Below are 121,896 nucleotides of genomic sequence, written 5' to 3'. Positions count from 1 at the left end.
TGCACATTAAAGTTACAAAGAGGGGAAAGACAAGAGTGACTGTTAGGGATTGCCGCATTTGATGTTGTATCTGTGACTCACACGTAAGCATGAAATGCGAATCTTTCTGCAGCAGTGCAACCTAGACTCTCTGGGAGACTCTTTCCTTCTTCACTGGGGATGCACTGTAACCTGTGCGTTGCCCCTTTTACCTCTAGTCCCATGAGTGGTGAACAAGGTACAGGACAATGGGGCTCACTGCATCTTGATAACCTTATGGTGGCTGAAGCAAACATGGTTTGCGATGCTTCTCCTCCTATTCAACTACACCTTTCTTCAGCTCCTCACTTCTTGGATCTCCTCACAATGAGCAAGAGAAAGATCAGACACTTGGGACTCAAAAAAGGTCAGCTGGTGTCATTACAACACTTTGCCAAATCAGTGGTTTCAGCCATACTTCTTGCCTATTAGCTGCATGCTTACCAGCCCCATTATCAGTACAGGGTCACTCAACTAACCAAAGCATCCTTTTCTGCTTTCCTCAGAGGTATTTCACTGCCTCACCTAAGGATTATCCCAGGCAACCTGAGGGATCGTCCCTGCCTGCTCCCGGGATCCCCTGTGTGTCATTTGGATGCACAGGGATGATTCTGGGATGATCCCGGGGTATGGGCATGGTGCAGACATGCCCCCTGTGGCAAAGCGACTTGGGCTCAGCCCCTTACCTTCATCAAACATTACTGCCTGAGTATCAGAGCTCATACTGATGTGCCTTTGGCAGGATGGTCCTTTCTTCAAATCTGGTGTGACATCTCCCTCTCCTGGTAAGTCTCTTCCTTTTCAGTCACCCATAGGTGTGAGTCACAGAGACCTTGAAGAGACCTGTAACTGTGATTCTTCGAGTGGTCACAACTCACCCTCCTCCCTGCTTTAATATCTTGCCTTCTTTATTCCTCCACCATGGCGGACTCAGACCTGAGAAGCAAGCAGGAGCCACACCTGGAGCAGGTACAGAGGAGGTGTGTGGCAATCCTGTCTAAAACTATGTTTAGCTCTAGAATGTACTGAATGACTGTTCTGTGCAGGCGTGTAACCCATATGTATGACTTCGCAGGTGTGCACTTGAAGAACCACAGTTACAGGTAAACAACCTGTTATTATTGCTTTTATTTGTTTAAAGCTCCACCTATTAGGTTTATCTGATTATCCTTTATCACTCATAATTATTATTCAACACTAAACTAAGATTAATTATATAATAAACACAAATTTATTATATAATTAATCTTAGTTTAGTGCTAAGATTAATGGCAACAAGGGAGAGGGCCTTTTCAGTGGTTGCCCCCCGACTGTGGAATGATCTCCCCGATGAGGCTCGCCTGGCGCCAACGTTGTGATCTTTTCGGCACCAGGTCAAGCCTTTTCTCTTCTTCCAGGCATTTTAACAGCATTTAACAACGTTAAGTTTGTTTTTAATGCACCCCAGAATTGTAGTTTTTAAATGGATACTGTCGTTTTTATTCTGTTTTTTATGTTTTTGATGGTTTTTAAATTTTGTATACTTGTAATGTTTACCATTTTTAATTATACACCGCCCAGAGAGCTTCAGCTGTGGGGCGGTATATAAATATAATAAACAAATAAATAAATAAATTATTTAGGATCCAAAGTATGTATTTCCTACAGCGTTATCTCACAGATGTCTACTCAGAAGTAACTCCAATTGAATTGTCTCTCAGGTAAATATGTAAAGGATTGCAGTGGCCCTTTAAAATGCGGAAGACACCTTCCGTAAAAATCCTGAAGCTTATTTTATATGGCAGTTTCAGGAAAATGAAATATGATTACGAACATGTACAAAAGTAGTTTTTGCCTGTTAAGTAAGAATTCAAATATACAACCACAACCACAACACAGTGCTTTAACAAATAAAGTGTTTACATTAAATAAAAAAGATAGCAGAATCCTGCCTTGCCTAATGAAGTTGATTAGTGCCAGATTCAGGATGGATAAAAGAAAGACCAGTTTCACTTAAAACACAATTATCTTACGAAATTTATTATTACAAAGTTACAGTGATGTCCTCTATCCTCGGTGGCTTTAAACGGATTGCATACATTTATGGCAAATAGATCTATCGATGACAATTAACCATGATAAGTAAATAAAGCCCCCATGATAGATCACTTTGTACGAGATGCTCTGCATAACAAAATGACACAGTATGATGACCACCTTCATGCCCTGCTTATCGTGACCTTCAAGAGGCATCTGCCTTGCTGCTATCAGAAACAAAATGCTGGAATGGGTGGACCCAGTGGGTCTGATCCAAGTCTATTTTAGATTACCTAGAACTCCTTCAGATGTGTGTGTGTGGGGAAAAAATTGTGTTCCCTTTCCATCGGCTCTAAAGCTGCATCTCTTCTGCTTCTGCAGCGAGCTGCAATTCCACGGAAGAGAGCAGGAAGAGAAGTGACCATGTGGCCCATTCAGTTTAGTGGGACAGCACCCTCTAGTGGGCATTTTCTAACAAAACCTCTCCTGCAAACGGCAGGAAATCGTATTATAGCTCGCAAGAGTCGCGTTTAATGAAGATTATTTTCTAACGAAAAAATGGCAGAAGGAGTGGGAAACGCAGGAGGAACACGGCATCGTTAAAATGACCTGCAAAGATCCGTGAGTGGCCAGTCACGAGTGTGCTTTAAAATGCCCATCTGAAGAAGCTCCTAGAATGTTAACTTCCTTTTTGCTAAATGACAGCTACATGGTAGACATATGCAAGTTGTAACCAAAACTTAATTTTTAAGTATAAATTGTTCTAGTAAGAGATAGTATCTTATTTTCTGGTAATCATACTTATAATATTTGGCATAATTGAATCTGCTCTCTAGCATACCAAGAAAGATATCTTTTTGTTTGTTGTTTTTAGAAGCCTTTAATGCCACTTGCTAGAGAAAATGGGAAAAGCAGTAAGAAATTACAAGCCAATGCAAACTTTGCTCTCTTTCTGACAGTGAACACAATACTGTGTGAGATGATCCTCACAGGCATTTGTCAAACCTAATTGGTCTAACATTTGGAAAACTGAAAAGTGGCAATCTCTCTCTCTTTTCCCCTGAACAAATTCTTCAGCTTCGCAACTTGGAGGCAAACAGAATGCCAAAAGCTGTTTCCAAGGGTAAGTATTTCTATACAAAAGACCTTATCAGGGCCAGCTTGGGAGCACTGGCCTTTTTGCACTTTCCCTGAGGGGATTTTTGCTCATCCCATCTGATCTATTTGGCATGCAAAGGAAACATTCCCATTCAAGTGAAACATTTTGTCATCTTGTGTATCCTGCAGCGGCCTCCTTATCACAGACTTCTTTTTCATACTGAGTGCTCCAGCAGCTGTGTTTATACATGGGCACATGATCATGGTAATAATGTATGTCCTGTTCTTTCTATTGTTTTTCACTCACAACTTCATGTGGGTGAAAGGTATCATAGGGAGTGTAGTGAACTGTTGTGGCATTTGGTGATGTGGGACAGAATGGGATGGTATTAGCATTCAAAGAATGTGGAAATTTACTATTCTAACGTTAGTTTTATTCAAGTGCTTTGGTGTATGCCACGTTTGCCTGTGAAGCCAGACGTTTTGTTATTTTAGCAGTCTTCAAACATATAATAAATAAATTTCCACTGGGTTGGTACTTCCTTTTTTTATTTCCTTGTCGGAAGACTTGATTGTTCTTGGGAGCTCTCTGGGGATTCAATGAGTTTTCTCAGAATGATTTAAATGGTCAGATGATTCAATCATCAGACTTCTCAGGCAATTTTCACACAGAAAATCCAGCAAATGCTGTTTTGTGGAACAATGGAATTACGACAGAGCTTTGTGATCAAATGCATTCTCAGGTGTAAATTTTGATAGGCACATGCTTCTTCTGGGATTAAATGTCCCCTAGAGCTAACTTGCGAATTAGTGTAGCCTACTAACAACTGCTGTTGCTGTTACTTCAGAAAATTAATTAACTGTTACCTATAGGGGACTTCTACTGGTCTCTTGGAATAGAACTTTATAGGAAAGAACCAAATTTTTGCTGGATAATGGAGAAAATGGGAATCAGTGGTAGAAGGGCTAAAGCTTATGCTAAATCGTATTATCATAGTATACATTTCTTGCACCTGAGTTTTACACAGAGATACTTATGCAGACTGCTGTGTTCTGCCCTGCTAAGTCTATGCAACAATATTTCATGTGTGGCTTGTAGATTTCATTGGGACAGTGCTCTCTAGTGGGGAATTTCTAGCACAACCTCAGAAGAGTCGGATTAAAACAGGCTTTTTTTGTCACTCTGATGAGCTTCTAAAAGTGAGAAAAAGAGCGGGAGGCGTGCGGGAGACAGACATCATTGTCAAAAGGACCTGCGAAAAACTGTGAGTGGCCAGTAACTAGCGTGCACTAAAATGCTCAGCTCATGATGCTTATAGTCACCTCCCAAACTGCTTTTCCACCACTGGGGCAAAGATTGTATATTTTACTTGTATCTTTTATCCTGTGAGAAGCGTCCTTCTCCTCTGCTTGTAGCTTCTCAAGGCTCCTTTTCAATTTAAGAGAGGGGGGGGATGAAGTTTTTTGTATCATCTACTTTTGGTCTGATGAAATTGATTCAATTCGCGCTAATCAGATACTGTATTATTGAACAACGATGTAAACTACAATACAGTAGCCTCTGACAGTTTTGAGGTCCACAGTTTTACAAAGCTTCTATAGACAACAGTAGCCCTTTTAAAATTATTCCTGCATTTGCATGGGGGGGCACTACTGCCCAGGTTCTGGATCTTTGCTTTGGTGCCCCATGTCTCTGTGACCCTCTGCCATCTTCCTACCCCCATCCTAAAAGCAAAGCGAATCATAGCTGGCTGGCAGTTCTAATAACAGTGTGTTCGGGATAGCTTCCAGTGGGACCTCTGCAATTCCCCCATGGCTCCATTACTGATTTCTTCTTCTTCTTCTTCTTCTTCTTCTTCTTCTTCTTCTTCTTCTTCTTCTTCTTCTTCTTCTTCTTCTTCTTCTTCCTTCTTCCCATTTATATACTGCCCCATAACTGAAGCTCTCTGGGCGGTTTACAAAGGTTAAAACCACTGATCATTAAAAACAAATATACAAAATTTAAAACCATAAAAAGCATAAAATTGATTGCCTTACTCTTTCTGTCATTCAAATGTTGAATGATGATTGCTGCTGTGGTCATCAGTCTGTGAGTTCTGAGCTTTCTGGCATGGAGTCTACTTCTCACACGCCTGAATCGCGTGTGAAGGTTGTTTGATGGTGGCAGCTGGCAGGAAAGCAAGATGAGAAAACTATCTTCAACAGGATCAAAAGCTTGGGAGCCACACACTTCTCTGTATGGGGAGGAGTCCCATCCACCAGAACTTGTTATGGATGTCATTAAGGGGTGGCCAGGATGCAGTATGGCAGTCACTGATTCCACATGTGACCAACTTGACCAATGAAGAAAGAGAAGGGAGAAAGGTAAAAGAAAGGAAATGGAGAAAAATATGTGGATGTGTGGGAACTGGCCCAGAATAGATCAACAGCCACAGCAGTAGCAAGAGGTAGTGATCATATTCCCTTGCATAAGAAGACCCATGCTGGATCAAACCAGTGGACCATCTAGTCCAGCATTCTGTTCACACAGTAGCCAACCAACTGTTGACCAGGAACCCACAAGCAGGTCATGCGTACAACTTCACCCTCCCACCCATATACCTTAGCAACTGGTGTACATGGGCTTACTGGAGGTAGCACATAGCTATCAGGACTAATAGCCTTCCCCTCCAGGAATTTATCTAACTCCTTTTTAAAGCTATACAAATTGGTGGCCATCACTACATCTTGTGGTAGTGAATTACATAGCTTAACTATGCACTGTGTGAAGAAGTACTTCATTTTATCTATCCTGAATCTCCTGCCAATCAGCTTCATGGGATGACCCCAGGATCTAGTATTTTGAGAGAGGGAGAAAAATGTCACCCTATCCACATTCTCCACACCATGCATAATGTTACACACATCTATCAAGTCTCCCCAAAGTCACCCAGTGGGTTTCCATGACCGAGTAGGGACTAAAACCCAGAGCTCCTGATTCCAAGTCCAACACTTTAACAACTACACCACACAGGCCATTTGCCTACTGTGACCCCTTGGCCCCACACCTTATGGCCCCTTGACCCCTGCCTCTCATGATCCAGCCTTTCAGTACCTAGCACCAACCCTGTACAGAAACATTTTTTTTTGGTCAGTGATTATTGTGTAAAAAAAAGTCAAGGGTTAAGAAAAAGCTTATTATTTAATTGATAAAATCTGAAATTAATATTGTGACATTTAGCCTGGTGTATATAAGATCCAGTAAAGTAAATAACACAACTGCAAGACTGAAATTTATAGCTGCATTAGTCCAAAACAATTAGAAGACTTGCCAGAAAGTGTCCCTTCCTGAGAGAGACTAGTGGCAGAAGAATTCTTCAGTGCTGCCTGAAAAAATGTAATTGATTATAGAAACATAAGGACTGTTGAAAGAGTTGCAGAAAACGCATCTGCTTGTTGATATGAACCAGTTCTTCCAAAACCTGTGAATAGCACAAACGTCTGGTACGCATGTGTTTTAGACCATGTAGAGTTTGCTTTGTGCTAGTCTGTTGCTGCATGGTGTAATGGCCAATCTGCGAATCCCAGATTCAATCCTTTCAAACCATAATAGAGATAAACCACTATCACTAAGCCTTTGTTTTGAAGCAAAAATACTGTTTTGTGCTCTTTGGAGAAGACAAACTTAATGAAGTAATAAACCCTCCAGAGCAGATTTTCAGGCTGTGCACAGGGCTGCAACGGGGAGAAGAGACAGTCCCATCATGGTAGTCGACATCTACTAGAGCTTTGGCTATTGGGCGGTATAAAAATGTAATAAATAAATAAAATAAATAATAAATAAATAAATACTAGTATAACGTTTTCTACGTTATAAATTGTGAATCAATAAATGTTTTAAGTTGTAAGCCTCTAGGCAGGGTATCGCTGTTTTACTTGTATATTTTGTACAGCACCAAGTACATTATTGGTGCTAAATAAATAAATAAATAATAATTATATCAGCAATTGTCAGATTTGTCAAGTACATACAAAAGAAAAGTTGTTTACAGTACAATGAGGCAATGAAGGCTTTGTCTTAAACCAAAGCATTTAAAATATCATTCCAATAATCCTTTGAGTTTTTCCTTTCAATTTGTATGTGACTGTAAACAGCTCTTCCCTTCCATAGTTTTGAAGTGTACTGATAGTTGAATTCATGTCAAGAGTTCATGTCAGAACAGTGGAAAAAAGCTGGAAAACGTGTCTAGTACTGTTTGACACTTAGACCTTTTTTGTAGCAGTGCTTTTGGAATGCAATTCTAAGATCCACAGAATGACTTCTGCACTATTTAAGAATGTAAGATGTCTCACTGACTATGTGAGAATACATGTATGTTTCTTCTGGATCTGAGCCTTAGCTCTTTGCATTCCAGAGGCGGGGGGAGATATTAAGGCAAATTTTGGTGAGCTAGACTCTTCAGAAAAAATATATTCAAGTGACAAAGCTAAAAATGTAAACATCTGGATTCTTTCAGAACTCTATAAATGATTGCATTTTTTTAATCTTCTGCTGACCCCAGGAAAAGTATGTGAAGTTTGTGAATGGATTTGAACATCAGAAGGCATGAGAAGACAAGAACACATTATCGGAACAGCTAGATGCACATCTTAATTATAAACATGTCTGCCTTAGTAAGTAAGAAATTTTGGAACAGGACCAAATAAGTTCTAACTGAATCCTAGCACCCAGTCAAACCATCTGTGTGTGTGTGTATGATTTCAAGAAATCAGCTTTTGCCACTAGTTCCCACAAAGTAACAACTGAGACACCACAGTCATTTCCTATCTCCAAGTATCAGTAAGACTGTGGTGCCTTTTATATGCCTATGTGATAAAGCCTGACAAAATTTGCCTTTGTTATGTTGACCACTAAATATATTTAATGGAGAAAGAGTATGATTGAGTTCAGAAATGCACTACTATTTCACATGTTAATTTTCCCCCACAAGAAAGGTGTATCTTTTAATAAATGCATGAATAACATTAAGGCAACTTACTCAGGATAGTGATCTATGAAGTGGTTTTCCAGTCTGGGTGTACTTGTAGCCTAAGAGAGACATGTGCTGTTACTTATAGCAACCTCAGTATACATAGCAATTTGAAAAGTACAAGAGTACATGTTGCTGCCCTCAGGAGCTTACTCTAATGTTCGACTTTGGGGAAACAACAGAGGAAGGAGAGGAAAGCAAGGACCAAGGTAAACAGGGAAAGAAGAAGCAATTGAAAGAATTCAGACTCTGAGCTCCATCCGACAAGCGTTTTACTGCGCACTCGTTACTGGGCACTTGCGAATTACTCACATGACATCGTCTGCCTCTTGCCCGTCTTCCGCCCCTTCTGGCCATTATTGCACTGCAAAAAACAAACAAACCCTCATTAAGTCCGGTTGCTGCTCTCTCCTACCAGACTGAATGGGACTAACTACTTCCTGTTTTCAGGAAGCGATGTGGGAGCGGCGACAGAAGAAGCGACGGGAGCCACGCATTTGACTAGATGTAATGAAGCTTTTAGTTGCAGTAGGGCAACTTATTTTTGGCACCCACCCCCATTGCCTATCAGCTCCCAATGCCAGAGTTCACCTCATTGAATAGTGTCCACCAGCCTGAGGAGAGATTTTTTTCAACAGGGGAAGCTGAGGCAAGAAAGTCACCCTCTATCCTCACCCACAGTAGTACAACTTTAGCTCTTAGATATTGAACACAGCAGGTTCATGTGAGAGAAGACACCTTTGAGATAACTTGACCACGAGCCTTTTAGGACTTTATAGGTAATCAGCACTTTGAATTGTGTCCAGAAGCTAATTGGAAGCTAATGTAAATGCAAAAGAACTGATGTGGTATGTCTAGAAAAGCAAACGCCAGAAAGCACCTCAACTGCTGCATTTTACAGCACCTGGAGTTTCAGAACACTCTTCAGAGGCTTAGAGCCCAATTTGGATGTAACCAGGGTGAGAGTGAAAATGGCCAGTTCTCTACAATCCAGGAAAGGGCACAGCTGCCATATAAGCTGAAACCAAGCAAAGGCACTCCTGGCTACAGCCACCTCCTGGGCCTCTGGGCCAGGCCTAGGAGCACTCTGAAACTGTGAATCTGATCCTTCTAGTAGCATGCAACCATTTCCTCTCTCAGCCTGGATCTGCTCTCCTACTGAACAAAAGTACTTGTCTGAACTAAGCCTCAGATTATTAGTCCACATTTAGTCATCTCTGTCCTCAGACAACAGTTCAAGACCTTGTCATTAGAAGAAAATGAGACAAAGAACGGATCGCCAACTCCAAATCACCAGACAACAAAGTGGTTTCAGGAGAGTATTCTGTTGGAACCACAGAAGCCAAAGGCCATGGGTTGAGTATCAGTCGTCCAGCACCAACTTCTGGGACTGAATAGCCTGGTTAGACAAGAACCACTGGGCCTGTTCAGAAGACACCTTAAACCCTGCTGTTTAAGGCTTTTGGTTAAGCAGCAGGGTTTAAGGTGTTGTGTGCAATGTGTTTCACTGAACCATGGTCACTTTCTAACCCCAGGTGGACCGTCTGTAGCAGGCTTATGTGCGACAGCACAGCTTGTGGTTAGTGCTAACCCCAGAGAACCACAGTTTCGCTAACCACAGTCCCTGAAGTGTTATCTGAACAGGCCCTTTATGAACTGCCACTGAACAACTTCATTCTTTTTAAGGGTCTGTTAGTCAATCTGCATCCTTTGTAATTACAGAGGGGTTTTCTTAGAACAGTGGTGATTAAATCACGTTCTATGGCATAACTCTGGCCTTGTTTTTCTCATAATTAAACCATGACTGGAATCTTGCACATAACCACAAATGAACAAAAACAGAATGTTCAGCAAGAGTTGGCTTTTGAGCCCTCCCACGTAACAGAGAAGCACTTTTGTAAGTAATATTTCAATTGACTATTAATTGCTGACCACTTCATGTGATGTAAATGCTAACACAGGGAGATTGTATGTCTGGATGATTTCTGGTCTAGACTGTCCCACTGGTTTTCAGCTAATGGACTGACAACTGGGGTATGCCCAGGCCTAAGGCAGGTTGCACTAGCACCACTGATATAACACACACACACACACACACACACACACGGTAGTTGTATCAAGAAATATATTTGTAATTAATAACAAGAGTTCTAGATGGTTTTAAATACCTACATATACTAACATATGTTAACATGCAGTGTGATGAGTCTGCTAAAAAAAGCTAATACAATCTTTGGCTGCCTTAACCAAACCACAGTATCCAGATCATGAGAAGTACTAGTTCCAGTCTATACTGCACTGCTCAGGCAACATCTGGTGTACTATGTCCAGTTCTGGGCACCACATTTTAAGAAAGGCATTGACACATTGGTGCATGTCCAGAAGAGTGACCAAGCTGAAGCTCTCTGGGCGGTTTACAAAGATTTAAACACAGAATATTAAAAACAAATATACAAAATTTAAAACCATAAAAACCATAAAAACATATTACACACAACTGTAAGAATTGTAAGAGTTGCAGCGGACCTTTGAGGTCATCTAGCTCTGCTCAATGCAGGATAAAACTACAGCATCCATGACAGATGGCTGCCCAGCTTTTGCTGAATTACCTCCAGTGAAGGAGAGCCCACCACCTCCCTAGGTAGTCTGTTACACTGTTGAATAGTTCGAACTGCTATTAATTTTTTCCTGTTTAGCTGGTAAAATCTGCTAATAATTTTTTCCTGTTTTCTTGCAATTTTCACCCACTGGTACCAGTCCTGCCCTCTGGAGCAACAGAGAACAAAGCAACTCAAGAGAGTCCTATGAGCCAAATCTATTCCAACTCTCCCTTCCACAACATTTTTAATTCTACAAGGGTGATATGGCATTCACTTCAGTCTTCCTTTCTGCTGGACATCAGGACATCAGGAAAAACTTCCTGACTGTTAGAGCAGTACGACAATGGAAACAGTTACCTAGGGAGGTTGAGGGCTCTCCCTTACTAGAGGCCTTCAAGATGCAGCTGGACAACCATCTGTCAGGGATGCTTTAGGGTGGATTCCTGCATTGAGCAAGGAGTTGGACTCGATGGCCTTGTAGGCCCCTTCCAACTCTGCTATTCTATTGTGCTTTTTTGAAACTAGTTTGCCTGACAATGGCTAGTACTGTGCCTTCTCTACTATTATTCAGTCCTTTCTTCCTAGTGCAGAATGGGCTCTCTGCGCATCTGGATCTTCATTGGCTTCCAATTCACTTCAGAATCCAATATAAACTTCTCCTGTTAACCTTCAAAGCTTTTCACGGTCTAGCTCCTTCCTATCTCTCCTCTCTCATCTCACACTATTGCCCCGCTCGTGCTCTTCGCTCCTCTGATGCCATGTTTCTCGCCTGCCCAAGGGCCTCTACTTCCCTTGCTCGGCTCCGTCCATTTTCTTCTGCTGCCCCTTACGCCTGGAACGCTCTTCCAGAACATTTGAGAACTACAAGTTCAATCGCAGCTTTTAAAGCTCAACTAAAAACTTTTCTTTTTCCTAAAGCTTTTAAAACTTGATGTTGTGCAGACTTTATACTGTTAGTTTTACCCTACCCTGTGCCTGCTTACCCTACCCTGTGCCTGTTTGCATTCTCTTCCCCTCCTTATTGTTTTACTAGGATTTTATTAGATTGTAAGCCTATGCGGCAGAGTCTTGCTATTTACTGTTTTACTCTGTACAGCACCATGTACATTGATGGTGCTATATAAATAAATAATAATAATAATCATAATAATAATCTCAGAATATTTTTTTTCAGTCTGGTGTCGTAATATTTATTTGCTCTCAGGTCTCCTGCTGGACAGTTGGCTTATTCGGATATACCCCAACTTCTTTTCCACACAGCTCCCAGCCTGGCCTCCTATTAGTCCAAGCTAAAGTGTGTTACCTCTGCATTTTTTGTGGAGAGAATATGAGAGGAGGAGGAGGAGGAGGAGAGAGAATGCATACAAGGAGTGTGTGGGAATATATGGTTAAAAGAAATACTGGATCCTACATTGCAGGCCAAGGTTAAAGGTGGGCCACGAGTTTGAAAATATGACAGTGAAAGCTGCAGGGATCAGGAGAGGTGTTTAAGAAGTTAAAGGTGCAGAGCTAAATTTGTACATATGCAATATGCTGGCCCTTGATACTGTTTATTCCTTTCAGTATAATGTCAAAAATGTTCATTAATTTTCCTTTGTTGAAACAGGATGAATAGTAAGGAGTCCATTTTTTTATATAATGACAAGAAAACCTTGAAATATGTTCAACACAATTTGTGGTTAAGACTCCCAGAGGATAAGCTTAACATTGTTTTCAGTGATTTACACAGACATGGGAGGAAGATTAGGTCTTTTGCTTAATTACATAACATTTGGCAGTTTCTTAAAGTAAATGGAAAGTGTTGAGAATAAGAATGGATCAGAGAGGCTAGTACTTATTTGAATAGTTCAAACCGCCTGCATTCCCAATTTAATACAATGTTAATAGTCCCCAGTAGCCAGTTTAAAGTTTCCATACTTGTTATCACAAAAGCTGGTGTGCCAATGAGTATGTACACAAAGAGTGAAAGGATCCAGAAGGGATTTCTGGTGATTGCTTATTCAAAGGTCTGGTTCTCAAAAACACAAGACTCTTGCTTGCTTGTTTGCAGTTACTTGTGTACTTGGGTACACAATTGTGTGTAGAAATTTAATGAATTGGTATTTTACAAAATGCAACTACCCCTTTCAAGCTACTGTTGCAATGGAAATAGGCTACAGCTATCCTTTTGCTAACAGCTGGGATATGCTAAAGTGTCTCCATTTGAATGTGTACTGGAGTATTAACCACACTGAGAAAATTAGCACAAACGTTTTGCATGAACTGGCCTAAAGTTATCACTTACAGATCCCCTGGTTACAAGGCAGAAACTGAAGAATATTTCAGCCACACATTCTTACTGTGTTCACTGGTTAGTTTTGTTTTCAAAAAACTACCAACCTCTGTATACCAGAAATAAAACGTTGGTAATTTTACATGCACGGCATCAGGTATTGTAGTCCTGAACTGTGTAAGGCTTTATTTATAGGTTGAAACCAGCAACTTGAATTGGACTTGGAAATGTACAGGCAGCCAATGTAAGCAGACTAGAATTGGTATTATTTTTCTCAGAACTTCTGGTCCCTGCTATTAATCTGACCACCACATTTTCGAAAAGATGCATTTTCCAAATAATCTTCAAGGCCAGCCCTGTATAGAATGCATTGCTGTAATCTGGAGGTTAACAGAGCATGGAGTACAGATAGGGCATAGCTGGGTTATCAGCTGAAGCTGGTAGAAGGACACTGTGGACACTTGGCAACAGGAGAACCTCCCAAGTTGCAAACCTGCTACTTTAGGGGGTGCAAAACCCCATCCAGCAGGAAAAACAACATCCATCTAGTCAGAAGAACCACCCATTAGCAGCATTTCAGTCTTGTCTCGATAGAGCTTTGGTATGCTTGCCCTCATTCAGCATTATTGCAGCCAGGCACTAATCTAGCGCATCCACAGCCTCATCTGATGGTGAAAAAGTGAAGTAGAGCTGCATGACGGCAACACACTCCAATACTCCTGATGAACTCATTCAGCAGCTTCATGTAGATGTTAAATAGCATGGGCAGAAAACAACTCCTGTGGAACCCCATGGCATGAGGCCAATATCCACCAAGCACCACCTTCTGGAACCGGCCATGACCAAAGCATCCTGATACTTCTGCTTTTGTAAATCTCTGGTGCTGAAGGACAACCATCAACAATTGAGGGGAAGATTTCACAAATTGGGTGTAGATACCTCTGAGCCACTACATACCACAAATGTCCCACGTTACATTGTGTGCATGTTGATAAGTAGACACACAGCCACTTCTCCATAGTGACGTCTTCAAGACCATCCATTGAATGTCATGATTGGGCAGGAATTTGAACGTTTTTCCTAAATCCAAATCAACACATATGTATCTTAATAAACCTTATCACAATGACTTTGATTTAGACGTTTTAATTTTAAGTAGGTATATATGGATGGGGAACTTTAAAGTGCTACTAGGAACTGAGCAGACTGCAGATCTGGCTTGGGTGAAAATCCTTAGCAAAGCAATTACAGGGATTTTCCTATTAGCATTTTCTTTTAGACTAAACTATGTTCACAGCTGAATCAGTTTTAGGCACTGGCATTCATATAAATAATGACTCATAGCCCATGTATTCATGTTGTAGATTCAGCAGCAGAACTCTTTTACTCACATTTAGCAATTAAAAAGAGAAATGGTGCCAAAAATACTAGTTGTTTATGATCAGAGAAAGACAGATTATTTCTCAAAGCACTGCTGACTCACCTGACTGGTTTATTGACACTATCATTTGAATTATAGCATGGTACATAATACAATTTTGTAACTTACCATTTTAGTGGAATTTGTAACTTCCCATGTCTGCAGGCTTCTAAATGTCAAAAGTTCTTCAGGTCTTCCCATTAGTATGTTCCTCTCTTCTTGTCCTGTCCTTAACGTTTCAGAATGAGATGAATTATTCCTGGTGATGTAGAGCTCCTTCAGACAGGGGGAAATCATGATCCCTTACTGTGGCTTTGCTTCCTGCTTCTCTTCCTCATTTGCAACGAGCTGTAATTACACGAGGAAGAGAGCAGTGACCATGTGGCCAATACTATTCAGTGGGACAGCGCCCTCTAAGTGGGTGTTTCATAGTGCAACTTTGCCTGTACATGGGCAAATACCGATATATCTCAGATATGTTAGGTTGTCTGAGGTTTATTTTTTACTGCTAAAACTGGGAAATGGAGTAGGAGACGCGCAGGAGGCTGAGGGTGTTGTCAAAATCACCCGTGAACATCTGTGAGTAGCTAGTCACAAATATGCTATAAAACACTCATTTAAAGAAGTTCACAGTATTAAGTATTTTACTATCCATTCACTTCGCCTACTCAGGAGCTTGAATTTTTTTCCTGTTTTAAATGAAATGGTCACACTTCAGAATGAGCAATTCAATACAGTCAAGGCCCTTCCCTAGAATATTGTATTACACACATCCAAATTGGAGAAATTTGCCAAATTGGCCCCACTCCCTAATTATGCTTAGATGTTAGGTAAAAGCCTTTTTGTTCTGGGAGGCCTAAGACCTGAGTGGTTCTTGATTTTGTTTAATTTCCAGCTCTTCTGGAAATGGGTTTTATTTGTGGCGTATTTTAATATTTTATGTTTAAATTATTGTGAGTGTTAGCTGTTTTTGTTAGGTGGTTTGGAAATGAGATAAAAAGGCTGGGTATAAATATTTCAAATCAAACAAATATATAAATATGTTATGTATTCTTTTAATACTTGGAATGACTTGCAAGCGTGGTTCTACTTTTCAATAATTTCCTAGGCTTAAAGGCATAGCATGTTTTAAAAACAATATTTCTAACATCTGAATCCAGATGTTTGCTTGTAAATAGTATCACAATTATAATTGTTTTATCTTTTCTTGAGTACATATAGCTTACGTTTACACAATCAACCTGCTATGGGTTTCATAGTGCCAGAACATATAAATAAAACAATCCTTCATCAAATATGCATGTTAATATGGAAAACTAAAACTTCCACTGTGTGCCATACATAAAAAAACATTCCTCTCTAGCCAATCCCAATTATTTTTATCTCTTTACCTTATTTGGAGAGATAAATGATACAATCAGATTAGTAGTCTTACTTTATTTATGAATCGTTATCAGAACAACTCTTTGTAACAGAAATTGATGTACACGTTACCAAGTCCCAGATTATTTCCCCTAAAATCTTCTCTGGTGTCCCAAACAAAATTCAGCCATCAGCCTGCCTGCGTTATTAGAATAAATTTAGCTTTACAATGGTTTCTCATAAAGGAAAACTAGATATCCAAATGAAAAGAAAAGAGGGGAACAAATTTCAGGAGGAAGACAAAAGAAAACAAAAAGTCTACTTCCTTTCCTCCAAACATTTGAATATAGTAACACAAAATAAAAAACATGCTACATAAGAGAATAACACTGAGAAATCAAATTACAAAAAATGAAACACACCCCACATAACCTATAATTAAAAAATGTCCATGTGATTCATGGAAGGAGGGCTGGAATGGGATATGGAGCATACACATGGACTTCTCCTTTATTACAATGCCTCCTCATGCTGCCTAAACCAGTGCACTCATAGGGCGCGTTTGAACAACACAACAGTCCACCATATTGTTTACTCAACTCTGTGGATGACTATTTGGGGGGTACTCCCCACACGACATGATAATAGTGAGTTGACTATGAACACATTGTTGACTATTGTAACTGACCCCCATCCTCTCTCTGCCTTCCCACCGAATGGCGGAGCTGGTTCCCATTAGAATCCCCCTTCCTTGGGTGGAGCGGCATGATTGGAAGCTCCCCGCATGCCTCCCGGGACGTGCACGTGCTGTCCCTGGGTGGGTCGTGGTGCACCGATTGGTGGCTTTCTGTCACGATCCGGGGTGTGGGCAGCAGGGTCCTTAGGCAGGAACGCCGGGGCTGGAACCAGCTTGGGCGGTTGGAATACTGGTGGAGCAAGCTGGGAGTGAGGAATTGGTCTTGGGTGGCAGAGTCCAACAGAGGGCCAGATCCAGGAAACAGGCACAAGGTCAGACGCAGGTTCAGAATCCAAGCAGGGGCCAGAGGCAGAAGAGAAGTCCAGTCAACAAGCAAGCAAGGTCCGGGCAGGGATCAAGACAAGAAGCAGAGCCTAGGAGGAACAGAGTCCAAACAGGGGCCAGAGGCAAAAGTTGATGATCAAAGGCAAAGCAAGGTTCAGGCATGTACCAGGTAGGGGTGTGCACGGATCCCCCGCTCCGCTTCTCTTCCAGATCTGCGATTTACGGATCGGGCCGCTTCGCTCTGCCCCCGCTCCGCCTATGTCCGCTCCGCTCCGCTGCGGAGCTCCAGATCTGGATCGGAGCTCCATTTCCCTCCCCCATAGGCTTGCATTAAACTAAAAAAGTATACAACTTTTTTTCTGTGAAAGTTAGAAACCTCAAGTTTGGCACCATGACACCTCATGGAGGTATACACACGCACGCCAAGACTCAAGGCAATCCCATCATCCCCTGATTTTTGGAGAATTTATGAAAATCAGGCACCCCATTCACACCCCTTTCCATAGCTCCGTCAATTTGCATGTTAGAAACCTCAAACTCACCACCATGACAGGTTATCCAGGGATACACACGCACGCCAAGACTCAAGGCAGTCCCATCATTCCCTGATTTTTGGGGAATTTATGAAAATCGGGCACCCCTTTCGATAGCTCCGTCAATTTGCATGTTAGAAACCTCAAACTTGCCACCATGACAGCTTATCCAGGGATACACATGCACGCCAAGACTCAAGGCAGTCCCACCATCCCCTGATTTTTGGGGAATTTACGAAAATCGGGCACCCCAGTCACAGCCCTTTCAATAGCTCCGTCAATTTGCACATTAGAAACCTCAAACTCGCCACCATGACAGCTTATCCAGGGATACACATGCACGCCAAGACTCAAGGCAGTCGCGTCATCCCCTGATTTTGGGGGAATTTATGAAAATCGGGCACCACATTTGCAGACGTGGACTGTTCTCTGACATTTGGAGAGATAAAAAAGGGAAGTGGGCACACTCACAGATGCCATCTAGACCCACAATCATGCCAAGGTACAAGGCAATCCCATCATCCCCTGATTTTTGGCGGGGCTTAAACCTGCAGACAGCTCAATGGGGCCATTTCAAAGGAAATCCCAAGATGCCATGAATTGGGGAGTAGAGATCATCAACCTAATATGAATCTTCTTCCACACTTGAAAAATGGATTTGGAACTTCCAAAACTCCAAGTAAGCGCAGGAAGGACTTCTCCCCTGAGTCAAAGCCAGACACAAACCATCCCTGCGAGGCGGGCAGGGGAGGAGGGAGGGAAGGCAGGCAGACAGCAGACATTTCTGGGGGCATAAGGAAGTGAGCCAAGGATAAGCCAGTAATGCATATAAAATGGAATAAATAAATAAACAAATAAATAAACGAAGGAGGGGTGGAATTAAAAGCAGCAGTGTTGCTGAATAAACAACAAAAAGAACTTTTTAAAAAAGGCTATATTTGTCTTTTACCAGTAAGAGGGGGTCGTGCCCAGGGGAGGGGGAAGCATCTGCCAATTTGACTGGTCCTAGTGACACCAGTCTTTTAAGAAGCAACACTCTCAGTTCAACTCATGAAAGGCATTGCTCCACCACGCTACTCTCTTTGTGTGATCATGACCGGGACTGGACTCTGCCCCTCAGTCCTTCGGAAAAGGTATTTTTCCTGCCAGTTTTTTAAAAAAGTCTAGCAAGCGAACCGCACTACGCAGAGAGCTGAAAGTAGGCTCAAAATGACCCCCAGCCATGACACTCTAAGCACAAGAAGTTTCAGAAAGATAGCTTCAAAAACAACACAGTTATCCCCTTTTCTTTTCCGCAATGCAATCCTATGGGCGAAATGTTTCAAAATGGCGATCGGATCGGTCTGCGGAAAGAGAAGCGCTCCGAAAATGGGCGCTTCTCTTCACCTTGCTTCTAGGGGTCCGCTATCCGCTTCTACTCCGCCTCTGGGCAAGGCGGAGCAGGCCAATTCGCTCCTGCTTCTACGCTTCTAATCGGAGCAGAGCACATCCCTAGTACCAGGTAGCAAAGGGGCCAGATGAAGAGGTGTGGTCAAGACGAGCAAGAGGTCTGGTCTGGTCTGGTCTGGTCTGGTCTGGTCTGGTCTGGTCTGGTCTGGTCTGGTCTGGTCTGGTCTGGTCTGGTGTAGCAAATGGTCAGGAACCGGCTGCAGCTAGCATGAGAGACCATGTTGCTGTGGCAAAGGCTGAAGCTGAAATGCAGGTGTTATATAGGCTTTTCCTGTCAGCTCCCAGCTGTTCCCTATGAACCCTGCAGGACTTTACCTGCCAGGGCTCGCATCCTGCGAAGCCCTGCAACTGGTTATATGGCAAGCTGCCGCCAGATGGTGCTACAGGAGAGGACAGATCCTGACACTTTCCTCCATGAGCTGTCCTCCTGTTCCCATGCAAAACAGTTCTCCCCTAAAGCTATGGGAGATGTGCAAATAGTCAACTCTACACACTGTTGATTATTTGCGTTGGTTATTTCTGAGAAATAACCAAATGCCACATGGCATAATAAGCAACAGCTGACTGTTTAAGCAATGGTTGACTAATGTGTTGTCCCCAAACCCAGTTTTATCAGGGAACAGGATAAACAAGGCACTCTAGAGTCATGTTGGATTCCTTCGTATGTCAGTACTATTGTCCATGCTCAACTAGATTAAGCTCATTATGTATAAAGAGCATTACAGTTCAGCCTCATTTTTCTTTTTAAATTCTCAAATGAAAGAAACCTAAGTGATACAATAGCCACGCCAAGCAGTCATACTATTTGCAGGGAATTCAGATAAAAGGCAATACGGCTCCCACTCATTTTGATTGGGTATAATTGGGCAAATGCCGAATTTTTTAAAGTGCCAAATCTTTCCACATTACATCACAAACATATTTTTGACACATATTCAGACAAACCTACTTTCCCAGTCTAGTCTCATCCATAAACTCTTGGGACTTGATCTGTGTGATAATCAAGTGTCAATCACATTATTCATGATAAATGTTTACTACTACTACTAAAGAAGAAGGAGATATTGCGGGACAAGATAAAAAACACACACCTAGTTACTGGTTTTTAACAGTTTTGGAATAGAATGGGCAAACATTAGACAAACATAATTAGGTTAGTTCAGGCATAGTGCAGAAAGATCTTTTTGCATCGAGCCTAACATTATTTGTTTGTTTGTTTAGTGTCCAGTCTGAATTCCAGTAAACTGTTTTGTTTGACCTATTTAACAATTTCTAAAGATGTTTTAATTTTCAGCCAGGAGAGGTTAATTATAAAAAATGTAGCTGAAACTATTTAACTATTTCAAAATAGTTACAAACATAGTTCTTTCCCCGTGAAATGTTATTTTGCTTCCAAATAACCTTAACAAAATAACATAATCATAAATCAAGATCACTAAAGAAGAAAAGCCATTCATTAATAATTCTTAGTCTATAATTGATACGTTTATGGAACGTCTACAGTAAAATAGCCTAATCAAAGTTTAAAAGTACAATTTTTGCAACATATAAAAGGAGCATGTAGAACTGTGTGTTATTTAGTGTGTATATTTATATTAGTCAGAAAAAATACAGGCACCTCTAGTTGGTTGGAATTTGATCAAAGTTTGAAGAGTTTCAACATAGGAAATAAATGGAAACCATGGTGTTGTAATTTCTTTCTTAAAGTTAGGATTCCTTGCTTGCTGCACTTGCTGAGTAAGTTTATACATAGTCTCCCAATTTTTATTAACCCAGTGTTCTTTAATTGGTTGCTTTGGAGACTACCAGTTAAATGCTATATATTACCTTGCAGCTGTATACAATTGCTTAAGAAGGTCTTCATGCAGGAATCTAGGATTATTAGGTTCAAAAAGATGAAGAAGCATCACTTTAAGAGTTACCAGTAGTCTAACACAGTGGTCTTCAATTGGTAGGTTGCAGCCCAAAAGTGGGTCGTGAGATCAGTTTCAGAGGGGTTGCAGCAAAGCAGTTGCTGCCATGTTGGGCAATTGTGAAATTGTGACAATGGGTCCCATGTTGCAGGTTGGGAGTCCTAGGTGGGTCTTGGGTCTGAACTAGTTGAAGACCACTGGCCTAACATGAAGAAATTCCTGACAGTAATCAGCAACCATGTTCCAAAACTCCTGCACTATAGAACATTCCCACCTAAGAAAAGTATAAACCAATCTGCCCACACCCCTTCCAACAATATTGACTATAATAATGTAGTTATAGTAATGTAGTTACCTTGTAATTTTAGCTGTAGTTAAACTACTTTTAAAGTAGTTTGTACACACCATTTCTGGTCTCAAAGGTATCCAAATTGGGAAATGTTTATCTAGTGTGATGTAATAGTCAGAATGTTGGACTATAATCAAGGTACAATTGCTCAGTCAGGAAGCTCACTGGGTGACCTCTGGCCAATTGCTATATCACAGGGTTGTTTTGAGAATAAAATGAAGGCATGAAGGAAGTGGGGGATGAGAACACCATGCACACCACTTAGAGCTCTTTGCAGGAAATAAATGTAATTAATAAATACATAGATAATTTAATTAAAATAAAATAGAAATACAGTATTTAAATTTCACAATTCTATTATCTAATAATTTGAGCAACAATAAAGACATGCACATTTTAAAATGCTGAATTGAACCAGCAACTGGTGATTTGGTGCATAAATCACACCCAGACAACTTTCTCACATAACGTTAAACATGACAGCCAATTTATATAGGTCAAGTGCAAAGCACTTAGCTGTGCAGAGTTCCACACAGGCTGGCACCTTGCTTAGAACGTCTTTCACTTATGCCCCAGTCCCTATTAGCATGCCAGTATGGCTTCTCTCTAGACCAGCTTTTCCCACCCGGTGCTTTCCAGATGTTTTGGGCAACTTTCAACATTCCAGACCACTGGCCATGCCAGCTGGGTCTGATAGGGGTTGAGGTCCAAAACATCTGGAGGGCATCAGGTTGGGGAAGGTTGCTCTATTTATTTAAAGACACACACACACAAACCAAATCAAATTTCATTTTACTAATCAAAAACTCAAGAGAAAGGTTTTTTCTAAGCAGATTGTTTGTTTAAGAGCACTTTAAACTTCATACTTGAGGCAAGCCAACGGCCAGCCTAGGTTGGTGGAATTACTCTAGTGCCCAGGAACCCCTAAGAAAGTGCTTCAACTAGTAACTCCGCTGTTTCTCCACACAGGGCAAGCTATACACAGAGGCAGCTTCTCACAGATTGTATAGATATACTTCCCTAGGGATATGATGGATATATGAGATGATTGAGTTTATAGACTTACCTTTGTTAAGATCGTATGACTATTATATGTCAAGGCCTTTGCTGCTTCCAGAGAAATTGCAATGTCTTATCCCATGCATATGTAATTTCAGTTATGAAAGAGAGAAAACTTTTTCAGGTGATTTTGTTCTGAATTCCTAAACAATAGTCAACAAAAGAAAACAAAGATAGTTAATATTTGGCAGATACATTATTTCACGATAACCTAGATTATTGTGAACCAGCAGCATTTCATTATTCCTCTGTAGGCTGATTCCGTTCAATGATTGGCTTCATCTTTCTTTTGTTTTTATGTTTATTTTATTTATTACTGCATTCATATCCCGCCTTTTTTCCTCCTTAAGGAACCCAAGGCGGTGTACATAATCCTTCTCCCCTCCATTTCATCCTCACAACAACCCTGTGAGGTAGGTTGGGCTGACAGTCTGTGACTGGCCCAAAGTCACCCAGTAGGTTTCCGTGGCTGAGTGGGGACTAGAACCCAGATCTCCCGACTCCCAGTCCAACACTCTAACCTCTAGACCACACTGGCCATACTACCTTGAACACGCCCGATCTCGTCTGATCCCGGAAGCTAAGCAGGGTCAGGCCTGGTTAGTACTTGGATGGGAGACCACCTTGGAATACCGGGTGCTGTAGGCTTTTGATTTTATATGGAGAATTTATAATTAATGTTGGAATTGCTGCATGCATGGTTTGGCTCCATTTGTTTACATAATTTTGTCTCAAAGTAATCCACATGCAAGCAATTTTGCGTTTTGAAAACAGCAGTGTTTTATTTATTTTTAAAGAATGTGATGGTCTGCATGAGTGCATCATCTGCAGCAATAAAAAGCATGGGTGCAGATGGGGTAGAGAATAAAATTTGCATCCCCAAATACAATACTTCTAATAACTTTTTTTTAACCACAATCTATAAATGAATCAGGATTCAGATTTATGAAGAGAGGATCACAGAAACTATGCCGACCATCTATAGTTGGAGTTTGAGGACTCACTACCTGTGCTCTTCCTTCTGGCGACAGCTGTAGAAGCATTTTTGCTGTCAATAGTTTACATATTTTATAATATAATTTGGTGACAAAACAGTAAGGTCTCAGATGCTCCCATGGATTATTTTTTTTAAAAAAAGTAGTATTCTTATTTATAGCTAAGAGGGTTGTGAGGATGCCCCCCAACCTAAGTGGTACCATGCACAGAAGTGGATTTTAAACACTGCACCCCTTGCTATATCATCAGACTCACATCTTCATGAGACTGAGAAAGGGAGGTTTCAGGGTTGGCTGAGCTGTAAGGCATGACGAGAAAGGGTCACTCTACTTCCCGTACTGTATTGGTTCAATGATGGCTGTGCAGTGAATTGCAGAACTTGGCCTGCAGTAGAATAGAGAAGGGGAAAAGTTGACTGCAAGAACGGTGAAATAAGGGCTTCTTCCTTTCATGCCTAGGAGACTTCTTTTTTTCCTTTTTGAAGTATGTTTGTATATGAGGAGGAAGGACACCAAACTGTTCTCCTCTTGTTAGGGCTTTTAAAGTTCTGTTCCTACAGGAGGGGATTGCACATGTGCAGCCCTGTTTTGGAGGTGCAATTGTACCTTTCTTTTTCTCTTTTTTAAAAAGTAATATTCTCCTGCATACCCAGGGGGTCTACTGAATATACAAAATTTTATCTCTGGCCTTGTGTTCCTCCCCTGCTGGTTGGCATGGGACCAATACATTTCTTCTTAGAAGCAGAATGGACCCTTAGAGGCAATGGCAAATTGCCTCTAAGGCCAAACTGTGATGTTTTATTGGGCATAGTATAATTTTTTACATGTTCAGTGATGACATGTGTTGCTTTCTCAAGTATTCTTCCATTTTTCCAATTGTTTACTTTAAGTTTACTAAGGGAACTTAGCTCAGGATTTCGGAAGAACACTTTAAAGTCATCATTATTGAAATTCAGCTATACAGATTAAGTCACAAGATAGAACACCGAACAGCACCGAACACCTCAACAGTATATAATACAGTTTCATTTTATTTAAAACATACTTTGCGTGTTATAAAAATATTGGTCACAGATAAATTTAACAATTGTTACTGCTATAAACAGGAATGCAGTACAATATTTTTAATGGAAATAAATTATATAGTCATTATCTTTTTAAAAAAATCACAAGGAAGAACACCTAGGCAGTTTGGTCATTGGCAAAAATCAAGTCCTTAGTGAGTTCTTCATAGCGAAGAAAATCCCAGTTTTCTACATTTGCTTTCCATGTGTCTCAGCACAAATGAGTCTGTCTCAGATAATCCTATAATGTCTCTTCTGCACAGTAAATCCAAAATGTTAGCAGTCTTTAAAAACAAACAAACAGGAAAAATGTACACCAAATTGTCAGATGATAGCTTCTTCTCTAATTGATAAGAGGTCTTTTCCAATATGTGGGCACACAACGACACACTTCTTCACTGTAAGAATATCCAGGCTCACAGCGTTTCGTTCGAACTGTACATGGTGGTCTGTAGCAACTAAAAGAAGATGGGAAAAACAGGTATTGGAAAAGTGGCAAAACATCCATGGGAAAACATTCCGTCTGTTCTAGAGTCTACACTGTGTACTCAGAAGAGCTGATAACAGGATGCTTTGTAAATTTTGTCAATTCAGCTAGTGCTAATGGGCAGGCAGAAGGTAGATTGGAAACTACTGGAAGATCTCGGAGTGATTTTCAATAGATTGGCAAGGATTTCATACTCCTAATTGTTTGACAATATCAACAAAACAAATAGGCTCTTCCACCCAAAGTTAGGCTGTTGAAATGAATAATGAGCTCATTTCTGATACTAAAAACAAATTCCTGAGCTGAGAATATGCTGAAAGGTACATTGTCCCTAAATTCTAATATTCTAATTGTATGACTAGCCACTAATTTTTATTTTTCATTTGGGCCCAATTGGTGGATCTTGGAGTTCTATCAAAATCCAAAGTAGATCCTGTACTCCTTAAATCTGCCTACCCATGTGCTAACAGAACTGGACACTGCGTATGTAGTTACAGGTCTTAAAGTCCTTCTCCTGCCACAGCCCTTTCTCTTTCACCGACCTATTTTAAAATATTGTTCCATGGTAGTGTTTGTTTTTGGTAGGGATTGTGAGGTGGGACTTTGGTGCTTGGGGTTGTGCAACAGCTTACCTTAGCACACAAACCCCTATTATTATAATAGTTAAAACCACCTATTTGAAATAATGAATGAAAGCAGAAGGGTAGACGCTAAGGTGAAGCAAAAGCAGGTATTGGAAAAATGGTAAAACTTCCATGGGAAATCATTCCGTCTATTCTACAGTCTACATTGTGTACTTGGAAAAGCTGATAACAGGATGTTTTCAGTCATCCTTTGCAGAAAACGTAACTGCCTTGACCTGCATTTCTTGTTGTTGGTGTTTGAAAAGTCAGATACAAGATAGTACAGTGTGACATGTTCATGAACTCACTGAATTTTAATCAATGGGGGCAACACTGGTGGGAAGAGAATGCCAAAGCGAGAGCTTCTTGACCCATTTGGTTGGCTATTGGGGGAACCCTGATGCTGGGTTAGATAAACCTTTAGGCCTGGTTCAGGCAACACGCTAAACCATGCTGCTTAACCACAAAATGGTTAAGGGAATGCAACCACAAAATGATTAAGGAAATGCATTGACCTTAGTGCATTCCCTTAACCATTTTGTGGTTAAGCAGCATGGTTTAATGTGTTGTCCAGACAAGGCCATAGTGTGATTCAGCTGGTCTCCCCCACCCTGCCACAGCAGGGCTCTACTTACATGACAAAATAACAACAACAACAACAACAACAACAACTGGCAGGCACTACAAGACTGCTTAAATAAATTGTGGATCTATTCTAAGCATGAATAACTTTTGTAAACTGCCCAGAGAGCTTCGGCTATGGGGCGGTATATAAATGTAATAAATAACAATAATAATTAATAAATAATAATAATAATAATTTAACTTGAACCAATATTTGACTCTAACAAATTACAAACATTCATGATAATGATGATGACAATATTATATTCTGCCTTTCCTCAAGAAACTCAATGTGGTATACATGTTCCCTGCCCCCACTCCCCATTTTTATATATACAACATCCTTAGGAAGTAGTAACTGGCCCCATATCACTGGGGTTTGTGAGTTTTATGTCTGAGGGCCAAACTGCATGTTGCCTTTGCTGCGAAGTGTTAGTCTTAAGTACACTTTCCCCACGGCCACAAATTGCTAGCACAGCCCCTCCCCGGACAGGAACCTCAGCAAAAAGGTTAAGGGACCTTAACCCTTTGCCCCCTACTCTCATCTCAATCTAGATCAAGCCATCTGCATCTGTCAATTGTATTTCCAAATCTGGTCCCACTAAAATGAATAGAACCTTTTTTGGCAATGCAAATTGCAGGTCTAGGGGCCTGATCCAGATTGGGACAGTTGAAGCCCCCCAACCCCCACACTTCCCCCCCCCCCTCAGACCACTGGCAATTTTGGGGAAAAACTACCCTACAATCAAGACCAGAATTATATAGCTATGATATGCTAGCCCATGATGGGTGACTAGCCAGGCACTGTGGGTTGTTTTGCAACCAATCCACAGTGCGGGGTTAACACTCTTGCCAGACGATCAGGCAAACAAGCCACAGGGCGTAGCTTGTTTGCTTCCTCATCCCCCTCAGTCCTCCACTTAGCATCCTGGTAAGACTTGGGAAATAGTTTGATTTTAAAACATGGCCCTGAGCCTGTGTAGAGAACACACACTTTTGCTCATACACAGTTCTTATTACATCAGTGGGAGAAATATACAGGTTTAGAGCTTAGACACATGACAACTTGAAAAGGCGATGAAAAGACAGCAATCATTTATAGCACTTCAGTCATGAAAGTAATCAAATATTTTGATTACTTACAAGATAAATATTTTGCATCAGTAGATAATTTGTTTCGACAAGGGTTGCTGCACAAAAGCTATAAACAACTATGTCATAGCATGATAATTTCTTAAAGTTGTTTTTTAAAACAGGTTGACCCAACATAACCTCACACTGACAATGCCAAATAGCCTCTGGTGTATAATGTAGACAAAGTACTAGTATTTGGCTTTTTCAAACATTGGCAGTGAATCAAGAGCGAAAAGTGTATGTTTCAAGTTTCAACACAGCTATATTTTAAATTTGTTTTTAAATTTCTCTCTCTGTTTTTATTAAACATAGTATAGTGATGCTCTATTGACATTCCTCCTGATTAATAGCTCACTTACATATTCCAGTTTACAAATAAAATATTAAATGTCTGGGCCTGCAAAAACACATTTGTGGAAGGAAATGGGAGAAGTATTCCAGGGCAAAGAAGACAGTTTCTCTTTGTACCATCCCTTTCTAACCCAACCTGCACTTCCTTGCCCCATTGGGCAACTGGTTCTATGGACCTGGCTGTGGGGCAGCCACTGTAGCCTGCCTCTTGAGCTAAAAGCATACTGCTTTGGCTGCAGCAGGCCTCATATAGGAGGGGGAAATGGGCTAGGAGAATGTAAATGTTCTTTTAAGAGCACACGTTTTCTAAGGCCAAATCCTATGCCTGTGTGGACTACTTTTTCTCTTTTTACTGCAGGGCGCATTTATTCTCTCAGTTTAAAAGGTCTTTTGTGGGGATAGGGAGGCACTGAGCTCTGCATCCAAGTCCCTATGACCTTAGAGTCTCAGGGCTCATCTACACCAAGCAGGACATTCCACTATGAAAGTGGTATGAAAGTGATATATAAAAGGCAGGAGCCACACTACTGCTTTATAGTGATATTGAAGTGCACTGCAGGATCTACACTACTGCCTTATAGTGGTACTGAAGTGCACTGACAACTGTTGGGGCTCACTGACACATCTGCACCAAGCAGGCTATAACACTATGAAAGTGGTATGAAAACAGTATATGGTATGTGTCATGGGCCCCAACAGTTGTCAGTGCACTTCAATACAACTATAAAGCAGTAGTGTGGCTCCTGCGTTTATATACTGCTTTCATACCACTTTCATAGTAGAATATCTGCTTGGTGTAGATGAGCCCTAAAGCAACTTGCTTCTCTTCAAACTAACTTCAACCCTGTTTATCTGATTGGTTTTGCTTGTGCACTAATCTCTATTGCAGACATTCGGAGGCAGCATGTGCAGCTTTTAGCCTGTGCCAGGTTTTGTTGTTGATGTTGATGTTGTTTACGGTGATGACTTTAAGAAAACACGATACTGTGTAGGAACCCCTTTCTGATCTGTCCCCCTCCCCCTGCATTTTCCCTCCTAATAAGTATGCATGAGAGACATCTAATCCATTAATATAATAATGGAGTTATTTTCAGTATCCTTTTCCTGGGGCAATTATATTCTTGTTATTAATCTCTGTTTACTGAAATAGGTGAGGGTAAACTAAAATACAGTGTTGTTACAGTGCATTTCATGTTACAAATGGCACTGTGCCATCTTTCTTTGTAGAAAGGCAGGGTACAAATCAAATGATTAAAGAATACGCTCTGTGTGTAGATAGATCATCGCATATTATGATCCAATTACATATAAGGGACTGTAACATATTCTAGGAAGCTGTGACCTCTGACCACACCATGTTTGCATGCAACAAGTTCTACGTGCATAGAATTGTCAAACATGACTATCACAACATAGGTTAGTATGTTAATTATCATATGAACAAAACATTAGTGTAGGAATATTGTAACAATGTGAAATTGCCCGTAACATAATTTTTGTAATCTGTAGTAATTAAGAATAGTCATAGATGACTAATGCATTCCCTTGGAATATTTGTAATCATCTACAGTCCCACCATTCTATGACATAGAATTTTAAACACTTAGAGGGCCTGCTTCCATACAGAGGGCTGCTAGTGCAGCTATCCTGTCTTTTCACTGTTAATGGGTTTTTTTGAGGAAAGAAAAAAGGCAGAAGAAGCAGTGGGGGGGAAGGGAAGGTTACAATTCGAATAATATCCATGTGATGTTCATATGAACAAGCTGTGCAGGACTATTTAAAGTGTTTGTATACCTGTTCCTTCCTTGTTGTGGTTCTTTTCTCTGTGTAAACTATACAGGAGTAAGAAGCAGCAAGATCTTAACAGAAGTAACTGATTTTATGAACATATATGGTGAAGCAACTAGTGGTAGCCAATCATTAAACATAGCACTATGACAAGTGAGTTAGATTGCTAGTATATTAGGATTTTCAAGGGCAGTTAATGATGGTAGTACAGACAAATGGATGTTTAAACAGGACCAGAAAATAGCTTGGATATTGTATTCTGCAAAAACAAAATTGGCATTCCATATTTGTAACAGGATTACATTAGAGCCAATTATTTTGACAAATCAACACAGCTATGAGGAAATCAGGAAAGAATGGGGAAGACACAGAAGCTATAATCATCATGGGTTGGCCTGCCACATCTTGCGCAAGGCTTTCTGTATAACCTGTCCCACTAGATTGACTTATTTGTATAATATATACAATTCTGAATCTCAAGTTACATCATGCCTGATAAAAAACATAACTATCTGGCATAGCCATAATCCTAGAGTATATATTAAAGCCTAGGCTAAGAACAGAAACAGTCCATGATGGATTAATTTTTTAGCTATGGGTCTTCATCTTCTATTTTCTTTCTATTAAATTTATCCACAGGAACCATGTAACGGTGGGGGGCGGGGCGGGTGTTGTGGGGTAAAAAACTGCATTGTTGGAACAGGTCAGACAGATTTTCTTCCAGCTTCAGATAAGCTTATTATAGTTATTAATAATTACAGCAATTTTCAGTGTGCACTATACTTTTTAATTGGACCGATTCACTCAGGCATACGTGATGACATACTTGAATGGAAGAAACCCCTTCTTATAGACATTTCTTATCACCTCACATTGCCTCCAATACAATGCTTTTGAGCTGTGAGCAGGCAATTAAGCTAGCCAGGTCACCACTGATGAGTGCATGCTTTATTCTGGTGAAGGACCCTATCCTTCTCAGGAGCTTGGAAAACACTGGAGGATCTATCGGACGTTGTGCTGAGCTCTGAAGAACCTTAGAAACCAGTAAAATATCTCACAACTTTCAATGTAATAGGAATAAACCCATTCCCATCCTCCCCAGCTCATTGTTTGGCATTAGGGTGGTAGCTTGCTCCTGCAATCAGGCGTGATGTCACAGTCAAGACCTTTGTCTCCATTCACAATAATTATTCACAACATTAATTTTTTAAAAAGAGAGAAATCCTTGTTTTTGTTGCTGTTGGTGGTGATGTTTCCTCCCTGTTTTGTTACTATTTCAAAATAATGTGTGTGTATACACACACACACACACACACACACACACACACACACAAGCTGATAAACCGGGGGTTGCTCAGCCCCCCCTAAGATATATGTCTGTGAGGTAATCATCTTAAAGTAGTAGGCCAGTGCTAGGCCTGTGAGTTAACTTTTAAATGAATTAAATTTGTTTGTTTTTTCCTCTCTCACCCTCATGACAACCCCGCAAGGTAGGCTGGTGCTAGGCCTGTGAGGTAACTTTAAAACAAATAAAATTCTTTTCTTCTCTCTCTCTCTCTCTCCCGATACAGGCCAGGGCTGCCTTAAAGCTGCAGCTCTCCATGGCCCGCTTGACCATCTTCTGCTTGGATCTCTTGGCAGGTGCCAGGAAGACTCTGAGGGCAGCCGGGTTGAAGGCCTGCACCTGCCTCAGCCTGCACTTCTCACCCAAGTGCTCTAGCTGGAGGCTGTTCTGAAGTGCTGAGGCTGGCAAGTCTGGCTGAGCTGGTCCATGCTGCACGGACGGTGCCCATAGGTAAGCCATGAGGGAGCCAGCCAGCTGACTGGCTGATAGTTAGCTCAGTCGTTGCTGTTGGTGGCAGGGCTGGAGCTGCACCCTCCCACTCCCGATGGTGCCTAGTGACCGAGGCAGCTGGCCCCAAGCACTCTCCCTTCAGGCCCAGGATGGTAAGCCACTTCCAGATGATGGTCACCAAAGCCTGGTAAATCTTTCCTCCCCGCAAAGCATGCTGGAACTTGTAGGTGCAAACCTAGCTCCCTGAATAAAATGTTAATCTTTGAACAACATCTGAGGTGTGGTGAGAGACAACTGGAGAGTAGGCCTTCTTAGTTGTGGCACCCTGCTTGTGGATTTCTTTTTCCTGGCCAGGCTTGCCTAGTGACTGCATTAATGGATTTCCAGTGCCAAGTGATTTTTTAAATATTTTATTTTCCCAGGACTTTTAACTTGATGAGATATTTTATGTTGCATTTTTTCTGTTATAACTAAACCACAACATTCCAAGACAGATGCAGGAATTACAAAATAAAGTTTACGATTTTTTTACGTAAAAGTGACTATACCATTGAAACAGTAGAGTGAATGGAGGAATGACTGATAGCTGAGGCTAGAATGGAACGGTGGGCGGGATTAGTGGCAGTTGGAGAAAGTCAGGTAGGAGGAGAACAAAGACAGTTAGTGAGAGATCAGGGAAGTGGGAGCCGAGTTAGGATTGAGAGGTAGTGATCAAGTTTGCTAACCCATGCTTTATTTAAAATCAGCAACTCTACATGCCAGCATGCCTTTGGCAGCCCACAGGTTCCTGCGTCCTCTGAGACATCCTCTTGTTGCTGATGCTGCTCCTCAATTAGAGAGTCGAGGAGTAGCATCACCAAGGAGGGGAGGTAAGCGGCTATCAGTGGATGCACCCAACTCCATCCAATCCTGCTGGGACTGCCTCGGCCTGTGCTTCTCACTCACCAAGTGCTCCATCAGGAGCCTGTATGGAAGGGCCAGGGCTGGGCCAGGCACTTCCCCCCACCACTTTGTTGGGTCTGTTTCTGGGTCTTTGAGCATGTTTGGCCCCTCAAAGGCATGCTGTTGTATCTAGTTATGATTTTAAAACCACACAGAGGGCAGGAAGAGGCACCACAAATGGATGCATCCTATTTATGTTTTGTTTCCTTTTATGTGGAATTGGGTTGACTGCTTGAGACAAACCTTAGGAGTCGCGGTTGTAAAAGACACGCAGCAGCAACCTGCCTATGCACTCACAATAGAGTACCCATAGTGCTAGGTTGTGTGAATCAGAGATATGATTAGTGGATGTATCTATATCGTGACTCCAATATAGATAATCTTTGGTTGAAGAGGATTGGTGTTGCAATTCTGTTGAAACTGCCTTGGGACTTCGTTTCCTTCCAGTTTCCTGAGATGATATCTACTTGATTTTTGCCACTTCCATGGCCTTACTGGTCATCCCAAAACTAATGGAATATCACCGTGAAGAACCTTGTCGGCAGGGCATTCTCTGCAGTGGCACCCACCCTTGAGTAGTTTGGGAGGCAAAAAAAGTGACATCTTTTAAACACCTCCTAAAAATACACCTTTTCACCTAGGTTTTCCCTGGGTTGTAAGTAAACTAATCATGCTGCTCCATTCAGCTTCTCCTTGAATTGTTTTATTTTTGTTTTTGTTTTTCATGCTGTATCTAAATGCATTTTAGTATTTATTGTGAACTGCTGAGGGATTTTATCATATTCAGTGGTATATAAATCCCACAACTAACTAACTCACTAAATAAATTTGTGGCCTATGTCACATCAAATCCTTGCAAAAAGGAGGACTTCCAGCATACTTATTAACAATCCTTGAATTTATTGCAGCACATATCATTGTATGTATTGAAGAAAACAAAATTTTCTTCAGTCTGTTAAAACGGCTGATTTCGGTTCTCTCTGATTTGTTACAACCCTATGTACCTAATACTGCCTTATGCAAACCAACTTAAATGCTATGCAAAAATATGAGTGACAACACCCCAAAGGTGTTGAGTATGCAACCTTGAATGAGCTGTTTCAAAAACTAAACACAGAAGCACAGCTGATTTAAAATGCTAACACAATCCATGCCTACATATCTTCATATTCTAGGTAAGCATGGAAGCTCTGCAGCCAGAATGATTTCATAAAAAATAAAAAAGAGAGGCTCAGAAAGCAACTAGGCTGTTAATATAAAGACTGATTTTCTATCATTCATATCATGATTATCACTGTGGATTTCTGGGCATTTGGTTTAAGTGATTAGTTGATGCATATAAAATATATACTAAAAACTTACATTTAAATAAGGTCACCTTCCAAAGTGATTTTCATCACATTTTTAGGGATATTATCCATAACAATGCCATCTAGTATGAGTTGATTGAAAATCAAATTATTTTCTGGGCAAAGAAGCAGTAAAGATCTATTTTGGCATAAGTCTGTATCCTCATTGACATTTAGGAACTGGTCTAATATTCTTAAACATAGAATACTCAGGCAATCAAAGCACACATGACCAGTGAATAAATCAAGCACCATTTTCTGGTCAGGCCATTATGTATGACAAGTGAGATATTTATATCCGGACTATTAAAAAAGTTTGCATACTGTTTCACCTCAATAAGCATCAGACTTACCTGTCAGAAATCAAATGTCAGTATGATTAGCAAACTTAAGAAATGTGAAAAACTGCACCTTTCAGCACCACAAAAGAATATCAAATAGAAGTTGCAGGACTATGAAAAAGTTTCATTTCTTTGCTTACCTGCATGTCTGGTGATGAAATCTTTTTCCTTTTAAGAAACATTTGTTTGGAGATTCTACACATTCACAAATACACTTTGCAGGATTTAATGGCTGATGTTTAGGGCATATTCTTTTACATACACATTGGCACTTTTCTTCATCGAAATCCTTGTTGGGTCCACATGAGCTAGGCAGCAATTTATTTTTACATGTACACTGGCATGAGGTTCTGTCTAGTTCTTTGTGGGGTCCACAGCTGGAAGGCCTCACTCCTCCTCTGCAGACACACTGGCAGGTTTCTTCATCAAGCTCCTTATTAGGTCCACAGATATCATGGTATCCTTCGGCAGTGTCTATGAGCACAGCAAGCATTGGAAAATAATATATTCTGCTCCAGGCATTGCACACACTTGCTAATCTCACATTTTTCAGCTAATGAATTCTGTCCTACACCCATGTCTAAATCACTGAATTTGTGATCCTACAAAGTGGTGTGAACAAACATGAGTAAATTGTGCCATATTCTCTAAGCCAGTTGCAAAGGATTAAAGAACTCTTAATCTTGGGAAGTTTATTTAGATTTAATATGTTTTTCTTTTGATTGAATAAAAACAAGTGCATGTAATCCTCTAGAGCATATTTGCTTACCAGTATCTTCAAGATAGGAAGAGAAACTGAAGTCATGGTGTGCCAGACATCTGCAAATGTGATTATTCCAAATATGATTTTTTGGGCAAGTTTTATTTACCACATGACACCTACGGAAAAACACATTGTTATATTACAATGAAAATGCAGGACAAGTGCCTCTGTACACAGATCACAGCAAACAAATATAACCTTAGAAAGCTTTGTTTTTATTCCTATTTTATATATTCTGCAGGGCTATTGTCAAGTGTAGGTATGGGTGGGTACCTGTGAAGGACCCACATCTGGGCAGGGGCCAACTGACAGGCGCCCCTGGATTTGTTCCACATTTTCACCATTGCAACTTGTTTGTTCACTTGCCTCTCTCTCTGCCCAGACAGTGATGATAGTGAGGAGGAGGAGAAACAGATGCCTAAATGCTTACTGTCTCTCTTCCAAGCCACCAAGTGATAGCGCTGATGAGTAAGAGGATGAGGAGCAATAGCAGATGGTGACAATGGTGATGAGAAAGTGACCGAAGGAGCCCTTTGAGGGTATCTTGCTCAAGAGCCCTCCAAAAGCTGTGACCACCACTGATTCTGGACAAAACTTCTATAATGTTCACTAGATAATGGGATCTAATTTAATCTAAGACAGAATATATAACATTACGCAGGTGATGCTTTGGTGCGCTACATAATGAAAATGCCATGCTTTGCTTTACTACAAAGTTTCCAACTGAAAAACAGATTTCTGACAACCACTTAGTAAAGGCTAAAATTATCAGAAAAAAACAAGATTGGAAACAGTTGACATTGGCATGATAGATTAAACAAGTTTCCAAGTGGTAATGGGTTATTTAAAGGATGTTAAATATATTTGCTAGAACAGTAAACTCACAGAAGCACACTTCCTTGTATATATTTTCTAGCTGCATGGGAAATGAGCACAAATGGATGCTTCATGCAGATATCCTTGTGCTGAAAAGCTTAAATTTTTGCATAGCTCTAGATGGTCAGCAATAGCAGTGATGATATGGTTAGGAAGAGAAGGAAAGGCTGACTACAGTTCTCTGATCCATATCCAACCCTTGAACAGATTATCAGCATGACTAAATGAATGGATCTTTTTAGCCCAACGAAACATGTACAGACCACAACATGACATTGCTGCACAATCCTAGTGCTGTATTGAGACCAATATGTAAAGTATTTAATATTTTTTTGTGGGGGGGGGGGTTAAGCAAGAAAACCAAGGAAGCTGAAGAGAAATATTTCACTCATGTAACAATGACAATACATTAAAGTGTTATTACTGCTGTTAAGAAGATTAGCAATAATGAGGACAGAAAAATCTATTAAGAACCAAGTATTAAAAACCACAAGGATGTATGTTCCACTTTTTAAGATGCAGATCTAAATTCCATTTATCAAAAACAACTAAGCTCTTAGAAACTGCTAAGATTGCAATCCTATACACACCTATTTGGGAATAACTCCCATCAATGGGACTTATTTTAAGTAGATAAACTGAGGGACAAAAAAGGAAGAAATTAATTGCAGTAGAAGCCAGGCTAGCACTATGCAACAGAATTCATACTTCTTCATACAGACTTTAAAACTACACAAAATATTTTTCGCAGTTTAGAAACTAGATTAAATCGTAAAAGGTGTACGACAGGATTGAAAAATCCTACATTAATGCTGCCATCCAACGTACACTCACCTAGGAGTAAGCCACAATGAAGTCAATGGGACTTACTTTTCAGTAGACATGTATAAGATTGCACAGTTAATTTTGTAAAATGAAAAATAAATAAGTTATGATTGAAACCCAAATGTTTAATGCTAGTATGCTATTTCAAGTTTCCTACAGTGAATAAACGGATATCCAAACATTGTATACTCAACAAGGGGCTCATCTACACCAAGCAGGATATTCTACTATGAAAGCAGTATATAAAAGGCAGGAGCCACACTACTGCTTTATAGCGGTATTGAAGTGCACTGCAGGATCTACACTACTTTATAGTGGTACTGAAGTGCACTGACAACTGTTGGGGCCCATGAGACATCTACACCAAGTAGGATATAACACTATGAAAGTGGTATGAAAGCGGTATATGTCAATGGGCCCCAACAGTTGTCAGTGCACTTCAATACTGCTATAAAGCAGTAGTGTGGCTCCTGCCTTTTGTATACTGCTTTCATACTGCTCTCATCGTGGAATATCCTGCTTGGTGTAGATGAGCCCTAAGAGACCATGGAAGAGACTGTACAGCACTACTCTCTAATGAGGCAGAGAAAAAAACATATGTTTTAATAACATCTGGAATTTAGGCTACATTCTAAAGTTCCACCAAGGATTTCTGAGAAGGGCTGCAGACGTTTGTCAACAAAATACCATGCCTTGAGCCCCCTGCAAATCCCTGCTGTGGCCATAGGACATGGGGAATATTTGGAAATGGCAAACTACCAAATGGCACAATTTGAGGGACAGAATCCAATTGGAAATTTGGAAATTCCACAGAAATCTTGCCTCTAAATACTAAGGGCTGGATTAATGTACAACATTTCTCTAGAACCTTGCATCCACCCATTTAAGGAAGCAGCTAAATTCTAAGATCCTTATTCAGTTTTCAGTTTTCTGGCAAATAAGGTTGTTGAACTGAAGATTATTCATAATTTGGACTAAGGCATAGTCATTATTCAAATAAAGCCTAACCAACTAATTGTTTATATGATTTTAATTTTAAAACCAGATTTACAGAATGTTTCTCATACAAATCTGGAAGGATGCAGTCCTGCAATGGTACAAGCTAATGACAAAACAATGTTTTATTAATTTTAACATTAGGTTCAGTATCCTGCTTTGCACAAATATTTGCATTAAACAATTCCATAATAAACTTGAGGTGAAAAAACAAACCCCCATTTCTTCCTAAAATTTGATAACTTCATGATATACTTGATTTTACATTGTATTCTAATAACCAATAATCTACTTAGTTTTATTGTCAACACACACACACACACACACACTAGGTTTAAACTGATTTTAGAGGTTTTGTAATAATACAAGAAGAAAAGTGTGATTCTAATACTTACTGTGGCTGTGTCACTGGCAATGAGCGTCTAATGATGGAATGAACCTGTCTGTAGACATCCAGCTTGGACATACATCGGCAGGAGGTATGATTGGCGAAGCTGACTGTTACAGGTTTGGGACCATGAGACAGCGGCACGGTTATTTCAAACAACTACATAGAAGAGAAGAGGGTTTAAAAAAACCTTAGTTATACATCAAGACTATACTAAAAGCAAAAGTGAGAGAGATGCTTTATCATGCAAATTATTCTTCAAAACAATTTTTCACAGATTGAATTTTTCACAGAGAAATCCTGAAAGACGTTCATACCTCCTCACTGCAAGCTGCCTAAGCAGCTAATTGGAGTGTGGATGGGAGGGGTAAGTTCCATAGTCAAAGTAACGTGGTACTTTGTGAGTGGGGTTTGGTTGTAAAAATAAACAAGTACATACTAATGTAGTGAAACTGACTTTAACTACGCAATATATGTTTGGTGAACAGTCCCTCTCACGGTAAGAATTAATGGCAACTATTCATTTCTGTTAGAGAAAGTAAAGGTTGCATGCTAGGGTTTGAACTGGATCCCAGCCTAATGAATTACTGTAGTTTGTCTGCTCAAGTCCCTGACTAGTTACAGAAAGGAGTACAGGTGAGCAGAGACTATCAAGCCTTTGGATTGGTAGGGCCTTGTATAAATAGTGCCATAGACAGTGCACACATTTAAGCCCTAAATCAACATTGCCTCCAAGTGATGTCCATATATAATCGGTCTAAGTAAAAGAAGACACTCAAGGATATCATTGAAGTCCATGGCCACAGCTAGACCTAAGGTTTATCTTGGGATCATCCAGGGTTCGCCCCTGCCTGAGCACTGGATCCCCTGTGTGTCACATAGATGAACACGTTTGAACCCTGGATGATCCAGGGATAAACCATAGGTCTAGCTATGGCCCTAGTCAAAGCTGTTGTCTACTCTGTATATTAACAGTGTTGGAGGAGGGGCTGGTTGTGCCCCTTTCTCAGCTGTGTCTCTTATTGCATGCAATTTACTTAGTTCTATAAAATTAATGGGAGCCACTGGGAGCTGAGACATACCAATCTACATCACCCCAAGCCGTCATTGGCGTATTCACACTCTTGTTTCTGTGTGTTGACCCTAGAATGGGGATGGATGACTCTTCCAATCTTAGTTTCTCCCAGTTTGTAATTTTTCCAATTGTGAGTTCATCCCTAACTTTATTTTTTTTAATCTTAAGTTTGTTTTTGGGCATATTTCTCCTAACACAAGCATTTTATACAAGTTCCCATCGTGTGGCGCAATGGTAAAGCAGCAGTTTCTGCAGCTGAAACTCTCCCCACGGCCTGAGTTCTATCCCAGCGGAAGCTGGTTTCAGGCAGCCGGCTCGGGTCAACTCAAACTTCTATCCTCCCAAGGTCGGTAAAATGAGTACCCAGTTAGCTGGGGGAAAGGTAATAACGGCCGGGGAAGGCAACGGCAAACCACCCCGCTATAAGGCCTGCCAAGAAAACGTCAGCGAAAGCTGGCGTCCCTCCAAGAGTCAGGAATGACTCAGTGCTTGCACGAGAGGTTCCTTTCCTTTCCTTTCCCCTAACATACAAATGTTTGCAAACAATTTTCCTATAATGCATTTTAATATTATTTTTACATCTGTATGTTATTTGTGTGCAAATTTCCCTTATTTTTTTTTAATTGGCGAATTTCATTACAAAATTCAGAGAAGCACAAATTTTTAAGGAGCTACGTTTTGGTTCACATATTGGTTCAAAATGCGAATCGAACTATTTTTTTACCTCATTCCTACCTTCAAGTATGATGGAACCATAAAAGCTGTCTGACTTTGTTCATAATGATGATTATGTGATTATGTCTAATTCCATTAATTTGATGTTGGAATACTTAGGACTGATTCCCACATGCGTGCATATTACTTGATTCCTCTAAATTACCCTACCTGCGATAACTAGCAGTTGAATGTGTGAACTCACTACAATGAAATGCATTGAACATTCTATCTGTGATATTGTATCTGTGATGCCTCATTCACACATCCAAGCCATCACTGGATTCTGCACATTTCAAGTGATGAACGTACATCAGTATGAATCACCCTGGAAATTCCAACAAAAGTAACCAAACTGGTGCATGTGTGTATCAGTCTTTCTATTTTTCTTTACAATTTGGTGTATATCCACAGAAAGTTAATATTACTAGGCTGTGAAGAGTATTGATTTGAAGTTACTAATCCCAGGAGCCAAATAGTTTGAGAATCACTCGTACAGATAGTACTGCCTTTGGCTGAATTTAGCAAGAATAGTTCCTGTCTATAAAATCAGGGGGCAGTGTTGTATGCTTTCCTTTCTAAGTAAATAATGATTTTATTGTTTTGAATATAGTTCATAACAAACCAAAATATAGACTTGCAACAAAGCAGGAACACACAGTACAATTAAATGTAACTGTGTAATGAAACAAGTATGCCAATTTGGTGAAAGAGCTAGATTTATAAGGGCAGCCTATAGCACATTTGTTTGACTATTTAGGTTGTCTGAGGTTACTGCTATTAAAGTGTTAGAAGCTCAGTGTGTCTCAAATCAGTCAGTACTTACACTACGGTAGCCCTGTCTAAACCACTCCAAGCTTCTCAAAGGTAAAGCCAGATCCAAACTAAATAAATAAATAGTAATTGTGCCAAGTTATATACCATGGACTGAAGAACCATTGCACTTTTTATCATTTCCTTTTGTTTGCTACTTGTAAAATGTAAGTCTGAACAAAGTAGAATATGAAACTAATAACACATCCTGATACAATACACAATAATACAGTTCTTTGACTTGCTGAGATTACTGTCATTTACCTTACATCATGCCAGAATGCATTCTAGTTTATGATACATAAAACTACTATTGCAAGATTTCATATTTTTAATCACATATAGTAATAGCAAACTCATTCTCCAAGTGCCAATCCTTATGTAGACAAAATAACATCATCCACACACAAGAGGAAAGTACTAACATGCTCAAAGGAAACTTGATGTTTGCAGAAGTACAAATTTTTTTAATTTTATTTTTTTTAGAAAAACCCCTCAGGGCATCAAACAGCCCAATGTTGAGTGAGCACAAAATGCTGCTGGAGGGGTCAGGGCAGAAACCAGGGGTACGGCGAATGAAGAAGGCATGCTGATTGGCTATAATACTGAATGGGAGCACTCCACACTGCAACTTTGTGTTGTAGGTCCCACCTGTATTTATTTTTCTTCCATGAATAGGCATAATGCCATTCAGACACTTTCTTACTAACACAATCCTGTCACGTAATCTATTCATGGAGTAAATGAATACACATAGAATATTCAGATTAATAATTTAATGTCATAATAAACTTAGACAGACTTCTGCTGTATGAATCCAACAGGCAACCCAAAACGTGTTCCTAAACTAATTCTATGTTTTAATTTAGACATTAGCCCTGTTCACACATACCTGTCCATGCATTCACTGAGTGTAAGGTGGGGGAAGGGGGCATACCTGGTGTAATGGTTAGACTGGAACTCAGGAGATCCAGGTTCTAGTCCTCATTTGGATATGTAGCTCACTGAATGAGTTTGGGCCAGTCACTTACTCTCAGCCTAATCTACCTCACAGGGTTGTTGTGAGAAGAAAATGGTGAGGAGGACGATGTAATCTGCCTTGGTTTTTTTTGCAAAGAAAAAAAAGGTGGGATAAAAGTGTAATATTAACCCACTAGTTGCACTCCTGAACTCTATATATTCATCTGAAAGCATGAAAGAGGATCTCGTGTGTGTACAGCTGAAAACACACCTGTTCACCCAGGCTTTCCTTCGGCTGTAAATTAAAATTTTGATGCTCCTTGTTGTTGTTTTTTACTATAGTTGGAAGTATTTTTAATGCTGCGTTTAATATTGTGTTTTTAATGTTGTGGATTGCTGAGAGATGCTATTATATTTCTCCTTCTCATCTTCATCAGGTGAGGCTGTGAATGTGCTGAACCGGTGCCTGGCTGTGACAATGGACTGGATGAGAGCTAATAAACTGAAACTCAGTCCAGACAAGACTGAGATGCTATTAGTGGGTGCTTCTTCTGACCGGATGGAGGATGTTCAACCTGCTCTGGATGGGGTTACACTTCCCTTGAAGGAGCACGTTTGTAGCTTGGGGGTTCTCCCAGAACCATCTCTGTCACTTGAGGTTCAGGTTGTCTTAGTGACATGAAATGCCTTCTACCAACTTCGGTTGGTGGCCCAGCTATGCCACTATCTGGACAGGGATAACCTGGCTTCAGTTGTCTATGCCCTAAGTAACCTCCAGGTTAGATTACTGCAATGCACTCTACTTTGGGCTGCCTCTGAAAACAGTTCAGAAGCTGCAGCTTGTGCAACATGCAGTGGCCAGACTGATAACAGGGACCAGAAGTTTCGAATACACAGGACCAACTCTGGCCCGCTTGCATTGGCTGCCTGTATGTTTCTGAGCCCGATACATCATGCTGGTTCTAGCCTATAAAGCCTTACATTTCTCGGGACTACAATACCTGATGGAATGCCTTTCCCAACATGAACCTACCCATACACTACACTGAACATCTAAGGTCCTTCTCCGGGTGCCTACTCTGAGGGAGGCCCAGAAGACAGCAACAAGAGAGAGGGCCTTCTTTGTGGTGCCCCCCCCCAATTATGGAATGATCTCCCTATTGAGGCCTGCCTGGAGCCAACATTGCTATCTTTTCAGTGCCAGGTTAAAACTTTTCTCTTTTTCCAGGCATTAAACAAAATGTGATGAGCTTCATTGATCCTGGATCTGTTTTTCTAGATGGTTATAGTCGTTTTTAGATGTATATTTCTGTGTACGTTGCATGCTTTTGTGGTTTTAAATTTTGTATATTGGTTTTAATTGTTTTAATCTTATGTAAACCTCATAGAGAGCTACAGCTATGGGGCGGTATAGAGATGTAATAAATAATAAATAAATAATATTCAGCAGCATATAAATGCCAAAAATATATAAATAAATGGAGAACTTGTGGTCAATGATCCCACTGAAACCAATGGTACCAAAAAGTGTTTAACTTATCTGGATTGTTCCCTTAAATAAGATTCTCTTAAGTTATGCATGAACTGACAGCCAGTCTCTAAATGGAAATAATAATACAGTCAGTTAACTTCTGACTATATCATTATAAATGCTGTTCTCTGACAATGAAACCAAAGTGCACTGTGAAACATGGGAGGAAACCCAAATACTGCAAAAGAGAGTTAGGCTCTATTTATTATATATGCCAATGATGATAACACTTACTAAATCATCAATGTTATTAAACCAACAAAAATGCTTGGGAAAAAATAGTCCCATACTTCAGAAATGACTCAAACATTCCACTAATCTATAGATCTCCAAAATGTGTGTGTGAACATAAATGTATATGTCAAATGCTACGAGCCACTTAAAACTGTCTGCTTGCTTCTGTGAGAAAATACCTCTCAAAGTTTTTTAAAAGCTATTCTGAGAGGCATTTTCCCTATAGAGTCCCTGATAGAAACCATGGAGAAAAAACATTTTTTGCCTTTATAGTAAATCTGAATAACATGAGTACACACAAATCTCAGTAGGCAAATTGCCACATGTTGAGTTCAGGGGTTATTGCGTCCCCATGCATTTTTGTATTGTCTGTGAATTTATATTTTAATCTAACAAATCTTAGGCTGGGTTTAACCCTCTCTCCAAATAACTATGGTTGCAAAAATAAGCTCAGAAATGTAAAGGGTATGGCCCAAACTCTTAATAGAACTGATGGGTAGTAAAGAGAGACTAAAATTCATTGAGATTTCTGATTCTCTGTCTTTATAAAATATTATTTTGATGGGGTGATCTGTAACAATATCTGTGTGTGTTTGTGTGGGGAAGTATGGCCATTTTTATTGATAATTCATTGATGTTATTCTTGTGAATGTTGAACGTATTAAAATAAATATTCAGCATGTACTTATGTGACCAAAATATTCACTGATGAAGCCTAATGAAATATCCCAACAATAGCCAACGTAGGACAAGATGTTCCCTAACTACACTCTTTCATCTACAGTGTTTATGGAATATTTAATGCAAAGAATATTTATAAGTAATTAAATATAGCTAAAATAGCTGTGATCTTTTGTCTGTAACTGCTGTGGTGTTCTAAACTAAACATGTTTGCCCATCATTGCTCAAAGGCAGTGCAGATTGTATGTGAGGAGCTCATTGGAAGCTGGACCAGACTTCATGTTATCTAAGATCATAAAAACCCTAAAAGAACCCTGGTGAATCTGACAAAGACTAATCTAGTCCAGCATCCTGTATCCCACAGAGGCCATCCAGATGCGTATGTGCAACTCAAAAGAAGGATCTAGGGGAAATTGCTTGAAGCACCTGGATCCTTTGCTTGCTAGAATTGCCAGTTAATTCATAGAATCATAGAATAGTAGAGTTGGAAGGGGCCTATAAGGCCATCGAGTCCAACCCCCTGCTCAATGCAGGAATCCACCCTAAAGCATACCTGACAGATGGTTGTCCAGCTGCCTCTTGAATGCCTCTAGTGTGGGAGAGTGTGTTGAATAGGTTTCAGGTCTCTTTCATTTTATTTTGCCCCTGCTCAAAGTAAAATCCTCGAAATTTCAGTATTTAGTTCATGGTTATTTGCGGCTTCATTTTTGTCTCTTCTTGGGGAAAGATATTAAACGATTTCTCTGAAATGTCAGAAATGCCTTGACACTTGCCAGTTATGCCATTGAGACAGTGCTTTTGATTTTACTAAACAGACTTCACCTATAGATTAATATCATTATTTCCTCTTCAACTCTATCGTTTATGAAGCTCTAGGTTATATATTGTGCTGCTAACACAAAGCACATCACAGTTCTAGAACAAATATGATATTTTACAATTGAACAACGGCACAGCATATATTCCTTTACAATATGTCCAACAATGGATATTTAAATGACATGCAGACACTTAGAAACTTACTGTTTTGCTGATGTAGCTTGTGCTGATATTCATACACTGCAGGCCTTCACTATTGCAGCAACCTCCACATCTGTAGATGGACACACATGGAGGTTTAAAGAAGGTGTTTGTTGTGGCTCCAGATTCTTTCCCCACATCTACACATACCTCACGTGGCATGCATTGAGTTTTTCTCCACTCATTATCAATACCTGCCAAGTTACAGGGAAAGCTCATAGGTTATAAAGAAGTTGGTTTTTTTTTCTTTTCTTAAATAGTTCAAAATCAGGCTGCCCTAAAATTAGGCTAGCAGGGGCTAAAGAATAAAGAGAGGTAGAAGTCTGAGAAAGCACCTGGTCAACAGCAGCCAGATGCCTTGGAAAGACTGTCAGAAGATAGTCCATAGGGATTAAGGAAGAGTCTGAGCAGGAAAAAAAATTAAGGAGAGGACGGCAGAGAAGAGAGGTACATAGGCACTGGAGCTTCAGAGATGAGGAATCACATTTCAGGTACGTTCAGACTACGCTAAGCCATAGTTAGGTTGCTAACCCTTTTGCAGCAAATGGTTAGTGAGTGTGTTTAAACTGTGGTCATATAGTCACCATGGTTAGGTATGGTTGAAATAACCAGCCAAATATTTGCTTGCCTGTAGCACTTAGAAGTGATTATTGAAAAGACCTTAACAAGGTTTCAGCAGCTGTGAAGACAGCTTAGGTGAGAAAAGGCGCAACTTCAGAGGAGAAAACAAGTGTTGCTTACCTTTAAAAGATGTTCTTTGAGTGGTCATATATGTAGTCACAAAAATGGGGTCTGCGCCTGTGCAGAGCACCACCCTGGAACTTTCTAGATCTCAACCCCGAGTGCTGGTGCTAGTGCCCCTACCCTCAAAGGGAGATAGTTGTCTTTTACATAATCGTCAGGGGGCAGGATGTGTACTTCCTACTCAGTTCCTTCATGACTGTTGTGAGAATGTCCCACCAAAAGAAAGGAGACACCTGCAGTGGGGAAGGAGGATGGATTGTGTGACTTCACAGATGATCACTTGAAGAACATCAGTTAGAGGTAAACAAACTGTTCTTCTTCACAGTCTCTGTGCAGGCACACACTTTGAAGACTGGCGGCTAACATATTTGGAGAAGACTACTGATGTTATTAGGTGGGGGTGAGGCTGTCAGTTCTTACGGTCACTTCCAAAACATAACACTTCACTACAGTAGACAGATTGGTCAACGTTGTCACTTTGCCAAATTCTGATAATAAAATCTAGAAAGGTAGAAACGATGCCCATTTCTAGCATGAAGACCTCTAATAACACACCTAAGAGGTTGTCTCTGTCTTACTAAAAACCAGCAAGGCACATTCAGGCAAAGACTTGGAGAATCAGGTCAAGTCCAGTTAAGGCAAGTCCAGTGCAGTCTGGTTGGAGTGCTAAATAGCTGGGAAAATTAGACCAGTCAGGGTTTTCCAGGACCTTGGCCAGCTCCAAAGTAGCTGAGATTCAAACAAGGGGAGCTGTTGACTCAGCAACAGTCAAAGGCTTTCTGAAGACTTATAAAGTACAGCAGCTCAAAAATATGCAGTTAACTTCACCCCCTCAGAGAAGCATTTTGTTTCTTAAACGGCTACTGCCTGATTTGTAGCTGTTGCCTCCTATGGTGGTGGGTGGGGTGGTGGTGGTGAAGGCTGTAATGGAGGAGCGTTCTGTGCATCTGAAGAATTGGGTAGAGGCACATCCTCAGGTCTGGAAAGCCCTCGCCTAGTGGGGGTTGGATTAATGGAGGGAGTCTCCTCTGCCTCCGAATCCTCTTTGGAGCCAGAGGACGGGTCAAGGCTGGGGAACAAGGCTGGGGTCTGTTTGTAACACAATTAAATTGAGATGAAAATGTGAAACAACCTTAGTGAGGAATGACATACCAGGACACAGCCAGCATTTTGTTTTTGTTAACACACAAGTAAGATGAATCGGAATACACAGCACACAGTTCACTGGATGTCCTTGTCAATGTAATGGACACCAAAAAGATTGTCTTGACAGGCAGAAGACAGATCACAAGTAAGCCTGAGTTCAAGGAATTTCACATTAGCTGAATAAGGACCGAAGGAAAACTGCAAGAATAGTGACAATTGTACATTGTTAAGACCTTTACAGAAACGTTCAATGAATGGATGAACAAACAAACAGGGAATGTCATTCAATAGGAGGGTAAAATGAAGGAATTGTTGCACAGTGAACCCAGATAGAAAAACAGCTAGAATGTGAACTTACAGTTTAAGAATATAGTCCAAAATATGATGAATAGAGTTGGCAAAAATAATCGGAGCTGAGTCCACTTGATGGTATAGAATCACCTCATGGAAGAGTATCAGTCTTGCAGAGGTTTTTAAGAATGCTGGTTACATGAAGCCATTAGACTCAACATGTGGAGAATCTGACTCACTCTGAGCGAAGAGATCTCATGCTTGCTAAAGAAGAAAATTGTTGCGCTCCAGGTACAAAGTTTGGTGAACCATTGTTTGCATGGTCACCAAAGTGCATTGAGGAAGCAATTTGTCCCATTGAGTAAGATGTCATGTAGCATTTTTGCAATGATGGAAAGTAGAGGAAAGATGTATAAAAGGAAGTCCTAAGAAGCAATATAAAAGTTAGGGTCCAACAATGTCTGGAGGGTCACATGTTTCCCACTCCTGCCGTAATTAGATCCAATATATACTAGATCATTCCATAAGAGGTGGAAACTTGTCCCACAATCTCAGCACTTCTTAAAAGAAACAAACTACACTGGAAAATGCAAGGACAATCACAAGAAACAAACATGTAAAGAAAAAGATTAACCCTGTTTAGAGGAAACACTAAGCCACAATGGTTAAGCATTTTTCTCTAAACATTATGGCTTGGTGTGTCTTGTGAACCATGTCTTACTGTGTTGTTTGAACCATTCCTAACCATAGTGGCTACATAACCATGGTTTAAACATGCTCACTAACCATTTACTGCCAAAGGGTTAGTGGCCTAACCATGGCTTAGTGCGTTGTCTGAACAGGCCCAGTATCTAATAACAGCTAGAAATTAAAAGAAAAAGGAAGCTCCTTGACTAAAAGAGGACATGAGGGTGGGGCTTAGAGAACTCACTGAAGAGCAATTTTAGTCAGAATAGAACTGAGTGGGAAGACTTGGTTTGCACCATCACCACAGACCACTGTGTCTTATTGGCTGCAATGGGTTGCAGCATCTGTGGATGCCAGGTTACCAATCCAAGCTCCTGCCACCTTTGCTGGGTGCAACTTCTTGTATCATCTGAACCCAGTGAGGGTGGCTTGTTGGGGTGGTTAACAAACCACACACAATCCTACAACAGGCCATGGGTTCTGAGTGGTTTGTTAATCATCCCAAGAAGCCACTCTTGCTAGGTTTGGATGATACAAGTTGCACCCAGCAAAGTAATTATGCAAATCAGCCAGCATGTGACTGGCATGACAGGGTGATTAACAAGCCACTGTGGTTTGTTCACCACCCTGTGATCGTGCGAACTGGGCTGTCTCTCAAAGTATGTATGAAGGAGATAACCTTTCCTGATGAGGGGGTGGGGGTGGGCATTGAGTACGAGCTGCTGGTCTTGTGGTATAGGAACTTCCAAAATGGTGCTTTGCTGAAGTACAGAACCCATATATGTGCCTGCACAGAGACTACAAAAAGAACAGGACCAGAATGAAAGTATCACAGAACCAGGCAGGCCTATTTCTAGCCAAACATTACTTATTGGTCATTTTCTACAAGCAAGCTATCCCTGCTCCCAAAGTGGAATGGGATGCTATATCCTGCTCCTAGACTAGGTAGAAGATTAACAATTAATTAGATCTACCCAGAGGTTGCATCAGTAGACAGAATTGTCAAATCACATGGGTCATGACTTTTAGATAACAATGATGGACAACTGCTTTTTTGTATCAGCTCCTATTTCTCCCTAGCTGTCTGATATAAACAATTTGTAAGACAAAGTGCCAAAATATGCATAAGACATTAACCTACATTTCTTTTAAATTCTGTCAGCTTTTTCCTTGCTTAAACTCCCCACCCACCCCCGCATCCCTTGCCTTTGGCTAGGTTGTTTATCCTAGCCCTGCAAATGACCATACTTGATCTAAACTGGGAGGCATCCAGATATATTGCCCCAATATATCCATATTTATCTCAGTAAGTTTAAAATATAGCTCAAAAATGCTCTAAATGTTTACAGTATTTCTTTTTATTAGGGAAGTTTGGAATTCTGAATATATGCTAAATCATGCCTTAGTATAATATGTCTTAGCAATTTTGTTCAGTGCTTATACTTTAAAATATATTTGACAGAACTGATATATTCTTGCATTTTGATTTATAGCACTTGGTAGACATTAAATTTCCAACACTTACTTTTCAAGATCTCTGCACTGTAATGTGCTGCAGCAAATTTTATTGGATTTGAATCTTCTGATCTTGCATCGAAGCTGGACTGTTCCCTATTGTGTTGCCAGCTCCCTTTTCTCAACTGACACTTGAACATTTTCCAGTATTCTGGATAAAGTACTGTCATGAGTTCATCTACACTGGAAACAGACCGCAACTGTTCTTCCAACTCTTTACTTGCATGAGTCTGCTAAAGAAATATGCAAAAATAATTACTTTTCACATTACAGAAAAGCTGATGAATATTAATTAGATGATCTACTACATTTAAGTAAGATAAAACTATTCCACTATGGAAAAAAGTCTTCAGGTTAAGGTGATCTATACTTTTACATTCTCAGGTCCTTATGATTGCCTTGACATACATGTTTACAGAAGCAAAGATGATTTTGTCCACTTAATCTCATTACTGACCCAAACAAAATGCCTGCTCGGTCATGGATACAGAAACACTAACACCAAAACTAGTTTTTAGGCAAACATGAATAAACTACAAACACAGAGTTTCTTCTATTCCCTTAAACTGCATTTGGATGAACACTTACTTGGAAACAAATTCAATGAACTCAGCCTGCATAGGATCAGGCTAAGAGGTTTGAATTGCCTTTTAAACTTCCTTGCACTATTTATGTGCATGTGAGATCACTGTTAATGTAGAATTGGTAATAGAATGGGAAAACTCAACCTTTAAGGAGTTCAGGTGGGATTTGTAGGATTATCCATTTATCTTCACAACAACCCTGTGGGGTAGATTACATTTCAAGATAGTGACTGGCCCAAAACCACTCAGTGAGCTTCAAGGCTAAACCAAGACTAAACCCAGGTCTCCATCATCTGTCAATGGCATTACACAATTAGTGGCAATCCTGCAACTTGGGTGCCACATGTCACAGACAGTAGAATGTGTTTCTGTTCCTGACAAAAGCAGAAGAGGTGATGAACTTGGTATTGGGAGATAGCTAGTCCTACACTCCTGTTTCTTTGGCACTACATTGCTGCCTGCTCTCTGACTCAGCCAGCTAGAGAAAAAAATCAGGCTAAAACACAGACTGCTGCATATTTAAGTGTGCAGTGAAATTACACAATCTCATTCTTTAGATTTAACTTGTGGAACACTTGACAAAAGCTTGGATAAAGGCTACCTCTTCTCTGTTATGTCATGCTTGCTATAACATCTGTGACTCATGTGAAATGAGAATCAGAGCATCTTACTCATATACTTGCTTCTATGGAGGTATATTCCCAGTCGCAACACCAAAAGACCCTGAACCAGAACACTTTCTTTATTTTTAATATTCAGTTGTAAGTCCAGATGTGAATACAATTGTGAGTGCTTCAGGGGTGATATGCCCTGTTCCTCCATGTGTGGTTCCTGTACTGGGCATATCTATAATAACCCTCAACATATAGATATGAATGATTATTATTATTAAGGATGCTCTGGAAACAATTGAAGAGCTATTGATTCTCCCAATAGTAAAAGTAATGCTGACAACCTTTTGATATCTACTATCAAGTGATGCAGGCTGCTGTGAGTTGAAATAGAATTGGACAATTTTCTGTAGTAACAGAATATATAGTTGCAGTAAAAGGTTTGATTGTAATCAAATTGTGATGTACTGTAATACTGACCATCAACTTTTTAACATACTGAGATAGAAGATATACTACACTTATAAGCAAAGATTGTTCTCCTCTTACTATTACCGTATTTCTTCGATTGTAAGACACCATCGATTGTAAGATGCACACTAATTTCAGTACCACCAACAGAAAAAAAACCCTAAGAAACACCCGCGATTCTAAGATGCACCCCATTTTTAGAGATGTTTATATGGGGAAAAAAGTGTGTGTTAGAATCGAAGAAATAGGGTAACTACAGACACTTGAAATAAAAAAAGCACTTTAATAACAATAACATGTACTTTGTTTTCTAAGTAAAAGTAGTTACAGAATCCAGTACAAAAGTAGTTACTTCTGAGTAAACATACATAGGGTTTCACTATATCAAACATTTCACTCTCTAACCTGTATCTCTAAAATATTAGCAGCAGAGGGCATGTCTAGCCCTAAGGGTGTGGAGGGGGGAGGATCTCGTGATATGCTGATTGCGAGATCCTCCCCCTGGATTCACACTCAGCGTGCAATGTCCGGGGAGGAAGCAGGGGCGTTGTGGCCACCATATTTTTTTTGGAAGCGGTTGGGACGGTCATGCAAGAGTGAGGCCCCGCTCCAACAAAAAAGTAAGGGGGAAAAAACCTCCTCCCTCAAAATCGCCCCCCAACCCCCCTCCCTGCCATCCCAGGGGTAGCAAAATTGCTGCCACCCCCACCTCTGATGGGCATGATTGCATGAAAAAACAACAACACGTGAGACAGAACTGGCCACTATGCTATATAATTGCCACCTTATGTCAATTACATAATTATTTTGGAGATCAGCCACTACGCGATGTTACATTTCAACCCATGTAAACATGTCCACTGAAGTCAAGGTCTTCAGCATTTCTGTGTAATTATTTGTTCTAAACGTACATTAAAAAGGAAATGCAACAGAACAATCACCTCAGTTCTCCTCATGCAACATGAGCCCTTGCACTTATAAAAATCCCATTTTATATGAACAGGGAGGTATGTGTACTGATATTTAATTATAAGATGTTAGTGTTCACACCAGTGCCTAAAATACATGAAAATGTAACATGGGCATCTGTTACTGAAAGAAGATGCAAAGGTTGGCCCAGAGGCTACATACATTATTGCTTCCATATGTCATTTTTATACATCTTAAACTGACTAATGTGCACACCTGCATCTTTTAAAAGTAGCATAGCGTATGCTGGAGTATAGCTTCTCTCCCCCTCTCCCCGCTCCCTCTCTATATGGAGAGAGAGAAGATATGCTCCAGGTTTCTTCCTATGCTGGTTTTAAAAGACACAAGTGTGTATCTTACATATATAATACAAAAGAATGAAGTAGTTTCACATTATGAAGGAAAAACTAGGACAGAACTAATCTATAATATTAGAAGAGGATGTGTGTCTGTCTGTCCGTCCATCCATCCATCAGTGCCATGGCGACAAGATCATGACATCTAGACACCTGAAATTTAGCATGCATACTAAGGGGACCCTAGGGGTGTGTACTTCAGGATTATTTTGTTTTTAAACATCTTCAGCCATTAAGGGCAGACATCCCTAACCAGCACATAGCTTTGCACTTCACATGGTTTGAACCCACAGGAGATGAGTAAACCAGGGGAAATAGTTATATGCCTGCCCCCTCTCCCCTGTGGTGGGACTTAGGGAAATGAAATGGACGCCCCTCAACTTTAGAAGTTATAGGGGTGCATCTTGGCAGGGGCTGTGGCAGTGGGCATGCCTTCAGTCAGACGGGGTGGGGACAATGTGTCCAACACTGACAGCTGTATACATTTGCTTCAAGACTTTACTATATCTAACTAAGGACTATTCCAACCTGTGTTTAGCTTGGTCTGGTTCACTAGTGATTAATATAAACTGAAACTCATTTCTTGAAATCATGGTTAGAGAAAACAAGAGTCATAAGGCACTAAAAACTGACAATTATTTTGTGGCACAAGAATCTACTTTGTTAGAAGCATAAAATATTATCCTTAATTGGCAGATACATACATATATATCAACCTTCTCCAACCTGGTAGATACATATATATGTATGTATCTGCCAATTAAGGATAATATTTTATGCTTCTAACAAAGTATTTCCAGATATTTTGAACTACAACTCCAATCAACCCCAAGAAACACAGCCAATTGCCAGCGGTGAATGGACTTGTAGCCAAAAGTATTTGGCAGGCACCAGGTTGGGGAATACTGATACATAAATACCTATGCACTAATGAGTGAGTGTGTATGGCAGATTCAGCAATGTTGAAGGGTTAACCCTAACCCTATCAAATGAAATATAAACGGTGGCACTTCTATCAAATATCTACAGAAAACCCACATTTATACAAGAAAAGAACTGAGATCTAATCACAACCACACTGGTGCCACTAACTTTCTTGTTCTGATTTAGGGCTAGCTCTCCTTATGCAATCCTTACATGCCACAAAATGATGGTATTTATTTAAAATAACATAACATAAACATACTTATGGTGTAGAGAATAATACAAAAATACACACATTATCAAACCTTTTATACCATTATTGTATAAAGAGTGACTAATCTTCGAGTTAGGATTAGTGCCAAAGAACTGTGAGTGGAAGGACAATAACTTTAATTAACTGCTGCAATTATCCTGTCTATGCGTAATATGTCAGTGATAAATTCAAAATCACATTCTCCTAATAACAGAAGATAAAAAATGCCTGTATCTACTGTAAGATCATAATCATCATAAGTAATGTTTCTTTAAGGATTGCCAGGATATTTGAAATTTAGAACAGCGCTACCAAACATGCATGAATTCTACTGATGTATTTTCCCCATCTCTAACTTTGCTCTTCATTCAATCTATTCATTTTTCAAAGCCTATTCTGCGTTCAGTAGTGTTGGAAATGGGTTTTATGTTTTCTTCCAGATTCATTTTTGAAGGTACATTATCATTCCCCACTTCACTTGAAATCTTTTGAGTTACGTCATTCACATTCCAAAATACTTGCATATATCTTATTCAATTAAAACGTCACTATTAACCCATACTGAAATTTGATCAATATATATTTTCCTTCTTATACTAAATTTCCTGATTGCTTCCTTTTTACTGTATTTGTAGATATTCATAAAATCAAAATTTGAAACTATCATTACCTCTCAGGTTTATCTGGAGGGGACTTGAGAGAGGAATTTTCAATGGCCATGCCCAGACTCTGGAATTCCTTTCCAAGGAAAGCTAATCTAATTTCCTCATTGATGGCCTTCAGTCAAAAGGAAAATACCTTTTTATTTAGTCAGGTTTGTGGGATTTTAACTGGTATTAGCCAACGACTACTCTATTTGGTTTTAATGCTTTTCTTCTCTATAATTTTCAGTACATAATTTATTCAAGTGACCTGATATATAGTTTGCAACATTATACCCACTTACCTGGGAATAAGTCTCACTGAACTCAATGGCGTGTACTACTGCTCAATGGGCCTTACTTCTGATGGGCCTATACTAGAAATGCATAGGATTGCACTGATAAAACTCCCAAATTCCTTCAAAGAAATTTCAGTCATATATGACATTCTTTATTTTGTCTTGAGATGATAGTGTTACAATGCAGACTGAGATACTTAGCAATGTTTAGGATCAAATGTAGGCTGTGCCTGCATCCTACTTTATACAGGACAGTCCTCTATCTCAGTGGTCTTCAACTGATCCAGCCAAGATCCACCTCAGACTTTCAACTGGCAACATGAGACCCACTTCCACAATTGGCCAACATGGTGGCAACAGCTTTGCCATGACCATCTGGACTGATCTTGCAGCCCATTTTTGTGTTGTGACCCACCAGTTCAAGACCGCTGCTCTGTCTAAAATGCTGCCAGAGGACTGTTCTCTAGTTTGAAACCATCCTCTACTTGAAGGGCTGTCCAGTATAAGTCTGGTTAAAGATAAAGAACCATTAGAAGGGAGCACTATGCCTTGAAGTTGGCCATCAACAGCAGAACAAGCAAAATACACAGGCTATCTAATCAAAGTCTTATACACTACGGAGAGATGTATTTCTATTTAAGTATTGACAATCATTTCTATACATGTACACTAGCATATGCAAATGTTATGCAAACTAATGACCTCTTCTTTGGTGATGCATTTCCTCTTTTTGACAATTCATACGAGGCCACCCTAGACATAAGCTACTTCAAATACAAGAAAGCAAGTTTAAGTAATTGAAGACTGCAGAGATCAGATAATTGTAGGGTGGGGATATATATTCAATATATGTATTGTTAGAATAAAAACCCTCAAAAAAAGATTGCTTACTGAAATAAACGTTCTTGTGTTTGTCTAACCTAACAGTAAAATGTACTGTAACTATCATATATATTTTCATTGTGACTTTTTTCTTTAAGTTATTCCCGGTGTCTGTCATTATTAATTCTAAAGGTCGAAATACTTAATATTTGGCTGACTGTATAGTGCATAATTGATGGTGTGACATGCAATAATAAAATTTAATACATTTACAATTGTTATAGTTGTCAGCACATTTCATTTTCAAGTATGTGCTGACAGAATTTTTAATCAAAAAATGATGTGTATAATTCTTTACGTTGATAATTTATTTATATGCAGGACAAGTTGGCTAACTGAAATGTATTAAGATGACCTAGAAACACAGGGATATATTAAATAAGGAAAGAATACAAGAAACCCCCCCCCCCGAATATTTTAAAAGAAAATATATGTGGCAGTGAGACCCGCAACAAAATACATTCCCAGCCCCTGTTCCTATTCAGAGCACCATCAAAGGTGGAAGAGGGAGCTTTCAGGAGCAGCAACGCTAGGCAAAATTGCTATAGTTTGCAGCATAGGCCGTTTCTACACCTGCCTTTTCCCCCCCGGGATCATCATGGAAACATCCCTGTGCATCCAAATGTCACACAGGGGATCCCGGGAGTGGGCAGGGACGATCCCTCTATTTTCCTAGGCATAGAAAGGGCCTTAATGATATAGAGAGAGGAGCAGTGGTGAAGCAGGAGCGGAGGAGTGCTACAGCCAGTTCCATTGAAATGCATGGAAACCTCACTAAATATTTCAGGGAGATATGTTTTTAAATTCATGGCATACTTCACCCAAATGCCCTTTTCCTAGAGAGCTATCAGAAGTTGAAACAGGCAATTTCCTTCTGTTCCTCCCTTTCTCCTTCTTTCCTATCAACCACCCTCAGCATTCCATCAGTCCTGGAAGCTATTGATCATTGATCCTTGTTGGGCCACTTGAAGTTTGAATTTAAAAAAAAGATTTCTTCTTTTAATACACAAACAAATATACTTCTGCTTGCCTGAGGAGTCCCCCAAGTATGCAGAAACTGCCACCATATTTGTGGATTGCCCTGTTTCATTGTCAAGCTAATAAGCACTGGAACAGCTAAGTTAGGTATTAGAAGAACCGATAATGATAATATTTCAATGCTAAATGTTTGTTCATTAACAGTTTTATAACAATGCTATCATTTATTAACAATGCTACAATTTTTGGTGATAACAAAACTTTACATTAAATATCCCAAAAGTGTGTTAACAGTCTTGAAACATATGTTTGTGAGTTCTTTCGGAAACAGGCAGATGTTTATGACATTGCCATAAGGGTCCAGTACAAACTTGTACAGTAGGTGCATGTAGTCCAGCCACAGAGTCCTGCCAATAGGAAACAGATTTGTGGTAGAGGATACATGTATGTAGAGCAGAGCATGCAAGAGGAGAGACAGGAATACAACAGGACTGAATCTTCCCTTAGGGGAGGGGCCATAGCTCAATGATAGATTACAAATTCAATCCCTAGCATCTCCAGGTAGGGCTGGAGAAATCCTTGCCTGAAATCCTTGAGAGCCACTGCCAGACAGTTTTAACAATACTAGGCTAGATGGACCAATGATCTGACTCACTATATGCGAACTTCCTATGTTTCTATCCTATATACTAATGGTGCACTAATTATTTGAGTACTGATCCTTCTGTAGTGGAAATGGCACCATCCACTCACAACATGGAGGCATCTGCAGGCAGTGACGTGGGGCGGAAATCTTCCTGCAGAAAAAAAAATCCAAAATGGAAAATATTCCAGTGCTTTATTTTTCCACAGAACATTTTCCATTTCATAAATTCATTAATAAAAATAATACAATATTAGGTAAGCTTGGCAGTTTCAAAGTTGCAATTAATGTTTTTCAGCAAATATGTGAGAAAATACATACTGTATATGTCATTGATATTCATATATGACTCAGGCCTTAGCTAGACCTAAGGTTTATCCCGGGATCGTCCCGGGGTCGTCCCTGCCTGCTCCCGGGATCCCCTGAGTGTGATTTACGTGAACAGGGATGGCCCTGGGACGATCCCGGGATAAATCTTAGGTCTAGCTAAGGCCTCAGTGTTAAATGTAACTAATAAATAGTGATAGCAAAATTGAAGGTGCCCCAGCAACCTTAGTGGAAAGGATGTGAACTCTATGGAAACTGATGAGTGGTTTACCATATCATGCACAATGCTTTCTGTTGCTAAAATTATTTAGCTTGTTAACAGTTTTCAGTACCTTTGGGTTTTTTCCATGTAAATGTAAACAATATAAGAGAAGTACATGCTATTGTTTTTATTTTTTATTTTTGTTTTATAAGTATTCCAACTTAAACATCTACATAATATAAAAATTAAACCACAGGAATGTGTTCTAATTTCCCCCTCAAATATTTCATGTCAAATACTTGTAGTATATTGGGACAAAAAATTAACATGCGATGCTTTTTTTGGAAGCTTTCTTTACTGAATAAAAGTTTTAAAACTGGCTAAATTAGATCTTTTTATGGCAGGGATGGCCAACTAGTGGCCCTCCATATGTTTTGGCTTATGGCTCCTACCAGCCCTAGCCAGCAGTGAGGAATGATGAAAATTGCAGGCCAAAACTCTAGGAAGGCCAGCCCCTCCTTGCTCTAGGGCATCAGAAAATTTTCCAATGCAAACTGAAATGTTTCCTATGCAAATGAACTTAATTTGAAGGAATCTAAAATTTTCTCATTCAAAATTTCCCAGAAAACACATATCACTGCCTGAAGGCTCAGGAGAAACCCCAGGTATTCGGAAATATGAAAAACAAAACAAAAACAAAACCTTTAGAAAAGGAAAATAATGGGGAGCGAGACCCAAGAGGACAGAGCATGTTATGTGGACAAACAATGGTGAATGACCACTGGGAGAAAAACAGAAATGGGGTGGGGGAGAGAATGGAATGGAGTATACTATAAGAGAGTATAGCTGGCTGGTGGGAATCCTGAACAGGCAGATTGTACACCTCAACAATTATTTTCAGGTTCCACTTGTTATGTAATTATCATAATACTGCCTGATATTTTATACTAATATAGAAAATATTACTTCATCGAGTTTGACACCACTATTTTCCATTTACTGATGCCAGTAAAATCTGTATTATACTAACTGAAATCTGAATCAGGCTCCCTATTGATCTATTATTTTTTCTTTTCCTGTCCTTTCCTATGGTGTGGTGGGCACTGGGGAGACCATATTTAGAGAAAATGAAAAGGTGACTCCAGCATAAAATAGAAAGTTGAAAATGGAGGGAGAACCATAAAGTAAACAGATAACGTTTCAGCTTCATTACATTAAAAACACACACAAAACCAGGACATTTTTAAATTTAGAAAGAATAGAAACAGGCATGAAAAAACACAAAATGAGTTGGCAACTGCAGAAGAAGGGTTCCAGGTGGTAATAAGGTGATAATAATAATATCACAGAAAAAACAGTATGATGTAAACCACAAAAATCTTTTTAAATTAAAGAAGAAAAGAAGATAAAGAAGTAAGATTGCTACGTTCTAATCCTATGGTCAGGGTAGTTCGCATTTCTTTGAAAGGTTTATTTACTCTGTATATTATATATCTAAAGAGTTATCATGTTTGCAGATGTAAACAATGATAGCAAACAGATTAGGGGCACAAACGTGGAGTAGCAAGCTGATTCTATGTTCCTCACACGCGCCAGCAATTGCAGGCAGAAAGCCAAGTCTCTTGCTAACGTCAGTTCATTCTTCTGCATACTTGCTTAATATTGACTTTTTAGCAGCTATTGACATTTTCTCCTGGAGATTTTTGATCCCAATGGTTGGGCTCAAGCATCAATTTCTTAGCAATTGTTTGGTCCAATGTATAGGAGTAGTATTATGGAAGTCATGCTTTTGAGTGAACACCTCAGTACAACATAGCAAAACATACAAGTAACTACAATTTCTGGGGCATAAATGCGAGATTCAGCTTCCAAGTGTATATTCATATATAGTTGGACAGACAACCATAATAGCAATAGCAGCAGCAGAAGAATGGCAAATATTCAGAGGCAAGAACATAAGTTTTTGGAAAATGTTCCTAAGTGTATACTCCAATGTGCAAAATCATGCGTAAGATTGGCAATGTCCTTCAGTGGCCAGCAATAACATCTATCCTCACAGAAGCAGATTCATGCACAGTGGTGGTGTAATGCAAATACACCTTATTATATTGTCTCCTGGGAATTATATTTCTCTGCACCTGTCATGGCTAAAATCCATGTGGAATTTCAAATTCATTCTCCCCCCACCCCTGCTCCCGCCCCACTAATACACAACACAGCATGAAGACAAGGTTTCAGAACTGGATGGGGAACAGCAGCCACATCGAAAGTTTGCAAATATTAAAACGGAGAGTATTTACTCAAAACAAAAAAAAAATATTTACCAAATAAAAATGCTGTGTGGTTGGGTGGTCTGGTCATGAAGTTCACAGCAATCATTGAGAGTTCCCTCAAGAGCAAAGGTTACATATTAGATAACTTCTGTGAATGTACATTCAAAACAGGCGGTTTTGTAGTTCTTATTAACCCCCTTAGACTGCAATCCTATAAATCCTACCTGAGAGTAAACCCAACTGAATTCAGTAGAACTTAGTTCTGAGTAGGCATGCATAAGATTGCACACTTAGAAAGCAAGCCTATGGCCAGCATCTGGGAGGCCAAAGGATTGTTCAGTTTATTGGCTCCAAGGTCAGAGCCAGTAAACTGAACTCAGAGCCAGTAAACTGAGCATCCCTGCCCCCCACCCATAACTGATGCAGAGAGAACCATGCTGGCTACCTCACTCACAAACCTGAGCACAGAGATGGGGGAAAGGGGCGGTCCTAGGGATGAGGACGGGACCAGGGAAAGTGCCTTACACAGCTTCCTATGCTTGCCCAAGCCTCCTTCCCTCTGATTCTCTCCCTGCTCCAGCAGCCCTGCATTAGGATACTTGGCAGCCTCCAACTTCGGGGGCAGCCATCTGTCAACATAGGATTGTGCCCGTTCTGTGTTATATGTTTAAAGGGAGAGGCATGTGCTGAAGGAAAAGTGGGGCTGCACTGCTACCTCTGATATCATGTAGCTCCCATCCCTGTCCCCCAGTATCAACATGTTGAGTAAAGACATCTGAATCAGAGAAGCCTACCTGAGCTGGAACCTGATGTGATGGGGGTTCCATGTCATACAGGAGCCTATGGGCTCATCTACACCAAGCAGGATATTCCACTATGAAAGCGATACAAAAGCGGTATATAAAAGGCAGGAGCGACGCTACTGCTTTATAGTGATATTGAAGTGCACTGCAGGTTCTACACCACTGCCTTAAGTGCACTGACAACTGTTAGGGCCCATGACACAGCTACACCAAGCAGGATATAACACTATGAAAGCAGTATGAAAGCAGTATATGATATGTGTCATGGGCCCCAACAGTTGTCAGTGCACTTCAATACCACTATAAAGCAGTAGGGTGGCTCCTGCCTTTTATATACCACTTTCATACTGGAATATCTGCTTGGTGTAGATGAGCCCTCTGCACATAAAGAGCTATACATACATCTACAAATCAGCCTAGGCAGACTGAAGCTATTTTTCTGCATCTGATCATAAATCCCAGAGAAGAAACAATAGGGGAAATCACACTCGATTTGTAACCAAACACTATGAGCTGGACAAATTCATATTCCACACTAGATAACAGTGAACCTTTACAAGATCTTTCCTTTTCAGCGCTCTTGCTGGGATGGGGGTTATGCATCTTCTCAGAGATCCTTGCTTGTCTAGTCAGTGACAGAGCATGGCTGTGCTCTTGCTACTGCAGTCAGAGGACAATCGATGGTTAGAGCAGAGTTCTTTCTGGCTTAGGAAGCATCTAATCTAACAATTCAATAGCACACACTCCCCTTTTAAATGTTATGAAAAAATAAACTGTAAATGTTAAGAAAAAATATGAAGGTGATAATATATTAATTTCAGCATGCCAAAGAGCTACCACCAGTCAAAGTTAACTACAAGTTTGAAACTGCCCATTTTGACAAGTACTGTATTCCTTCATTATGAATTTTATGAAACAATAGAGCATTAGAAATGGAAAGTTTTCTGTGGCAAAATATGTCAGTGGAAAAATTTCCATTACAGAATTTTTTTAACCCACATCACTGTCCAAACCCACTCATAATTGAAATCTCCTCTATATGTATTTTTTTTTATTTATTTATTTATTTATTTATTTATTTATTTATTTTGCCCAATAGCCAAAGCTCTCTGGGCGGTTTATATGTACCTGATGGTCTTCTTACTTATCAATAAAGTTCCTACTGATTCACTTGCTGGTTGGGCAAAATGCCTTGAGGGGATAAGATGGAAGAATTTTAATTACTTGACAGATGTTGGCATTCATAAATTTAATGGCTCAGTGTTAAATGAAATGGGACCCTGTGTTCTTTATCAATTAAAATGTTAGCTAACACACACTAGTATTCCATTTTGATTATGGCGACAGTCCTATTTACTGTAGAATATTTGAATATAATTCTGCTGTTAATTTAAAGGCCTATATCTCAAATGAGTGCTGTTTCATAATCGTGTTATGCTGCTCTGGTTTCCCAGTGCTCTTTATTAACCAAACTGAATTTTGACAATGTTGGATGTTTTTATGATGGAATCAATTATGTATGTAAACTCATCTCAATTCATATCATTGTTTATAATATGATACAGATTAATAAGCAACATTCTTTTTCTGACAAGTGTTTAAATGTTATTAATTAGAATGTTGATTAAACAGAAGTAAACTACAGCACAAATATTTAATAAAAGACAACAGAAACTATGTGAACTAGTCATATGTAAAGAGCAATTCTTGAGGAAAAATAATAAGTTACATGCAATAGTGATACAAGGCAAATGCTGGACTTTATTACAAAACAAATGACTTAATGCCACATGGCATGAATTCAGAACTATTAAACAATCCTTATACAGATTACAGATCTGAACATTAATACTAATTGGAAGACCACCTACCTAGTCATGTTGTCTATTCTATTGAATATTTCATTTTTAAACATACTAGGCCATGTAGAAAAAGTCCACATAAAAGATTTTCAAGTCAACACATGGGGCAGTTCAAAATACAGTAGAACAATGAGTCAATAATAACACAATCAATTGATCAACATTACTTCAAATGTTAGTGTATTAATAATAATTCAACAAATAGTCAGTGGGACTGTAAAGGCATATGGTGATAAACCACCAAGCATACAGATTTGTAAGAGGGCATTTTGCTTGCTTTGTGTGTTAAACATCCATGCCTCCAGAATGATAATTTGGGCTGCACAGGCATGCGGAATGTATTTTAAATTATCAAAATTGGTCCAGTCATAAGTTGTGTGTTTTTAGGCTGCATTTCACAGTCCATTTAGAATGGAGGCACTATTCTCAACTTCAATTAGTAACAAAGACTTCTGCATGAAAATCCAGCACTCTGTCCACTAAATAACCTATGCAGCAGAATTTTTGTCAGCAATGCAATAAAAATAAATTCCTATACATTTTTTTTAAAAAAATGACTATGATTCTAGAGCTTCAGTATTGAAGATTTCTAGCCAGGTCACACAGTATGCTAAATTCTAATGTTTGTTTCCAGAAAAATATGAAAAATCGAGCTAATAGATGCATTTCCCACTAACTGCTCTTTTTTTAAAAAAATATATATTAACAAATATACCTTCAAAAGATTACAAATACAAACAAAAATATCCAAATATAGATATGCTGAGAAAATACAAACGCATAACTGCATAATTTTGTTCAAAATGTGCTAAATTAACAAACAGAGAATGTTTAGTTCATTATATCCAAAAATGCAATACCATTTTTGAATTCAGAAAACAAATAATTCAGTCTGTGGAAATTCATATGTTTCATATCTATATATCTCAGTTTACTTGCTTTATTTAGAACTCATTTCATTTCTTGCAGAAGTTTAATTTTACACATAGAGAAGAGCAGTGGCAAGGAGAAAGGCAAGGTAAGTCATAGGCAGTAGAGTTACATTGTTAGGGGGAAGTGAACAGAGGTCATACTGATAGCACCATGTACGCAAATGGGCACAGAAGCTCCATCCTTCATAGTTTGGAGGTGCTCTTGGCCCCAGCCCTATCACTTGAGGCATAGGTGGACTCAGTGGCATGGAGCATTTTTTTATCAGTTTAGGCTTAATATACCAACTACGCCCTTATCTGGACAGAGATAGCCTAGCTACAGTCATCCATGCTCTAATAACCTCTCATCTGGATTACTGCAATGCGTTATACGTGGGTCTGCCTTTGAAAATGGTCCAGAAACTTCAGCTGGTCTGAAACATGTCAGTGAGATTGTTAACAGGGACTGGCCAACGTGATTATATCATGCTAGTACTTTTCCAGCTGTATTAATAACTAGTCCAAGTCTGGACCTGATTCAAAGTGCTGGTATTAACATTCAGAGCCCTAAACAGCTTTTAAGGTTATCTGAAGATTGTCTTCTCCCATATGTACCCACCTGGACCCTCAGATCATCTTCATTGCTCATTCTCTGGGAGTCCATGCCAAAGGAAGTGAGGCAGGTAGCTACCAGGAAGAGGGCCTTTTCTGCTGTGGCATCCTTGCTGTTGAATGAGCTCCCTAGAGAGGTGCCTATGTTGTTTGTAAACAAAGCAAATAACTGTTCTAAACCATGGTTTTATCTGTTGTACATTTGGAACAAACCATGATTTGGCATAATGTCTAAACTGATCTAAAAAGTTTTTTATTTTAATACAAAACTTGAGTTTCTCAGGATTTTGTACAAATTGCCAGATTTTGTAATATATACTAACACAAGCATGCAGCCATGTTAATAGCAAGAAGTCTTATCTGAACCTCAGAATGCTAGTGGTTGATATAACCTTCCCAAATTCATCTAATCCCTTTAAAGGCTTACATTATTTGCAACTTCATAAGATATTATGTTGATTTTCCACATGTCAGGCCTGAAATATGTACTTTTCAAGTTATAACCTTGAGTAACCTTAAATTTCCCTTCCTTTTATAAATAAATATTCCATTGCAATATATTAAACAAATCAAACCGCTGCTTATACATTCACTCTAATAATTTTTATCAGATGATGAAAAGGAGAAAACTTCTTTTAATGTAGCCAGCCTTAATGCCCACAAAATCTGAGATAAGCTAAATCATACAAATGTATAGTGGAACATTTACAACATAATTGATTTACAGCAAAGGACAGCAGAAAGGGAAGGAGGATGAGTTCCAACAATGAACCCTCTAATCATGAACACTGTTCTACATCCTGTGTTTGAGACACAGAGGAAAGTAGCAGGAAAGCACCCTTGATGTAGCTAGCTTTTTTCTGTAATCCCTTGGAAGATTTCACTTCTATTTTCAACAAACTGCAATTACTTATTTTTTCTAAACCAAGAACTACGGTTAGTATTAACTATGATTTAAGAAAACAAATTTGAATTGTAAACCATGGTCTGTCATGGGATTGTTTTGTCCCATAGACATTCCCTGGCACTTCCATTTGAATAACACCCTGCATTTGTTTGAATAGACTTTCTATGCCCTTTTTCCCAAACTTATTTATTTATTCTCAATATTAATATATCCCCAAATAACAGAAATATGCCAAACTGTCTCAGTGAGCTTATTTTGATAAGTGAATGCATTTCAAATATAATGAAAAGGAAGCAAAACACAATATGGCACACAAACTTATAACTGGGGGCATGTCTACACCAGCCCTATATCCTGGGATCGTCCCGGAATTGTTCCTGTGCATCCAAATGCCACACAGGGGATCCTGGGAGCAGGCAGGGATGATCCCTCCATTTTCCTGGGATAACCCTTAGGTGTAGAAAGGGCCTTAGTTTGCCGGAATTAAACATTTTCAAGTTCAAAATATCTTTCTTTAATAGCCTGTGCTAGCGGTGGGAAACCTGTGGGCATGACCATTGGCCATGCTGACCTGGAGAGCCAAAGATTCCCAACCCCTGTCTCTGGCTATTAAAACTGCAGTATTTCCCTTTCCACAGCAATTAAATACAGTTATAACTCAATATATTTTGAAACTGGTCTCTATTAAGAAGAAAACTGAGTTGATTCAACTAGTATATTAGATTATGCCATCTGTCCCATGACATTCACTTGGCATACATAATAATTTCAGGACTTCTATCAGCCATGGCAGCTATGAAATGCCAGGATTTATGATGATGGGTGCCACAATAATAATGTCTGTAGTAAAGGTTATATACCACACTTAGTGTCTCATTTTAAGTCATAGCTGGAGTAGTCTAATAGTTAAGGCCCTACGAGATGGAAGACCCTGCTTCAAAACACAGGATAGCCATAAAAGTGCAGGATGTCCTTCATCATATGTCTCAGTTTGTAATATGGAAAAATAAACTGATCTACCTTACACGACTTTTGCAAGTTTATTGAGATAATGGGCCTGTTTAGAAGACACCTTAAACCCTGCTGAAGGCTTTTGGTTATGCAGAAGGGTTTAAGGTGTCTTCTGCAATATGTTTTGCTAAACCCTGCTCACTCACTAACCACAGTCATCTGCAGCAGGGTTAGGGGCTCTAACAATGGCTTAAAGTGTTGTCTGCAACAGCATGGCTTGTGTTTAGTGCTAACCCCAGAGAACCACAGTTTCGCTAACCACAGAGCCCCAAGTGTCATTTGAACAGGTCCAATGTATGTGAGGAGCTTTGAGCACTTAAGAGAAAACACTACATAAATGGTAAGATCAGGTGCAGTGCCTGTATGCAGGGATTCCCAAGGGGCTCAATAGAGCCCTGTTGCCTGGGCTGGCTACCCACCAACACATACACAAAGCCACTGCAGGAAATGGGAGGTCCACTGATATATTCCTATGAAGTCTTCAATTTCTTTGCCATGCAAATTATTTATGCTGAACAGCATGGATAACTTGCACAGTACAGAGCAAGAGGGAGGTCTAGATCAATACTGGTGTGCAGGAACATCCTATTCCCTGCAATGGTCTTGGTGCATATGGAGAGGATTATTATTATTATTATTATTATTATTATTATTATTATTATTATTATTATTTATATAGCACAGCTTTATATACCTGTTCTTAGAAATGATTGGGCCATAAGTACAATTATTGTTTGGGATTTTTTTAAAAAAGAACAACATGAAATAGATAACCAGAGAAAAGCATTTTCAAATGGGTTTTAAAATGTGCAATACAAAAAACACATAACTCTTATGCACTTCTCAGAAGGATCCCAATCAGTAGAGGCTAGTGGCTACAATTTCCATGGGGTTATGAATCAATTCTGGGTTTCAGTCATGACCAGCCAGAACTCTAAAGGAGCTATCCAAGGTGCTGAACCTTATCCCCAAAATAGATCCAACACCTTGGATATAATTCCCTTATTGTTCTGGCTGATTTTATTTATTTATTACATTTTTATACTGCCCGATAGCTGAAGCTCTCTGGGCGGTTCACAAAAATTAAAACCATGAAAAGCATAAAAACAACCAACAATTTAAAAGCACGAATACAAAATACAATATAAAAAGCACAACCAGGATTAAAACCTATCAAAATCAGAGCCATCAGCCTCCACTGGGCCTGATGTTTGGCTGTATGACCATGTTTGTATCTGTGATGTCCCTTCCTGCTGTGCTTGTGAATATCTTTCCAAATTAGGTAAAGTTGTAAGCCAAAAAAAATTCGCAATGCAGAATTTAAGAGATCAATTACAGTGCCAGACCATTATTATTTTCACTATAACTAAATGAGAATGGAATGTTTCATATAGACAGCTAACCTTCCTTTCATTAAATAATGTTAAATATCCTAAAGGACAAAGAAAAGATTCCTAAACAATATTGTAGAAGAATGGGGAGAGACAAGAGGAAAAATCACTACAGAATATCTGAGGGATTAATTTTAAGTCGGAGAAGACATAGAGTTATTAAAGAAGTATGGCTAGGTTTGATGTAATAAACTAAGGCCTTAGAAAGACCTACCATTTAGCCTGCAACAGAGGAGGGAAGATCCCACAATGTGTTTATCGCGAGATCACTCCTCTGTCTACACATGACACATGACGACCTCAGCAGGAGAGGCGTCGCATCCACCATTTTTTAATTTTTTAAAGAGATAGCAGCGCACGAACGATCGTGCGCTAAAGGTAAGTTGTTTTTTTAATTTAAATTATTTTCCCTGCTCCCCCCACCCTACCCCCGATGGGCACAGCGCCCCTGAGGAGCGCTGTGCCCTCTGTGTGGCTCCTTGTGAAGAATCGCATGGAGCCGGGTCAACCCGCGGCACCTGGACACACGTTCCGTGGTCTCGGGCTCTTTAAAATTCTGTATATTGTTTTTTAAATGTTCAATGTTTTTAATCTTTGTCAACCGCCCAGAGAGCTTTGGCAATATAAATGATGATGATGATGATGATGATGATGATGATGATGATGATGATGATAATGTAGGTCTGGGCTCATAATGGCTTAGTAATTCTGAACTAGGTGAGTTTCTTTCCACCATGACTATCATTTCTGGAATTATTTCCAATCTCCACTAATAAAGTTGGCAGTAAGGACTTCACAATCAGGTATCATTTGCATGCACTCAGGCATAACAGGGGGATTATATACCACCCCCAAGACAAATGTAACATTAAGGTATGGAATATCTCTGTTGCTCTTACAATTTTGGAAAACAAATTAATTTTTCATCTCAGTGGAAGAGAGGTGATGCCACCCCCCCACCCCCACCAGATCTTGCTTAAAATTTGTCAAGGTCAGCAAGAGCCAGAAAAGATTGCATCAGGGGCAAAGTTCAGCACATGGATCATCAGTTGTCCAACACTGATCTAACTATCAAATGTCACATACAGCTGATATTCCCTTGACCAATCTTTGTCAATATTCAGCTTCATTACGGATGAGAGTGGATGAATTGTGGATGATGGTGAGAATACCACATCTAATAATGTCAGAAACAACAAAGATGGCCTAATAAATTGGAAGGAATAAATTGGAGGAATAAGACAATTTATTTCCTATGGCACTGGTATCGTCTTTTGCAATCTTGTGGAAACAAGCCAGGATGTCACATTTCATGTGAAGACATTCCATCTATACACACAAAAATAACTTGATCAGCTGCCTTTGATTTAAGGCAGCTACACAACCTATGCAGTTGCATAATTCTTTTTTTTTAAAATTATACATAAAGCATTTACTGTCAAAATGAATGAAAATCAATAACAATCTTATCTGTGTCAGTTTCTCAACTTATCTTCCCTGTGACAAAGCTGAGTTCCATAGTATGAAAGAAACATACATTAAAATTCCAGACATGTCATCCCGTATCTGGAAATAATTAGTTCACTCTACTTTCAAGCTGTTGTCCTAGGGATTTCTGGATCCCCAGTTATTTATACAAGATGAGAAAAGTAATATAGATAGTTTTTGATTTGATATTCATATATTCTTAAAATGTGAACACCTCTCTTGAGTTTAAAATGTTTATGTGCGCAATATGAATTTTTGATCTGTACAGATATGGTATTATTTAATTCTTTGAACCACTGAATATACTTGTAAGAGACACCAATACTAAAAACATCCTGAAGGAACTCAGTTTGAACTATTACAAATTTTATATTGCACATACCATCCTAATCAAAGTCTACAAAGATGATACACACAATAGTAAAAGGAGCCATATATTTAATGTGATGGGATTTCAATGGGACAAGAACAGCATCATGATTCAGGGTGAAAGCTGTTCTAGGAAGCAAAGGAGTTTGCTTCCCATACTCAAAAGCAACTTCCTTCTTGCAGGTACTCTGTGAGAGGACAGATCTGTGTCCTTGGGTAAAATAATTTGCCTAAGTCAGAGCTGGCATAGTGGACCCCTTGTGAAAAAAGTTCTCTACTCATTTACTAACCACTTTTCTCTCTAATTTCAATTCATGCTTAAGAGGCCATAGCTAGATGGGGCGAAATCCCGGGGTGATCCCTGGGATCATGTGGCTGGGCGCCGCAGGTTGACCCAGCTCTGCGCGATTCCTCGTGAGCAGCTAGGAGCCGCGCAGGGGGTGCAGTGCTCCTCATGAGTGCTGCGCCCATCGGGGGAAGGGTGGGGAGAGCGGGAAAAATAATTTAAATTAAAAAAATTACTTACCTTTTGCGCACGAGTGGTCGTGCGCTGCTGGCCTTTTAATAAAAAAAATGGCGGGCGCGATGCCTCTCCTAATGAGGTCGTCGCATGTTGCGTGTAAACAGAGGAGGGATCTCGTGATAAACACAAAGCGAGATCTTCTCTCCTCTGTTGCAGGCTAACCGGTAGGTCTAGCTAAGGCCTTAAGCCCCAAATGCCAATAAGAGAAAACAATATCCAAGATGAGGTCCAACCAATGTTTTTACAGCAAAACCGAAGGTCAGAAATATATAGCTCTTAACTAAACACTTCATAAAACTTCATTCTACACACAGAGTCAACTCAAGAGTGGATACGACAAATAATTATTTGGTCAAAGAGAAACCTGAATTTTGAAAACTGGTTGTTAATAAAATAAGTTAAAGTAAAACTTCTTTTTCATTTTCAACCCCTCTGCTGAGACAAGAAGTGGTAATTAGTTTACAGTGGAGTAAACTTTCATATGCAAAAGCCTATTTTATAATTACGTTCAAGTTTCAGGATGTTATTCACAAATGGCTCTGCTATGAAAAAATAGGCATTTGGGAGAAGTTGGTTTAGGCTGTACTCTCTTTTGGAAACATCTTCTATTAAGAAAGAGGCAAGATGTCTATAAAAAATGTAAGGAACCTGCTTGTCATGCTGCATTTCATTTGTTTTAGGCAGCTCACAGTATTATTAAGTATAAACAGTCAGCTGACAAAAACATATACAATGTGGTACAAAGGGACTTAGAACCATAACATTTAAAGTAACTTGTATTTATACTGAACATCTGTTCCAGGGTAGGTAACCTGTTTAGTTTAGAGAGCCATGCTGGAAAACTATCCTGAGTTGACAGGATGCAATTAATTTGCACATTATATCCCCACAATACATAATTAAGATTACATTAATGTAGTAGGCAGAAATCTACAGAGGGGAAGCAGTTAACCTTTTCTTCTTTTTTTAGCCATGTGCAACTAGAAGTTATAGTTTGCATATGTGTTTCAACTGCATCTCTGAAGAATGAACGATTTCCTAAAAGGAAAGGTCTTTACGCTGTGGTGGAAGTTCATCAAGAAGGGACAAAGTGGGCCTTCCCGAGCAGAGAGTTCCAGAGCTTAGATGCTGCCACAGAATTGGTGCTCTCCCACATACCAGCCAACCAAACATTTGGGACAGTCAAGAGGATCGCTGTCAATGAACTTATACAAGCAAACTCAAATGGAAATTCTTAGGATATTTTATAGATGCCCATCAGTTAATTAAGGTACCAGTTAGGCAATGAAAAATATTGCACATGGGTATATAAAAATGTGCATACTGTCAAAGAGAGATTTAAACTGCCTTGGGGAAGGGACTGTAGCTCAGTGGTAGAGTACGTGGTTGGCATGCAGAAGGTCCCAGGTTCAGTCCCCGGCATCTCCAGGTAGGGTTGGAAAAGACTCCTCTCTGACATGGTAGAGAGCTGCTGCAAGTCAGTGTAGAAAATACTGGAGTAGATAGACCAATCTTTTGATTCAGTGCAAGGCAATTCCAATATTTTCAATTCCAAAATTTTCAAAGAACATATTTTTTGTAATCATGAGAGCTAGGGCATGTCTATACCATGCCTTATCCCGGGGATCACCCCGGGATCATCCCTGTGTGTCCACATGACACACAGGGGATCCCGGGGGCAGGCAGGGATGATCCCTCCATTTCCCTGGGAAAACCGGGATGGCTTTTACCCTGGTTTTCCCGCGGTCTCGGGATCGTCCCAAGACTGCGGGACATGTGGGCAACCATCCTAGTTTCGTCCCAGCTCCTTGCAAATGCGAGGAGCCAGGAACCAAGCACAGGGCACGGAGTTCTTCAAGCGCTCTGTGCCCATTGAGGGTGGGGAGGGGAGCGGTTTTTTTTTTTAAAAAAAATTGCACTGGAACACAGGTGCACTCCAGGTCACGCACTGTGTGTGAACACAGGGCGAGGATCTCGCGATCAGCATATCACAAGATCCTCTCCCCTCTGCTGGGAGGTGTAGACATGCCCCTAGTTACTACATTTTGGGAGTGGACATGGGCATACGGAAATGTTTTTTTTTAACATTTCAAATAAACATTGTCAATCCATAATATCAATCTGGAGGACCCATGTACCATCCTGAGCAAATCAAACTAATTATGAAATCCATGAGGCAAGCTGTGTACAATCTCATTACGGTCTCCAGGTGCTTGCCCTTCAAGTCCAGATTCTCATCTTGCTCTGGTTTCTCTACTTTATCCATGAAGTCAGCCTTTTTGCTGTGCATCAATCACAAGGATGCATGTTACAACTGGCTGCAGAAAAAGAAGACACTATTCCAAAACCTGAGATGACAACCACAAAGTGTCTTTGTTTCAGTCACATACAAAATTCACATATTTTTGTCTGAGTTGCCTTCTGTAACAACCATAGAATCTGCAACCAGTAGGCTGGTTTTAGGTTGTTGGTCACAAGTTAATGGCAGTCATGTAAAAGTCAAAAAGCTAATATAACAACTAATGACTGGAGGATGAGGGCATGGCAAAACAACTCATAATAATTATCATCTTAGTCTGACTTGATAAATGTAAGTGTAGTATACAGTGAATGATTTTAAGTGCTGGCATGATATAGTAAACATGAATTGGATGAACTAAACATGGATCTAATTTTATATTTAAGGTATGTTGGCAAGCTTCGTAGCAGAGTATGCACTGCCAGATCCTGTGGAATTTGGCAACCTTTTTGAGGCTGGGGAAATAAGCCATGGTCCCCATTTTTAATAACCTTGGGTGCAAACATCACTTGATTAAGTTTCATTACCCCATCTCATGCTTTTTAAATTCAAGATGGCTCTTTCAATGAGTCATCCTCAACTTTTGTGATAACCAAAACTGATATTGAGACAGTCTGCAGAGTCTTCTTTCTGCTCCTTTGTGTTATTATGTTACACACCTATAGTCCCTTTGAAGCTTTTGGCTTCTGTATGATAAGAACCAAGGACTTCAAGATCTCAGTATTCCTTGCCATTCACAGGCAAGGTCCCACTTGGATACATAAAACCACTCAGTTCATTGCCATCCACATGCAAGGGCCTACACTGCTGCTGAAAACACATGATGTCCTGGCCACCCCACAGAGACAGGTTACCATAACCCTTTCAGCCATACTACCAGTGTCTGGCTGCCTAAGCCTCTGCTTAGCCAAAGCAGTGACTCACAACAACTCTTTCTAAAAGAACCACTTTTTCTTCACTGAAACTTGAAGAGTTTCAATGTTCTTTCGGAACAATGTACTGCAGCAAGATTCAAGGAAAGGTACCTTTCAAGTTCTATCCTATATTCTGGTGTCCTTGTAGCCTCAGTAATTTTGTCTATTTTTAATCCACCTTTTGGTTGAAAGCCCAGCCACTTTAGTCAGTGTGAGTGCTCTGAATTTAGCTGCTTCAAATGTTAGGGTCTCCCACAGTGATTGTGTACAAAGATTAGCCTTGATACTCCACTCGCCATTAAAGACAAGTTTCCATGTGAGTGCTTTTTCTTCCCTGTTCTTGCAGTTCTACTTACCCAAGCCTCTTTCCCTCCATTTCTCTCTTCTAGTAGTGTTAGAGATCAATTTGCTTAGTCCAGACTTTCCTGATTCCCTCAGCACCACAGTTCAACCCTCAATTTAGACTTTGAGTGGACCTTTAAGCTAATTACACACACACACACACACACACACACACCCTCTATCTTTAGTCTTCTGTGCTTCTTTTTCATTGGCATGTTTGTACACTATGAACTAGTTATCTCCATTTTGGAGTTCACAGAAATGTCTATTGACAACTAGCTAATTCCCACTACATAATCATCATACATTTGCAATTCTTATGTGCTTAATAAAAATGCCCAGCTTTTGAAGATGCTGAAGTTAAAAGGTCTCAAAACAAGTGTGTGGCACAGAATATGCACAGAATATGCACATCAGTAACAGGTAGCTTTCATTTGTACATTTGTATACAGAGATACCTTTGGATTTCAGTAATTTAACAAACTGTCCATCCTGTCATCAGTAAAATGCTTCAGAACAACCTTGCAAATAATTACATAAGGACCAATCACCCATATGAGCTCAAAAGGCTTAGGGTACTTCTTAAAATTGCTTCCAGCTACCTACAGTTGACCCCTTCCAATGTAGACTGGGTTCAAACAATCATGGGGGTGGGGTGGGGCAAGGAAGACACATGGCTTCTTCCCCAAGTGTGCTGTGCACACACCTCCTATTTGCATAATTACCTGTGACGTGTCATCTGAACTGGGTGCAGTGGTGGCTTCTTACCCATCTTACAAGCCATGGCTTGTAGTAGGTGTTGTAGGGTGGGTAAGAAGCCATCTCCACCACACTCCACTGGGTTTGGCTGACATAGCGACCTGCATGGCATCACAGGTAATTATGCAAATGAAAGTAGCATGCAGTATGCACAGGGTGCGGGGGGGGAGGCCATGGTGGCCTCTTTCCCCCCTCTAATTGTGTACGGTTGTAGTCTACTGTATATCTATACTGCAACCACCACTGCCCTTCAATTCCCATTGGTGCAGTACTATTATGGGAACGTAACACCACACTTTAAAGCCAAACTAACAGTCACGATAGTACTTTGCTGTGCCTTCCTGCTACACAACACAGCAATATGATGGCCTTGTTTGCAGCGCTCTCTCTCTCTCTCTCTTTCTTTTCCTACCTCCCTCCCTCTCTCTTGGCCAGCAGTGTACTATCCTGTGCTGTGCTGCATCATCCTGGACAGGATAGCATAGTAAAATGCAATAGAGGCTCCTATCCATAATCTAGCAACACAGTTGATCCAATAAAAGTAATTATCTGAACAATTTTGGATCTTATTTCTCTCTCTCTCTCTCTCTCTGGACCCAAAACAGCAACTTCTCTTGTAACAGTTACATTCCAGAATGATGAAATGAGTAAAAAAGCTACACTGTGACACAAATCAAGGATAAAGCCAAAGTATCTGCTGAATATTTTAGCCAAAAATCTGCAGGGAATTTCATTCTGAAATGTGTATAGAGGTGTCTGGAGTTATGAAGCAGTGTCCCACTTCTCTTTTATTGGTTACAAAAATTTTGTGCAATCATAAGTATAGTACATAATAGATAACGACATAGGACAAAAACCCTCCCAGGCGCTATGTTTAAGAATATAAGAATCCTGCTGTTTCAGATGTTCACCATATTCTTAGACACGGGTATATGAGAGTTTAAAGAAGTACATATAAAGATTATGACATCCACACTCCAGTATTACAGGCTGTAATACTGGCATTTTCCAAAACAATCAGCTGCTTCGAGATGCATCTGAAATACAGCCATTGTGGCTTGGCTGGCCACAAGGGGGTGCTCCTGTGGAAAAAGAGTATTAAAAAGTATTATATTTTATCAGATTAGTAGAAAGACCTTGGATGTCAAATGTTAAAAGCTGCTAGAGATGTGGCAACCTGCAAGTGTTTAAATAATTAAAAAATCAGTTCGGGGGGGGGAATCTTCTCTCTCAATGTGTGTGTGTGTGTGTGTGTGTGTGTGTGTGTGTGTGTGTACATATGTAAAACAATGAGAAGGTGAACTATAAAAAGCCATTTGTCTTCCCTACTGTTTATTCTATATTGTACACAAATGCTACAAAGATTGCTCACTAAATGCTTGTGGATGCTTAACGCAACTCTGCTACCTCCATAGCAAACATTCTTGGTGAAAATTGATGCAAATTGCATCATTTATCTGTCAGGTATGCTGGGACTTGAAATCCTAGTGCCCTCTCTAATGGGCCATCCCACTGGGGAGCTGGAGGGCCTTCTGTCTCCCCTTTCTTCTACCACAGGTAAAGTGGATCCTTTGATACAGTGATAGATATTAACATTTATGATGCAAGCAAGGGAAATGGTTGTGAGAATTTGAACAATATCTTTTCAAATATTTATAACATTCCTGAACAAATAGACAAACCAAAAAGACAAATTAATCAAATATAATCTCCTGCATTTCAGTTAAATGTAAAACTTTCATTTGGTTATCCTTTTCAATAAGGGCACAATTCCACATATGTCTATCATTAGGTATCTTGCATCTTCCTCTGAAACAAGTGTCATTTGTCATGTGAGCAACACATTCAGGCTTGCAAAGGACCATGTTAAAAATAGAACCAATGAATCTAATTCCCACATAACACTAAGCCATGATTTATATTAACCATGATTTTTTGCTTTAGCCATGAATTGTCCTGCAGTCCAGGAAACAAGTTGTGGCTTGTTTGCCCTATTTCTTGTTTGTTTCTCTCCTGCCAATTTTGCCAGCCTTCAGACTAGTATCATTTTCATGCCATTCTTTATGGGCACCTCTGTTTCAGGGTCTGCAAACAAGTCAGGGATAAGCCACAGTTCTAGGTTCAGACATCACAAAAAGCCATGGTTTAAACAAGCCAGACTTCATGAGCCAACAACAAACCATGGGTTCTATATGTGGTTTATAGCTAGTTAACAAACCGTGGTTTATTTACGGGGATGGATTTAGTCACAAAAGTCAGATTTCAACAAACTTCACCATGGCTTAGAGTTATGTGCAAACCAGGCCTTAGTCTTGCCCCATACAGTTTTAATGGAAGCTTGCTGAAGTATGAATCTTGGAACCTCCAAACAGTTTGTTTACATAGCAATATTTACACTACAAGGTATTATAGCTGCTTCATCTGCCCAGAGTGAGAGGCTGTGGTACTTGAAGCAGGAGGCTCCCCTGTGTGAGAGCCAGGGGGAGGAGTGTGGCCACACATCAGGTAGTAGTAGAATTAACACTTACTAAGGGAGGGAGATTGGGCGGGGGGAAGCACTTTATCGCTTAGTTGGTAGTAGCCTGATGTCCATCTGTGACCAGTGGCTGGTTACCACAAGTGAGAAATGTGACTGTGTTGTTTGTATGACTGAGTGTGGGTTTGAATGGTGAGTGAGTGCATAGGTGGTGTAGGTAAAGGTGTTTTTGGGAAGCCGTGATGCAGGGACACATGGAGGGGGAGCCACTATTCCAGTGATTTGGGGCAGAAGGAGATATGGCAAGAGGAAGGTGTTGCAACATCAGCGTAGAACGGGTTTCAGGTGTCTTCACACTATTCCCCTTCTACCCTCCTCCTCTAGTTCTCATGTACCTGGTAGCTCATCCACTGAGCCCTCCTTCCTTGTGGTGCTACTCTTTAATGCCAGGTCAGTCTGTAATAAGACCTCTCTTATTCATGATTTAATCCTGGATGAGAGGGCTGACTTGGCGTGCATTACTGAGACTTGGGTGGGTGAGCTGGGTGGGGTTGATCTGACTCAGCTCTGCCCATCTGGGTACTCAGTGCAGCACCAACATAGATTGGAGGGACGGGGTGGGGGAGTTGCCATGATTCATAGATCTTCCATCTCTATCACCAGGAAACCACTCCATCTTGGAGCAGGCCTTGAAGGTTTGCACCTGGTTTTGGGCCAGAGAGACAGATTGGGGATGCTGCTGGTATACCGCCCACCCTGCTGCCCAGCATCCTCCCTGACTGAGCTGGGGGAGGCAGTCTCGAGTGTGGTGTTGGAAGAACGCAGGACGGTGGTTCTGGGCAACTTCAACTTTCATGCTGAGGCTGTCTCTGGGGCTCCGGCTCGGGACTTTATGGCCTTCATGACAACCATGGGGCTGTCTCAGTTTGTCATTGGCCCAACACATGAAGCAGGGCATTCCCTTGATTTGGTTTTTGCTCCAAGCTGTGAGATGGGTAGTCTGAAGATTGGGGGGGGGGGGTCCAAGTAACCCCATTGTCATGGTTGGACCATTTCCTGGTGAGATTTGAACTCACGGCATTACTACCCTCCTGCAAGGGTGAGGGACCCATTCGGATGGTCCGCCGCAGGAGACTGATGGAATCCAATGGATTTCTGAATGCTCTTGGGGATTTTCTAGTGGAGAGCTGGTGATCCAGCCGAGGCCCTAGCCTCACTGTGGAATAGTGAGATGCGGACGGCAATCGACTTGATCGCACCTGAGTGCCCTCTCCAGTAGAGCCCGCTCTGCTCCTTGGTATACTAAGGAGTTGCGGTCAATGAAACAGGCTGGACGTCGGCTAGAGTGCAAATAGCGCAAGACTCGAAGCGAAGATGACCAAGCACACTGTAGAGTGCATAATCGTGCCTATTGCGTGGCAGTGTGGGCAGCAAAGAAGGCTTATTTTGCTGCCTCCATTGCATCCTCGAGTAGCCATCCAGCGGAGCTCTTCCGGGTGGTCCGGGGGCTGCTAACATCATCCCCAGCAAATGGGGCCCTGTGACCTTTTTGCATCACACTTTGAGGACAAGATCGCTTCTCTCTGCAGCGAGCTTGATGTTGTTTTTAGTGCAGCTCCAGTTGAGGTGTCCGATACCACCATCTGCCCAATTTTGTGGGATCAGTTCCAGTTATTGCGGCCTGATGATGTGGACAAGATGCTTGCAGCAGTGCGACCGATCCACTTGCCCTCTCAATCCTTGTCCCTCCTGAAAACTTTCCAGAAAATTCCCCACACTTTGGTTTTCCCTGGCTTCCCCCATCCCGTTTGATAAGTTCATTAGAAAGTGCATATGAACGAAGATACGCAGCAACGTCCCAATGTATATAACAATAAAACAAAGAGAGGGCAGGACCAGGCCCTCTCTCATTTGACTTGGGGATCATCTATACCAAGCAGATATTCCACTATGAAAGTGGTATGAAAGCGGTATATAAAAGGCAGGAGCCACATTGCTGCTTTTTAGTGGTATTGAAGTGCACTGACAACAGTTGGGGCCCATTGACACATACCATACACTGCTTTCATACCACTTTCATAATATTATATCCTTCTTGGTGTAGATGTGTCATGGGCCTCAACAGTTGTCAGTGCACTTCAGTACCACTATAAAGCAGTAGTGTAGATCCTGCAGTGCACTTCTATATCATTATAAAGCAGTAGTGTGGTTCCTGACTTTTATATACCACTTTCATAGTGGAATATCCTGCTTGGTGTAGATGAGCCCTGGGTCTGCTTCATAAAACTCCATTACCAGAAGCTAGGAGGGTGTATGAAATAAAACTCAGCTAACTAAATGAAGTCAGTCTACAGTCTACTTTTTTCATGGAAAAAGCTTCATTGCCACTTAAGCAGCCCTTGGTATATTATACAACATGGACATCACTGGTCCTGCCCACCTTTATCAGTTCCATTTACATGTAGCTTTACTGACAGATGTTACATTGGGAATGGTCGAAGTGATGAGTTCTAATGCTGTTCTAGAGTCTGTTTTAGCTGTTTTTAGAACCAAGCTGCAAAGTGTACTGTATTCTACCCCCATTTCTTCCTTGTAATAATTGAAGGAAGTTGATTGGAAAGGAGTAGCCTTTATTCTAAGGCCATGTTTGGGCAGAGCTTCCTTTTCTTGCTTTGGCCAGAGCATCCCATATAGTGAACAGGTGTAATCAAACATAATAAATTTAAAAGCAAATGAAAATATATTTCAAAAGATGCTGCTGTCTTCCTTCCACTTCCATGTTTTAGAATCTTAAATGCTAGATTATCATACCCTGCGTTTTTAGGTCCTTTGTAGCAACCAACTTACAGGGTAACACCTCAAACAATTTATATTAAAAGAAAATATGAGATATCCATATTTTACAGTTTCTTTGAAGAAGAAAAATCTCACATCACCTGTTGGCACCAATGACTTTACTCTAAGGCCTGGTTTGTACAATCACTAACCACCCACAGTGTGCTGGTTGCGTGCCAGCCAGATTTGCATAATTACCCTTGCCAGTGCAGCTTCTCGTGTCCTGCCAACCCAGCCAAGGTAGCTTGTTGGTTTGGGTAACAAACCCTACAACAGTTCATGGGTTCTGGTGGATTGTTAGACACCCAAACAAGCTACCATCACCAGGTTCTCATGACCTGAGAAACTGCGCTGGTGAGGGTAATTATGCAACCAGCACTACAGGGCTGGCATACAACCAGCACAGCAGGGTTACTAACAAGCCACTGTGGCTTGTTAATCACCCTGTGATCATGCAAAGCACTCCTAGGACTTTGGCAACATGTGACAAATCGGTAGCATCAAAAGCAAACCCTGCTGAGTTCAAGGGAACTCATTTTTCCAGAAAGTGTTTAGGATTGCGGCCTTAGACTAATATAATGAAAAACAACAAGGAAACAGGTGCAATAAGTACAGAGGACTAAGGCTGAAACAAGACATGGTTGAAACTAGACATAAGGCAAACCTGTCTCTTTAAATGCAGGTCAATTCTTGAACTATCCCTGAACCGTGGGGTAGTGCTACACTCTCTCCAATCTGTTATTCCTCCATAGCCCTTAGCACTTTCCTCCAAGCTGAGCTATTTTCTGGTATATTAGGGTGACCATATGAAAAGGAGGACAGGGCTCCTGTATCTTTAACAGTTGTTTTGAAAAGGGAATTTCAGCAGGTGTCATTTGCATATATGGGGAACCTGGAGAAATTCCCCCTTCATCACAACAGTTAAAGCTGCAGGTGCCCTGCTCTCTTTTAATTCTGATCACTCTAGTATAGCTCCTGCAGCTTTAACTGTGGTGATGAAGAGGGAATTTCACCAGGTTCTCCATATATACAAATGACACCTGCTGAAATTCCCTTTTCTATGCAACTGTTAAAGATACAGGAGCCCTGTCCTCCTTTTCATATGGTCACCTTATGGTATATGGCAGTCTGAAAGAAAGTGTCTGGGGAGACAAATTGTGAGAAGCTAAGCAACAGGCACAGCAGGACTCTTCACTCATGTGCCACTTTTGCTCTTAAGAGTAAGTCCTTCCACTTCCTGTTTTATATGTGATTGGAGGAATATCCACATTTAAAAGTTGGTTCAGTGATCAACACATCTAATTAGGCCCCAATTGTTTCAAAGTAATAAATAGTTCAGTGATTTATAAATGCTAATGATGTTATCATTACTGGAATGCTCTTCCAGAGCAACTACGTACCACGAGTTCCATTGTAGATTTTAAAACGCGTTTGAAAACTCATTTGTTTTCAATAGCTTTTGGTATTTTAGCTTGATTTACTGTTCTTATTACTATGATTATTCTCTTATTTCTGCTTTGTGAACCCCTTCACCCCTTCATAGGTTTTAGTGTGATTTTAGATTGTAAGCCTCTAGGCAGGGTATCACTGTTTTATTTGTATATTTTGTACAGCACCAAGTACATTGTTGGTGCTATATAAATAAATAAATAAATAAATAATAATGAAGCCCCTTGAATTGCATAATAATAACAAAAGCATATTTTAGCAAGATTATTTATTTACAACAATAAGTGCTGCAAAAGTCAATGCTTTCTTTCTTTCTTTCTTTCTTTCTTTCTCAGCCTTTGATGTGCGCACATCATTCAAACAATGAATCCCCTTATCTACATGATCATCCATAAAGATTCGGAATAAAAGGAAAACCAACTGAAAACCAACCACCACCTGTAACTTGAGTTTTGCTCTAGCCCTAATGTGGAACAGAACTGGATGAAAGCTTCTTTAACATATGCTAAAATCAATAGAAGCTACAGTATATACCCATGAAAGTGAGTTGGAGAGCATCCTGCTTTAAAGGAATAAGGCAACGGAAGGTAAGCAAGAAGCAGCAGCCCCGGTCATTGTTTTGGGAGATGTTGATGTAGAGTTGTTGAAGCCAATGAGGCATGGACCTGATCACTTAGGTAGGAGATCACTGGGAGATTCATGTTAAGTTGCTCTGGTGGAGGTACAACAGATATATAAGAGCTGCTGCATATGTTGGCTTGACACCTGTTCAATCATTGAACAACATGGACTAACAGTTTCTCCCATGTCATTCTGAGTTCCCTTCCTCTAAGAGCTGTTTGTACTTCCTCAAGTATGTAGAAAGAGGTTAAACAGTAGGACACAACTGTTCTAATTTATCAGGAGCCACTTCTGCTTTCATGTGCATTTCGGATACGAGTATATGAAAATCAACCACAATTTATTCATTTATTTCATTTACTGTATATCCCACCTTTTTTCCTCCAAGAAACCCAAGGCAGGGTACATAATCCTTCTCCTATCCGTTTTTATCCTCACAACAACCCTGTGCGGTAGGATAGGCTGAGAGTCTGTGATTGGCCCAAGGTCACCTAATGTGCTTTCATGGCCGAGTAGGGACTAGAACCTGGAACTCCTGGGTCCCAGTCCTACATTTTAACCACTACACTACATTGGTTCTCCAGTATGACTTATGTATGACTTGCAGTCAACCTTTGGCATAACATTTAGGGAAAACAAATCCAACTAACTGAACCATCACTAATATAGAAGTTGGTGTAAAGGTGTAGTCCATGTGAAGTTTCCTCAATGCTAGTTAAATCCTAATAGGCAATGTAGATTCTATTCACACAAATAGAAATGATAGTTATTATTAAATATATGGAGGGCATGGTGTGGTTACATAGATTCACTCCTAATTCAACTAAACATTTGGAATACATGAAGAAAAGCTAATAAGAAAAGCATGGTTTCAACAACAGACCAGACCAAAAGCACTCATTTCTTTTCTCAACTGAGAAAAGTGACTTTTATGGTGACAACATAATTACACTTTCTTTGAAATGGTTACTTACAAGTTTACTTATCTAATCTTTTTAAAATTTCCTTTCAGCATTCTCTCATCACACAGGGATATATATGTAGAATCAATAGGGACTAAATCCTTTCAATTGTTTTCACTTAAATTCTGCTGAAGTCAGTAAAGTTACACTTGCACGTGGACAGCTAAGGTAACACAATTTGCCCTGTCAAAACTTGAAGAAATATGTGTTCAACACTCACCCCCCCCCAAAAAATATATCTGCACATGGAGAGTGGATTCTCACCCCAACAAAGAAAACATATAATCCAGTTGATGTCCACTATTCATTGTCTTTCCAGTCTTACATATACTTCACTTTCCAGGTTTCTTGCAGAGTTATTACATTTCAGTAAAGCAGAGAACAGACTGCAGTGCGGTAGGGTTTTTTAAGTTCGCTTTTTACAAAGTTGATAGAACTTTGTAACTTCAGAGATGCACGGAATATGTGCAACACATGCTTTGTCCCACCACATTCAGCTTTTGTCAAAAGGCTTTGTGAAAGTGCAATACTCACTACTACACCACAGAAACTGTTATTACTACACTTCTCTTACAAACTACTGACAGTGTTTTAATAATTAATTTAACGAAGTTCAGTTTGTGACAACTGATCCAACATTAGGAAAGACTAAATAAAAAGCATTTTTGCTTTTCTTTCTGTTTTTCATATTTTAGCAGATATTTGGGAAATAGCTTTCTTTATGAAAAATTAAGTTGATCACCAACCAACTGGACTAATCCTGTGTTCCTACATTAGAGCTGGGAGAAAAAACACCAAATAAGTTTTTAATTCTGCAATGTCTGGTGATCAGCTGTTATACTTTAAATCTGACAGCAACAGTTTGAAATGGCCAGAGTGTTGTGGAAATATCCCATTAAAAAGGTGGCACAGAATGCATGGAAATTTCTTCTATAAACTATTTTAACATGCCTTTGCAAAACATGGTATGCCTACAATATACATACTGTAGACATAGGTAGATAACATATGCATAACTAATATGTTTTTATTAAAACTCTGATTCATTTGGATTAGGTATTTCTGCTATTCAGGTAAGTATTGTAACACATTTTACAGCACACCAATTGTTTAAAGTTAATGCTGTCAAACTCACTAGTAATAGCATTGGTTGTGTTTTTTTAAACACACCCACACCCACACCCCAATACAGTTTATCTTCTATAATTTACTCTTATGTTTGTACACTTATAGTCTGAATTAAGTGGACCTCTTTATCTAACTTCAAAAATCTATGGTTGACAACTGAGAATTATCTGGATATCATTGTCAAATATAAAGGTCAAGTTAATTTCCTGAAAACCATTTTGCTCTTTAAAAATTACGACTGCTTTCAGAAAGACCACAGCTGACCTTCATAAAGTGGAAACACATTCTAATGTTATTATTTCTCTTTGCAAATCTTCACTGCAGTTGTGTTGTCATGCTCACTATCTTCTCAAAACCCATTCACAGATTTTAACCAGCAGTTACTGAGATCCAACTGGAAAGTTTCAGGAACACACATGTTCCACTCCAAGGACACTGTCCTTCATGCAATCCCACAGCTTTGCCCTTGATAAAGAAGCTGGGAAGGCACACCATCAATGAATCACTTGTAGTAAGGGGGACGACTAATAAAGCATTCCCTGCACAAAGTCTGTCCTTTTACTTGTGTAAACTAACTTATGCACTCTCTGGGAAGCAATTGAGTACTGACTCCTTATCTGTCTCTACAGTACTTAGCGTCCTAGGCAAACAACAGATAACAGGAAAAATAACTAGGGTTAGTGATCCTCACATCCTCAAGGATTGAATTACTTGCTTTAATTGAGCATGCCAGGAATCACCTTTATAACCTCATTGAAAAAGCCAGGAATGTAGGGACCAGAAAGTCATCAAATCTAACCCCCCTAGAACAAAAGTAAATATGTAAATGATAAACTATGCCACTTCAATTAAAAATGAGCATACTGTTGCTGCCTACGATTTCAGAATCTAACACAAATAAAACTTTCACAGAATCCCTAAACTGTTTGTCTAAATGCTGGCTTGTTACGTCGCCATACAGTTTGCAGAAAAAAGCAACAATCAACCCAAAACATTTTGTGAGCTACATGCGCATTGCTACCGTTCTGTTATAGTTTCGACCACACTAAAAACATACAGCGGATTAGACAGACACTGGAATAGGGGGGTGGCAGTGGGAGAACGCACCCTTTTATCGCTCTTGGATCACCCTTCTTCTGGCCGGGTGTGAAGCCCTATCAAGGGGCACTTAATCCACATCAAATGATCGTATCACATGGTGCCTGGGGAGACGAGGCGAAGGGAAGCCACCTCGGTCTGTGGCAGGCCAAGAACAGGGCACGGCTTGCTTACCTTTGCCTCCCCCAGATCGGGCTCCTCCTCATCATAGCCCTGCCCGGATTCATAGGCAGCGGCTGTGGCAGGCTCGCGCGCTCCCAGCAGCACCACCGCCACAGCAGCCAGATAGCAACCCAGAGAGAATAATCCCAGCAAGTGCATTGTGCAGAGGGCGGCAGGGCGCGACCGCGGGGGTGGAAGCCCTGAAGGCAGCGCGCGAGCAACGCCGTACGGCTCCCCCCGCTCAAGTCCAAGCTCTCGCTCGCTCGCTCGCTCCCTCTCGGCGACGCTGAAGCAGCAACTTTCCCGGGATGCAGCGAATCTCCCTCCCTCCCTCCCCTCCGCTGGCCCAGGCGCTGGCTTGCTCGTTTGGCTGGTCGCACTTCTTCCTCTTCTTCTTCTCCTCCTCCTCCAACCCCCCGCCAAAAGAAAAAAAAATCTGTCAGGTTAAAAAGACACCAGGAAACCGGACATCCAGGAGCAAAAGGCAGGTCGAAGGAAAGCGGAGGGGAGAAGTTTCCTCTTCAGCCACCAGTCCCCTCCGGGGGCTATATGAACAAAGCTGGTGAGGAGCAGCAAGGCGGCTCAGTCTCTTCCTCGCTTCTCCAGGCGGCTGTCAGTGGCAGCGGCAGCAGCAGGGGCCGGGGAACGGGAGCCTCTCGAGCGCGTGGAGCTGAGCAGGAGCAGCAGTGGCGGCGGCGGCAGCGGCAGCAGCAACCGCAAGGGGCGGGCATGGCTAAAGCGCCCTCTGCCTGTACCTCAGAGAGAGTGGCTGGCGAGGAAGGAAAGGGAGGGAAGGCGAGGAAGGAAGGCAGGAAGGCGCCCGGGTCGTGTGTCTGTCCCTACACACACATACACACCGCCTTTCCCTCCTCAGGATTCAACCCCCTCCTCCCTTTTCCGTTTCACTTTTCCACAAGTAGCCACCCGCCGTTTCAAAAGCCCTTTCCCAGAAGACGTGGAGATGAGAGTCGGGAGGCGTACGCGCTCGCTCGCGCGCGCGCCTGCTGCCCCAGGGAAAAGCCAGCCGGAAAGCCGGAGCCACGCGCGGCTTGGGTGCGCGCGCTTCGGTCTAGTGGCTGCACCTTACAACGCGCCGCCGGGCGCGTGAGACCTGCTGCCTCGCTCACTTCCCGCGCTTCCCCACGCAGACCTGCTGGGCTTTCCGCACAGGGCTGGGGGAAGGGAAGGTGAGCCAAGAGTGAGAGGACGGTGCGCCATCAGCTACCTCTCCCTGCCCAATTGCTCATTCTTTCTCTTGGCACAGTGGAGAGAGGACTGTGCTAACAGAGGGGGGGGGGGGATTAAGAGAAGCTCAAAGTTATGTTGCCGAATAGCATCCACAGAAGTCCCACCAGACAACAGATACTCACAGCACTATCTTGTACCTCTCTAGTCAGAAGTAAGCCCCATTGGGGTTTACTCCCAGGTAACTGGGCATAGGATTGCCGCGTTAGTAAGCCAGGATAATATATTTACAGTGTTTCTGGTTCGAGTATTTTGTGCTTTTCTGCAGTATGCAGAACTAGCTATTCTTGTAGGAGATGGAGGAGCTTTTATCAGCCAAACATTCATATTCTTCCCAGGATGATATAGAAAAAAAGACTATATAGTTACACATGAAAGGGTACTAAAATGTTAAGGGTAGTGGGGAGATCCATATATACACCCCCCCAAATGCAATGTTCTTCAAATCCGAAAAGAAAGATATTTGAACTAAAGGTGAAAGCATCATAAGTTAGATTATGACTAGCTGAATGTAGTTCATAAGGCCAGCACCAGTTCTTCATACATTTAGTTTAAGAATGTAAGTGGGGTTTAGCAATACACAGGCTCTGTGGTTGCTAAAAACCTGATAAGCACATTTCTAAAAAGCATTACATATGCTGTAATAACTACACTTAGCATAAGCAAGTCTTAAATAGAACAATTTCAAGAGTTCTCTCAATGGAATCTTTAAGTACTGCTACTAAAATCCAAGCCTTTTAATCATGTTAGTGTTGTATTGAACACGGTACATCTGTCAAGCACATTCCTCTGTACTGTCTAGACATACCTGATATGGCTATGTTTTGTACAAATGCATAAAGACAGAAAACGGTTGTTGAAACACAGGGCCATTTCAGAAGCAGGATATATCAATGATAGGAAATGTCAGATGGGCAAAGAAATAAGGAAACATGAGCTGAAAGGGCAGGGGTGGGAAGTGAGGAAACACATCAACTCTAGTACTGGCACAATTATTACTGTTCTTTTTTTTTTTTACTTCCTGTTGCAAAACACATGAGACTAAGTGCAGAAAAACATAAGGCACTTAGAAGAATGTCAGCTAGTGTTATTTAACTTTTGTTACACGTTAAAGAATGCTAGTCTGGTTTGAGTGTCATAGGATTATATATGAATCCTAATTCAGAGAGAACAGTTTGTTTACACTGCAGCCTTCCCTAACCTGATGTTGGGCTACAAATCCCATCACCTCAAGCCAATGGCCATTTGGCATGCTGGCTGGAATGGTGGAAATTGTGGTCCAATATATGGAGAGCACCAAGTTAGGGAAGTTTGATCTATGGCTCTCTCCCTCTCACTGTCAAACTACCCAGTAAAGGCATGGGTCAGATGCTTCATAAGGCAATACAGGACCGGGACAATGTGGTCCATTTTTGCTGGTCCCAGACACTCTGTTCTAAGGATCTGGATTAGGATCTGAAAGACCCAGGAACAGCGTGAGTGCATGGAGGGTAAATTGTAAGCACGCACAATTTGTAACATTGCACAACATTGTGATTGATCACGGGGCACATCAGATCATTGTCACTTGAGGCTCAGGTGACCTCAGTGGTACGGAGTGCCTTCTACAAACTCCAGTTGGTGGCCCAGCTACGCCCCTATCTAGACAGGGATAACCTGGCCTCAGTTGTCCATGCTCTGGTAACCTCCAAGTTAGATTACTGCAATGCGCTCTACGTAGGGCTGCCTTTGAAGACGGTTCGGAAGCTGCAGCTCATGCAAAATGCAGCGGCCAGACTGATTTCGGGAACCAGAAGGTTTGACCATATAACACCTGTTCTGGTCCGCTTGCACTGGCTGCCTGTATGTTTCCGAGCCCAATTCAAGGTGCTGGTTTTGACCTATAAAGCCTTACACAGCTTGGGACCACAATACCTGTCGGAACGCCTCTCCCGAAGTGAATATACCCAGTCACTACGTTCAACATCTAAGGTCCTCCTCCGGGTGCCTACTCTGAGAGAAGCTCGGAGTGTGGCAACGAGGGATAGGACCTTTTCAGTGGTGGCCCCCAGACTGTGGAATGATCTCCCTGATGAGGCTCGCCTGGTACCAACACTACTATCTTTCCTGCACCAGGTTAAGACTTTCCTCTTTGCCTGGGGATATGGCGGCACATCCTAATTACCCACATGTTTAGTTTTCAATTGGTTTTTAATGCTCTATGTGTGTATGTACTGTGTTTTAGAGTTTTAAATTTTGTATTCTTGTTTTTATCTCAATTTTAGAATTTCTGTAAACCGCCCAGAGAGACCTGGCTATGGGAGCGGTATATAAGTATAATAAATAAATTAAATAAATAAATATAAGACATCAGCCTTTGCTTCCCATTTCCTGACTTTGTGGAGTTTGGACCAAGATGAGAAAGCCTTATCTTCTGATCTTTTAAACTGGCAGGGTTTTTTGATGATTGAATTTCTTTGGTTTTTGAAAAGCAATGTACTTGCTTTTAGATTTGCACTAGGGCTCATCTACACCAAGCAAATATTCCACTATGAAAGTGGTATGAAAGCCATATATAAAAGGCAGGAGCCACACTATTGCTTTATAGTGGTATTGAAGTGCACTGACAACTGTTGGGGCCCATTGACACATACCATATACTGCTTTCATAGTGTTACATCCTGCTTGGTGTAGATGTGTCATGGGCCCCAACAGTTGTCAGTATACTTCAATATCACTATAAAGCAGTAGTGTGGTTCCTGCCTTTTATATACTGCTTTCATACCGCTTTCATAGTAAAATATCCTGCTTGGTGTAGATGAGCCCTATGTTTGTTATGTATGCCTGCTTCGTCTGTCCCTGTAAGTTCTCTGCAAGGCCCATCCGGGAGAGGTCAGTAATTAAACCCAGGGGTGGAAGGTTAAAGTTCAGCTGAGAGCAGTTGCTGTAGAGTGTGGACCTGTAGGGAGTAGTGAGGCTGATTTTCTGGCAGACCCAGACTGGCAACTCTATGGCCTGTTAGACCTTCTGTTTGGTAGGCTGCAGGAGCACCTGCCTCATAAAGCAAATGGGCACATGCTGCCCTTGGGTAAGCTTATCCAATCTCATGGCCTCCACTATCACCTGTATGCCGATGATACACAATTATATCTCTCATCTCCGGAACTTTCTCCAGATGTTCACGATCGTATCTCGGCATGTCTTTCAGATATCTCAGCCTGGCTGCTTCATCGTCGTTTGAAACTTAACATGGCAAAGACTGAATTGCTTGTTTTTCCTCCTAAACCTTCTCCTCACCTCTCATTCTCTCTTACTGTCAACGATGTCATGCTTACTCCGGTCAAGGAAGCTCGTAGTCTTGGCTTTATATTCGACTCCTCGCTCTCCTTTACTCCTCACATCGAGGCAGTAGCTAAATCCTGTCGTTTCTTCCTGTATAATATTGCCAGGATTCGACCATTTTTGTCTGTCTCTTCTGCCAAGACTCTCGTTCACGCACTGGTTATCTCTCGGTTGGACTACTGCAACCTTTTTCTCTCTGGCCTTCCTTCGTCTCACATCAGTCCGCTGGTCTCTGTCCACCACTCTGCCGCTAAGATCATCTTCTTGGCCCGCCGCTCTGACCATGTCACTCCACTTCTGAAATCTCTTCATTGGCTTCCAATTCACTCCAGAATCCAATATAAACTTCTCCTGCTGACCTTCAAAGCTCTTCACGGTCTAGCTCCTGCCTGTCTCTCCTCTCTCATCTCACACTATCGCCCCGCTCGTGCTCTCCGCTCCTCTGATGCCATGCTTCTCGCCTGCCCAAGGACCTCCACTTCCCTTACTCGGCTTCGTCCTTTTTCTTCTGCTGCCCCTTACGCCTGGAACGCTCTTCCAGAACACTTGAGAACTACAAACTCAATCAATGCTTTTAAAACTCAGCTAAAAACTTTTCTTTTCCCTACAGCCTTCAAATATTGAGTTTGTTCTGACTCTATACTGTTAGCTTCACCCTACACGGTGCCTGTTTACACTTCCCTGTGCCTGTTTGCATTCTCCTTCCCTCTTTATTGTTTACTACAACTTATTAGATTGTAAGCCTATGCGGCAGGGTCTTGCTATTTACTGTGTTATCTGTACAGCACCATGTACATTGATGGTGCTATATAAATATATAATAATAATAATAATAAATAATAATACAATGATCTGCCAGTTTGTTTGTCTTGAGTAATATGAGGCCCAGACATTTTCAGAAGGGGGAGTAGTGTTATGTGGTTGGGGTCAGTCTAAATTATTTCCAGGACCACTTCCTCAGTGCCTCTGATCACAAAGAGACTGAGGATTTCCCCAACTCTATAATTCTTGATATTAGTATCCCTGTTGAAAATATATATTAAAACATAAGCAGGAAAACAGTAAATACCCTTTTAACTTGTTACACCAATGAAAACATATCACAGAATATGTCTTAAGATATGAATGGTTTTTAAAGAAAAGTAAATGCAAAAGAACATCAGATACAGAAGTGAAATGTGAAACATGCAACGACTAGAAAGAAAATACATGTGTACGTTATGCAAAATACATGATAGTTTCATTGTTGCTAAGACGTATTAGAAAAATAATGTTAGTAGGCCTAAAACAATGTTAGTAGTAAGCCCAGAAGCAGTCTGAAAGTTTTTTAAGTTGTTCTAACACTTCCACTGGCACTAGTTGAATGAAGTGTTTTAAGCTTTCAACTTTATAGAAGTGTGGTCCAAACTTTTAGAAGAAAAAAAGGAAGGAAGACGTGGGGTGGGGGAGCAGGCGGGTGAAAAGGAATGTATAACTACCTGCCCCAAGGAGAGATCTGAAGACCAGGCTTTCATGGATCCAGAGGAAGGTTGAAAGAGATCTCTCCTAGAATCCAGGATGTAGAACTCAGCAAAGTCCAAGTAAGGAAAATTAATCCAGGTAGAAAATCAAGAAAATATTTTAAAATGAAAAGTTCTGTGAAGCCCAACCTTCACCAATGAGCAAAATGAAATAGGGGACGAAAACTACACTAAGGCCATTTCTACACCTGCCTTTCCCCCCAGGATTGTCCCTAAATCGTTCCTGTGCTTCCAAATGGGTTCCCGGGAGCAGGCAGGAGCGATCCCCTCCATTTTCCTTAGATAACACTTAGGTGTAGAAATGGCCTACGCTGCTCAGGAGCCAGGTGCACAAAATAGTCTCAAAAGCCAAGGGAGAACATGTTCAAAAAGAGAAAAGAGGACTCTTCTCCTAAAAGGAAGGCAAGAACCAGGCTGACCCTGCTTCAAGCAGCAAAATTCTCTACCCTCAAAGAAAGACAGGCCTGCTTATGAACCAAACTTTCACTCCCATTTGATTCCGTAGTTTTCTTGTGATAGGGTCTAGTCATGCTGAGGGGATTGCTTGTCCCTGTGTACACACACACAGACACAAACACAGAGGTCCCAGGAATTTGCTGCTGCTGCTTTTACTCCAGATTGCAATTATAACCTCCTCCTCCCCCTACCCTCAACATTCCAAGTGCCTTGTTATAAATCTCCTTAAGCTTTTATTAGGATATAAAAATTATTTTAAAAATAAGTAAATTAAATTTTAAAAAGTTCCGTTCCACTAACTACAATACAATGGGGTTAAGAAAACAGCAATGGCTAAAAGATGGCAGCCATGCTGGCTTCACCAGAGATGGGCACAAAAGGTTACCAACACATTTTCAGAAACATGTTTGCACGACTGAGATTTTTGTTTTTTTGTTAACTGCCCTTTCTCCCTCAGTCTTTAACTAATCTTTCTGAAATTTTCAGGTTATATAAAATAAGCATTACTTTCTGTCATGTGCAATTTTCAGGAAGATTCGTGAAACCCTTTCGATTTTAGTAATGTTATAACAACCTAACCCCCTGATTCCCATTTAACTTTACAGAGTGTTTCTTTTGTTGATCAATCTTAACTACTGGAGGCACAACTGCGCTTCCAATAATTCTTTAAGGTAATCTTCATTTTGGTGCTACTGCTGCTTCCAATTGGAAACATCCTTTTGAATGAATATTGCAGCAGTTCTTTTCTTAACATTACTTCACAGAGTGCTTAAAGAGGAAACGCCATTTTGAAGACAATTGCAGGGGGGGGTTTTCTCTTCCAAAAGTATGGCCTTAGCTAGACTTACCTTTTATCCCATGATGGAGGAGGGAAGATCTCATGTTGTGTTTTCAACGGGAGATCCCCCCTCCGTTTATACGCGATGACCTCACAAAGAGAGGCGTCACGTCCGTCATTTAATTTTTTTAAAAAGAGGAAGGAGCTTTGGCCAGGTGCAGTATCTTATTAGAACTGTTTTAATTGTTTTAAATTTTGTATGTTAAAGATTTTAAATTATATATTTTTATCTTGTATTTGTGGTTTGTAATTTTTGTTAATTGCCCAGAGAGCTTTGAGTGTTGGGCAGTACAGAAATGAAATGAAATAAAGTAATAATAATAATAATAATAATAATAATAATAATAATAATAATAATAATATAAGCTTGATTTTTGTTACATATGAAGAAACCCATAAAAAGGCTTTCCTTGATAAGATAAGAAATTATGCACAAGTATACTTCTTGAAAAGGTGGCTTAATTTCCTGCAAGCCAGTTACATTTTACATAGTGATGCAGTTCAGAATCAGAACTCCTGAAGCAACAAAATTAAAGTTTGAGGTGTACTTCATTTTACCAAAAAGATGTGGACAATCTCTGCTGAGCATAATCAAAACCATACAGTGATATAAATAGCTCCAGATTTCTCTGAGAAAATATTTGAAGTCAATATAAAAACACATTCTCCCATAACATTTTATAACCCTTGCCTTGCTGTTCTTCAAATATACAAATTACTGACGTAAAGATTTCCTCCTGCTAGTATTTGTCCCATATGAAAAAGAACATTGAAAGAAAATACCTAACAAATGCATATCTAAGTATTAAGCAAAGGGCTAAATCTAAAGCTCATATCAGGAGATCCAACAATTTTTTGCTTTTCTCATTCTAATTCCCTGTCCACTTTACAAACAGTCTATATTGTGTTGCATAGTCGTCATAGGACAATATTTAATTCTAGTTTTATTTAGATCTATCATAAGCTTCATTTCATATTGGTTCACTTATGAGATCAAGACCAGCAAGAGAAGTGCTTTAGGCTTGGATCCGAAGCTGGAACATAAGTGTACGGAAGAGAAAGTGAGCTTTCTCTCTTCCACGGTAAACGTAACACAAGGTGAGATCCAAAGAAGGGATGTGTATGTGTGAAAAGAAAACACTGTCCACACCTGGAATTCTCTCTGGGGTCATCCACACCAAGCAGGATATTCCACTATGAAAGTGGTATGAAAGCAGTATATAAAAAGGCAGGAGCCATACTACTGCTTTATAGCGATACTAAAGCCTGCTGCAAGATCTACACTACTGCTTTATAATGGTACTGAAGTGCAGTGACAACCGTTGGGGCCCATGACACATCTACACCAAGCAGGATATAACACTGTGAAAGTGTTATGAAAGTGGTATATAGTATGTGTCAATGGGCCCCAACAGTTGTCAGTGAACTTCAATACCGCTATGAAGCAGTAGTGTGGCTCCTGCCTTTTATATACCGCTTTCATACAGCTTTCATAGTGGAATATTCTGCTTGGTGTAGATAAGCCCTCTGTTTTGTTTGCTGAAGTTCCCAGAAAGACAAGCAACATTTAAAAGTGAACAGTGGCTTGTCTCTTTGACAGTGGTTATTGCTGGGAAGAGAGCAATGACCAATGCTTCTTTGGCATGCCCTTTCTGTTGTTATTATTGTCTAATGCTGTGCTCAGGCAACACACTTTTGTAATAGTAAAATATTGTGTTGTTTTTCAAGTAACGTTGTTATCTTAAGAGTATATACTATTCATAGACAGATCTGTTAAGGAACAAACAAAAGCCACTATTTTAAAGAATTCGTATCAGGTGTTTAGATTTATTCTTCTAAAGGAAGCAAGTCCATACAGATCAGTAATAGTGCCTCACCTTATGCTTCAATGAAGTTGTAATGAGCTAATATTCTGACTCCTGCGCTGCGGATCATGGATAAAATACAAAAGGAACGGCAGGTAATTGGCTAACCCTTCTGCAAATCAATACATGAAATCCTATACAGTCTGCGCCAAAACCACTGAACATCAAACAGATTATGTCATAACCTGCATGAATATTCTCAATTTAACTTATTGCTTAAATCATCTTTTATTTATTTATTTATTCTTAGAACAAACATTAGCCCCATTTAATGTTTCCTAAATTATTATTTTTTCCATTCTTGAGCATAAGGTACACTTAGTGTGAATGAATCAATTAGAATGAAATTAAATTAATGGTTGGATTAGTCAATAGGCTAAGTATGTTATAGAGCAGAACTAGGGCAAAACTAGGGTGACCGTATGAAAAAGAGGACAGGGCTCCTGTATCTTTAACAGTTGTATTGAAAAGGGAAGTTCAGCAGGAGTCATTTGTATATATGAAGAACCTGGTGAAATTCCCTCTTCATCACACCAGTTAAAGCTGCAGGTGCCCTGCCCTCTTTTAAATCTGATCACTCTAGTATAGCTCCTGCAGCTTTAACTGTTGTGATGAAGAGGGAATTTCACCAGGTTCTCCATATATACAAATGACACCTGCTGAAATTCCCTTTTCTATGCAACTGTTAAAGATACAGGAGCCCTGTCCTCCTTTTCATATCGTCACCCTAGGCAAAATTAAAGGCTCTTCCGTAGTGTGTCTTCCTTTACATACATTTAAAAATGTCAACACTGGCAAAAATACCAACACTGAACTAAAATAAGAATAGTAGAAGGGGCTTCTCTTCTCTTTCTAATCTGTCGCGCCTCCCCCACACTTCCAGACGGCGGAGCCGCAGGGAGGACGGAAGCCCTGCGGCGTCCGCCATTTTTTGTTTGTTTAAAGGGGCCGCGGGTGGCCCGAAGACACCGGGAAGGTAAGGTTTTTTAAAAAAAACTGGCGGGGGGGGGAGGATGGCAGGGGGGGCAAGGGGGGGGCGGGTGACAGAGGGAGCGCCGCGCGGCGGCGGCGGCGCTCCGAGTGGCGCTTGCCTGGGCAATGCCTGGGCATTGCCCGGGCAAGTGCCGCTCGCCTGCTTGTGAGCGGCGGCGGCACGCGGCGCTCCCTCTGTCACCCGCCGCCCCCCTTGCCACCCACCCTGCCATCCTTCCCCCTCCCCTCTCTTTCCCCCCCGCCCCCGGGCCGATGGGCACAGCGCTCATATGAACGCTGTGCCAGGCCGGTCCGCGGCTTTTCACGGCTCCTCGCGAGTAAGCGAGGAGCCGCGAAAAGCCACGGAAGTCTCCACAGTTCCCCCAGCACCGGCCTGAGGCCGGAGCTGGGGAAAAGGCGCGCCATAAGCAAATTCGCTTATGGCGCGTTGGAGGAGGCCTCAGCGCGGCCTGCCTCCGGATTCCCCTGTGCGTCATCTGGACGCACAGCAGGGAAACTGGATCAGAAGGCGCGCTAAGGCCTCGTCTAGGAAGGCCCATAGTCTTCACATGCCAGTCATGGCAATTTAATCAACAATTAGAAGAGGAAATGAGATCTTTCCATACAGATTCACACTCTTTCCTTCCTCCTACAGTAGCTTGAATAACACTTCCTGCAGGAAGGGCTTATACCTCTGGCCTTGCTGATACTTCCTATTGGATGTAAAACTGTTTCCATAATTGCTGTGGGACATAAAACACAACTTCAGAGCATCAAAAGTATACAAGAACCTTTTCATCTTTTAATTCTTCCAAGTGGAGAAAAGAGCGGACAAGACAATAGCTGACCAGTCTGAAGTTTGTTTGGTTTAATCCAAAGGGTAATAGCAAGTGCGTTGTAACATTTCAACTCTAGGCTCTCTTGGAGGAGGCAGGTAATCTAGAGCTATTTCAAACTTATGGACTTCTACAGAAACAGCCTTGATCAGCCTTGATCAGGGCTGGCCATGAGGGAGGTGGTAGGGTTAGGAGGTAACTTCAGGAAGATGCTGGGTGGTGTCAGCAAGGTGTTGGAGGGTAGAGCTGTGTTCCACCCACAGCAGACTCTGTGTCCCCTTTCAAGTGTAATGAAGAATATCCTCCCATTGCCAGCGTTGAAGAAAAATTCAGTTGCCAGTTGCATTTGTACATGGATTGGGAGGGGACACCATCTTGTTCATTTCAGGCAGCAAAATGTCTTGAGCCAGCCATGTGATGGATTACCTATGTTGGAACAGTGATAGGGAGTACAACTTGATCTCTTGGCAGCTTTTGATGTCATCAACTATGGTATCTTTCTTGATTGGGTGTGTGACAGCTCTTATTTGGTGACATGGTATTGTAGAGCTTTCACTACTACTTCCAGAGGGTCGAACTAGGGGGCCTTTTCTGTGACCTCTTTGAACTTGTGCCACGAGGTCCCAGGTTTAATCTTGTCTCCTATACTCTTTAACGTGCGCACGAGCGCACACACACACGAAGCCACTAGGAGAGGTCCTTTCGGGATTTGGAATGAAATGTTATTTCTATGTTATTTCATCTTAATAAGGTGAGGCTGAAGAAGTGCTGAACTGATGTCTAGATTCAGCAATGTGAAGGATGATGGCTAATAAACTGAAACTTGATTCTTACACTATGGTGGTCCTGTGGGTAGATAGTCCTCTGGTTCAGGCAGATTGAGTTGTATGTCTCTGAAGGAACAAATTTACAGCTTGAAGATGCTCCTTGATCCTACCTCTGTAATATGAAGTGTCCTTCCCCATCTGCTGTATAGTCTGGTTATACATGCGCAGGTAACATTCCATCTGGAATACTGCAATCTCTACCTATAAAGCTGAAAGTATGTATGCGGGTTTGTATGTCTGGAAATGTTTAGCCACTTCCAGATGAGTTAGAAACTTGAAATTTGGCACACTGATAGGTCTGGCAGTACAATGTACCAGAAAAATCCTAGAAACTGAATTTTTGAGTTTTACATATTTTAAGAATTTAATAATAATAATAAAAGGCTTATGCCTACAACTTCCAGCATGCCTTCAGCATAACTCCCAGCATGCCTTGGGCTGGAGGGCAAGCTTACCAGGCTTCAATGGTCATTATGAGTCCCAGCTGCGTGGTTGCTGCATGCCTTTCACAAGCCAGTCTCCTAAGGTCGGACTCGAGCAGTCAACCCAATTCCACATCAAAGGCACCCTGTCATGATATTGCTCTTTTCTTAGAATCTGCCTCCAACATGAAGGGAGAAGCGTGCATGGCCTTGGCCCTTAAGAGGGAGGGAGGCACTTTGCACATGCCCAGAAACACCCTTCCCACGGCACCCCTCCTTTTGTTGCCAAGGCAATGGGTGCTAGGGTCTATGCTTCTGGCCTCATGGCAATGATGTTATTGCAAGTCTGAGGGAGCCCTTCTGTGGAGCCAGCTGCCACCACAGAAGCAGGAGGCCAAGGAGGCTGAGGATGAGCAGCAGCAGCAGCTGGTGAGGGGCCTGGTTGCTGCGGTGAGGGGCAGCTCGGTTGCTGGGATACCACAGAGGAGTACTCTGGGGCTCTTCCTTCTGCACCCATCCCCTCCTTAAAGATGAATAAGTCACAGAGATATTTTTTATTTTTCAAATAAATGTGATAAACCTTATTCAGGGACCCAAACCACACGGGGAATATCAGCTTGTGTATTATATGTAGAGCTGTCTCTGAAAACAGTTCAGTAGTTTGTTAGTATAGAATACATAAGTCAGAGTTTTGGCCAGTACTGCTCATCTGCTGTTATATCTTGGCAGTCTTAAAAGAAGCTCACGTGTGGGCCAATTCAAAGTACCTAAACTGCTTGGGACCCAAGTCCTTGAAGGAGTGCCTCCTCCCATAGTGACCTGCCTGCACTATTAGGCCTTCTGCCAAATCCCTTCTTCGATGATTGATAAAAAGCAAGATATAAATGTTAAACAAATAAGTGTTAACTAATTGATTGATTAAAAACTTGGATTCACTGTGTCAAATTAAGAGTGGTAATAACTTTTAAATATTTTTTTGTTGTCCACTTGAACTTAGGCAAAGAACACAGAGTATAAGTTTAAAAGGCATGAACTATTATATAATAAGGTGTACTTTAGCCCACCTTTTTAATTCAGTGTTGTTCCTGGTGATTTCATACCATTGACAATAAATGCCCCTTTCAAGGTTCTAGGCCATTTTTCTTTCTCAAATAGGTAATACAAACATTTTTTCTACGTCTTCATTTCATATTAAAAGTAAAATGCTTTCTTACAGCTCAATGCTGAACTGCATCCATTTAAACGTAAAGTTTTAATGGGGTATGGGATTAGGATTTTATACATATTTAGATAAAAAATACTGCCATAAATAAATGCTAAAAGGCATAAGAAAGTACTTTTCCTTGCTGAATGGAGATACATTCCAGTAGAAAAAGCATAAAATGAGAAATAGTGTTGCCTAAAATGGAAATACAGTTAGCTTTAAAGGGAAGTTTTCTTATTACACCATGTATGGTAATAATAGATTGTATGTAACAGTCCTGCTGGATAGTAGGGAGGATAAAAAATTTAATGACTTTGCTCCACATTTAGTCAAGGTCAGACAGAACTGTGAATCAAACAGAGAAAGTTAAAACAAAAACAAAAAAACCACTCCTTGTCCACATAATGCAGAGGTGAATAACAGAGAACGTTCAGCATTTCATGTATGCATAGTGTGCTGGGATTATTACAACAGTGCTGTTCATTCTTTCAGTTTGGCTTGAGCACTTGACTTTATATAAGGTTCCCTCCCTCACCCCAAGAACTAAACAAAAGCATTGTGATTTTAGTGGTATCAGTTTAATAGTTCAAAAAAAGCTGTAACAAGATAAAGAACCAGCAATTAAAAATGTCAGAGGATATTTAACCTGTGCCCTTCTCAGACAGAACAGGGCAGAGTTGTTAAAAGACACACAGAGGGAGATTTAGCATGAACATGGAGAAGTGGGATTCCTAATTCTGTCATATAAGTGGAATTAATCCAATTTCCTAAGGTCATATATTTCTTCAGAGAAGACACAACCACATGTGGAACTGAATTACATGGCTGTCTCTGAATATTTCATATGTCCTCTAGTATCCCTCTCCATTCTGCCAGGTGAAAGCTTCATCTGGGACTATTCACCTTAGCACTGGCTATAGCCACTAGCATAGTTCCCAATGAGGTGGTAAATCACTTCAGAGACTGGAGGTGACAGCTCACATGCAAATCCTTCTACTTGAGCTCTAGTTTTCTGTATAGAAGGAATTTTTTGGGGGAGGAGAATCATTCAGTGATGAGCAATCTCACCTACAGTCTGAAGTGGTACACCCCAACCTGGATTTACTACCTTGTTCTCAAATCATTGATCCAACACCCATTATCCATGGGCAGAGTTGCCAGATTCCAGCCTATATAGGTACTCTTAAGCTCAATGTCAGTGTCCCATGATCTAGTCTAGGTGTAGGCCCCATAGTACCCTCCAGATTTTTTGGACTACTGCTCCCATAAGCACCAGCCATACTGGCTAATGGCCAAGGATTATGGGAGTTGTAATTTAAAACTTCTGGAGAACCCAGGCTGCCTTCCCCTGGTGTTGCCAATCCATTCTCTATTCTTCACCCTGCAATAATTGAAGGTGAAGGGAAAGTGTATTTATCTGCACCATCATCAGGAAGGAGAGATGGCACTGCAGTTCTACACCAGAGACCATACTCACCAAAAGCATCACAGATGTATCTGTGCTGGTGCCTGATAAGCTTAGCCAATAGTTCCTAACCCCATAAAGTTTGCTTTTGGTTAACTCCACAGTTATAGCGCAGCATCAGAAATTATGGACATGGGGTTTTAACTAGAGTGCTTGACTATTTTAAGAGCTAGTGGATGGGACCAATTAGAACCACAGAGATGGCTTTATATCTAATTATGTTTGCAAGATTTACTCTTTAAATGATTGAGGAGTCAGAAGTCACTCTGAAGCCCACAGCCCAAGTATGAGGGAATTATATGTTTGGCTGTGGCCCATATAGGGTGCATGCTGAGCTTCTATGCTGCTTCCACTGAATGGCAGCTCAAGTAAAGGGAGAACCAAAGCACTTGGATGTCACCATTCCCAAACAGCAACCATGACAGTCTGGACACAGTTTGCATCATTCAGCCTCGCTGGAAAGACATCTCTAGCAACTTGTGCAGGTTCAAATCAGGTAATACAGAGGGTTCTATAAGCTGCACCACAGAAACTAAACCCTGGTCCAGCAATTAATTGCAGGTCCTGCAATATGAACAAGAATTGTTTCTGAAACACCACCTAGTGTTATGGAATAAGTTTCAGTTATTGCAGCCTGAGGTGCTCAGAAGTATGCATAGGGCCGGCCCTCCTGTGAGGCAAGGTGAATCCCCTGCTCAGGTGGTAGATCAAGAGGGTGGTGGATTGTCCTCATGTGCAATCACCCCACTACACTTTAGACCCCTGTCCTTGCAGAGAGAAGGGGTCTCTTCCAATTGAGCCCATTTTCTATGTTTTTTAAAATCTTCCCCTGATCCAGGGGAGCATGCCCTACTGTTGGACAGCCTTCAAAACCTCTGTGCATGCACGCCTCAGGACACATGCATGTGCAAACCTTCAAATGATGCTGCTGCGCAGGACAAGAACTTCCTGGCCCCAGCACAGCAGCAGCCAGCCACCACAACAGGATGCTGGTGGTAGATCAGCAACTTAAAAGAAAAGAAATTCAACTTATGGGGGAGAGGTAGCACCCCCCGTAACCCCATGGTTAGATCTGCCCCTGCAAGGAACCTCAATTAAAAAATGTTTTTGTCCACCTTTTCTGATGCTATTGCATTGACAGTTGCCATGTGTATTGAAGTAGTTGGATCATGGCACTGAAAATCTGAGGCCTTAGCTGGACCTAAGGTTTATCCTGGGATCATCCCTGCCTGCTCCCGGGATATCCTGTGTCATTTACATGAACAGGAATGATCCTGGGACAACCCGGGGATAAACTTTAGGTCTAGCTAAGGCCTGAGTGAATGAAAGACCATTGACAACCTTTCAAGCACTAACCTTCTAGGCCCTTTGGGCTGATCAGAAAGATGGGTCTTGGGCCTTAGCTAGACCTAAGGTTTATCCCAGGATCATCCCGGGGTCATCCCTGTTCATGTAAATGACACACAGGATATCCCGGGAGCAGGCATGGACGATCCTGGGATAAACCTTAGGTCAAGCTAAGGCCTTGGTATAACTGAGCACACCTTGTAGTGATGGACTCTAGGAATTTTACTGATAAAGAACAGAGCTGGATGGCTCAGGTCAGTTTTCCAAGCTTAGTTTGCCGGTCCCATTGAACTCCTTCCATGGGATTTACTTCTGAGTAATCATCCTTAGAATATCCTGTGCACATTGTTGTAAGTCCTATGAAACCAACAAGACCTTTCAGTAAATATAACTGCTTTAACATTACTAGTAATGGAGGTTCACATCACCATTTGTTGTATCCCATATAATATGGATTTAGTACTCTCTCCCACCCCTGAGGGAATACGTACTGGCAATTACTTGTTAGTTGGGGGAATTGCAGATTTGAAACAGTAAAATCTAAAAAAAAAAAAATTGGCTAGAAAGTTAAACAGTGCTCATTGTTATGGACACAGAGCTTTGTTTACAACAGCAAGTATTTCCCTACTCTTACCATAACCAAAAGGAAAAATAAATTTCATATTCTTCATGGTATGTGTTTTATGTTGTGTGTAATTAAAAACCTAATGGAAAACAGTGGTTTATGGCCTATCAAAATACAAGGTTGGCTGATTTTAGATGTCAGATGCTAATGAAGAGCAGTGGAGAAATGAAAGAGAATGAATGGCTGGAAAGACTTTGTACATACAGTTGCATAAAGTAAAGCCCAGATTAAATTATAGATTTCCCCCTAGAATTAATAAACCACAGTAACTTAATCTTTATAGTTATGCAAACACCTATAGAACTCATTTGTTTTTGTATTTAAAGTGACATGATATATAATGCCATCTACATACCATTTTAAAATCAGATTACTTTGACTAAAGCCAATAATAATCCCGTTGGTATTAGTGGGGCTAAACAGAAATTCAGTGGGAGAATGCTAGAAGGTTAATAACAGAAACTTTGCAACACATGGCAGAAGAGTATCAATTCATGTAACAGTAAGTGGACAATGATTTAAATTTCTTTGTTTAATTTATATTCTCAGCATTGCTTTGATTAGGTAAACAATTGTTTATGCATCCTTATTTACTGCAATAAGTATTTCAAATTGTGTGTAAAAAATAAACTGAACTTGATCAAAGTATGGACTGTTAAAGAGGCACAGAAGATCAGTGCTCTTACTTTATGGGCATGTTTAGACCTCCCGGCTTTCCTGGAGAGAGGGGGAGTATCTCACAATATGCTAATCACGAGATCCTCCCCCTCAGTCCACAGGCGGCGTGTGATGTCCCAGAGGATGCTGCGCCTGCCATTTCGTTTTTTTTGTTTTTTTACTGAAAATGAGTGCACAAGCGCTCGAACACCAAATTAAGTTTAAAACCAACAACAACCCTGCTCCCGCTCCCCCTACCCAACCCAATGTGCCTGGTTCCCGGCTCCTCATGTTTACTCGTGAGGAGGGACAAACCAGGATGACTGCCCACTCATCCCACAGTCTCGGGATCATCCTGGGACCGCGGGGGAAAATGGGACAAAAGTTAGGGCAATATCCTGGGGAAATGCAGTGATCTTCCCTCCCTGCTCCCGGGATCCCCTGTGCATCATGTGGATGCACAGGGACAATCCTGGGATGATCCCTGGGATATCGCCCCGTCTATACATGCCCTGTGTGTGGTGGGAAAAGAACATGTTAGGATTGTGTCTCACAGTAGGGGTATATTCATTAGGGGTGTGATCCGCTCCGATTAGGAGTGTAGAAGCAGTAGCGGATTGGCCTGCTCCGCCTTACCCAGAGGCGGAGTAGGAGCGGACCGCGGACCCCCTAGAAGCAAGGCGAAGAGAAGCGGCCATTTTTCGGAGCTCCTAGTTCAGGCGGAGCGCTCCGGTCGCCATCTTGAAAACATTTCACCATAGGATTGCATTGCGGCAAATAATCGCGCATAACTACGTTCTTTTTGAAGCTATCGTTCTAGAAATTCTTGTGCTCAGAGAGTCGTGGATGGGGGTCATTTTGAGACCACTCTCACCTCTCTGCGTTGTCTGGGTCGCGTGCTATATTTTTGTGAAAATCGGGTCAACCGCGCGGCTCAAACGGCGTTTTCGGCTTTTCGCCCATAGGATTGCATTGAGGGAAAGACTCGGGCATAACTGGGTTGGTTTTTAAGCTATCGTTCTGAAAATTCTTGTGCACAGAGAGTCGTGGATGCGGGTCATTTAGAGACTACTCTCAACTTTCTGCGTTGTCCGGGTCGCGCGCTAGAAGTTTTTTAAAAATCGGCGGGAAAAATACCTTTTTCAAAGGGCTGAGGGGCAGAGTCAGCTCCCGGTCATGATCACATGATCCCAAAGTTAGAGGAGGGGATAGCCAAAACGGGTAACTTGGGATTCTGGGAAACTTCTCTTTCTTCATCTGAACGGGCTTTTCCCAGTGTTTTTTAAAACAGTAGCCCTACCAAATGCACAAACACAACCTGAAATCATATACTAAGCCAAGAATAAGAGATAGAAACACAGCACTGCTCCCCACCCTAACTTTGGGGAACAACTGAAAAGATGTGGTGCAAGGGGATGAGCTCCCCTAGGGCATCTCATTGTGGACGTGCCCCCACTCTCTCCTGCACTGGAAGGCCATTAGAGCCTTCCAAAGAGAGTAAAACGGTGGAGCAATGCCTATCATGAGTTGAAGTGAATGTTCACTTTTTAGTGGTGGAGCGATGCCTGTTATGAGTTGAAGTGAGCGTTTACTTCTTAATCTCAGAGCTGTTGGTGGCTGTCTTGAGTTGAACTGGCAGCTGCTTCCCCCTCTCCTTTTATTTTATATGCATTACTGGCTTATCCTTGGCTCACTTCCTTATGCCCCCAGAAATGCCAGCTGCATGCCTGCCTGCCTTCCCTCCCTCCTCCCCTGCCCACCTCGCAGGGATGTTGTGTGTGGGGTGCCCGATTTTCAAAAATTCGCCAAAAATCAGGGGATGATGGGATTGCTTTGAAACTTGGTGTGCGTGTGTATATCCCCATGAGGTGTCATGGTGCCAAACATGAGGTTTCTAACTTGAACAGAAAAAAGTTGTATAATTTTTTAGCTTTCAATGCAAGCCTATGGGGGGGGAAACGGAGCTCCGGATCCGGATCCGGAGCTCCGGGCGGAGCGGAGCGGAAGTGGGCGGAGCGGGGGCGGGGCGGAGCGGCCCGATCCGGAAAATGGCGGATCTGCAAGTGAAGCGGAGCGGGGGGTCCATGCACACCCCTAATATTCATGCATTCACATACATGCACCCACACTTTACTTGGTTAGCAAAGATGTCCTATGTTGTCCTGGTCCTGAATTGCCTTATAAAGCCTTACTGCTAGTAGAGGTTCCGTCTCACTGTTTACCCTCTCCTGCCAGTGACTGATGCAAGCAACAAACTGGCATGGGACAACTATCAGGGGCATTCCTCTAGCAAAATAGTCAAGTTCAGATACTTCATAAGGCAATATAGGACCAGAACAATATGAGGCATCCTTGTTGGTCTCAGGCACTCCATCATCCCCATCTGGATTTGGGCCTGAAAGTCCGAGGAAAAGTGTGTGTGCATGGAAGGTAAGCTGTAAGCAAGTACAATTTGTGACATTGCACTATATCATCACTGATCACAGGGCACATCAGATAATTTCCTAGCTTTGTGGAGCTTGAGACAACATATTTATTTATTTATTAAATTTACATACCACCCCATAGCCGAAGCTCTCTGGGTGGTTTACAACATGAGATAGAATTAACTCTAGTCTTAAACTGGCAAGTTTTTTTTTTAAATCAGTATGAACTTTTTATATCAATTTTTATTATAAGATTTAACAAAATAAAACAATAAAACAAAAACAAAAAACAAAAAATACAACTGCAATATTTCAAATATCTCATTTACAAATATTACAACATTCTAAATGAAAATGAAAAAAGGAGTAAATTACACAGAAACTTCAGTAAAGGCAGACCAACTATCCAAATACAAGTCCATTCATAACTGGCGCCTATACTATTCTTTCAACTGTAGCTAGTGTTGTTAGGTGTTCAATCCATTGCGTTAGAGGTGGTGAACTTTTATGTTTCCAGTGTTGTACTGTCATGTTTTTAGCAGTCAAGAGGGCACGAAAAATCCATTTAAACTGACCATGTGTTACATTCCAAGAAGGAGGTACATAATTTAAGATAACATGTACATCAGAAAATATTGAAGAGCTTTCCAAAACAAAGTTTATGTGTCTAATGATTTCCTACCCAAAGGAGGTAACTATTGGGCATTTCCAGAACATAGGAATTAAAGAAGCATTAACTATATGAAACTTCCAACAATTTAGACACACCTTTGTTAAAGAGACATTGTGGCATTCAAAAGACCCAATATGATCTGTAATGTTTGAGTCAAAGATATATGAGCAATAGCATGCCAATATTTCTTGTCAACATTTCTGCACATTTCTGCACATTGAAATATTACGTGTTTCTCATAATACACTATGGTATTCAAACGGTTGAAAAGGAATGCATGCTTAAAATATTTCTCTATTGTCATCTAGTTGTATATGTTCTTCTTTTCCATTGAAGTTACCAAAGGGGGGGGGGGAATCAAATGTCACATGCTATTAATCATAGAGACTTGAGTCTCTCCAATAACCAGAAGGAGTCGATAGGATTGGCAGAGGGCCATTATAAACTGCAAAGCGATTAGTGAGGCCTTAGCTTTTCAGTAGACATACGTAATAGAAATTCTCACATAAGACTCAACTCAGCGGAACCATGAAACAATAAAAAGGCTACAGGGCCCATGGCCTCTGCTCTCTGATTAAGTAATGCAAAGATAAAATGGAATTCAGCAGGACCTGTCAGCTTTGAAACATCTCAGTTCAATTTTATTTTGCCAAAGATCAAGTGGAGAAGGCTAATCAAGTTTTCTAGACACTTAAATCTCATTTTCCCAGGAAGCTTTACCTCTTGGTTTGTTTAAATGTGCTTTAAATAGAATATCTTATTCCGAAGTGTTTTTTGGGGGTGGGTGGGGTATGTGGGTATACTAACACAAAAGAACCAAATACATCAGTGTCATAGTTATTGTGCTGCAAAATAAACAAATCAAAAGAGGGCATAGCAACTGCTGAAGGATTAGGGTTATCCAGAATGATGCAATTCACTTATTGAAAGTTTATAATAATTTTGACTCACATTTACTTTTGGCAATAATTTCTGACAATTTTAGTTTTTTCACTTAACGAATGCTAAATTTCTATCTGGGTTTCTTTTAAATCAGGACTGGATTTCTTTAAAAACAAACAAACCGGATTTCCTTTTAAAAAAAATAACTGGATATTTTTTAATCAGAATCATCTGTAGATATAGGCCGTAGCTAGACCTAAGGTTTATCCCAGGATTGTCCTGGGGCCAAACCTGTTAATCTAAGTGCCACACATGGCATCCAGCGCTCAAGCAAGGACAAACCCAGGATGATCCTGGGATAAACCTTAGGTCTAGCTATGGCCATAGTTAAAATTTGATTACTGGCTTATATACAGTTAACAATTTTGCAACCTAATTTATTTTTAGCTATCATATAAATGGTATCATGCTAGTTATTCAATATGATACTAGAACAATTAACGATAAAATTGGTCAGGTTTACTGTACCTAAATTTGGTTGCCAATTCTTTAATTTGTATTGTTAGGACATTCACAGAAATGCTGACTATATAATTAATAAAATGGATTTCTCCCCTATTGTTAAGATGCCATCAAACCACATTAACAGGAATGTAACAATAAGAGCATATATATTCTTCCTAGCTCCATATCTCTGTTTACTTATGGCTTGATCCAAAGATCTGCATGTTGATAAATAAGCGTCTATGTGTTCCCAAAAAACTATGTCCCAAACATGCCATCTTCTGGTACTACAAATATCTTAATACTACTTCTGCATAGCAAATATCAGGATTAGGAGCATTTAGAGTAATCAGATTTTAAAGTGCCTGCATGAGGACCATGAGTATGTTTTAAAATCAGTCCCATCATTGGTTCTGCCATGTGGAAAATTCCAGGTGAAATCCCAAGGATCTCCCACCCCCACCCCGACACACTGCTTTGTGTAGTGTAGGCCACTTTAAGGTGTGACTAAGCATTTCTATTATAATGTTTCTTAGGGCCTTGTCCTGATGGAATCTTTCTGTTCTGATCTCTGAAGCAGTAGTAATAAAATGAAAAACGATAACTAGCCAAATTATTATTATTATTATTATTATTATTATTTATTTATTTATTTATTTATTTATTTATTTATATAGCACCAGCAATGTACATGGTGCTGTACAATGAGTCCCTATGATTAGTGAAAAGGCTACCAGCATAAGGAAGGGCCCTTAGCATGCCTAGCAGAACTTCTCATTTAGAAATTAAGCACTGGTCATTACTTTATAGGGGTGGCCAAAGATATTTTGCTCCCTGAAGCAAAGGGCAAGATGCCTCCACCCTCCACCCCCTCTTCCATGTACATAAACCAGCTAGACTGGCAACTGTCTTCACTACTGGCAATGGAACAAGTCCTCCACAGCATCTGAGGGCAGCAGGCTAGCTTAAGTTTGTGTGTGGTATACACACCTTGCTACCACTTCCTGCCCCTCCCCCAGCTTCTGCCATCTACGGCATCTGTTTCCCTCTGCCTAATGGTAGGGCCTGCCCATTACTTTAGTAACAAAGGAATGCTTTGAATTTATAAGGCCCCAGGTTCAATCTCTAGTATCCACAGTATACAGGCTTTCATAGTCTAGGGTGACCATATGAAAAGGAGGACAGGGCTCCTGCATCGTTAACAGTTGCATAGAAAAGGGAATTTCAGCAGGAGTCATTTGTATATATGGGGAACCTGGAGAAATTTCCTCTTCATCACAACAGTTAAAGCTGCAGGTGCCCTGCCCTCTTTTAAATCTGGTCACTCTAGTATAGCTCCTGCAGCTTTAACTGTTGTGATGAAGAGGAAATTTCACCAGGTTCCCCATATATACAAATAACACCTGCTGAAATTCCCTTTTCTATGCAACTGTTAAAGATACAGGAGCCCTGTCCTCCTTTTCATATGGTCACTCTATCATAGTCTGAATTACACATTAAAAGAAGAGAGAAATGGGTCCTCAGGATGCAAAAGAGTTTATTTGTATGAAGCCCGATGCGCTTTGGCTTGTGTTCTGTTAAAGGCCTTCTTCAGGGGGTTGTTAGAAGATGTCTGCGGATTTTCCTCTAGCAATAAAATGTCTCCTCTAATAATTCATTGGCGCCAATGAATTATTAGAGGAGACATTTTATTGCTAGAGGAAAATCCACAGACATCTTCTAACAACCCCCTGAAGAAGGCCTTTAATAGAGCACAGGCCGAAACGCATTGGGCTTCATACAAATAAACTCTTTGCATCCTGAGGACCCATTTCTCTCTTCTTTTGATTTGACTTGAATGCTTTCCTCCTTTTGGTTCTGAATTACACATTGCCATCATTATCAGAAGACCATAAGTACAGCTGTGAAAGACCTCTGACTGAGACTTTGGAGAGCCACTGACAGGTACAGCAGATAGTTCTGGGCTGGATGAACCATAGACCTTACTTGATTTGAGATAGTTCCCTCTATATTGCTGTCATTTTCCTGATACCCCAAATACCACACAACTAAGACTGTCATCTTTAACACACTTACTTGGCGTAAGTTCCATTAAACTCAATGAGATTTACTTCTGAAGAATATATAGCCGCTGCACAGCTACAGTCACACACATAAAATCAAACAGACATTTATTCAAGAGGATGGTGTCTTAGTTTTTATTGTTCACCATTCCTTACAGAAGTCACCATTTTTTTCTTCTACAAGGGGACTCATGTATAGTGAAACTATGGCCTTAGCTAGACCTACCTGTTATTGCACGCAGGAGGGGTGAAGATTTTGTGATGTTTTTATCGCAAGATCCCCCATCTGTTTACACGTGGTGCGCAAGGGCCTCAGAAGGAGAGGATGTTGCGCCCGCCATTTTTTTTAAGAAACAGAAGATGCGCACGAGTGCTTGTGCGCAAAAGGTAAGATTTTTTAAAAAAGAAATTAATTTTCCCCGTTCACCCCACCCCACTCCCTGTGTGGGTCCTGGCACCTCGCGAGGAACCAGGACAAACCGCGATGCCCGGCCACACGTTCCGTGGTCTTGGGCTCAGCCTGAGACTGCAGGAAAAAAAGTAGGCCTAAAGTGTAGGGCAAGATCCCGGGGCCAGGGTGGGAGCATCCCTCCCTGACCTTGGGATCCCCTGTGCGTCATGTGGATGCACAGGGATGATCCCGGAGATCGCCCTGGGATTTTGCCCCATCTAGCTATGGCCTATGTGTGGATATCTCAAGTGTTACCACTGCTGTGCCTTCCAAAGATGAAAAGAATCTTTCTTATTATGGTATAAAAAGGAGTGCTTGAAAGAAGGATTTGCTTTGTGGTTGTGTAGTGAAAGGGTCCTATCTATGGCCTCCCCATAATTATTGCAATGTATAATTCAGACCTGAGTAAAGCAGGAGTTAAAATGTGCTATGGAATTATTAAACTTCAGAAATTGTTTGTGGGAACATGGCCTATGATTACTCATATCCTCAAGGTTTCTATTCTAGGCTGTGTTTCATTGTCATAAATATTGAACATGTTTCAAATAATCTGAATTTAGGAAGTCATAATACATTGAAAGTCACGAAATCTGAGTTGGGGAAGGCAATGGCCCTTGAAGCACTTGACAAAGTTAAATGAAATTCAACTTTAAGTTATTATGTTTGGTACTTCAGCAAGTGTGATTTCATATTGGAGCCTTTTCCTGCACCAAGGTATTGATTTACATAAAAGGTATTTTGTTCCATTTACATCAAATAAAGGAAACTATTATAGTGACATGCCAACCTTTGGTGCTGGCAAGTCATTATTCTTGATTCCTAAGCAAGTTTATTCTTGTACAGTTGGAAACTGTATACAGTGCTCTTTTCCCAACTTGGCAAAATTAAGCACTATAGTTTCATTTTCTCCCTACTAAAGAAGTAGAAGTTTACCAAGTAAAGCCTACACATGATGAGGCACATTGGAGTTCCGCTCTATTGTTACCGAAATGACTTTTTATTTCATGAGGAATTTATGTTCTTTATTTGGATCGCCAAGAATCTCCTGAAGTTCTGCCAATATTATAACCCACATCTTCCATACACACACCCAGAATAAAAATGTTCCTTGACCTGTAATAAACAGGGGACGTGCATTATGGCAGAGCTGATATAATTGAGCACCTGCCAGGGCAAGGCTGACCATCTGTCCTACTTTACAGAGGACAGTCCTCTAGTTGAAGTCATTCTTTATTTGTAGGGCTGCCCAGTCTAAATCTCGTTCAAAGATAAAGGACCATAAAAATATAGAGAAGGTTGCCCATCAGCACCTGAACAGCAGATTGGTCACACTATTCCCCATTATGGTGAGATGTATTGTTGTTTAAACTATAGTAATTATTTCTAAATTTGTATCTATACATATACAGTAGAAAATGCAAATTTAATGCAAATCTGTCTTCTTTTGTCCTCTTTTTGGCTTATGTGCCCCCCTTTTGTGTTTGTTCTTGAATACGTACTTGGGCCACTATTATAAAGACCCACACCTCTGCTGTGGGTCCACTACTGACCTCTAGAGCCTCCTGGCAATTGCTGCCTGTTCACTTACACTATCCAAGCATGCGAACAGTGGCAAAAGTGAGGAGGAGAATGACAAGGAGGAGAAGAAGGAGGCGGATCATAGAATCATAGAATTGTAGAGTTGGAAGGGGCCTATAAGGCCATCAAGTCCAACCCCCTGCTCAATGCAGGAATCCACCTTAAAGCATACCTAACAGATGGTTGCCCAGCTGCCTCTTGAGGAGGAGGAGGAGGAGGAGGAGGAGGAGGAGAAGGAGAAGAAGAAGAAGAAGAAGAAGAAGAAGAAGAAGAAGAAGAAGAAGAAGAAGAAGAAGAAGAAGCCGCAGCCACTGTCGCCACCATCTCCAGTTCTGGGCAATAGTACAAATTGTGCCCAGGTGGAGGAGGCAAGTGAATTACCAGTGGTGACAGTGAAAGAATGGAGTTTCACTCAGGGAAGGGTGCTCACTGAGGATATCATCCCCAAAGGTCTCGTAAAAGCTGCAGCCAACACTGTGTGATTATCTGCCTAATCTTGTTTTCTTCTTCATGGTTAAACTTTTAAACAAACTTCTCTGTCATTGCCAAAATTGGAGAAAAACCTACGACAACCCTCCAGAAGTAAATTTAACAGAAAGAGGCATGTTTCTGAAAAGAATTATAACAGCTTATGTGTGAAAACACACATATTTATAGCATCGTTTAAAAAAAATTATCTGATGGATGGGGGGAAGATTAAGACATTTATACTATGGCTTAATAGGTGCTGTTCAGGCTATATCTGTGGGAGATGCCCTTCTTTTGAGACTGCAGCCTTCAGAGGCATGTGAAAGAAGGCCTTCTCAGTGGCTTTCCTCTCTGCTCTCCTACCACAGGTAGGAAAAGATCTTTTCATTCAAGTAGGCCTTTGGCAAGTTAGTGTTTCTGTTGGGATGGATGTTTTTATTTTGTTATTGTTGTATTTCAATAATGTTTTATTGCATTTGTTTTATTGTTTCCTTGAAGTTGTATTTGAAATTATAAACTGTCTCGACTGCCATTTTTCTTGGTAGAAAGGTGGGGTACAAATCAAAGAGCCATACCACAGTGTGATAGAGGACATGCTTTGCATGCAGAAAGTCCCAGGTTCAAACCCCAGCTTCTCGAAGTAGCACAAGGAAAAGAATCCCACCTGAAACCCTGGAGAGCTGCTGCCAGTCAGTGTCAACAATGCTGGGCTAAATGGACCAATAGGCTGATTCAGTATAAGGCAACTTCCTACGTTCCTAATAAATGATCTTGATGTTTGAAGCAATCTGTCACATTCCCATTTCTCGGAATTGTTTCAGTTATTACATGAAGTGCCAATAAGCTGAATATGCTCTGAAGAATGCAACAGAATGCTCCAAACATCACATCCCAGTGTCATATATTCAGAAGAGCTCACTACCCATGCGGTACTACTGCCCAGCTACTGGGCCATTACAAATGGAAAGCTATCAAAAGAATGATTTGCATGCAGTCGGAACTACATCTACCCAAGGACCGAGTAGTCTATACACTTCAGAACAAGGCTGAACCAATATAATATTTCTTGCTGTCTTCTGCATCCCATTTGGCAGCTAAATCATAAGTGTCTGCCAGTTCACACACCTCTGAGTGTCATCAGACAAGCGTTTTATAGCATGCTTGTTACTGGCCACTCATGGGACCTTTTGACGAGGACGGGTCCCTCCTGCGCGTCTCCTGCTGGTCTCCCGCTCCTTCTGCCATTTTTTTCATGGTAAAATAATCCACCAAAAAAACCACCTCTTCTGTTTTATTGTGAAATTGGTCACTGGTCGCCATTTCCTGCATTGGTCGCCATTTCTCTGCCCACTCTGCCTAGTGGACAGAGAAGTTTCACTATAAAATGCCCACTAGAAGGCTCTGTCCCACAACATTCAATGGTCCACGTCGTTGCTGCTTACTTCCCCTTTCTCCCCTGTGTGATTCTTCTCATCTATAACATGGAATAGAAGCATGAAGCAGGAGCAATGGTAAAGAAATGCAGTTCTCTTCTCCCCCTCCCCATCTGAAAGAGCTCTATATTTGGGGGTGGGATGTGTTCTAGGCTAGGCAGACACTACCATGCCTCTGACAAGCAGGCCTTTTGTGAATTGTCCCTCAGCATTCACAATGCACTGCATAGAAAAAAAATCAGCACATATGATCAAGTAGCTTCATCTTTCATGTATGATCATATAGTTTCAGCTTTCACTCAGGGCAAGTAGTTGGAAGTAGATTCACATGCCCCATTATCGCAAGCACATTGGACTCCTAATGATAATGTGAACAGGCCTTGTAGATCCATCATAATCAATCATACTGATTCAAATGTGTGCCACTGAATAATTTCCTACACAATCAAACCAGACTAGTGTTATATTCAGATGAGACAGACCTCTTGATTCTCAAGTCTAACATTCCTAAGAATTTTGAATAATTTGAGAGAATTTGTTGATATGTTGTATACTTCAAGGCATCACACTGGCCAACATTGTAGGATTGTGGTGATGGATCATGGTGTTCAGCATCTCATTCACTGTATCCAGCTAGTGGAAGGAAGGAAGGCCAACTGCAAAAGAAGAGTACAGACAGGTAGCACAGAAGTGCAGGAATGGCATCAGGAAAGCTAAAGCTGAGAATGAGCTGAGGCTAGCGAGTAATGCTAAAAGCAATAACAAAGCTTTCTTCAGGTATGTACATAGTAAAAGACAGAGGAAAGAAATGGTGGTTCAAGTGCTTATTGGGGATGGCAAATTTATTTATTTATTTATTACATTTTTATACCACCCAATAGCCGAAGCTCTCTGGGCGGTTCACAAAAATTAAAACCACAATAAAACACCCAACAGGTTAAAAACACAATTACGAAATACAGTATAAAAAGCGCAGCCAGGATAAAACCACACAGCAAAGTTGATATAAGATTAAAATACAGAGTTAAAACAGTAAAATTTAAATTTAAGTTAAAATTAAGTGTTAAAATACTGAGTGAATAAAAAGGTCTTCAGCTGGCGACGAAAGCAGTACAGTGTAGGCGCCAGGCGGACCTCTCTGGGGAGCTCGTTCCACAACCGGGGTGCCACAGCGGAGAAAGCCCTCCTCCTAGTAGCCACCTGCCTCACTTCCTTTGGTAGGGGCTCACGGAGAAGGGTATAACAAAGGGTATAGAAGGGAATTGATAACAAACGACAAAGAAAAGGCCAAAATGCTGAATTTCTACTTTGGCTCAGTCTTCTCCCAAAAGCGGGTCTATGACTTCCCTGGAAAAAGTGAAGTACAAGCTGAAAGGGAAGGATTGCAGTTTGGGATTGATAAACAAATGGTCAAGGAAAATCTACTTTCTTTGAACGAGTTCAAATCTCCAGGGCCTGATGAACTGCATCCTAGAGTAATAAAGGAGCTACCAGAAGTACTCTCAGAACACTGTCTATGCAAAATTCTGGAAGATGGTGAAATTCCAGACAACTGGAGGAGGGCTAATGTGGTCCTTATCTTCAAAAGGGGCAAAAAGGGGTAACCTGGGAACTATAGACCAGTTAGTCTGACATCAATCCCTGGGAAGTTTTTGGAGCAGATTATAAAGAAGTAAATCATTAAGCACCTTGAAAACAATGCAGTGATTAGAAGAAGCCAGCATGGATTTGTCAAGAACAAATCCTGCCAGAGTAATCTGATCTCAATCTTTGATTGGGTAACCTCCCTTATGGACTGTGGGAATGCTGTGGACATAATATATCTTGACTTCAGCAAAACTTTTAATGAAGTACCCCATGACATTCTCATCAGCAAACTGGTTAAAAGTGGGCTAGATGGAACAACTATTAGGTGGATCCAGTTGGCTACAGAATTGGACTCAAAGAGTGCTAATCAATGGTACCTTCTCAAACTGGGGGGAGATAACAAGTGGGGTACCCCAGGGCTCAGTCCTGGGCGTGGTGCTCTTCAACATTTTTATTAATGACTTGGATGAAGAGGTGTAGGGAATGCTTATCAAATTTGCAGATGACACAAAATTGGGTGGGATAGCAAATACCCTGGAAGAGAAAAGCAAATTTAAAAGTGATCTTGATAGGCTGGAGCACTGGGCTGAAAACAACAGAATGAAATTTAATAGGGATAAATGCCAAGTTCTACACCTAGGGAAAAAAACCAAATGCACAGTTGCAAGATGGGGGACACTTGGCTCAGAAATACTACAAGAGAGGAGGATATTGGAATTGTTGTAGATCACAGGCTGAATCTGAGCCAAAAGTGTGATGTGGCTGCAAAAAAAAGCTAATGCTATTTTAGGCTGTATTGATAGAAGCATAGCTTCCAAATCGCATGAGGTACTGGTTCCCTTCCATTCAGCACTGGTTAGGCCTCATCTTGAGTATTATTTATTTATTTATTTATTTATTTATTTATTTATTTATTTATTTATTTCATTTTTATACCGCCTAATAGCCGAAGCTCTGAAGTGTAGTTCTGGGCACTACACTTCAAGAAGGATGCAGGAGGTTCAGAGGAGGGCAATGAAGATGATCAGGGGTCTGGAAACAAAGCCCTATGAGGAGAGACTGAAAGAACTGGACATGTTCAGCCTTGAGAAGACAAGGCTGAGGGGAGACATGATAGCACTCTTCAAGTACTTGAAAGGTTGTCACACAGAGGAGGGCCAGGATCTCTTCTTGATTATCCCAGAGTGCAGGACACAGAGTAATGGGCTCAAGTTACAGGAAGCCAGATTCCGGCTGGACATCAGGAAAAACTTCTTGACTGTAAGAGCAGTACAACAATGGAAACAATTACTTAGGGAGGTTGTGGGCACTCCCACACTAGAGGCATTCAAGAGGCAGCTGGACAACCATCTGTCAGGGATGCTTTAAGGTGGATTCCTGCATTGAGCAGGGGGCTGGACCCAGTGGCCTTATAGGACCCTTTCAACTCTACTATTTTATGATTCTATGTTTGATAATAAACCATATACTTTTTCAGCACTTAGCAACCAATTTCTTGTTGCTGTTTTTTTTAAAGTGAAATATAACATATAGATGTACTTCTCACACAAATTTCTCTTTTTGAAAATAATCAAAGTGTAATAATACCCATTCAAAGTGCACCCAGTGTATTGGTCACCTTTCAATGAGTTTTATTCCAAACCTGTTTAAAATGGAGAGATGTTGTCTTGTAATGATAAATAACCATGAAGCAATGTGGTAAAAATGTAGTGGCAGATGTTGCAGTGATGGACCCCTGAATGTAAAACAAGCCACATTGTTCATATACTTTGACCGATTTACTCCAGCATAGTCACATTTAAGTCAAAGGATTGCTTTTGGAGTAAATGGTTTGGGTATTACTATCACTGACTTGCATGCATTCTTCAGTGGGATTTGGTACCCAATTGGTGTCTTCTTTCAAAAATCAAATATTATTAGAGATAGGACTGGGGAGAGCCTGCAGGATTTTCTTTAAACAATTTCCAACAAAGTTAGAAAAGGCCAGGATTGCCTCAAGATTTGCACCATAATAGTTTTTTAGACAGGAAAAAAAATGCATCTAGCTATTTTTAAATGACAGTGTCTGCTTTGAAAGGTCTTTGGAATATTATTGCAAACTATTGGCGAGATAGCCTTTGCCTTAATCCAAGCCATATGTCAGTAATAAACAAACAGCTGACTTTTTATAGACATTTTACAATATGTGTATTGACAGGAGGGCATTCTATATTTCAGTAGAAGAATTTATGCTCCATGTTCACTTTTAAAGCAACACAGTTTCAGCACTTCCTCTCTAAGGACTATTTTTTAATTCCCAGTGAGATCAATAGAAAGACAAACTGTTCTGCATAAGAGCTCCTGTAAATGCCTGCTTTTGACATTTAAGTCTAAGCCTAAGTGTTGGAAGGAAATCAAATCAGCCCAAACATTCCTCTTTTTTCTTTTTAGCTGCCATTTTTACATTACTCAAGTATTAGGGTCTCAACTGACTTCTTTTTTCTTTTTTTTTCTTTTTTTTTTGCCTTATACTTATGGATGCTCTTGGGCAAAGAACTAAATGACCCAGGGTATATATTCAAATTAGTTACAGTAAGGTTAGAGTAAATATTTCAGACTAAGGAGTTCAGGGTCATAGTGCACATGACAAACCTCTTGTAGCGTAATCCAGTTCAGAGATTTATTTAGAGGTTTACTCCGGTTTGTTCAGAAATAAGTCATTTCTGAATAAACTGGGTTTCAATGGGATGTCCCCCTTGTAAGTCTGGTTAGAAGTGCAAAACATCCTGGCATACTTCAGTATTTTTTTTTAAGGAATAGGTATATGCAAAAGCTAACATCATGTTGGTTAAGATGGAAGAGTTTATTTTAGAGTGAATATATTCCCATTGTATGAGTTTTCACATTTTCTTTTTTATATATAGTTTGAGGCATCACATTTTTTTTTTTTTAGAGAACTGATAAATGACGATGCACCTAAAAAGGATATTGTAGAGTTTGAAAAAGTGCAGAAAACAGCGACTAAAATGAACAAGGAGCTAGAGCAACTAAAATCACACCAGCTGGGCTTGTTTAGCTTAGAAAAGGGGACATGATAAGAGGTGTACAAAATTATTCATGGTGTGGAGAAAGTGGATAGGGAGACATTTTTCTCCCTCTCCCGTAATACTAGAACCTGGGGTAATTCCATGAAGCTGATTGATTGGAGATTCAGGACAGGTGCTTCTTCACACAGCACATAGGGCTCATCTATACCAAGCAGGATATTCCACTATGAAAGCGGTATGAATGCAGTATATAAAAGGCAGGAGCCACACGACTGCTTTATGGCGGTATTGAAGTGCACTGCAGGATCTACACTACTGCTTTATAGTGGTAATGAAGTGCACTGACAACTGTTGGGGCCCATGACACATCTACACCAAGCAGGATATAACACTATGAAAGTGGTATGAAAGCAGTATATGGTATGTGTCAATGGGCCCCAACAGTTGTCAGTGCATCTCAATGCCACTATAAAGCAGTAGTGTGGCTCCTGCCTTTTATATACCGCTTTCATACCGCTTTCATAGTGGAATATCCTGCTTGGTGTAGATGAGCCCATAGTTAAACTATGTAATTCACTTCCACAAGATGTAGAGTTTCAGACAGGAAGAAATTGCATTCCCTTACCATGGCTCTGCTTCCTGCTTTTCTTCTGCTTCTGCAACGAGAAGAAATTACACGAGGAAAAGAGCAGCGACCACCTGGCTTGTACAGCCTCAATGCAGTTTGAATGGGAAGAGTTGGGTTTTCTGAGGTTTTATTTTTAGCGCTAAAATGGGAAAGTGGAGCAGGAGGTGCACAGGAAGTGCACAGGAGGCTGACGGTGTCATCAGAATGATCCACAAATATCCGTGAGTGGCCAGTAGTGAGCATGCTATAAAATGCTCATTTAAAGAAACTCATACTGATAGCCATCAATTTGGATGGCTTTAAAAGGGGATTGGACAATTTCATGGAGGATAAGGCCATCAATGGCTACTAGTCCTGATTGCTATATGCTACCTCCAGTATCAGAGGCAGTGTGCCTATGGACATCAGTTGCTGGGGAACATGGGTCAAAGAGTTGCTCTGCATACAAAGTGTGGAATTTTGAATACCAACAATGGAATTTTTCAGAAAGAGAAGATGGAGAGGAGGAGGATCATATACACCTCGGGCTCTTTAAAGTAACAGTGTCTGTTGTAGAACATTAAAGAATCGTGTGGCATTATTTACATTTTCCCCCACCCCTTATCCAAAATAGCTGCCAGAGAAGCTTACATATAACCAATTAAAACAGTCCCTGCCCACAGGCTTATTATCATAAACAACATTACATGAAGCGGGAAAGAGATGGGGAGGGAAGAGGGGGGGTAAGGAAACGGTCTTTCAGCAAGGCGGATGGACTGGGCCTGCTTCCCATCTCATATTCCTCTGCTGCAGCCTGCTGACACATCCAGTGGAGCAAGACCTTCAATAAGCTTAAACAATATCCTGGATGGGTTTAGTCATCGCATTTTATTATTTGTTCAAATGCATTTCTTTAAGATTGTGGCATCTCAAAGACTACTAAATTTATAGTGCGGTGGGCTTTTGTGGACCATAGCCCATTTCTCCACATGCAAGAGCAGGAGTTATTATCTCTCTAAAGATAGTCCAATGGTTACTCCTTGCATTCAGATGTGATGGGTGGTTTCCAAATGACAGCCAGTCAGCCTGCCTGGCATTCTGTTTTCCAGCAGATTCCTTGAGGACCATGTGGGGGTAGTTTAGTTGTCAGAGTACGAAACTATGTCTTTTGGGGGCGGAAGAAGGATGACTGAAATTCCTCAAATCAGTTTTCTATTTTATAGCTGCTTTTACCATAATCTCCCCAGGATAATGTTGGTCTGGAGAATCCAAAATGAGGCATCCACAGAACTTTTATAGGCTAATCATTCTTCTGCTTTATTTATTGTAGATTTTTTCAGAGAAATGCTGCTTGTGATCAGAGAATGGCCCGGGCTACTGGTTGATTACCTAACCCATTGGGGGCTCTGCCAGCATTAATCAGCATATCATTTACCTCAGAGATCCCCAATGCTAAGCTAAACATGACATTTATTTCTGCATTACTGCCTCTTGAAAAGCGCAAGAGCCTGTGTGAGGGGCTCTTAAAAAGGAGCGTTGGGGAACAATTATGACTGAGATGCCACAAAGCTGCAGTGAAGCACAGGCACATGAATGATTACCCAAAAGGATTTGAAGTGGCCAAACTTTATGTACACACAAAAGACGAGCATTTCTTGTTTCTGGGTCACAGGCCAGCAGGACCTTTAACCTACACGCCATAGATCTCTTACCCCAGCAAATTACTTACACTGGACTACTTCATAAACAATAGAAGCTTTAAGTGCCTCACCAGGCATTACAAATAAGGCACAGTTCTGCTTGTGCGGAGTTTCATTGGGATTGAAATGAGCCTCCTTGGAGAGTCGATTTAAACCTTTTAAATGATGCTTGTGTGGTGACCTTGTAGCTAGTAAATTTAATTGGAGATGGGCACAAAGATTTTGAAGTAGATCGGTCTAAAATGTCTTGGAACAACATTTTCACCTTTTCTAAAACTGGACAGAATTCAGTTGTGTGGATGGTAGGGTGATTCCTGCTGTATTTCCAGATGGCAGCTGCTGCTGAGTAGAAGATGAGGACAAACTAATTGGTGAGAGTTTCAAGGCAAATACAAGAAAGTATTCCTTCACATTGGGGAAGGATTCCACAATATGGTGCCTGTGGGGCATGGAGAACTCCCTTGGTGCCTGTCAGCTTCCTTCCTACCTTGATTATTACCTTTTAAAGATTTTTTAAATTAAACATGTTTTTAACTGGGGGACAAGCATGCTACAAAGCAAAATGCCAGTTCCAGCACCATGCAGCTGTACTCATTTGCAAGCCACCTTGCTGAGTGGGGAGAGCCTAGTTCATGTGGTGCAGGTGCTGTAATGGAAGCATGTAGCGGCTTGCATAGCATGATTGGATGATGCCATTGGCCTGAAAAGAGTGCTATTAGTCTCTGTAAAGATGTAGCATTACAACACTCATTGTACATGAATAGGATCCTCCTCCTCCTCCTCAGTCATCACTCAGTGGCATAGAGTCTCCCTGGCTTGGATGTGTGGTCAACATTTTGTGCAGTAATTTTTAACCTTCCCTTTCCCGTTTTGTTGTTGTGATCACATTTTATAAAGTTTCCAAAGGCAGGGTGAATACTGAAAGAATATAAACACATGGCCCCATTCTGAAGACAGCTTAAACCATAGCATTAACCATGGTGGTTAAGCCAGAAAGCCAGGCTATGTTTAGAAGACACCTTAAATCATGGGTATGTCTAGACGGGGCGATATCCCGGGGATCATCCCTGTGCATCCAAATGACACACAGGGGATCTCGGGAGCAGGGAGGGATGATCCCTCTCTTTCCCTAGGATATGGCCCTACACTTCTATCCCGACTTTTCCCACGGTCTCAGAATGATCCTGAGACCGCAGGAGGTGTGGGCTGCCATCCCAGTTTCATCCTGGCTCCTCGCAAGCAACTGCGAGAAGCCGGGAACCGGGAACCAGGCACGGAGCACGGAGTTCCTCAGGAGCTCCACGCCCATCAGGGGTGGGGTGGGGGGAGGGGGAATATTATTATTATTATTATTATTATTATTATTATTATTATTATTATTATTTTAAAAAACACTTTTTTGCTGGAGCGCTCGAGCACTCATTTTCAATTTAAAAACAAAAACAAAATGGCAGGCATGACGTCCTCTTCCTCTTGGGACGCCGCACGTCGCATGTAGACTGAGGGGGAGGATCTCGCAATCAGCATATCGTGAGATCCTCCCCCCTCCAGGCCCTAGTCTAGACATGCCCCATGGCTTTAACCATGATGAATAAAGCAAAAAGCCTTATTCACCATGGTTAAAGCCATGGTTTAAGGTGTCTTCTGAACAGGGCCACTGTGATTTTTCCTCCAATATAACACACTTTTTGCCTGAGCAAATGTCATAGCTGCTAGTCATCCCACTTAAAACTTGTTAAACATCTAACATCAATTCCCTTCCAAATAAGAAAGAACAAAAAGCATAGAAATGTTTTTGCTATCATTTTTGCCCCCCCCACCTTTTTATCCACCTTCTTTCCTTTCAGTATTATTGCCTGTTTTCTCCCTTCTTCCCCATCTGTTGCTTGCTGTCTCTTGTTGCCATAAAGTATATCACCAAGCAGCATATTCACTAGAGGAGCTGATTTATTATATGGAAGAAGTAAGCTATTAGTGATCATCAAGAAGAGGTAAAACAGACCAAATGCCTTTTGAAACTATAAATACTTTGTAAATGGGCGAGAGGGATTAAGGGAATGCATTTGTGGGTGATTTAATGCTGGAGAGATCTAAAAGTCCACTTTTGTGGTCAAATGGCCCTAGTTTTGACACCACAATTTCCCTTCTAAACCATCTTAGTTGACTAATAATTTGAAAGCTGTTTGGTTGTCTTCTAAAATCCATTTTAAAACAACAGTATTTCATAGTATAATGTATCCCATTTTCTAGCAGTTGTAAACAGTTAGGAAAACTGGCAATGCAAAAAAACAAAATTAATGGTGCAATCCTATACTCATTTACCTGGGAGAAAACTCCTTTGAATTCAATGGGAGAAAGTAGACAGGAAACAAGAGTTTTATTGAAAAAATAAACCTTTTCATTATGTTCTGGAATAACAAATTGCAGGATAAAGTGCAACTGTATGATTTAGTGGGAAGGCTGTGGAATAGGGAATGCAATTCATATAAGGTTAATTTTTCCTTCTTTTTGTTGAATTTGCATATTTATACTAATTAAACTGAATTTGTATATATTTCATAGATGGAAAAATGAAAATAAACACATACACAAAATGTTGTGGGATAAAAGCCGTTACTTCAAGTACTCAATCAACAGGCATGCATAAGTAAACAGAGCTTTTCTTAATGCAGTGGTTGAGTTCCAGGTGGTC

General features: G+C 40.7%; 1 protein-coding gene and 1 pseudogene across 2 annotated transcripts; one reads left to right on the top strand and one right to left on the bottom strand.

The window, feature by feature from the left end:
• Nucleotides 1-22,648: 22,648 nt before the first annotated feature.
• LOC134405205 (5S ribosomal RNA) lies at nt 22,649-22,767 on the top strand (annotated as a pseudogene).
• A 1,351-nt stretch (nt 22,768-24,118) lies between these two features.
• On the bottom strand, nt 24,119-84,430 carry VEGFC (vascular endothelial growth factor C). Of its 2 annotated transcripts, XM_063135151.1 has the most exons (7): nt 84,219-84,430; nt 48,882-49,104; nt 44,492-44,682; nt 37,468-37,619; nt 34,382-34,491; nt 33,753-34,086; nt 24,121-24,636 (listed from the first exon to the last, which is right to left on the bottom strand). In XM_063135151.1, exons 1-7 carry the CDS (start codon nt 84,363-84,365, stop codon nt 24,522-24,524), a joined length of 1,272 nt encoding a protein of 423 aa, XP_062991221.1. In that variant the 5' UTR covers nt 84,366-84,430; the 3' UTR covers nt 24,121-24,521. The 2 variants fall into 2 exon arrangements, with proteins under 2 accessions (XP_062991222.1, XP_062991221.1); XM_063135152.1 differs by lacking the exon at nt 33,753-34,086 and having other exon boundaries at nt 24,119-24,636.
• Between the last annotated feature and the right edge of the window lie 37,466 nt (nt 84,431-121,896).

The sequence above is a fragment of the Elgaria multicarinata genome, chromosome 10 (assembly GCF_023053635.1).
Source record: "Elgaria multicarinata webbii isolate HBS135686 ecotype San Diego chromosome 10, rElgMul1.1.pri, whole genome shotgun sequence".
NCBI lineage: Eukaryota > Metazoa > Chordata > Lepidosauria > Squamata > Anguidae > Elgaria > Elgaria multicarinata.
Note: the sequence above shows the minus strand (reverse complement) of the source record. Positions and strands in the feature narration are given on the sequence as shown.

What these genes read in the sequence shown, in the direction of transcription:
- VEGFC (XM_063135151.1), bottom strand. Translation starts at nt 84,365, where the DNA reads ATGCACTTGCTGGGATTATTCTCTCTGGGTTGCTATCTGGCTGCTGTG. An exon ending in CAGTGCAGAGATCTTGAAAA is followed by an intron (nt 44,683 to 48,881) that starts GTAAGTGTTGGA and finishes GTAACTTGGCAG; the next exon opens with GTATTGATAATGAGTGGAGA. An exon ending in TTGCCAGTGACACAGCCACA is followed by an intron (nt 34,492 to 37,467) that starts GTAAGTATTAGA and finishes GTTTTTCCGTAG; the next exon opens with GTGTCATGTGGTAAATAAAA.